Source organism: Platalea leucorodia (assembly GCF_965183815.1).
Source record: "Platalea leucorodia genome assembly, chromosome: 4".
NCBI classification, from domain to species: domain Eukaryota; kingdom Metazoa; phylum Chordata; class Aves; order Pelecaniformes; family Threskiornithidae; genus Platalea; species Platalea leucorodia.
In genome coordinates this window covers 14220455-14325045 of record NC_138826.1, presented here as the reverse complement: position 1 = coordinate 14325045, position 104591 = coordinate 14220455, and the positions used below count along the sequence as shown (strand labels likewise).

Here is a 104591-nt window from a genome sequence, read left to right as displayed (position 1 = left end):
TAATCTAACTTCCCACATTTGCTACTGAGAATATTATTTCTAAATCAATTTCACCCATAGATAGCCAACTCCTATACAAGGAGTAATCGAAAGGCCCCACGTTCTCAGATTTCCCAAAGTGACTTCATCTACATAGGCTTTGAACGCTTAGACACTTTTTACTGTAAGGAAAAAAAAGATTGCTATCATCCCAGTGAAATTCTATTTGAAGTGAGTGAATCTATGTGTACTTATGGTCAAAAGCACAGTAATTGCTAACATATTATCACACCTACACTCAGTGCTTACTCACCTCTCAGTGCAAGAGCGTATCTTGTCTCAATACAGAGGGGAGTTACACAAGATGAAGAGAAAACTGAGCATCATCATCTGTGGTTGTGAGGAGGAACCAGGCAGGAAATTAATGTGTTTCTGCTACACAAGGGCATGATCTAGCGAGAGCGTCTGGGTGCCTGTATTCCATGTGCAACACTCCTGTGCGAGGCCTTGATGGACAGCATGGAGCAGTTCAGCTGTGGACAGTGCTGGAGGAACCACTGAAACATCATCTACACACAGCGGGCTGGGAGCTATTGCCATTATGGCTTCTGCACATCATTTTCTCAGTCCTGACAGCTATACTGGAAAAATATTTTGTACAAATCTGTTTTGAGAAACATAAATCCAGGTGGGGAAACCCCATCTGTGGCATGGAAGGGAAGGTGGCTGAGAAAGATATGAAAATCATGCTTGCTTCAGCAGCGCCTTTGAGCGTCAGGGCACTCTCCAGTCCCGCTCTGAACTGCATGACTGCCACTACAGCTGGGTGCTTGTCACAGTCACAATCCACCTGCCTGTTTTTCCAGTCAAGTTTCTTCATTTTCACTGCTTTCTCGTTGCGTCACAACCAAGGCAGCGCTGTTCAGGTCGCACTTCTCCCGGTGCGTTCCTCGGGTACAGTTTTTCCCCTTCCGTGAGGAGACAGTGCCTGAGGTAGAGGTGATGGTGGCTTGAGGTGGAGAGATGTGGTCCCCTTGGCTGTGCAGAAAGGCTAGGCCTGGGCCTGCCCGGCCACTCATGGTGGGGAGTGCCCTAAGTTGAGGCTGGAGCCCCCCTCCCTGGCGCGGGGACACTTGCAGCGGGATGGCACCCGGCCTTGGGCAAGACCCCAGCCATGGGGCGGCAGGCCCACACTGGCCTGAGGGACACAGCACGGCCTGGCACGCCCAGCTGCAACACAAGTGCGTACGCGGTCCTCGGGGATTCCACAAGCTCCGCGCCGCCCGGCCCCGCATTTACCGCCCGCCCGACCGCAGGCACAAGCTTCGCGCGCCCGCCCGCACCACAGCCCCGCATAGCGCGCAGGCGCATAGCAGCCTGCAAAGCCTCAGGCCCTCGCCGCGGCGTGCGCAGGCGCCCTGCCGGCGGCCCGCTCGCCCCGCCCCTTTCCCCCGGAAGCGGGAAATTGGAGCGCTGAGGCGGGTGAGGCTCCCTCCGCTCGGCTCCCTCCCCTGCTCTCTGAGGGGAGCCGGTTCTGCTCCCCGCGGCTTAGCGGTGTTGGTGTAGAGGAGGGAGAGGAGAGCGTCCCTCGGGGCTGTCTCCTTCCTTGACCCCCATCCCGGGTCCTGGCCCAGCGGGCTCCTAGGGGCGGGCTAGGCCTCGTTGGGGCTGGGGGCCCTGTGCTCCGGGAGGGGCCGCCCCCGCTCCGCGGCGTGGGAGCAGCCTCTGGCTTGGACTGTGATTGCGCTGCGGGTCTCTGCTGCGCTCCGTTTCTGGGGTGCCTCTTGGCCCTCCGGGGTGCATCACCTCAGAAAGAGCTCCCCGGATCTGTGGCTCTGCTTGTGGGCTGCCCGGCCTTCTTTCTGCTTCTCTGTAGGGTGGAAAAGTAGCTACGGGAAAAATTGTTACTGAGTGTTAATAGAGCCTTCGGTTGGCGAGAGGAGAACGTAAAAGGAGTGAATGGTGTTACACGCTGTAGCGATAGGCAGGCAGACTGAGGTAGGCAGCATCAGAGACTTAGCCAAAGTGCAATATCAAGTAAGTACTCAAGTGCAAAATTGTCTTTTCCCCTCCTGGCCCAAGTTTTCCTTACTTGCTAGACAGAATTATTCTTCTCTGTGATAAATAGCATCACTGCTTGAAAGTGTAAAGGATTCTTAGGCTGAGATCTTGGGGAAGGATTTAAGGGTGCAGGAGATCTATGTGAATGTGCTGCCAAAGAGAGAGCTGAAGTAACAGCATTAGTGAACCATTGGAAAAAGTGTTCACTGTAGTCATGGTCATTTGAAGGCAAATAATCTGCATTAACATGTAAAGGCAGAGAGTCACAGGATTTATTTTGAAAGAGTTGAACAAGTCTGTTGAAGCTAGCTCTTAGGCTTGAATTTATTTTGCTGCTTAGTAAGATGTGTTATATATTTGTGACATACTGTATTCATAGACATGATGTAGCTTTTTCTAGGCTCTTGCTTACGTTAAGAAATAATAGTGATAACTTGCATTATATTTAATGGGTGCTGTGGGTTTCCTGTTTAATTGATAGATTGCTAAAATTACCCAATTAACTCGACTTTCTTTACTAAAATCTGTTTGTGTTTTTAAATAGAATACCATATGTTGAATTTTGAAGAACTGGCGGTAAATGTTGACTTGTAAGATAAATGAGGACCCGCGTCCTTTAGTACAGGGCCAGGAAGACCAGGGTTGCTGGGTTAGTAAGGCTTTGGCATACTGAAGCTTTGGTGTGTTCCTCTGAAGAGGAAGCCCCTTGTGCCAGTCTTGTGTTGCCTAGTGACTTGTTTGCAGGATTTTGTTTTTAAGAGGCTTCTGTTTTGAAACTCCTAATTGCAATTTGCAGGTAAACAGAGGTGTAGCTGATGATTTTCCAGCTGCATTTTGGTGATTAGCAGGTGGTTCACAAGTGCTAAACTAAGTTCAACATTGCCAAATCAATTTGAAGTTGTACCTGCTGAGAGGTATGACTTATCATTTTAATTAAGGTGCTTTTCTGAGCAACTGGGGATGCTTACTTTAAAATTCTACTTGTATGAGTAATTACTTTCTAAAGCAGCATCCCCAGAAGGATCAAATGAGAGAGTGGATTATTTTCACAGACCTGGGGACCCAATTATTTTGTTTTATAGGAAAGATCAATTGTTTATACATGTGGACAATAAAAATCTTGTGGCTCCCAACAATCCTTTTATCACTACTTGAGATGCAGTTAAATGTGAAAGGACTGGTTCTTCACAACCTGGCTTAGTAAGGATTATTCCTTTGAGTTAGACAAGCAGTAAGGTCATTCAGGTTAAGAAAATGCAGTTTGTTTGGAGTGAGCTTTTTTGATGAGTCTGATGTTGCAGAATCTGACCTTGGATTTATAGGCTTAATATAATGGATTTGAGTGCTTCATAAGTTGTCTTGCTCCTTTTTAACACTTGGAAGAGGATATCAGATTGAAAAAAAAAATTATAATGGAGTATATCTGTAAGACTTTTTATAATATTTTTCATCTTTTTAAGAAAAAATTCCATAGAGCTTTATGAGTGAGAGGAAAAAAAAAAAATCATAGTAAGATACTTTATACCAGTTAGGGTCATTCATCGTCTTGAAGAAAAGCAAGATGCTACTTAGCATGTGGAACAGTTGTGTAACTTATGCAGATGTCTTTTTGAACTTAACAATTAGAAAATAAGCCTTAGTATTTCTTATTAGGGCTTTTTACTCATCTCTACAGCCACATGGCTCATTATAATCAGGTGAAAATGGCACCATACATAATTCATTCTGTCTTTTAACAGAAACTGCTATCCATCTCGAGATGGAAGAACCAGTGTTTGATAAATTGACATCTTTGTGCAATACTCCAAAGGATTCTGGGACAGCAGCTCCACAGGGGACTAGTTCAGGAAAACAGGTATGAAAACTTATTTGTTTTTCCAATAAATGTGACTCTTCATAGTAATAAAAATGCTTGTGAAATCATCAAGTAGTTGGAAGTCACTGAGATAGTGTTTGCTGGAAGGCTGAAGATAGGTAGCTTATACCTATAGATACAAGGTTGTCCAGGTGAGGAATGTGCTTGGTATACTTTGCTCTGAATATGCAGATCTTTGCTGTGAATACAAAGTGATGGAGCAGTACAGCCAAAATGCCATAGTAATAAATTTAAATACTATTTGTGGTGGGTTTTGTTGTTGTTATTATCTTCACTGTTTTCTTCATCTTCACTGTCATCTTTCACAGTTTTCTCAAATCCTAGTTTTCTGGGTTGCTGTGTATGCAGAATGACTTTCTGTGACTTCTGCTTGCACTTGAATAAAGTACACTGCTTTCAGTTTTTATATTCTCCATAATGCTCAGGTCTGCTTTGGTACCCATCCTAGCACGTGTTATGGTGATGCTGTCACGCTCAGCATCCGGACCTATGCAGGATAGGGCTAGTTTGCAAGTGTTCCTTAACTAATCCCTCTCTCCCATGTTTCAGTATATTATCACAGGTAAAAATGTTAGATGCAGATTATTTAAAAAAAAAAAAAAAAAAAAAAAAAAAAAAAAAACCTCTTTTGAAGAAGAATAATCATTTTTTAGCTGCTTATCAGTGAAGGATCTCAAAGCATGAACAAGTCAAAATTATTCTGATCATTTCTGGTACTCTCAAGTAGAATACAGATGTTTTATACTAGTGCTAGTACAGAAAGTGTATGTGTGGTGGGATGGAACAGCAAAAAAACCCCATCCCTTATTTCCATTAAACTAGAGGGGGAAATTGAACGTGATGGAATAAAATCAGCCAAGTTGAAATATGCTGTGTATCTTCTGCACAAAGACTAGATGAGTAGGCTTGCCTCAGTGGAACACAGGATTTGCTCCTTGAAAATGTGGAGGTACATCTTTCCATATCTTGTAGCTCTGTATGCAAACACATGTGAAAGGAAGAAGTTAACTTTGTTATGTTTGTGAAAGCTATAGTGAGAACTATGAAGTCTGGCTTTACAATCAATGATCTTTACATATATGACACATTCTATGTAAATAATAACTAAGGTAAACAGTTCTTTGAAATTTGATGCAAAGATTAGATTATTCTGATCATTGTGGGGTTTTTTTATTGTTATCTTTATTTTTTTAGCCACTGAGTGCAGCTCTGAGGGAGCGGTTAAGGAAAACAAGACGTTCATTTAATACTAATTTTACAGTGGCAAAGCGGCTCAAAATAGACACTGAAGAAAAAGACTGTGCTGATGCTGACAAAGGGTGCCTGCCAAAGACAAGTACAGATTGTTCCAGATTACAAGATGGTTCTGCAAACCTGGAAAGAAATGGCACTGGACATACATGTTTCAAAAGTTCCTTACAGGAAAATGATCTCTGTGGATCAGCAGAGAATTCTCCTGTGCTACAGGCTGATCTTAGTCAGCAACAGTCCCTGGAAGAAAAAGTAAGGCTGGTGAAACAAGTGCAAGAGAAGGAGGAACTACTTCGAAGGCTCAAACTGGTTAAGATGTACCGATCTAAGGTGAGACAAACCTCTGGAAAAGCAGTTTTAAGTCATTCTTCGAAGTAGAATTCAGTCACTTATTGATTTAAGCATTTATTGATTTAATGTATTGATTTCAATTTATTGATTTAATTTGATTTATTGATTAAATAATTAATTAAATTAATTTAATTTACTTCATTTACTGATTTAAGCAACGATACTTTTTTTTTTGTGTAGTGCTTGTGTATTGTTTAAGGCATTTTATAAAAATAGACCTGCAGGGTAACAAAACCCCCCACATTTCAGCAAATGACAGATTTGTTTTGTTTTGTTTTCTCCCAATTTCAGAACAACCTGTCTGAACTGCAGGCTTTGATAGTGAAATGGAGAAGCAGTACGCAGCTGATGCTATACGAACTACAGTCAGCCTTTTCTGCAGATGGCAAGAAAGTGAGTCTCACTCAGCTGATAGATACTTTTGGATTAGAAGACCAGTTATTGCACTACAGCAGAACAGAAGAAGATTTTGTAGATGTGTAATCAACACGTGCAAAGCTTTCAATTACACACAGGCATAAGCAGAAAAGACTGAATGAATTCTGATCAATAAGAAGTGTTGAACAAACAGTGGACTCTATGCTTTGAGGGTAGGAGGTTTTCTCAGAAGATACTTGTAAAGCTATGTACTTAGATACAGTAGGCACTGTAAAAGGCATTACTTAGCAGAAAAGATTGAGCTCATGTTGTTTTGGAAAACCTGGCTTGATAACTTGATCAGTGAGTAGTTATTTAATAAAAAGAAAATGAAATCCAGTCATACTTTAACAGGTAGAAGGCAGTCCATTCTTTGATTAGTCTTTGCATGGTTACTTGTCTTGAAATCATGAACTCAAATTAATTGTCATTTCTGTTATGTTCGGATGGGGAAGAGTTCAGTTCTTTGTTCATAGATACATCTCCATTTTACAAAGGTCTTCCTGCTGCCAGTCAGTTAACGACAGCATTTTGTGAGTTAAGTAAAGATAACTAATTTTCATGTTGGTAATATTCTGAAGCTGCAATGAGATGTTCTCAGTAGCTTTAATTATTACTGAGGGAAATGTGCCATAATGCACTCATTTTCAGATACTGGTCCAGACCGTTTTCTTCAGGGAAGCTGTCTCTTAAGCATTCTGCCACAGCCTGAGATAATAGAAGGGAAGGCAAGAAAATTGCAACCAACATCTGTCTACTCTGCTACTTCATGTGAGAGCTGAAGTGTTTTCTCTCTTCAAATAAATAAGAAAAACAAGGCCTTGTCTAACGGGATTGCTTCAAATACAGCATCATAAAGCTGAATAAAACGTCAGCATTTCATTTATCCTCCAATGAATGTTGTCATTTTAAATGCTTTTTTTTTTTTTTTTTAAATCTTGACTTGAAATTGCTTATTTTCTCATGATGGCCTATGCATGGAGTGCGGTGACTTCTGACTGCTTTTGTTTCACTTAAAATCATTGCTCGTCAAGTGTAACAATACATAAATCTTAACTATTCCCTGCTATGACTATTGTTTTATATGTGATCACATTCCCTATTGGTTGTACTGTAACTGTTTTGTTTACAGGTGGCGTTTCTGTAATAAGGGAGTAATTTCTTGCGTATCTCAAGAGAAAGAAAATCAAAGATCATACAGACCTTTTTAACATTGATAGGGCTCGCTAGACAAATATGTACCCACAACTTGCTCTTAAGAATACTGATGTTGCTGTCCACAGAGAATTAATGAAGAGCAACCTTCATTGCTACTCATGTTTTGAGTATTACAACACTTTCTTCTGCCTCTTTAGGTTAATAAAAAAAGATGATAGTCCCTGGTGAAGGAGGTGGTTCTCTTCCCTGAGATCCTTGGCGAATTTGGAGCCCTGTTACTTCTAAGGAAGTTTCAGCAGGAAGAAAAAAGTCTTGCAAGAAAAATGGGGATGTAATTAGAATCCTTACAGCCCGCAGTTAGAGATGATAAAAAAGGAGGTGGTGTACAAGATAACAGCAGAAGTAGTTTGTTTTCCTTGCAAGTGTAGAATTTTGTTAAACTAAGGTATCAAAGCTATTAATGCTCTCACAATGGAAAAAGTTTAGCTTTTACGTGAATTTGTGAAAGGAGAAGAAGAATCGCCACACACCATGGAAGAGGGAAATAAAAATCAGTGAGAATGCCTGAGCAGGCCCATCCTACTCCAGCAACGGTGAATTTTATCAAGGGTTCTTCATCTTAGCTGTCTTGGAGAGATCTGGCAGGAGAATAGGCCGTGTATCAATGCGAAGGGGTGGGAGATAGCAGCAACTCTTTCAGGAGGCCAGATGCTTCCAAACCTGGTTTTCCTGTGATTTTGCCAGAGGCAGCAGCCACAGCTCCTGGTGGCTGTGGGTAATTACGCTGTCGTAAGCAGCAGCAGCTTTCAGGACTGAGCCAAGTAGCACACGTGGTCATGCCGAAGCACACCTTCATCTTCTCAGCCACCGACACCTGTGCCATCACAGGTGTAAATATATTTTAAAAAGCAAAATTAAGGCAAAGCCACAGATGTGAATTCATGGATTTCTTGCAGTACTTCACCTTCAAAATGTTGTACAATGCCTATTACAGACTAAGGATATACAGATACACCTGTTCTCCTATCGCTCTACAATTTCTTGTACCCTTTGTTTTCTGTAATGAGCTATATGGTTTATATAATCAAAACAGCAGAAATGCATCTCGTGAACTGAAATATAATGGGGATAAGACTAGGTATAAAATGTACAAAGCAGAAAAACATGCGTCTTTCAAACTGAAGTTATTTTTTTAAAGAAATTACAAAAGAAATCATTTATGGAAAGAAACGTTCAGGAAGAAAAGGTAGATGTCCAGGCTCTTTTTCTTAAACAAGACCACGGTATTATACATCTACCTGGACTCTGGTTTTTAAAGAACAGGGAATGTTCTTGATCTCAGCCTTTCAACTTCTGCCTGAAGAATTTCAAAGTGTTCTTCCTGTTCCTTTACAAGACCCCGTAGGTGTTTCTGCTTCAAAATCTCTCGGTAACGCTGCTTTGCAGTCTTTTTGGAAACGTGCTGTGTGTCTGCGTAAAACAAGATATTGGGGTTAGCCTGTACTCGTAGGGGATGCGTAGTGTATATTTATATTGGACCTGTCCCGAGGTTATACCAAGTTCTGTATAAAATAGGCAAGCATTTTAAAAAAGGCTCACATGGGCTTAAGAGTCTTTATAGTACTGAATAAAGCAAAAAATTTCAAAAAGGCACTGGGCATACTTCCTTCAGTTTCTAGCAAGTACCCACTTAACTCTTATACTAGTGGAAAGATTGCTAGTTTTCCTAATAGTGACTACTCTTTCCAGCTTCATGTTACTTCCTCTGTTCCCTTGAATGGGTGGAAAGAAGTAGGTTGAACAGTTCTAAGAATGAAAGTATGTTGTCTAATGAAGGTAGTAATGACTATAATATTTTGACTTAAATAGTTTCAGCAATTCAGTCAATTAACTTTGGTTACAAGAGCAACAATCTCTAGGTATGCTCTTAAGTAAACGATGTTAAATCGTTGTGGTAGAAAGGACACTGCTAATTGTGCACATACAGTGATAAACAGGCGCTCCTTGCCTCTTAGCTGATGCTGATAGAGAACAGGACCATCTAGCCTTGGAGATATTTTCTGAATGTTTTTTGCTTGTGACTTAAAGTGCATTACTGTGACTCACCGGCTGCCTCAAAGATATGCCTCCTTTCTGAAACAGAGACAAGCATTTCTTTCAGCTCCAGGCTGAGCTCGTAGTTTTCTTGCTCTTTTAAACTGATGCACTTCTCCAACTCTTTAATTCTTTTCTGACGGTTCTTCACATTCTTCTTGTGCAGCTGTCCATTTCCAAATGAATAAAGCAAATATATGAGCTTATACAAAAGCTGTTCAGACAAACTTTTGATGGAAACCTACAATTTTAAGCACTGCATTGTAGCTCAATAAACTTTAATGTATTTTGATTTGACTAGTAGCACATTCTAGCTTTACCTCTTATAGTGTCTTTCGCGCACACTGTATTCCAGTATGCTTTATGGAGTTCTAATGTAAGTAGCAGACAAGGAACAAAGAGGTATGGGTCAGGGAGAGAGATACAGTAAAGATAAAACTTGAAAGGCAAAGGGAGGAAAAGAAGTCAATGGAATCAGTGAGTTGAGAACACCCTCTTTTCTGCTAGGAGCTGCTGAAGAAAGGGTGGTTGTGCTGAAGCTGTCAGATGGGCTGTAAAGGGACGAGATAAATACCAAAGCTTGAAGAGGAGGCTGATGCCAGCCAGAGCAACCTGGAGAAAATCCAGTGGAATCACTTAAAAACAAGGATAATCATAATTTGAGTGTTGAAATAGATGAGGGAGCCAGCAATTCAGATTGTTGTGTCTGTGTTATTTTTAATATTGCGGGGAAGTGATATTATGAACAGGTTCGCGCTCCTGGAGAGAACCATTAAGCAGTGAAGACTGGAAGAATGCTTCATTAGACATGGAAGAGTGACTTTTATAGGCAATACTGTGTAAGAAGTGATAAGCAGATCTGCATTCAGATGTTCAGGAAGGAATGCATTTAATTCCAGTAACAGAGCAAGTAGATTTCTCTCCATACGGTTGATCTATGCAGCTATTAATGTATGATGACTGCTTCCAAAGACTAGAGAATTGCTGCTGTAGACAGCTCAGCGCAAGTTGAAGAAACTATAGAAAGCCAGGTGAATAAATACGTGTGTGTATATATATATATTAATCCGTGTGTGCTGTTATGGCTGTGCTCCAACAGTCCTTGAGTTAGCTGGAGAGTTAGTATGCCTACATCAGTTGCAGTTATTCCTTACAAACACCTCTTGCTAATGAAGGAGAGGAGTTGCATTTAAACTAAGGATGTGTCTCTCAAATGTGGTGGTTCACTTAGGTTTTACCTTATCCATGATGCCAAGAGTCTGCTCCATCGCTGAAATGTGGTGGGCGATGCGGCTGTCATAGTTCAGCACAGTTAGGAACTGAAGAATTAAAACCAGAAAGAAATCATCTTATTAAGCCTGTTTGTTCTCAACAATTCCACACTTCTGTAAAGACAATCATACTATGTGAAACTCAAAAAACTAGAATTCTGCACAGTGGAAAGGCTTACTAGTGATCATAAATGGACATGGTAAAGATACTCTTGGATGCTGTGTGAATACTAGACTGTACAGCTGTTAGAAAGAATGTCATCTATTATGTGTTAATGGAAACAAAGACCAAGCAAATTTGTTGTGAAGTTGTCAAAAAACCCAAGCTATGCTTCTGCTTATAAAGTAGTCTAAGCTAACACAGCTGGAGGCCAAACTGCTGTACAGTCTGTCTTTAGGCCAGAGAAAAAAGTGATTATTTTCTGTCAAGTGGCTTCCTCGTAATCCTTACTTCTTTTATTGTTCTTACATCTCCATGGTAATTCAGGTTTCAGAGAATTTATTAAAGATTTTCTCTTGGGAACACTGCTACTAAAAATATCTCTTTATCAAATGACAAATGGTAAAACAGGTTGTATGAGCCATAATGGGCAGTAGACAGGTTTCCTGTAGATGTAGATTCATCCTTCCAGAGTACTGCCCACCAAAGTGACAGGTAAAATTTTGTGGACTGCTCTAGTTAGAAGAGGAGAAACAGGAAAGACCCAGCAGACTCCTTGCCTACAGCACCAAACTGCTTTCACTCACTGCTTTGCTAATAGCCCTCATTGCAGGTGTTCTCAGGTCCTTGCTCACGTGCATTTATCTAAACCATCCTTCTTTCTGTTCCTATTGTTGGGGTCTCTGTTGCCTTGCCTCTCCTACTAACTGCACATTTCTATTCAAAAAGTGAAGCAAGGTCTAGCCCCTCAGAGCATTCAAATTCTGATTAAACTGGTATGTGCCTTTGCTATGGGTAAGTCTCACTCCCTCTGAAGGGCAATAGTTCTGCTCATCAGTTTAAATGAAGTTTGAGCTAACGGCAGCACTCTGGTGATAAATTTGCTAGAAGAACTTTTCAGTGTGTTGTCACATCACCTCTTTGGAAAGCCGTTTTGTTGTTGTTAGTTACAGAAGTCCCTTGGCTGTGATTCAGAAGTGAACAAGCATTTTGGTGAGCAGCAAAACAAATGAAGCCTGAGCAAAACACGTGTTTTGGATTTTCTTTTAGTCTTTTGATTGAGTTGCAATAACCTTGCCTGCTCTCCAACATCCTTCATTTTCTCTGTGCTTTATAGCTCTCCCCACTGCAATATTTTCAGCCTACCCATCCTCCAACATCCCTGACTCCAAACCTTACTCCAACCTCTCTTCTTCCTCCTCTCTTCTCCCATTGATATCCTTGGCTCTCTTGCACAGCCTTTATATTTTATGGCCTGCCAACTGGGCTTGTTCAAGCTATGTGGGTGCTTGACAGCTATGACTTGCTGGCCAGCTGCTGCCTCTTGCCTGCCAGGTATGGCAAACAATTCCCTGTCGTTCTGCTGCTGGGCCAACAAATGGCAGTGAGTGGGGCTCCTGTAGGAATGCTCAATCTTTGTATACTGAGGAAAAGTTACGGTATTTCTGTCAGATACCAGATGAGGGCACCTCAGACCTTTCACTTAAAAGGAAGTCATGATGCTTGATTTAAAAGATCTTTTCCTTGTGGTTGCAAAATCCTGATTCCTGACTCTCAGTGCCAATTTTGAAACACTAAGAGGCTAATTTTGCCTCTGTTTACCCCTGAACATCCCAAAGAACTTCATCACTGATCAATCTCAAGAGTAAAATTTCCCTTTGAAAGCCGAATTGTTGAGCTTTTAGGCATCAAGTTTCTCCGTAGTAGTAAGAGACTTAAGAGGTATAAATGATCTTATAGGTATAGGCAGCAAAATTTTCTGCGGTCAAAATATAAATTAGAGAAAGTAACTCACTAGCTGGCGATCTTTTGAAATAGGTAGTGTTACAATGTCCCGAGCCTTCTGTTCCAGATCTTCTACCTGCATTCTCATTTTCTTGTGTTCCCATTCCAGCTGAAATATCCCTTTAGAGAATTCTTTACATTCAACCATGCTAGCAATTTTTTTTTCTCCTTGAGCCTGAAAAAATAGATTAATCTTAATTAACACACTTTACAGGTTATAGAATAATTATTTGCAACAAGATGGGCAAGCTTCCAAAGTTATAATTTTAGTAAGGAAAACACGCTATACTGCGGTCTCTTTCCAGACGTTGCTCCAGATGGTTATATCTTTGTGGAATTTTGTTCCCTTTTATGCTCTGTGCCACAGCCTTGGATCGTAGAAGGAGATGAAGAAAATTACAACTAACCTCTCTCTCCATCTTTCTGTCTTTTATAAGAATGCAAAGGCATTTTAATGCTACAGAATACAAACTTGTGTATAAGGTATTCTGCAGTTATTACTGAAGGCTTTGTGCAGTAGCAGTAACAAGCAGTTTTTGTGCAGCTAGAATGCCTAAAAAAAGAACATTTAATGAGAGTATGAAAAACTGTTTTAAGCATGATCACCAATTTCACCTTATATAAAAAGTGTATTAATTTTTTAAATCTTAATGTAAGCTACTGTTCAAATGCTTCTTAACATGACTATAAGTTTGCCTTGAGGGAATTTTCAGACTAGTGCCCAGGATATTAGCATTTTCTATTTACAGAGTGTGTGTAAGTAATGTTGTGTCTGAAACCTGTTGCCATTTCATTGATCTGAATTGTATTGATCAAACATCAAGAAAGCAGTCCATATTGCAATCTTTACATCATGATAAGAGGCATCACAGAATTCTTAATAGCCACTAGATTACAATGGAGCCTACCGGTGTGTAGGAATGAACTGAAACTAGACATCAAACTGGAGAAAAAGCAGAGTCCCTGAAGGACAATACATTTGTTTAAAAAGCTTACATTTCTTTCAGGTAATGTAAATTACCATGATAGAGCAATTCAGTTCTTCAATAATACTCTTATTAATGAGAATGGCATCAGTGTAGTCTGGGATTTCAGTACTTTCCAATTCCACCTGTCCTTGTTTTAGCAAAAACTGGACAGTCAAATTCAATTGAAGTTTCATCTTCTCCTCCTGCAACCTAAAATGGCAGAAAACAAAAGCAATGTTTAGCGATTTCAACAGGATTATATAAATCCTCCCATGATTCTCAAAATGTTTATATTTATTACTGGTAAGCGGTATGTTCATGTAGGGGTTACTCTTTGACAGCCTGTCTTCTATTGCCTTCCAAAGTGACAACAAAATTTGCAACTTATTTCCATACATGAAGTTTTCAACCACTGGATTCAGTTTAACGTACTCTAGCAGATGTTCTGAGAGAAAGTGTTCTTACTGAACAGAAATCTTTACAACAATTGAAAAGGAAATGGAGGATACTCCCAGCCAACACCCGTTTGCTTATATAATTTATCCTGGGGTTTGTTCCTTAATGACAATGAGTGTGAAAATTATGTCATGCACATGAAAAAATGAAATATTGCAGGTCCAAGCAGCTCAGTGAAATCAGGTGTCACGTGACTGGGCAGCATATTGCAATTAGGAGTGATTGCTGTATCTTAGGCCTACATGAGCAAAATTTAACTGAGCTAGCTAGCACAAATATGGCCTTGAAGGCTTTGGGGGATTAACTGTATGATGTAGCTTTTGGGGCAGTCAGTTTGCATTGAAGACCATGCTACCATCCTTACTGATGTTGTTACTTAAGGTGGTAGATGAAGACTGGTCTGGCCTGCTCATGTGTGCTGCAATAACACCTCATTTTTCTTAGATGAATCCTAGATAACAGAGTGTTGGAGAACACAGCTGTGTAATTCTGTATGTAACTTTTGGTTCTGTGTTGGTGGAGTATTAAAATGTAGCTGAACATAGGAAAAGAAACAAAATTACCAAGTGAGTTCTTGGAAAATATCTTCTATTTCTGACTTAATCTTCTCATTGTCATCCATTCTTCTCTGGAGAAAGGCCTGCATCTCTGCCAGTGTTAGGGCTTTCCATTTCACCTAAGCAAGCAATGTCATGACATTCTGAACTTTTTCAACTTTGTCAGTATGTCAGGGCAAGCCTCTTCAAGAACAGAGAAGACAAATTCTTAAGAAGACACACGTATGTATAAATATGCAGCCTGGTATTTTGAGAATCCCAGTAGAGCACATGAGACAGAGGTTACAACCCTTACACTCTGCTTAGAAAATAATTTATTCATTTCTATCTGAAAATATCAAGAAGCATACTGGAAAAATAAAGAATTTTACATACCAGCTCCTCACTCTCCATTTTATTTCGTCTAGCTAGACAAAAACGTTCCCATACAGATGGGTCTAAGCCATTAGGCATGTGCTCAGGACTATCCAGTTCATCCATGGCTTTCATTAAAAGGGTAAGTGCATCTTTGTAATCTTCAGCTGAGCCTGAACACTCCCGATATGGGTTAGCAGCGTCAAGGAGCATTTTTGTCATTGGGGTCCTAGTGCACATATACACAGTACATACAGTATTTACTTTTTATTTTCTCTTGCACAAAAGCAGCTCACAAACAACTAAGAACGTTTCATACTCTCAGTCTCTTGCAAAGAGCAAATAATAGTAAGACTGCATCTTACACAAAATACAAATATATGTTTTTGAGAACTGATGATTATTTAGATTGCATTTAAAATAGATTGTGTGGGGTGAATAAGGAAATGTAAGTACTCGAAATATTCCTTAGTATGATAGAAATATTCCTTAGTATGACAGAAAATCAACCATTGTTAACTATCCAATAAAAAGCAGGCAGTCCACCAATTATCAAAATAATTTAGACTGTTGAAATAAATAGCATTGTCATTTTTGACACACAAGAAATATTAGTATTCAAACAGATGGAATCAAGGGGAATCTTACTTTGGTCGATGTTTGTAAAGTTGGAAAAGTTCATCAAGGAGATTGGCAGGTACTGCAGCAAACTGCTTTGTAAAACCACATTCCAGATTCTAGGAGGAAAACAGAAAGCTTCCTTGTTACCACAATGTCATTTTAAAAAAAGCATCAATCATCTGCTCATATCTTAGAAATACAGAATATGGTGCCCTTCAAGTGCTCCCAAGCATCATGGGAATCTGGACTATTTAATAAATTCTTCTATGTACATACTCTCCTTTACTGCCTAATTTCAGTGATCAGCAAGTTGACCAGAACTCATCCCATGCTTACAATGAAATATGTTCTTCTCATTATCAAGACACGGCATTGACTTTTTAAGTTCTGAATCTCCTTGTGTTTGTTGAGAGTCTCACCTTCTCTTCAGCTATTGCATTTTCACAGGTATCTATGTAAGCTTCAATTTTATTTTTTGTAGTCTGGATTGTTCTTGCAGTCTTGACCTATAGCAAAACCAAGAGATTTCAGGAATGAAGCTCAGCTAGCAGAAGCACTGAATGGCCATTCATATACACTGATGAAGCTGACACTTTCTTATTTCTAGAGAAAACCTTGTGAGCTATTTTTACCAACAATATAATGCCTTCTTTGGGGGTTACTTGTAGATACTGCTAAAAGGTGAGAAGGTGTGAAATTAAACTAGTCCACTGCTTAAGAAAGTAAGAAATCTGTGTAAGAAATATCTTATACAAATGCTTACAAGTCTTCTGTTTAAACTTTGAATGTAAGGACCTATCCTGATACTTGTTTTCACTTGCATAGAGATTTCCTTTTCCTTTCATGTCATCACAGATAAGACCAGTCTAAAATTCTCAAATGCTGTTCAAGGCCAGTCGAAAATTCTCAAATGCTGTTCAACACCAGTCAAAAATTCTCAAATGCTGTTCAAGACCAGTCAAAAATTCTCATATGCTGTCCAGTGGAGGGTTCTTCATTTTAGAATGAAGTTTCCCTGTTGTCATGACATAGTTCTGCTACGTGTGAGGATACTAAGCTCATCTGTTTTACTGAGGCCGTTCTGTGCTTATACTCTGCTGGGGAGACCGTTTTGTTGTATTTTGCAGTTTGCATGGACCAAAAGATATATCAATGGAAACATTTAGAAAATTAAAAAAAAAAAAAAAAAAAAGATGTGTTTTGAAAAATGTAAGCTGGTATACACTTGGCCTCAAGTAATTTTAAAACAAGTTCAGCCTGTTCAGTGGTAGGGGCTAGATACCTACTTTGGAACCTGTCGCTGTAGCTCACGTACAAATGGCTGCTTGCAGCTCCAAACACAGAGGTCTGTACAGGCCGAGTAGGAGATCTGACATGGGGAGGCATTAATATATTCTCTGTGGACTCAGGAACAGCTCCACGAAGACAAAGTGGGCAAATGAGATAATATTGTCCCAAGAGCCAGAACCAACCTGCAGACTACCACCACTTACATCACCTGAGTCATACAGGTATTGGCAGGACACAGGAATCAGAACTGTCACTCAAACTTATTACTGTGGGCAGTAAGCACTTGTATTGAAATCCAGATCTACTACTTGTGCTCTCCAGTCTTTTGTTGACTTGTGTATGGTTTGACAGGGATGGGTAAACTCTTCAGGAGATTAAATTGGTCGATAAGACAATAAACACTTTGTACTCCGTGGTATGTTCTGCTTCCATGGTCAGATACTCACACACCCCCTCTGTCTATGGTTTGAACTGGCAAACACAAGTCAGCGTGGCCCTGGCCTATATTAGACACCTCAGTGAAAAATGTGATGGCATTACACATTCTTTTGTGCATCTTTCTGTCATAAAAGCATCATATTGGTGCTTCCAGCTTGAAACTGGATACTAAAAAATATTATATAGAGCAAACAAATAGCAGCATGCCCTTCTGAACGTATGGAGTTTTACCAAAGAACTCCAGATGAACCAATATAAATATCTATTAAAAAACATATGGATTTATAATGTATGTCACCTGTACAAGTTGAAAAAAATCAGTGACCCTGTAAATTGTCAGAAAATCATTTATGGCAAAATTTTGATTTGGAAAGAGCAGTATTCACAAGAAACTGCATTGTAAATATTACACTTTTCCTAAGAACAGCATTCCAAATGATAACTTACTTTTTCTTTCTCCTTTTTCATAAGGAAATTATGAAGTCCAGCTTCTCTAGTGTCCAACTCTTCATTCAACAGTAAAGCATAAACAAGATTGACTATTTTGAGTTCTTCCTGTGAAAAGATTGTAATAAAAATCGTTAACATTCCTGCTGCACAGAGGCAGAGATGAAAAATTAATGTGCTCTGCAATACCTGATAGATGACCATCTCTAATTTCACTTTCCTTTCAGAGAGTTTGCACACAGTTACATCAAAATTTTGTGTTGTTTCCTGGATGGAAGCTTCAAGTTTCTTCAATTCATTTTCTAGTGCCTGGGCAAGGGAAGAACATGACCAGCAATATTACATCTGGAGGAACAAAGAAGCTCTGATATAGTATATCAGATGCTGTAGAATGCACAATATAGAACTGTATCCTTCAGCCAAAAGGTCCCGGAAATTACTTGTTTGGAAGGAGAGTGCTGCCAGGCTACCAAGTTACGGTGGCCAAATACCACTTTAAAGGATAAATATAATTGGGTTATTTGTGTATGGCATCAGCAGCTCTGGAACGGAACCTGAAAAACCATTTTAGGAATGCTGGTAAATTTGTGAAGCGAAGTTACCTTTTGTCAGATATCACAAGTTTTGGCACATATTAATTGGTGTAAGTAGAGATTGCCTTATTTTATTGTCTAAACTAGGACTTATTTAATATGCCAGATGACCTTTGTTCTTCATTTGTTCTTTGTTTATTCTATTTACTAGTATTCATTTTTAGAAGTAGCTCCTGAGAAAGATCAGAATCTTTGGTCATGAGCACTGTGAACAAAACCACTCCTTTTCTCATTTTAATTTACCCTTCTATACTTTTCTTTTTCTTCATTCAGCTCCTTGACTTTTTTCTCATGTTCTCTAAATATTTTCTTTTCTTCATCATCCCAAACATGCTCAGGCTTGGATATAAAAGGAGGTGGAGGAATATCCTGGAAGTATTAAAGACAAATATGCTTCAAAAGCCATATTAAGTCTCCATCAGCACACTAACAAACTATAGCACACATCAAATTTAATGAAAGGCATTTCTTAGTGGTAAGTAAGGAACAAGTCTTAAGTCTGAGTAACATATATATTCTGTTTCTCTGGTCTGTTACTTACACCGGTAGTTTTGGTGTATATATATTGTGCTATTCTCTCTCACTTGCTTACAGGAATTCACTCCTGGATCTTGTAAAATACAAGTATTTTGTACTCAAACATACTACTGTCGGTACAAGATATGCCACGTTTTCTGTTTCAGAACCCCAAATCTAACTCCATGCTAAGGTATACTTCTAAGTGGAGTCCTAATTTTCCAAACCAGACCAATTCCAGGGAGAGTGCTTGGGTCTGCCCTGTCCTTTTTCTGTGACACTCCTTCACATTCTTTCCTTCCTCTACTGCTGTACTATCTATATTTGCTGAGTAAAAGGAACACAGTATTTTTCTGTAAGATCATAGCCATGGATAATAGACCCTTCCCCCAGCAATACAGTTGTTGTAATGGTAATACTAGATTATGTTCCTATAGTATTCCACTGTGATAGGGACAGGTGTTTATGTGCAAATCATATGCAGGCACTAGAATCTCGTGGTCTCTTTTGAGTCAGTGTATGGTCTCTTATGGAGTCTATCTAGGCATAATGCAATTCTGCAATTCTCCGACTTTCTTCTATTGCTTAGGTTGGAAATATTTGCTAGTTGAATTTCACATTTCCTTAAAAGCCCACAAGCTACCTAAATGATAGGGCAGAAACACGGCTCACCATTTTCAAGATGTCTTCCTTTTTGACTTCTAGCACTCCACCCATCATGTCATTAAGAGCACGCAGTCTTTCATTGTCCTGGGAACGACCACAAAAAATATTTTAGAGTACAAAAGGAAGTGTAGTAATTGGAAGTTTTGGGAACGATAACAGAGTAGTTCACCTCTAGATCACCCATACAATTATACTGTGTGTCACTAGTAGATCGATGCTCTTTGGTGATGCGTGTAAAATATGCTAAAAGTCTCAGATTTTTTTCTGGTGGACACATGTTCATATACTAAATAACTTACTAAAACTGCCATTCTAGCAGTTTTGGAAAGAATACACAGGCACAGACTACTCCTGGCCAGGTGGCAGGTACTGGGATGAAGGAAGTTGTAGTGTCACTGTCTTACTGTGCATCTCTTTTGGGGCCAGAACCATCTTGGGCTTTTCACAGATGCATTTGAAAGCCAGAGGAAAGCATTATGATCTTCTAGTCTGATCCCTAAGGAACACAGGTCACTCAGTCAACAAACACGTATCAAGCACAAAGCTCTCGATTGAGCAGTAGCATGCATTTAGAAATTTATCTAGTCTGGATTCACCTGATATGGTATTTTTAATTGCCACTAAGCACATTTTGAAAAATTGTGAGCCTAACACTAAATCTTTTCTTCCCCCAGCTGGTCTTTGTAGTTCTGATTGTAAATGATAATACGAGGGAAAAGGCACACATCATCATTACCTACCATTTAAAATGTATTCTCCCATACTATATTACTGGAATATTCCAGTGCAGCATTAACTAAATAAGCCTAACCAGAGACAAAGGCCTATTCAGTAAAAAGGATACTACTTTAAGTACCATAGCAGCATGGCGTCTTTCCATTTCAAGCTTAGCCAGCATTTCTGCTTTCTCTCTCTCTTGTTGAGACAAGTATTTTTCAACTTTAATCTGAAGGAAGAAAATGAGGTTCATATCAGGGTTCTTTTCTCCAAACACGATCACATGTGGACTAAGAACATTTGAAAAGATGACGTAATACTAATGCTTAATGCTTTTTGTATCTAAGCTCTGTGACAACATTACTCAAGAAGAGAATTGTTCTTTTGAACAGCTCCAAAAGCTATATTTAAAAATGCTAAAATATGAACTACCATCATTTTTGTTGGTATTAGTTGTGTTTTGTGCATACCTTTTCTGACAGTGGAATAACATGGACTGGTGGGAGAGCAGAGAGAAGTGGGGAAAGACTGACCAAAAGAGCAGATGAGATCACTGGAATGTATCGTATAAGAAATATGGTGTTTCTTTATAAATTGCCAATTGAATTTATACGTACAGTACTAAGTATGCTTTAGTACCTAGATACTTAGTTTGAAACTACTTAGTTTCAAAGTGGAATATATTGTATAAGAAATATGCAAGCCCGGTTTGAATCTTATAGTCAGGAACAGGGGGAATTTCTACCTAATTTATGGGCAATTAAAAACTTTTTAACAGCAATAAATTAAGATTGTAAACATTTTATTCATTTCAGATTGACTTGTTTAGAGCTTTCTCCCTAAAAAGGGAAGGGCAGCAAAAGAGTCAAAAAGATGATTTTAAGTATACAGACACATCTGTTTTAAGGCTTTTCAGTACTGACACAATGTCTGGAAATGAGAAGAATTAGAGAACTGTATCTGAGTGGGTGAAAGAGAAAGATTTATTTTTCAGACACCTCTGAATCCTGAACAGTCAGCGCTCGTTCTGGTATCTCGTCATCTGTAAGAGCGGGCTCCCACACTTCCACTTGGAGGTCAAGTTGTGCCAAGATTTTTTGGATCCTCAGGTTTCTTTCTTTCACTCGTGCTATCTCCTGCTCCTTTTGTCGTGCAACTACATCGAATTCCTTATTAAAAGCAGTTTTCAGTTTGTAAATGATGTCCTGAAATACCAAAAAAGGAAACAGCAATACTGCACAGGTCACATCCATGCATGGTTATATACCACTCCTCAAGCCATCAGAATCATAAACGTGTGTATTTGTATGTGTGACAGGGAGATAAACTCATAAAGCCCTTTTGTGAAAATCATAAGGGCAGAGTTCAAGCTTTGTTAAATGGAGGTGGGCAAATTATCAGTTTTTTCTTTTTTTTTCCCCTAGAAATTTTTATTCCTTTTCTTCTATGTATTTGCCATTTGACAAAGATTCTGAAAGAAACATACTGCTGCCAGACTAGATAAAAAATTAGGCTGCCTTCTATTTGCTGTTTTTTGTACTCTTCGGCTGACAGAAGAAGGGGCTTAACAGAAAAAAACACGTGACTCGTATATCTAGAGATTGTAAATCACAGGTGCAGGGAGGCAGAGTTAAGGACATACTTTCCTGATCTTTAAGTGATGCAACCTGCAGTTCCAATATGCCTTCATGTGACTTTCTGTCTGACATATGTAAGTAAAATGTGCCCATTAAATAAATGAACACTGGAAATGATTTTTTTTTAAAACACCTGAGATCTTATAATGATTTTAAAAAGCATATATTCTAGTGGATAAATTCTTCCTTTAGCCTAAATAATTGATCTCAACAAAGCAAAGTAGAATATTAAAAGATAAAACTATGTGTCTCTCCTACTGTGTCAATTTACTAAAATGAAACATCAAAAGGATTTAAGTGCTATCATTAAACTTCACATTTTGAGATGCTTAGCTGCTTGCAGTTTGTATTACAATAAATATTTGTGTCCATGACTATTTCATTGATTTCTAATATAGTAATAAGTTAGGAAGAAAGAAGGCAGGATGGCAGATAAGGTACAATGTTGCTGGGAGAAAAAAGGCTGTGCTCAATGTCTAGTCAGCCATCTAGCTCTCAGCAAGCTTGCTGCGTTGGCCAAGAACGCTGAAGATATATCTACACTTCGATATATAATATGCATCTTTAAAGCCATACAGTAGAAAGATCTTGTTACATCCAAGCTTACATCTAAAAGTGCTCCTTGTGTTTCTTCCCCATCTGCCTCATCTGGAGGTATTTAAAAGACAGGTAGACATGGTGCTTGAGGACATGGTTTAGTGGTGGACTTGGCAGTGCTAGGTTAATGGTTGGACTCGATGATCTTAAGGGTCTTTTCCAACCTTAACGATTCTATGATTCTATTCTATGATTCTACTTTAAACACTAGTGTATCATCTAATAGATTTTATGTATTACAATGCATAATCATTGAGCTCTGCTACCATTTACAGCCTTAAAGAGCTCTGAGGAGGCAATGCTTTATAGTAGTTTAACCAATTCTACCCTTGTAGATCATCTTCATAAGAAGCCTATTCTGTAGCATGTTTACTACTTAATAAACTGGCCAAGGTAAGAGAAGTAAGAGAGTGTGATAGTAATGAATAATAAATAACAGAAACATTGAAGACTCCAAATGAAGGAATGGTAAGACTGGAGAGAAAGGAAATGGTGTGAGGATCCACCTGATCTTTCATTCAGCAGCAAATAATAGGGAAAGAGGTCATGTTTTCACAGGGCATGCTGAGATGTTCAAGCTAGCTTTGGCTATATAAACTCTTAAGCTGAAGCACCAGTGGGCAAATGCAGATGATACCCTCAAACTGGGTAACAATTCCAAAAAATGTTTTTCTTCCAGACCTGAGCTGGCAAATCCACATGGTGCTCTATTGCACTATGTGCATTTATCAGCTTTCATCTCAGTAACTCAGAGACCTGTGCAACTCTCCATTGTATAGTGTCAGTATGCCCAAAACCTAACAGTGGCTGTGACTGCTGTGAGAACTAACAGATATGACAGCGTCACTGCAGGAATACAAATTTAAGAAGACATCACCTTCAATAAGACTATCTGATTAACTTTCTGCTCCCTGGTGTGCAAGTCCCATTGGTGGTATAGGGTAGATGTGTCTCCACCATACTGAGAGCTCAGACTTCCAGTGAGGCAGTAAGATGCACTACCATCAGCCATTACGTCTTCTGTCTTCTCTCCTTCTTCCTTAGGTAATACAGTCTCAGACTCGATCTCAAGATTTTTCTTCTGAACCTGAATATCACAAACATGATAACTGTGTTAATTTTGTACACAATCCAGTGGCACATGTATGAAAAAATTCTAGAGGTTATATTCTGCAATTAAGCTCAGTGATCAAAGTAATACAAATTGAAATGATCATATTGGGAATATTGGGTCCATTTGTAGGTTCCCCAGTACAAGAAAGACATGGGCATACTGGAGCAAGTCCAGTGACAGGCCGCTAATACAATTAAGGGTTTGAAGCACCTAACATGTGAGGACAGGCTGAGAGAGCTGGAATTGTGTAGCCTCAAGAAGGAGAAGGCTTGGGGGGATCTTAGTAATGCATATAAAAACCTGATGGTGGGGAGTAAGGACAACAGAGCCAGACTCTTCTCAGTGGTGCTCAGTGACATTGAGAAGAAATGGGTATACATTGAAATACAGGACATCCAACTTAAACATAGTAAAACACTTTTCCTGTGAGGGTTGTCAAACATGGGAAGAGGTAGCCCATAGAGGTTATGGAATCTTCCATCCTTGGAGATATTCCAAACCTGACTGGACATGGCCCCGAGTAAATTGCTCTAGGAGGGCTGGACTAGATGACTTCCAAAGGGCTCTTCTAACTTCAGCTATTCTGTGATTCTTTAATACTAATACATTTGTTCTGAGTAAAAACACAACATTTCATCTTTATTTATCTTTTTAAATTTTTGGGGACAATTTCTACAGCAAGAAAATGGACCTTAGAAATGTAACTATGTAAAGAAGGGTTAAGATGCCAACTCAAAACATCCTGATCTGAAAGGCCTTTATGCAGTACTTCAGGGAGATTGTACCTTAAGATCAGCTGTCTCAATCTTCTTTAACCGGAGAACTTTCTCCAAAGTAGCCAGCTCTTCTTCACTACGTTCCTTCAGTGGATAATTCTTCACTTCACAAGCCATATGGAAGCACTGTTCAAATTTAAAAAAAACCAAAAACCCAAAGTAAAAAGTTCTTCAGAATACATCTATCAATTCATTTGTTCAATACCTGAATGCTAAACAGTTATAAAGACTTCTTAAAATCAGGAATAAAATTGAGGAACAATTAATATAGACAATATAGTAAAAATACAGGGGTAAGATAAAAACTACTTGCCATTTTGGTAATGAAAATGGTTTGTTTAAAATTTGCTTTTTTCTTTTTTTTTAATGATCTATGGATATGGCCTCTTCATCCACAGAATTCAACCAGAATTAGATTTTTTGTATAATGATTTGGTCTTTCACCACCCATGAGATAATCCAGTATCATCAGTTTGACTAATCTCCCTTTGTTTAAAATAGGAAATATCAGGGTTAAATTTTGCCTTTATGTTCTGTGTAGCAGAAGTCATACTGACTGCACACAGAAAAATAATATTTACCTCTCCTTTTAGCAACACTGCATATTCTCTGAGATTAAAGAATTAAAGAGTTGCTTATTTGCTTATCAGGTAGCTTAGAAGATAAAATCAGCTAGGCTCAGACAAAATGAACAGAATGAAAGATTTGCATGAGCCCTGGGAAGAAGTAAGTTTTTTCCCATACCATAAGCAAATCAGAAATATGTTATACTTCTATTTATTTTGTCTCTGTACCTTAAGGAATCAATAAACTACTGCAGAAAATGAATGAGAAAGCAGAGGTTACCTTAACTGCACGTCCTTTTACACACATAGCATCCCAGCACTCATGTTTGATGACATCCTGCAAATAGCAGTTGGCTAAATTCTCCATCTCAATCTCCTTCCTCACCTTTCAAGATACAGAAAAGAAAATAACAAGATGTGGTGCAAAATAACAAGATATGAGCAATTTGTATTGAGTTATTGAAAGAAACCTAACAGATGAAATGAATTACCAGTATTTCATCATCTTAGACTATTGCAGCTATCTTCTCCAAAAACTATATTGCATACTACTGAAAAGCACCATTTTGTATGTGAGGAAAAGCATTCTAGAACTTAAGCAATGTGCCCAAGGCCACAGTGTCAGATTTCTATTTCTGGCATAGATCATATTCCAATTGGCAATGTCTGCATCACCAGCTTCACCTGCTTCAGAAAGTGACTTTAAATACTTTTAAGTTTTCCTGCTTCTCAGCAGTGAACAGCAACTTTGAGATCATCCTCTGTTCTTCAATAATTCTTTCTTCTTTTCACTGCAAGTTTTAAAATGTTCTCCCCCCATTCTATCATACCCTCGCCACTTCTTGTTCAGCCTCTGCTTGCACTCTTTCCTGTTCTTCTATATCCAGGTTGAACTCCTGCTGGTCCAGTTTCTCAATGTCTGGCACCTGTTCATTTTCATGCATCATTTTCTGAATCTGTTTTTTTTTTAAATAAGCATAAGGAATAAAAAGTAATTTGAATGTGAATAGAGGAAATGCTATTTTTAACACTATAGAACTTGATATCAGAGGAAATGATTCTAATTGCCTCCACTTCTAACCGCTTCATGGTAATTGGTAGAATGTGCTCCCTGTAGCTAGTGACAGAGATTACTGTGTGAATATATTTCATCTTTCTCTTAAAGTTGATTTGGATGTTATATGTGAAGTTGTGTATACTTTCTAAGAACCTGTAATACACAATTCTTTATTCTCTGGTTCTGAGAACTTTATTAAGTTGTTATCACTTTATTGAGTAGTTATCTATCTCATACAGTTCAACAAAGGGAAGTGCAAAATCCTGCACCTGGGCAGGAACAGCCCCATGCACCAGGACATGCTGGGTGCTGAGCAACTGGAAAACAATTTTGCAGAGAAGTAGCTGGGGGTCCTGGTGGACACCAAGTTGAACATGAGCCAGCAACGTGCCCTTGTGGCAAAAAAAGGCTAACGGTATCCTGGGGTGTGTTGACAGAGTTGCTAGCAGGTTGAGGGAGGGGAAAGACATAGACTTACTGGAGAGAGTCCAATGAAGGTGATTATGGGACTGGAGCATCTCTCATATTAGGAAAGGCTGAGAGAACTGGGACTGTTCAGCCTAAAAAGGAAATGGCTTGGGGGGAATCTCATCAATGTATGGGGAGTGTGCTAAGAGGGTGGAGCCAGGCTCTCTTCAGCGGAGCCCAGTGACAGGACCAGAGGCAATGGGCACAAACTGAAACACAAGAGGTTCCGCCCAAACATCAGGAAACACTTTTTTACTGTGAGGGTGACTGAGTACTGAAACAGGTTGCCCATAGGGGTCATGGAGTCTCCATCCTTGGAGACAACCAAAATCTGTCTGGACATGGTCCTGGGCAGACTGCTCTAGGTGACCCTCTGCCTTATCCCCTTGCAGATAGCAGTTTTTTATGGAAGGAAAGAGAAGGAAGAGGAGAGGACAGTAGTTTCTATAACAGAAAGCTGTCAGATGGTAGGCAGAAACTAGCCTGCTGAGAGGATAGATTGCTCAAGGTATAAATACAAATAATACAAAATATTTATTTGGAGCAAAGGAAACTGAGAAGCAGACAGTAGTTCCTGGCAGGTTCAGCACATACTCCCTGAAGAAGCGTGTCTTTTTATTACCTGTCTGCTCAGAGTTTATGACAAAAATGTAACTGAGCGCTAGGGTTGATAGCCATAAAGGAAGTGTACTTGTAAACAAAACTGATAAGCCATTACCCTTGTAAGAAACTCACAGTTTTACGCAGCTTTTTAATTCCCATTTGCAGCTCTTTCTTCTGGTTAGCAAACCTCTGAGTCTCTTCTCTAATGACCTGACATACAACAAATATATTGTGGAAAGACAAAAATAGACAGGCAGAGAAAAAAAGATTGAAATAATCTAAAGGAACATAATCTGTACAGAAAACAAAACTCTGAAGGGATTAAAAACTGAAACAGACATAATCTTAATTCAATAGGATGATTCTTAGAATTGCTCAAGAGAAAAAAGATTGTACAACTAGGTCACATTGTAAAGTGGTTGTACAGCAATAGAGCGTAAAAGAAAGAAAATACTAAAGAAAGAAGTAATTACAATTGCAGTGATTACAGACACATTGAACTGTGTAAAGCCTACTGCTAGAATTTGTTAAGTGGTTTATATTCCTTAGATTTTTCATTGTCACTAAGCATTTCCAGTGGGATATTTAAAGACACAAATAAACTAACATCTGTTACTCATTCAGGAAGCTGTGAAATTTTCTTTGCCCCTACAGCCTTGCCAATTCATCTCTTAGGGAAAATTTTGCAATTAGTCTGCACCTCTGGAATTTGCTTCCTAAAATAAGTTTAAAACTTTAAGTAGGACGATGGCTATTGATTGAAAGGAAGGGGTGTATCATTCTGACATTGGATGGACTCCATCCTCTAAATGTCTTCTTAGGACATTAATGAGCAGGTTAAAACAACCTAGGACCACATTGCTGCCCTTCAACCTTTGCTTCTCATCACCTGTCCCTAGCTGATACTAATAGTCACGTGGTACTCGTGTGTATGCACAGTCACATGGATTTGCCAAAAAATCCCAGTAGAGACACCAAAGCGTAAGTGCCAGCATCAAAGCAGAAAGAGGAATACATGTCTGGAAGAGCGATGGAGAAGACACCACTTTCAGTGGCAGTATGTCTTAGACTGACTTGAGCCATTTGTGAAACTGCATCATACTTTGGAAAGTCACTCCTGAGATCACCCAGAAAGCAATGACATTTTGCTTTGTCCCGTCATTGAACCTCAAATCTTGACAAAATACACAGCTCTGGCTCATATCAGAAAGAACCTCCTAGCATCCATAAACTCATATTTCTGAGAAAAAAAAAAATCTATACTAACATTAACATAGCAGTTTTCAGGCTCACAAAGTGCTAAATCCCCTCTTTGTAGGCAGTTAGATCTTTGATGCACTTTTACTTATAAAAAGCTTTTGTTATATAACATACCTCAACCTTAACCTGAAATAAACCTCAGGGGTTTTGTAATTAATGTCATATTGTTGAGTATTGATTTATCAGTGCTGTAGAACTTGTTATTCTGGCCCTTGGGAAGAAGGGAGCACCTACTTGGTTTCTGGTAATAATCTTCTGTGCAACTTTTTGACGTTTAGAAGAAAAAAGTCTTTATAAGTTTCTAAAGGAAGCTAATTTCTCTGGCAATTTTTTTTTTTTTTTTTTTAGTTTACTCCTTGTGTAGGAGTGGTCTTTTGGTCTCTAGAGCTCCTATTGTGCTAGGTACCTTCTCTGATGTATTTATAACCTCGACCTAGGATTTCTAAAAGTCTAGATCGCAATGCCTTAAAGAGAGGTCCAAATGTCAGAAAAGCTTTAGAAACTAGATTCCTTTGCAGCATATAATTTGGCACTCCAAATCACTACTGACTCTTGAAAACTCTGGCTTTGATTAATAACTTGTTCTATGAAAGTACCTTCTTTATTTTCTGACCTATCCATGTCATGTCATTGGTACTGGCTGAATACAAACTGGTGACGTTTCCATTTTCTTCTGTCACCTCTACATTGGAAGATTTAAGTGGTGCCTCCTGAAATTAAGGATATAAACATCCATCTCAGGTACTTAGAGAGAATGAAAGAGAGAGAGAAATGAAATAAAAAATGGACTCACATTAGAAGTAACACCACCACCACCACCAAATTCCGGAGAGCATTACAACTTTTTTAATCCCTAATCAGTCTCCAGTTTTGATCCTGCAAACCCTTGATACTATGCAAAGACTTTTTACTCAAACAGGCTGACTGTACTAATCTCTGTAATCACTGTTTTGCTTGATTTCAACAGAAAAATATACAACTAGTAACACACACTGTATAGCAGTAACATCACACTGGGAATGACACATAACTTCACATGAGGAGAAACTGACTTTCACAGAGTTTTCTGTGGCTGAAGAAACCAAGTGAAATTGAAGATGTGAACGTCATCTTCCCATAACTATTTCATTTCCTTGATAATACTATTCCACAAATTAATAATTAAGCATATTCAGCCTATCCTCAGGGGTATTCTTCTATTTTTACAAAAGGATCAGAGTTTGTTTTCAGGACACTTTTTATCATGTGTAATTTTAGGATAATGATCAAACATTTTTTCCCCCATAAAAATAAAGAAAATACCTTAAATGTCTCTTCTGGAAGTGATTCCAATGTGGATTCTGGGTCAAACTGCCATTCTGCCATAGATTTTAAAACAACATTTTCATTTGAACTGGAGTTGTTCAGTATAGCAAGAAGGGATTGCCAGTGAAAAGCAGCTTCCTTAACTTCAATTTTCTTTATCTTCCTAGTAAACAGAAAGGGAACTGATGTATTTTTTGTGTATTATGGAAAAGGACAAAGTATTAAATATTCTTTATAACACAATTAAGTGACTTAAAAATGCCTATTCAATATTTTTACATGTGATTCAATATTGTTTGAGTTCTAGAATTGCATAATTAAGTGAAGTTTCCACAAAATTAGAAATTATGAAAGATGGATTACCCAGATTAGAAATATTGCTCTGGCAGAGTCATCTTTAATCTATGCATCTACCTGAATATTTGTTACACCACAGAAAAGCTGTAGTTTCAAGTGTCGCTTACTCCTACTGTCTGCTACGAGCTCTGTATAGCCACAGTTGAATTCCCATTAAAGCCGTGATGTTTCCTAATCGCTGAGTTAAAATAGTATCCCATGAGATCACATCCCTTACACCCGCAGAGAGCCCCTTCCAGATGGTTTATTTGAGAGTGATAAGCTCACTATGGGTAATACGTCTCAGAAGATACCCCTATATCTTGTATTGCAACCATACTTGAAGTACAAGAGTTTCATGAGCTACAGAGACCGCCTCTAAAGATGAGAGGAATGATTTTATTTCTATCCAATTCTTCTTCTTACTTTGAGACTAATAAAAAGGAAGTCTAGAATCACAAGTAGATGCAAAAATTAGTCTGTCAGGATACAAGAATCTACACCATCAATATTGGTCTGCCACTTTCTACATACTTCCATTTCAGACACACCAAGGCACCATCATTTTCACCAGTAACGAGGATGAATTTGCCATCCAGCGAAAATACCGTGGATCTGATTCCCCCTCCTTGATATGAGTGACAATGCTTTCGAGCAAGTATATCCTAGAAGAGTCACAGAAGCAGTATCAGCAAATACATTTTTCTAATGGAATATGTCTGTAAATTATGCTTTGTTATTTTTAGAGAAAAGTCAATCCAAAGTGTCAATACAAAGTACATAAAAGACTAGGATTTATGAGTTCAAAATTTTTTACTCCAGATGGGGCAAGTTTGTAGCATAGTGATTTTGCAGGAGATAAAGAAGAGTAGTAAAATTATCTACCCTAAGATTTACTGGAGAAGAAAGTAAGTAGTTTGTTTGATCATATACACATTCATTATAAAAACAATTGTACTGTATAATGCTATGTCAGTTCATGTTCAACATAAATTTTTCTGGAACACTATATTAAAGTGAAGAAAGCTTACAGTGAAAGAGAGTAGTTTTCACACCTCTTTCTCATGTAAACCAAACAAAGCCTGTGCCTGGATGCCTACCTACCATAGTAAAAGTATGATAGATGAACAAAACACCATCCTTTGCTGCTGACGCCAGCCACCGGCTGTTGGGTGATAAACAGAGGAAACCTGATCCAAACTGATTGCTAGGAGTCCTCTTTTCTGATAAAAATACTGATGGATCTTCCAACATATTCTGCCAAACAAAATGTTAGCAGCAGTTCAGATGATGGAAATATCTATGCCATTTTGAGAAGACGAATGACAGCTTTGTGGGTTATCACATGCGTTGCAATTGAAAATGTTGTTGGATTACTGAGCTCAGGAAGCAGTACCATTGCTATGCTGCTGATTTGCTTCTCATCTCTTCAAAAGGGTCTGTATTCAGTATGTTTGGGCCTGAAGTTTCTTGGCTCAGAAAGTACGAGACTTGTCAAGGAGGAATGCTCATCTTTGGAATTCACCTTCTTGCTTGACCTGACTCCTAAACTGAGGGAGACCTATGAGCTGCAGAGAGCTCCAGTTCATCAGCAGGCAATGACAGTGGCTTTCTGACGCCCCCACTACTTCATTGCGAGGCAGGGCTGGCCTGGTTTTGCAGTTGCGTCTTAGAGTCATGGGCTCACATTGGCTCAGTTCCTTCAATAGCTGGATATTTACGTTACTCAGCAGAGTGCACAAAAGCACAGCCCCAATACAGAAGCTACATGTGAAGTGTCTGCAAGCTGTATGAGTTTTAAGAACCAGTATTTGGCTTTCTCTGTAATAGAATAAGGAGATTGCTTTTGCCAGGTTTCTGAGCAGGTGGTAGGATACTGAAAGTTCATGTTTATGGATGGAGTAGATATTTTTAGTGCAGAGAGGATTTATTTAAGATAATATCCTGCTATATTCACCTCATCTACAGCCTTTGTTCGCTGGTATTTAACCGTCACCCAAAATAAAGCAGCTTCAGAGAATTACCTCTTCAGAGAGATGGTATTTGCAGATGAAAGGTGCACAGGTACAGTAGCCATACACAATGTTATCCTTCAATCTGACTGCTGAGCTCAAAGGGTAATCCAGATCATATTGCTCCTTTTTAATGGCATTAGCATTAAGCATTCCTTGTTCATTAACATACTTATCATTATCTAAAAGATTGAAAAAAGAAACAGGGAGGAAGAGGCATCACTACCACTAATGCAGGTGCTTCACCTATCAAGTAATTATGAAAACCAATCTCAGCAAGGAGTGAGCATGATGTCAGTGTTCAAGGAAGAGACTGGGAATTAAGATACCTAGCTTTAACACTAACTCTGTGGGTTGTGCTGATGTAGCACACTGTGGTGAAGCAGAGATATAGCTCTACTAGCTCTAAAGAAGTACTAGAAACAGTTTAACCACAGTGATGTGACAATTTGTATACACTAATTTACCCTGTTTCTTGGGTATTACGTAAGCAGTGCTAATTAGTTTGCATGGAGGTTCATGTCATCATTGCTTTCATCTAGAACTTGTTTAGGCATCTCTGCCATGAAGTATACACAGCCTGGGTGGTGTAGGTTAAAACACTTAAGTTCGCATCTTCAAAAGGGCCTTTTATTCTTTTTTGTTGCTTAATTTGAGCTTTAAAGAGACATCTGAAATTAAGACTGATGCAATAACTGTAGATCTTCAGCAACTTTGAAAATCAAGCCCCATTTTATATGTCTAAAATTGGGCCCAAAAGGAAGCCTGACAGTAGCGAATATTTAAAGAAAATACTAACTTCATTGAAAATTACTTTTTAGAAAGTTTGTAAATTTTAAGGCCTTTTAAAAATTATATGTAAATAACTAGAAAATCTGACACTAGGCTTACTAACAGTTTTACGGAGGTTTTCTCCACAAAAGGCTTTGTTAGTAATTCATTTGCATATAATGTGAGTAAAATGATATAAAAATAGAATTATGTTAATAATGAACACAGGCTGCCTTTTGCTGTAATGTGATAGAAGACATCACTGAAACCTCAAACTGTATTGATTTGGCAATTCTCGGGTGGAGGAGACATAAAACTGGAAGTGCATGGTGCCACTGCCAACCAAGCCTGTCCTGCGCTGGCTGCATGATAGAATAGAATAGATGAGGACACCAAGCACAACATTAGCCTGCACTGTGCTTTAGTTAAGTTAATGCATTTAAGTGCTTTCATGACAACTGAACTAGTTTCCCAGCTGATTCCAGAAAGTGCCCCAAATCAATGCATTCCTAGAATATCAGTTTTAGATATTCCTAGAATATCAGACACAATTAAAAGTTCTGTGATTACTCATGAGACTCAGGTCCATTTTTTCTTGCTTATAGTACTTCTAAAATGCTATAATATTATATATTATAGCATATATTATAGCATATATATATAGCATATATTATATATTATATAATATAATATTATTGTGTCCTGAATGACACAAACAGATTACTGAGTTGTTTCACAGTTGAGGATGGCATATATAAAACAAATCATGAACGGTATTTGAGAATTTAGCGTGGGTTACCCAATTTAGTGCAAGACTAACAGGTTCCCTTCATTTTACTTCCAGATTATGAATAGAGATTCTAACTGTGATGTCCCAATATGTATATTGCACAGTCCAGATACACAGGGCCAGATTTCCGGAGGTGAATGGAGGTACACCATTCTTAAGTCTCCTTAATTTTTCCCTTTTCCTCACAGGGCAAATTTTTTCATAGAATGTTTTTCTGTAATGTTTCTTATTGGGATACAAGCTAATATTTTTTAAATACAGTGAACTTCTTCCCCTAGTGCTTTTATATAGAAAAGCTGTAACGAAGACAGAGAATTGTTATTTTTTGAGATGTATCAACTTTGAACCTTTTCCTAATGAGCTATTATATACCTATAATAATTCTTTGAAGAGGCTAGTGGGATTGATTCCACTTTGAGCACCTGATATGCTAGTCTGCATGTGGGTGATGCCAAGCACAAGGCCTCTTTGTAGCTGGCTTTGGGCATTGCCCACACAGTAGTAATAACAATAACAACAATAACAACAACAACCACCAGTAGTAGTAGTAGTAGTTTAAGTGGTGGCTTTGTGATTCTGCAAGTGAATTACTTCTTCCTTCCTTGGCTTTTCCACAAAATATCAGTCTTTCTGCTGGAATGATTGAGCTGCCTATAAGTCTACAGATGGCTGTATGAGAAATGGTGTCCCAGGAGAATGTACAGATAAGATGAAGAAAGAGATTAAGATTGTTAGTATTTTGTGTTAAGGGATGGCAATAATACGTTCTTGCCTTAGAAAAATATCACATAGTATATATTTCAGTTCTTACCTGTTGTGAGTGCTGAAGATAGACAAAAAATTTCCAGTCTTGCTCGCTGGACCTCTGCTACATTAAGAAGTATGACCACTTCAACTAAGTCATTCTTGAAGTCAGAAACTACAGAAAGATCCAGCACTTCATCTGCCATCACTGAAGCAGGTAGGGAACACCAATGCAGATAGATTGTTACTGAATCATGGTAACATCGTTTTTACTAAGATACCATGTGAAACAAAATGAGGTCCCTGTTCAGAATACATCCCAGCTCAAGCACACAGTTTTGAACTTGCATTAAAATGGCAGACAAACCACAACCTGGTTTCAGAAAATGCTGCATACACACAACTTCAGCTTGAGGCAGCGGGTGCTGAGAACGCTAAGCACCAGAGTGTTATTATTACATTAAACATTCAAGTCTGAGTTTACATCCAGCTTGAATTGTAGCGATTTTGAGGCTGTCTGCTGATAACTGTCAGATAAAGCACAGAAAAGCCCTCCTCTAAGAAGCCAGCCAGACAATGAGAACATGATCAGGCAAATTCCAAAAATTATCTAAGGACATGTAATTCTATATTTGTCAAACCAATTAAAATGATAAAATAATGTCCTTTATATTTAAAATTATGATGAAGATCTATACGCACAGATGTGATCTGTAAATATAATGTTATTGGAATTGAGAGACTACTTAAACAAATTTAAAAATTTCAGAAGAATTTTTTTGTGAGTTAAAATTCCATCATTTTTTATTCTTCCATATCAACCAGCAAAGCTGACAATTCCAGCAGTCCCCATGTTAAAGATGTCTGGGGCACACATTTGTAACGGGATTGCACCCAGCTATCCTGAGTTACAGTTTTTCAGTCTAAATTCTCATATGGCAAGCCACAAAGGTCTTAAGTTCTTTGCCAGTTCTATTATTTTTGTGCTGGAGTTGTGATCAGTTGGTCAGCTAATCCATTCTCTTCCCTGTGACTTATATGTGCCCTGGAAGAAAAGTAATATTGATGCATTTGCTAACTAAAATTACAGAGGAAAAAAAAAAAGGTTGGCCATGACAAAATATGGTTGGGAAGAATATGTTTAGTCCTCCGAAAAATAAGTAGAAGGAAGGAGATGGCTTAGTCTGACCAGCAAATATACTTAAAATACAGCAAATAGTGAAAGCACAATGTAATTAATGTTGTTACATATATTACCTACATATCCAAGAACTTGGAATAATTTTGAAGGCCGGGCATCTAGAATAAAGATATGTCCTTCTGTAGCTCTAGCGATGAGGAACTGGCCACTCTGATCGTAACTAGGTAAAATATAAATCCAACTAGACAACAGTTCAATACAGTCAATAAAAAGGGTCAAATAATTCCACTCCCATAACTCTGCTGACTTCATTGAGGGCATAAACGCAACTGAATTTTCAGCTTCTAGGTTTACAGGGTTAGGGCCTGATATAAAGCTCAGTGCTATGAGTGCAATTTCTAATTGAGTGGGTGGTCAATCTAAAGCTAATGATACTCCATAGCAGTCTATGTTAACAACTTTATTAAATCTTTCTTTGAAGTTCACTTTTTTAAAAATAAAACTACTCTACAGATTTTGATATTATTTTGAATAGACATGTCTTTGTTTACATTGATTTGACTTTGAATAAGTTGCTTTCTGTATCTATTTTTAATGTTTTATCTTAGGTAACTGTGAAGAGAGATCCAATAACAGGCAGATTTATATTAAAGTTTAACAGTTCAAAATCCATTCTATTTTTTAAAAAGTAGAAGTAAAATACTCTCAGATTTTTCAATAATTGAAAAAAAAACTATCAACCAAACAAAAAAAGCCTTTTAGATCACTAGACTTAATTACAGGAGGACTGGTAAATTCTGGAACTGTAAGCAAATGAATAATTAACAATGGTAATAAAAATCCACCATATAAGGAGGGATGATCAAAAGGCTTAAACTTAACTTCACAAAACCTCAAATTTGTATTCAGTGAGAAATAACCCTCTAAATTCAGACACATGGAATTGTGCATAATTAGTGCATATGGAGATTTGTCAGAAAGGATCTTATACATCAGTATCTTCAGTGCTCAGTTAAACCTTCTTAAAATACAGGTTTGTTTGTTATGTTTCTCATATAAATCCTGCTACTACTCCTTATGTTGGAAAAAATTGAAGCTGTTAAAATATTTTACTTTGTTATTTTTAGAAAAAAAAGTTCAATTTTTTTGTTCAACTAACACCATTACTCAAGCAACAAATTGACAATATTTCTGCCCTTGTTACTACATACTTACTGCAAAGACAGCACTGGAAATTTGGAAAGAAAAATTCTGTGAACAACCCGTGGAGCTTCAACTTCGGTAACATCAAGGAAATAGATTTGACCTCTTTTGGTCCCTACAGCAACACTGTTGGAGGAGGGACAGCAAGCCATAGCAGTTGCCTAGTTAAGAAGTAAAAGACACTTAACAGTTCCATATCTTGTTATATATTATGCTATATGTTAGTATGCAATTTCTTTTACTATTTAAAAGTCCCTAAAATTTGGAGAAGAAACCCCATGTTGTTTATTAAAAAAAAAAAAAAATTAACAAAGAAAGCATTTTAGAGACATCATAGGCATTTTTACCCACACTCTGTATCTACATATCAAAAGCTATTTCTGCGCTCCTCAGAAAAAACACATTATATCCAATATCCAGATTTTAAGTGAAAGAAGTTCCACTTAAATAAAACAGTGAATGCGCTGTTATGTGTACAGCTGCTATAGAAAGGGATTTTTTTTCTTACTGTGTCAGACTTCAGGGTTTGAATGCATCTTAAATCAGGTCAAAGCATTAACAGTTTGAAATATTTTTATCAACTCAATTCCTAAAACCCGTTTTTCAGATCAGTTAAGGCATTTAGTTTTTATACACTTGAAACTTTTCCTTTCAGTTCTGATGCTCATTAAAAATAAAAATTTAATAAAAGTACTATCATAAAAATTTAGATCATTAATTACAAATATATGTTTAAAGACACATCACTAAGACATTAGGTTGAAATGTTTCTTCTGCTTTATGGCAGAGTTAAATACATGAGTAGCTCAAGGAAACATTCTGAAAGAGAATCTTTTAAAAATCTCTTTCATGGGTTGTTCAAAGACACTACTGAGCTTTCCTCAGTACTGGTTGATCCAAATCTGTGGAATATTATGCTACGAATTGAAAATTATTAAAGAAAATTTTAAGTATCAGTCACTATATAAGCTCCTGGTTACATGTACCTCAGTATCAAGGTTTAGCTTGCTGAAGCAAGTTCCATCTTCCAGCAACCAAACTTGTACTTCACCTGAAATTGTTACAGACTGTTGAACAGAGAAAAACATAGTCAAAAGAGGGTGGAATAACCAAATAGTCTGGAAGTGTCTAGTGATTTGCTATAGAACATAAATTCAACTAATGTCTGTGCATAGCAGGTCAAGGGTTACTAGTTTTGCTTGGAATTATCTTGCTTTTCCTTTAAGTCCAGTTGCTGCAAGGTACACCTACCTAAGGAAAACATTTAATAATTTTTGTGAATTGCTGCAACTGCAGGAATGGTCTTTAAGCAGAATGAGACAATCTAGGGCAAAACATGTAATCTTGATCAATATTAGCACTCCCACCATTCAGCCAGCAACAGAAAAACCTGCTTATAATTTTCTTTGCATAGGAAAGGCCTTAAGGAAAGGTCTTGTTTTCTCACATGAAAAAATATGCATATCATAACGGTGCTTGAGGTCTTATATCCAGCTAATTTTATAATTCCATAGTGAAGTATGGCTAGAGATCAATCAACCCTCACATTACTCATTCAGAGTCAGGTAAAATTTATCATTCCCATGCTAATGACAAACACACATATTCAGCAAACCTAATTGATTAAGACCCCAGGGTTCCTAGGCTGGCTACTTGAAGAATTCATGGCCTGCAGATGAATCAGACTTGCTGGCTAAAATATGTCTTGCAGGAGTCAAAGACATAGGAGGAAGGCAAGGAATTTCTCAGAATGGACAGATCCATGAGTAAGACCTTCTTTGTCCCTGGACCCAGGACAGAGGCATCTCTCAGGCTGTTCCAATTTGTTCTGAAGGCTGAAAAGATCAGTAGGAATTTCTTGTGCCAACATCTATTCTCTGAATTGAATCCACCTTTTGCTGAGCTATTCCTGAATAATAGTGAGTCACGCAATACAACAGCAGAACCAATATGACATTTTAGCAGCCTGTGAATTATTTACCCTGCATTCTAGGGCAAGTTCTGACCCTTTTATAGGCCATACCTGAATTAATGCCATTTACTTCCTTAATGAGAAGTTACACAACTGTAACGTGTATCAGAACAGTCCCAATCTCTGCAAGGCTTTTGATTTTGTGCCTTAGCAACATATGCGTTACCTGAAAAGAGCCACTATTATATATAAGAAAGAATACCATTTCTTACCACACAGTACTTGTTCCCTGGAGTAAGAAAATCAGCTGCCAGAAAACAACTGCTGCTTGCATCCAAGAGTTTGACAGCTTCTCCACTGTGGGCAGGTTTGTAAGTATAGACTGTCCCCTGACAAATAAAGAGAAATAATCCATCACTGGGCTATGAAACTTTTCATTAAAAGCTTTCAAAGACTTCAACAAAAAATACCCATCTTTCTGAGTTTCACTCTTTAAATTTTTATATTTGACTCTAAACTGATGTAAAAAATGCCCAGTAGAATTCAGCTGGATTTAGTGGATTATATTAATTTACACTAGCTGAAGATCAGGTTAGTTCATTTTGGAGTGATCCAGCTAGTCACATTTTCAAGAAGTTTTGCTTCTCAAAATTGCTTAATAAAATAATTTAAAAACATCCTATTTCATGTTACTCCAGGAATCAATAAATATTCTAAAACAACATAAAACACAAACCATAAATCTTAAGCTTTAAGAGATGTTTTTATCTAAAGATCTCAAAGCCTCTTTGAAACAATTCATAACTAATATTGACAAAGATTTTAGAACTTCTCTACTCATTCTACAGAAGGAGAATGAAATCAGAGAGAGAGTGTGACCAGAGCTACCATTGCACTGCTGTCCTAGGCCCAGAACCTACACACACACACACACACACACACACACACACACACACACGAAAAACATTTGAAGAGCTTTGAAAATGACAATTTAAATGATTAAAGGTCTGGGAAAACAGGTGAAATTTGAGGATTTGGGACCCTTGTGTAAGATTTCTTGACATGAGGCTGGTCAAAGAAGGATCTTGGACTGGGCTGCCAGACAAATTCAGGTACATGTATAGAACAACTCTACTGCATAGCCACAGTAGGTCTGATGTACCCAAGCTACACTTTTCTTACTGCACAGGCACACACCAAGCCTAGAGCTCATGCTCAGTAGGTCCCACGTGACCTGGATGCACTGGAGACCCTAAACATGTACTCCACTGTACACACACAAGTATTTCTGTTGGGAAATCTCAGCATTAGGTACTTTATAATCCACCATCCGTAGGAGACAATTGTTCTGTACTTCATTAAAAGTCTTTCCAATCTTTCATTAACAACACAAGATAGACTAAGTTCACCCCTGATATAATTTGTTGACTTGTGTGATTACATTACAGACATTTCATACTCATAGTATCAGCACACACATATAGAATCACAGGAGCATTGCATTATGTAATGCTATTATCTCAAATGCTATACCTGATCAGTGACAAGCAGAAGTACGGTGTAATCAGGAGAGAATATGAGGCTGGATATGGGTTGTAAGACATCAGTGCAGATTTTCATCTCATACTGCAGACTTTTGATGTGATAAAAGAATAAAATGCCCTCCTGTGCAGAAAAGTACAAATCCACATGAGGTCTAGGTCATTTATCCTAGCCTACTCTGGCAAACTGAACGGCAAGAACTTCTGAAAATCTCTAAAGTAACAGTGTTTAACAGTATCCCATCACTAATGGTCTCATTTGCTTCTATTATGTTTAAATCCAGATGACTTACTTACCCTGGATAATAAATCTATTGGAAAATGAAGGTGTTCTTTAATACAAGTCTTAGTAACAGTCCATCAGACTCTCTTATCAGTTGATACTTAAGATTTCATATTGGTTTTTTTGAGACAGTATAAGAATTTGTCCCACTCTTAAGCAGTTTTGTACAATGGCATTGTCAGTTTGGTTTAAATATTGAATTAGATCTTGCACAAAACAATTCGGCAGTTCTTTTGGCCATTTTCTTTCCTTTCCTATTTTTTGTCCATCCTTCTTTTCTGTTCCTTATTTTCTGTTCCTCTAGAATACTCTCTGTCTTTTGTTAAAAATAGGATTGCCCTCTTTAGTTGCTTCTTTGACTACAAAAATGGAATCTCTTCCCACCCTGCTCCCTTCCAATTTCTTGTCTCAAGTCTTAATAAAGAAAATATATACACCACCAGAGAGGACCTTTATAGTCCTGCAGGCCTCCACTTTTTTCTAACTCCTGTCTTTGGAGTGAACTCTGCAAATACACTCCATTTGAATGTTCTTTGATTTTCACACAATAAGTTAAAAGCATAAAGGATGCCTTACACTTCCAGCTGCATACAGCCCCTCTTTACAAAATGCCATGGCAAATAAATCTGGTTTTTTCAGATCCTTTGGTATGCCACCTGAGAGCACAAAACCAACATAAAATATCAAATTTAATTTATTGCAACAATGTGTCTCAACTTCAAATCTGAGATGATCTACTATTTGTGAATAAAAAGTCTCCATGGGATACATAATCTTTGGACTTTTTGCTGTGATAATGAAAGAGAAGGTTGGTATACATAATTTGAAGTGACAGTACTACTGTGGTCTGATGAACTAGAAATTAATTTGAGAAATCATTTGATTTTGTAAAGGCTGCTAAATAGCCACATTAAAGTTTGTCAGTAATAGAATCATAGAGTCATTTAGGTTGGAAAGGACCCTAGAAGTCCTCTGATCCAACCTCCTGCTCAGCACAGAGCCAACTTCAAACTCAAAACCAACTTCAAAGTCAGATCATGTTGTCCAGAGTCATATCCAGCTGAGGTGTGAATATACCCAAGAATGGAAATTCCATAGATTCTCTGGGCAGCTTGTCTCAATGTCTGATTACCTTCACTGTGAAAGTATTTGTTTTCCTAATATCTACCCAGAATTTCTGTTGATGCAAACTGTGTCCTTTGCCTGTCTGGTTCCATCTTCTCTGTAACCTCTCATTAGGTAGCTGAAGCAATAGTAAAATTCCCCATTTCCTTTTCTCTAGGCTGAACCAACATAGTTCTCTTAGCCCATCTTTGCATGTCATGTACTTAGACTCTGCAATAATCTTTGTCACCCTGTGCTGAACTTTGTCCATTATGTGAATATCTTTTTTGTACTGTGGAGCCCAAAACAAAGTGTTTGAAACAAACCCCTCAATCCTAACTCAAGTAAATTACAAGTGATTGCAGTTCTAAAAAAAGTGACTAAAACTAAGCAGTAGGGAACCTATTCTAGCATCACTTATTCCAATTTAAATTAGAATGAGCAGAAATGATTTCACTGCCACTGTTTCTCCTGAGGCTATTCATTTGGCTGTCTATTAGCACAAAAGCTATTAATCATTTGTCATGTAAACATATAAAAGATTGCAATCAGTGTGTCTTACAGAGGCCAGTGTGAGCTGAGTTTTTCTAACCAGTGGCTTCCAGCTGTACTCACATATTATTACTCCCAGACATCATTGGTGCTGCCTAAAAATCTATTATTAGCTTGATTTGAACAGGGAAATACCTTTCTTTTTCTGTACTTCTCTACGAACATATGACACCACATCCGATACTTTACGCATGAATTCTGCACAAAAGAAAACAATTTATAACATCAACCTTGTTTATATGGCAATACTGCAATAAAAGTCAGTTGTATTCCAGTCTACTGAACAAGAGGCCAGGTTCGGTATACTGAATAAAAAATGTGCATCCTTCCCCAATATCCACCATTTCTGTCATTTATGCAACTGAGCAGGCACAATCTTTCTGTGAATCAGCCTACAGCTGTAAAAGGTAGATAGCAATACTTGGCATGGAGAGTGGTACAGATGCAGATTTATCTATCTTCTAGTGCTAAGTTCTAGTATTGTTATTTCTAACCATGATTTTTTTATTTGATGTACTTAGAAAGGAGACTTCAGTCAGTCTGAAAAAAATGCCCAAGTGAAATGTTGTGGCTGCTTATGATTCTGTTTGCAACACCATAATAGGAATTTAGCTTGTGCTTAAAGTTGGACATGCACTTAAGCATTCTGCTAAATAGATACAGATTTCGGTAGGTTTTAAATTAAACAGAAGCTTCAGTACAACATGCATACAGACAATTTCATTACACAGTTTTAGGACAGGACTCAAAGAAGAATATACAAGCCAAGGAAAAGCCTGAATGGCAAATATTCTTGTTGCCTTGTACTGAACTGGCAAAACCATCTCTGGTCACACCTCAGCTTCTTATTTGTTGATGATTTCCAACTCTTGCTTTGGTAAACTTATAGTTCTGATAATTTCAAAAGCAGAGAAATAATGCTGGTTTGTTGGGGTTTTCTAAGAGCAGCCTTCTGTTTCTGTGTTAACTATCAAAACTGAAGAGGGATACAGTACTTTGGGAAAGTCAGGGATACTTGCTGCATCTTAAAAAATAACATATTACATAGCAAAAGAAGAAAACAAGATTATCACCAGCCTGTCTATTAACACTGATTCAGTGTTTATTAGAGAAACAGTTCTATGCTGGTCTACAACAGGGTGTTACCCAGTTCTAGTGCTGGGGAGAAGCATATTCCGGTACGCCTCTTAGACCTGACTGAACCAGTGAACTTCATGTGCACAGTAGGACTGACACCTTCCATCCCTGCAAAGGACGATAGGGTACAGGTTGCCGTTGTCAGAACATTTTATGCTGCGTCTCACTGTCTTCCATCTTGGGAGCCCTCTGAATGGGCACAGAAGGGCAGCATGTGGCAGGTAGCAGAGGAGAGACCTCAGGATTCCCAGAAAAAAGAAGGCATGGAATGGGCTGCTGTTGCCAGAAAACTTTAGTCAGGCCTGCCAAAGGTCCACATGAAAAAAGACATGTGGGAATATACGTAGGGCAGACAAATTGCCTCGGCAAGTTGCAATCGATCTGAGGGACATGTACTGAGTCCTCCCATTCCAGAATAAATTAAAAGCAGATTTCTTTGTTTGAAGCCAAAGACATCTTCTGTTCACTCTCTGTGCTTCATACTTTCTGCATTAAAGCCTGATAGTCTTTACAGCCTTGTTTTTGTTAGAAAATAATTTATGTAAGAAAGAGCTGACCTTAAGGAATTCTATTAAGCAACATTACATTAAATTCAGTTTTGTTGTTTGAAGACACATCATGAGTCTTCAAAGATCTGTTCTAACATTATCTAACATACCAAATGAAGACAATCCAATATTTCATGCAAAATAAATTAAATTATTGGTACTTAACTAATACTAAAAAGACTGTGTATAGCTGGTATATCAATAGTTTAATGTTGATCTAGCAGGGCTGGTTAATAGGATCTGGGCTCCTGGAACTATTGTTCATTTTATCAGTTTTGATGTATTTAGAGCTTTTTCTCTTTTTTTGCCAAAGAAAAACGAAAGCAAATTATTGTGTGCTAAAGAAACCCACACAGAAGTTCAAAAGACATTCTCAAATGTTTATCATACTAATAAAAGAAATATGGTTCTACAATATAGCTTTACAATTTCTGTAAGGTACACAATAGAACAGAAGAAAGCAAAAAAAAGCTTTCACCTATCCACTTTCCTCCCTACTTGAATAAAACAGAAAACGCAGCTATTTCTTACCAGGTGGAGGTTTTTGTTGAAGAACAGAAACACTGTGAGTCTCAGCATCAATTGCCAAAACATATCCTTCTTTACAGCTCATGTAAATTTCTGAGGTTGCAGACCAGCAGTGGGCAGTAGGATGCACTGAAGGCTTAATATAATTTCTAGGCTTCAGCACAAAACCAAACAAGTTCAATCAACAATTGACAAATATCTGAACAAGCAGTTACATACATTTTAAGGCAAAAAAAAGATCATTACCTGATCGAGTCTGACCACTGGTATAATATCAGTCTTATTTTATTCAGTCACCCCTTTGTTGAGGCTAGTAACTTGAGAAACAAGAACACTTTCCAGAAAAGTATATGTCTGGAGATAGTGGTGGTGAACGCACCTCTCTCCCTAGAAGCTTGTTTAAATGATTAATTATATCTTCTTTGAAAAAATATATATTTTTGAATTTGAATTTATCTGGATTTATTCTCCAGCACTTGCATCTGTTACAGTTTTTTTCTCCAGCTTAGAAATCCCTCCGGTATCTTCCCTACCCTCGCAAAGATATTGACCCACAATAACCAGGTCATCTCCCAATTTTGAACCCCTAGAACTTTTTTTTTTTTAACGTCAGAAGAGCACTGGAAGCCCAAATTGAAATGATTACCTACTGTGACCTCACCCTGACAAATGCTTTTCAAACTGCTTTTCAGAATAGTCTTCTGCTTTGTAAACATAACCTGCACATGCGGTCTTGCATGCTTGGCTGTACTAAAACACATTTTCTTTGAATAGTTTATCTTATCATATAATCCAAATTGCTCTGTAAAACAGCTCGTTCAACCTCTGTGTCATCTGCAAATTAGTTCTAGAAATATCCCTGCCACAGACTTCCCATGGGCCTTGAATTTCATTTCGCTAAAATAAATCTCATAAACCTGTCATCCATAAAACAGGAAGAACAGAACTTCTCCACCAAATACTATTAAAGATAGTGACCTGTTCAGATACAACAGTAATAGTGGTAATATTGAACCAGAATTGAAGAGAATTCAGGGAGGGGGAGAGGGGAACAAAACAGAAGAAAACCTTGGGAGAACATTTAAAAGAGAAGATTGAAAGAACCAAGCATGTGAGCAGAAGTGATGAGGAAGACTAGATAATATGATGGATGAAAAAAAAAGAAGAGTCTTCAATTCTATAAAACACCTGCTGCCTCACTAAAGGTTCTATAAAAAGAGGAAATATGGATGGACTTGTGATGAAAACATACGACAGAGATTCATAAGTAGCTAGATTTCATTAGTAAAATATGCCAAGGACTTGCTATATGATTCTGGGTAAGTAACTTACTCTCTATTTATGCTTACAAAGCATTTTGAATTTCTCAGGGGAAAATATTACAGAAATAAAGTATATTAATATTTACTTTATAAATCAAATAGGACTAACTAATAAATCTATAAAAAATGAGGCTTTACATCACCCAGAGAAACATTTAATATAGGCATTTTCACTGATTTTATGAAGCTTGAACATCACAAATCTTTGAGAAGGTTGTAACTGAACTACTGTAAATCAGAAGCTTTCTGTGTAAAGACAACTTCTGTAATGTTCCTTTGTACCTGCTGTCATGACTGTCTTTACACATAAACTAGATAAAATACGCTAATCCTAGGATAAGATTATGTGAATCCCAAATCAGGTTTCTTCTTGAACTGTGCATTGGTATGGTGCTGCATAATAATAATAATAATAACACCGTCTTTGTTTGAACTTCTCTCCCTTTTGAGTAGCTCCTCTTCAGAGAAAAAAATCCACGATGGATCCTTGTCATGAAAAGTTTTATAAAAAGACAATGGAAAAGAATTGGTACTGGGGAAAAAGTGGAGTCAAGTGGTCTTGTCATGGTAAAGCACATTCAGAAAACTCAGGTCCCAAATGTACGTAATGATGAAACAAAAGGAAATCAATCTAATGCAAGAAAGAAAAGGATTGAAAGCTGTAGGATATTTCAGTTCCTTTCACTCTGCTGCCCCGTTGTGGTTACACTTTGGTACATACCCAACCTCAGCGTGTTGTTCTAGAGTATGGAACCCTAACACATTTCAAAGAAGCAAACAAGTGCACTGGCAATGGGCTTGCTTTTCGTACTTGCCCCTCACACATTCCTTAGGAGTGGGCTACAAGGACCATGGACTACAGGTTGAGGACACCTCCTTTAAATAATAGTGCAAATAAATGGTTCTCCACTTTGGATGCTTACATCAATGTGAAAAATATTGATCTCAACTGACTCGGATTTAGTGACAAAGAACAAAAATCCTTCTGTTGAATTCTGCGGGGACAGGGAGAGCTTCATCAGGGCATGATACTATTCCCACTGCATTCAACTGAATGCACCTCATTAACCACCACAGGAGAACCAGGCTGTCTCTTACTAATTAAAAAAGCATTGACGATAGTAGGGAGGAAAATAACTTCAAGGTATTTACAAATATTGAGGCACAGATTTTAGGCCAGAGTCAGATAACTGTTAATGGTATACAAATCATCAGTGATAGTAACCATTGGTACATCTGCCACAGCAGCCTGTCAATTTATAAAGACAGTAAAGAACAGTAGTTATAGCACCTCTAGTTTGGACAGCCTGGTCCTTTACAGCAACCGTAGTCTGAAGATATCTTGATATCTAAGGAACTCAGCAAGTTCAGACATTTCAATCTCTCTCAAAGTTGCTGCATTAGACACTTTTCAACATAATGTTGATAAAACAATATTTCAAAGGAGTATCTTCTCCATCAAGTATATTCTGATCAACTTGTGCAGGAATTGCTTAGCCAAAACTATATGTTCCATGTTGGGGTGCTGGAAGGGGGCGCTTAACCTGCCAAGACATATGCGTGCGATTCCCCCCAGTATGGGTGGTTACAAGATCTAGTAGTGCCTCAGTTTTTCTGCCAGGTTAGAGATGAAGCATATGTGCATAGGCATGCATGGAGAGGAGAATTAGCGCTGTAAGGCACAATAAATGCAAGTCCTGCAAAAAATTACTCAGCTATCATAGTCTGGAGCAAGGTGAAAACATGCCAGAAATTGATTGAGTGCCTCCTGGTGCTAAACTGTGAGTGTAGCACCTCACAATTTAGTACACAGGAAACAACATACCACCACCACAACAAAAGGAACAACAACAGCTTGTATTTCTGCAAAAAACTTTCATTTCTAAATAACCTGATGTTCATTACCTTGTCAACATTCACAACCAAAATACACCCATCTAGGGAATTTAGACAGCAAATAACCATCAAAATATTTATCACGTAATTTGAAAGAAAAAAATCTTTGTCAAAGACTAGTAGAACAATCTACTCTTATTCCGGGAATATTTCTATGTGTAAGGAGAACATAATCACCTTGAAAATGCTAAAAAGAAATCTAGGTTTTTCTGAAGGCAGTTGGGAATGCAAAGACCCGATAGTGGTATCTAGTGTGGCTGAAAGCATAAACTTTTCCGTGTGGAAAAGTTCACAACATGGTTCTGCAAGTTCAGGCATAAGAACCTACCATGCCTGAATGGAATAGCATCCATTCAAGGACAGACAAATTCTATTAAGCCTCACAGACCTAATATGGCAGTTATTTTTTTCCCCCAATACCTCTTGTAATTCACTTTACAGGCTAAAGAACAAAGTGTTTTTTGCAGTTCGCCATCTGCACATAATATAAGAGGCAGTAAGGCAGAAGAAAAAGGCAATGCCCCTGATGAGCATACAGTATCTTCATTTTCCATGTTCTAAGTGATCTGAAATATAAGCAGCCCATGTGTAATCAGCATCAGTACAGGATGTTTGTTTGTAGTCATTGATTGTCCTGGAAACCAAGGACATCAGCAATTACACAGTTACATGCACAGTTACATGCACGAAGCCATGAAAAGAGGATGAGGTCAGGAAAGCATCATTCCCTATTTTTATTTTTTATACTGCTTTATAAGAAAATTTTATGGCAGAAACCTGTGGTATACTAATCTGATAATACAGAACTCACATTTGTCCATTGAAAAGACATGTAATGCCAGTATCATTTTATGCATTGTAGTTTCAGTGTCTTGTATATATCACAAGCTACCAAATAGAAACCAGTGGTCTTAATCTTAGAAGAGAATCCCAGGTTTGCAAGTTAAATGTTTTCACACTGGCAGATGCTTCTAGTTGGTAGTCAGGTGAAAGTAAATTTCAAACAAAATGAGAACACTTTTGAAGCCTCTCAAAAGAGGCACCTCAAGGGAGGCTAACAAGTAAATGATCAAATACAACTGAGACAAATGGGCAGGTCCAACACTGCCAGTGGTATGGGAATATATTTCAGAAGCAGTGGTTGCTGTCTGGAATAAAGCCTTCAATGTTTCCTTAGTTTGAGACATTTTCAGAGTGAAAAAGAAAACAAATCTCAAAGGGAAGTAAGGATACCTGAAGGTTACTATCAGTTTAGCATGGGAATAGGTTTTCAAGGTTTGAGCAGGTCATATTAGCTTGGGCATGGTTAAATGTTGACATGCTTATACCACTTCTGGGATACAGATTAGTACCTCCACTGCACAGATATATTACTGTGCTAGGACCTGTGTCAGAAATCTCTACGTTGTACTGCACCGTGCAGTAGCAGCATGTCTAGTAAGTCTCCTGTCAAAATGGATTTCAAAAATATTGTTGAGACAACAGACCTATTTACTGGGTTGTACCTGTTTAACAGACATTAAAATTATTAATTTATTAACATCTATTTGCATAAAAAGCATAATGACTTGGAATAGTAAAAAGGAAAAAAATCAGTAACTACCATGAATGTTTCTGCTTCATCTCCTACCAGTCCAGCAATGGCTGAAACTGGCAAATCAGGGCCATGGTACGGATCTTCACTATGAGAAACTGGGAAAAACAAATCCGTATGAGGACTCACAGACCCTTGTCCATCAGGGAGTTTCACAGGGCTGTGAAAAAGCAAGAGACACTGTCTGAGGAGAAGAAATATTACGAATAGTAAATGCTGATACAAAATTGAGAAACGTGTTTTCAAAACTTTGAGACACCAACTCAGTCAATGGGCTTTACTTCTGCAAGAGTAATGGAGGATTGTTGTAGACAATCATTCTACATGGCACATACCATTTCACTGAAAAGTAACAGTAATTCTACTACAAAAGAGGAATGTTCCTAACTGGCGGAAACAGATTGCCATGTTCTAGCTCAGTGTCTTTTCTTGTTGCCTTATATGAACAACTGTTCTATGTTACTGTTTCCTTATTAACCAGGATTAATAAAGTCACACACCTAACTTCCATATGCTGTGAGCATTCATGCTTAATGTTTACGTGGAGAAAGTTTAACGATGATGAAAAATTAGTAGTATTTCCCTATTGCACTCTGGTAATCGGTGTATGAGTGGCTGTTACAATGCAGCAGTTGAGGATTCCATAGTTTGCAAACTATGTTGATTTATGACTTGGAAAAAATGTATGTAAAATAAACAATGCTCAGTGGAGGTTTAACCTCTACTGAATGGAATGAAAAGTGAGGAAAAAGGAGCATATATGTATTTTCACATGTGTACTCTTTAATGACAAAAGGCAAAAACCCCTTCAGTATTCTTTTCAGACTACAAATGAAGGTCTTGTCTATACTTTCACTAGTATAACTGTCTCAGTGGCAATATGTTGGTTATATTCATAGTTAATGAGATGAAACACACTTGGGAATTGTAGAGTAGCTGCCAAAGAAACAGCATAGGTGTTATACTTCAAGGACTCCGACTTGAATGGTACATACTACTTTTATACCAGCCTCAAAAAACATTTTAGCGTAAATAAATTCTAGGTTTGCTGTGCTCAGTGAATTGCACTGACAGAGCCACCCTCTCTGGACCTGTAAATTGGCCACACAAGCTGTAAATCACAGAGAAAACTGATAACTGCTTTTGGTATAATTTGTGATTACAACAACATATTGTTTAACTCTGCTTACTAGGAAGCAACTTGATCTAAATTTGGTGGTTTCATAGCTACAGAAGCAATGCTCAACATAGCCACTTGCAGGAAAGCAGTCCAGGCACTACCTTAGTTCAGTCATGCAGCTTTTGATGGAGGCTGCCAAAGCAGCTGATTAGTATTAGCTTCATGATGTGCATAATCTGGACATGTAAGTGCTAGGAAATGAAATCAAATTCAATTCACTTGATTGACTGGTTGTGATTTAGCAATTACTGATCGCAATTGCTAGGTGAACTAAATTGGATTAAATTCTTTGCAAACAGATGTAGGTTGCTAGTCTTAGTTATTAAAATATACTTCTAGATTTTTCTTTTAACCTGAAGGGTGTTCCACTTACTGTCGCTTAAGGTGATGCTCATCATTATTCCTTTCAATATGCCAGATAGTAACGGAGCTCTCATTAACAAGACACAGTTGTTGCCAGTTCATAGGGTTAAAACTTAAAGAGGTCACTGTTACCCCTGGCTGAGATTCACTGCACAGGAGAATATTTTCTTGCCAGTTCCTTCATTAAGGAGAGTAAAAGAAAATCAAATCCATTAAACAAGTCAAAAACATTCAAGCCAAAGATCTGGATGTGATTATGACTGACATTCAAGATCACGTTTGGAAGACAAATACTTTGCCACTGATGAAAAATTTCTGCTGTCAAACAAGTTAGGTCCTCTTGAAAATGAAAAGGAGGTGGTTAATTAGCCACACAAAATTATTACTGCTACAAAAAGATCGAATAGTAAAATAATTTTGAAAACTGACATTTTAGAAACATTATTATGCACTTCCTTTTGTGAAAAGACCAACAGAGTCAAGAGACATGGATTTTTTTTCATCAGTTCCGTTAGTGACTACTTGAATGGACCCAAACAATTAACTCTTCAGCACCCCAGACCTCAGCCTTGCTTATCCGTAAAATAATGATTATAATGCTCGCAGGCTTGCAGTTGGAAGGTATTGTAATTAGGAAATAAAGCACAGTCAGCCTGTGATTATCTGTGGATGAATTACTTAGGTAATACAGTAATTGTGTTGTGAATGCAGACATACAAGCTGTGACTGCATTAGCTAACTTGAGCGCAAAACAGGGCAGAATGTGTGTGGGGCTGTTACGTTTAGCTGACACAAGCCTGGGAATCTGCTTTCCACTGACTTTTCTTTTGTCCAGTGTAACCTATTTTATGTTCTCACCACCTAATTTGCATATTTCTCCATTATCCAGATTAATTCTTGACTGCATTTGCATTTTTAGGTGCTGTCCAAGAACTGATTAACATCATCTGAAGAAAATGGTTAAAACTGTTTCTTAATTTCTTGGACAATACATCTGACTGTTAATCTAAATAACATTTATAGCTTTAGTATTTGTCATTACTGCTGATGGGGAAAAAAACTAAAATGCATACACTGCTGTAAATGGATTTAGTATAATCCTGTTGTTTTGGCCTCCAATAAATTCACTCACAGAAATAGATCGGGATGCAAGACAATGGTTAATATTGATAGCATATGCAAAAAATGAGTAGTCATCACACATACACACACAGTAACTCATTATAATTACAGAAAGCTGCAATTCTGACTTTAAAAGATATCAGTGTAGCTCGCTCGCTCTAAAGATCTGTCAGCATGTTCTCATCTCATACCTAACAGATAGTGCCAACACTCTTTTATAGTAGATAATTTGTTAAGATCTGAAACTATATGGTACATGTATCTGAAAAAGAATCTGGCATTAAGCCTCTCCTTTGAACAGAAAAGAATAAAGATCTAGGGATAAAATACCTCAGATGAAAGGCAGCTTTTAGCTCTCCATAAGCTTTCTAGATTTTGAGACTGACATAACTTTAAAAACATCTCTTATACCTCTGATTCCAAACTATCTGCTTAAAATACAGGAACTGTGCAATCATCATCTTGTAATGACACATTAAGAATGCTAAACATTGAAATTTCTTTCAACTGTACACACACATTTCTACAATGAATGCACAATATAACCCAGTTGCAAAAATGAAGGTCCTGATCTCACAGTAAATTCACATGCCTCTGTTGAAGTTATTATAAATTCTAAGTTTAATATTGTAAAGTAATTTGATTTTGTTACTAAATTCTTTCTGACTAGAATCTAGGTTCTTTTATGACAATTAGCTGCTAATAGTCATATTCATGCTGATTCAAATAGGTTTAAACTGTTTGGCCTTGGAAATTGCCACTAATTTAAAGCATTTAAAGATTTCTCGATATTTCCATTTTTAAAGATAATCTAGAGAAGTCTTTCAAGATGGTGGATTTTTGTTTAAATGCACACAATGATCACGTTAGACCATGTGTGGTATTTCTGCTGTAAGTGACAAGCATGTAAGCTCTTCAGGCCAGTGAGGCTGTCTTTTTGATTTCTACTGTGATATACACACAGACATCCTTCCTGAACTACTGTGTACAATCAGACTTCACAGCAAACATTATTCTTCTTCATAAGGGATAAAGAAGAGGCATCTGTAACGGTATCTACTATCATTACTAAAATTCTGAAGTTACAGGAGTTTCTGCCTCTTCGCTAATCATTGTACAAGAAAAGGTCATCATTAAATTGGGAGTATACAGAATATTCCTTACATGTCCTTGCTTGTCTTCCTCCTACTCCACCCTCCCCATTTGTTTTGAAGAAGTGCTCAGAAGCTTGCTGGCAATGATGGAGGCAAGAGCAGGATTATATTTTTACAGAACAATTTAAAAAATTAAATATTCTCACTTTCTGTACTGCATTATATAATATTTCTTTTCATGACAATGAGCAGAAAATGATGACCTAACCCAGTGACCCATGGTAGTGTAATCACTGAGCAAAACTATAAGACAGAACTAAGATCAAGCACAAGTAATTAAGAGAACCACTGAACAGTCCAGGGGGACAAAAAAGTAAAAATCGGCTTTAGCTGCTCTTTTCAGCAGGCAACTTTCTTTCACAAACAGCATGGTATTCAACTTCCACGGGTGAACAGATAATTAACTGATGCTGAAGGTAGAAGATAACTGTAGCAAAGTAACAGTCATTCTGACTAGTGGCTACTAATGCTAGAAAAAACCTAGCAAATTTGGTACAGAAAGTTTGCAGACAATGATCAATCAGAAAAAAAAAAAAAAAAGGAGAAGGCGGCAACCACTGTGTCTTCCACATTTGTTAGCTTAATTTATGCTAAAACAGCACATACACAAAAATATGAATTAAATGTAAATGGTATTAGAGAATTTTTTTTACTCTTACCATACTGAAAGAGCAAATTCTGGGATTGAAGAGTAACTGGCTAGATATGGGCCTGTGAAACTAAATGCAAGTAAGGTGTAGTCCAGCTGAGCATTACCTGAAATGTAAAAATAAAGAACATGGTCTTTAATTGCCCCGGACTTTACTGTATACTATCACAGATAGGGTACTCAGTTCCTTTATAGCCACTTTAACTCTTCAAAGACATTCTTCAGGCCCCTGATTCCTTTTCTTCATTCCAGATTATTGTTTTGATTTGATCATAAAAATGTTACCTATGTATCACTGCTTGGAATTTTCTCAATTTTTTTCAATAATACCTAGAATTTTAAAGTATTTTTCCCCAAGTACCCTGAAATCCTTTGCAGTCATAATTTCATTCATATACATGAAATAAGCAAATAGGATGATCCTTATTTAAATGGCAAGGACACTGAAACATGGACAGCGTGAACAACAACTAAAGAGAGAAATGTTATGAGGCAGGCAAAAATCTATATTTGATCCCAGACTCCAAAGTTTAATTGCAAGAACCCTCATTCCTCTCATGTCTCAGATTTCTCAACGTGGCTTTCAGCAGTCTGCTTGGGAGCCTACTGCACTATGATTTTTTTTGTTATTCTGACCATATTTTCCTAAAATGAATTCCATTTCATTCCATTTGTTTCCCCTTTGTAACAGTTCCATTTTGTATTGTCATATTCCTCCCTAGCTTGAGCCTAACTAAAAGTAGTGCAATGGAAAATTCTTTCCACTGCTTTCCACACATCTTGTCATGAGACAGTTTCCTGTCACACTGTTTTTCAAGTCTTACCAAAAAAACCCTTCAGAAACTGGATGATTTAAGTATTGTTTTAATGAAATGGTGACGGGGTGGGTTACCACATCACTACCTTTTAATTCTGTCAGTTGACTCAGTTCTGGAAAAGTGTAGATGTATATGATGGGATTCAGCTTCCGGTCTGAAAAGGCCAGCACTTGACTGTTCCCATTCGCTGCAAAGGCTCCCACCTGGCCAGTCTGACACTGCAGCACTGTCGTCTTCTTTGTTTCAATGTCCAGGAAGAGGATGTAATTGCCACAAGGGTAGCAGACAGTTTGATTGTCGATAAAGCCAAAGTTCGTGTTTGTGAAGCCCTGAACCCAACTTAAGAAAAAGCAACTGAATGTTAAAACATTAACCAAAGACACACATTTCTCAAAATATTGTGAAAAACAGAATGTTGTAGCCTAAGTTACACTGAACGGATACTTGGGATGTTGGACTCATCCTTGTACCAATGTCGCAAAACCACAATAACTTCAAGACACAGTATTATGAATCACCAGTTCAGTGCTTCCAAAAACATAGGGTCAATCTTACCCTGATGGAGCACAAAGGACTGTCATAAGAACATGGAGAGATGGTTGCATTTCTTTCAGTTTTCACTAAAAATAAAGTTAGCCAGTTCACAAACTCTGTTTTTGTAATCGTATATCATAGTAATAGAGTATACCTTTACCCTGAAGGAATGACACAGGTACAATCTGTACTGGGGACCCAATTGTGTTTGCTTAACCTTTTTACACTTTCATAGTTCATCTCATCCCTGTAAAATAAAAAATACAAAGGCATGGCTTGTGTTTATATGAACCTAACTAGAAGGACTGCTCTGCTTTAAAGATACCAGTACTTCAACATGGTAAAGCTTTGGAATGTAAACAGGATGTATTACACGAGGGCTGAAATAAATTACTGAAGGGGAGTCAGCTTATGAACTCACAACGTATCAACAAATTCGTAACTGCCTGCAGATGTTTTTAGTGTGGATAAACATCAGGGCCCTGTTATCAAAGGGATTTGCATTTACCACTAAGTGAAGACGTCTGACTGAGCCACAGGTTAGTCTGCTAGTACCCTGTTAGAAAAGTTTCAGTAGTGTAACAAATATCCTCTGTGTACAACACTGATGTTAGCACCTTCTCTTCTAATTTCAGTTCAGAAACTTTCCATCTCTTCTTCCAAATAAGAGCATTTGACTGGATGAGATCTTTGTCCTATGCAATTGTAAGCAACGTTTTTACACTCCTTTCATAAGTCAGTCATAAGATCAGCTCAGTTGCTGATCATCTGTACTTACTAGAAAATTGTACTACAGACTCAGCACTCTCATAGTTAGGAACATTTTTAAATGACTAGTCTTACAATATTCACATCCAGCAATAACTTCTCGTTATCTTTTCTGAGTAGTTTCTGGACTTGGCCTCTTTTGCTACTCACCAGAGGAGTAAGTGTAGCCAGAAGGGAGTGGGAGCACACGGACCATGTGCTCGTGCAGATGAACTGAATACCACGGCAACAAAGAGGAGACATTTCAGCTGATTAATGTTTTTCTGGACCTTTTACACGAGAACTAGATGTATGACGTGCCATGGCACATAAGCAGACCTTTATGAACGTGCTCACAGGACCAGCTTTATGCTTTTCTCCAACACTAGGCCTGAATCAGTGGAAATTAAGTATTTTTAACTTCTGTTTGCAGAGATAAAATGAAGTCTAGAAAATACGTATGCAGGGATAAATTAATGGGATGACAGCGCAATTTATCATTCTTATACAACCAGTAAAGCCTTAAGGGGGCAAGGATTCGGGCTGTTATCTGATGTCAGCTATGACTGGTGCAGTACATGCAGAGTCAGGTAATTAGCCATGGCTCACCCACATGTTTTCCATGCTGTGTCTGTCTCCGGTTCTGTATAAACATTGTGTCAGAAGTATTTCAGTCAAAAACTTTGACAGCTGGTGAAACGTAGATGGGGCAAAGTAATTAGAGTTGCTTGGAAATTTACTTACAGAGCATTTTGCCACTGAAAAATGCTAGTTCATACAAAACAGATTACATGAAACTATGAGTTTTGTCCAAGTTCTGTGTTTTCCAAAGACACAGAACACAGCATTCCAATTACCCACTACAAGATAATTTTTGTCACTTTCTTCAAAAACTGATATGCATACTACTGCAGCTACCATTCATCTGTAAGAAAGGCAAACTTTAAACTTTTCTGTTTTATGGAAACGGGCTTTGCTTCACATTCAATAGGACTTAATTTTTTTTTTTTATTTTGCATAATATTTTCATTTCATGACAGTGTTTTCACAAAGCAGAAAACCTGGGTCACAGCTCTTCCAAGTAACACTAGTTTGCACAAGGGACCTCCTCTGAATAGCAATGACATGCTTCAGATGGTATCTTTTTTACTCTGCAAGTATCAGAATAGTTAAGGCTGAAGCCTGTTTCTCCTATTACTAAAACAAATAATTTTCTTTCCATTAAGAAGCGGTGCACCTACAATTACGGATCTATGTCCCATAAGCGTCGATGAAACAGCTGAAATACTTACAATGGACAAGGAAATTTAAACATCTGTTCTGTTACATAGAAAAAATATCTAAACATCCTAGATTGCTGTGAAAGTCTCAACCAAGGTGGGGCAGGAAGGGCTTAATTCATCTACAGCTCCTATTTGTTCAGAACCAAGAAGCAAGTTGTTGGATTGCCAAGAGCTCTGGAAGAGAAGTGCTTTTCTATACGTAATGTGGGTTATGTTTGTGGGAAATGGAAATCTGAAGGTCTCTGACATGCAGGTTAAGATCCTGAGAGAGAAAGGCAGGAGTGAGGACTTAGAATACCAGGAAAATTAAGAGCCATGGTAGGAGATCATGACAGTGGGGTTTAGGAGGTACAGAACAGCCAGGGAAATTCTACAGGTTGAAGTAGCCTGGGTAAAACAGAAGACAGATATGGCCATGAACACAAGTGAACTGTATGGGTTCACGAGGCCAGGTACTGAGAAGAAAAGCATGCCCTGAGAGTTCATCAGGATTGTGTGCTACCAGAACTACTGCACTGGAAAAGACAACAACTCGTGCCACACTTCTTATCAACCCATCAAGCTCCAGCTTAAAACTTACTCCCCATTTCAGAGCCTCCCTGTGCTAAGGGCAGAGAACCTAAGTTTCATCCAAATCCACCGAAGGCTCAGTCTCTACTATATGCTGCAGTGCAAGTGCTTCTGTCCCTCTCCCCCAGCAACTACCTGTCGCCCTAGCACAGGCCACAATGCAGTGGCCTCCCTTCCTTTCCCTGCTAGACCTGCCCTATTCTCTGAGAGCTGTATAGAGCTGACCCAGGGTGAGGGGAGCTGGGCCCCGGGGGCACACGACAGGACACCGGGCACCCCGCCGGGGCCGAGGGGCTCATGAGTGTGTGGCGTGTGTGGAGGCCCGAAGGGCGCGGGCTGTCCCAGCCGGCCCCCACCTCACTTCCAGCGCGGCTTCCTCGGCCGAGGGGCAGTTGCGGTCCCCCGGGGCCTCGGCGCGAAGCTCCTCGCTGGCCGGGTCCGCACTCCGGGCCCCACCGGCCGCCTCCATCTACCTCACACCACCACCAGCCTGTTTACACCGGTCTCTTAGGAACAAGAACGGCTCCTGCTATTAGCTGACACAACGCCTCCCGCCAGGCTTGAAACAGACAGCTGATTGGCCCGCGCCCGTGCGCCAGCCAACCAATGAGCCCGGGTAGGTATTTAAAGGGCCAGCCGCCGTAGGAGAGGCGGTTTGCAGGGATCCGTCCCGGGGCAGGGGCGCGCAGTGGTGAGCAGCGCTCTCTGCAGCCTCCCCAGCCGCTCTCACACAGGCACCGGCCTGCGGCTAATGGGGTAACGCTGCCCGTGAGTCGCTGATATCTGCGGCCTTTAACCTGGGCAATCGTTGCTGCTGTGTCTAGAAAGCCGGTAGCTTTACCAGGCCTAGAAGAGCGTCAGCCTTGGAGCAACCATGGGTGCCTTCCCTCGGCCGCCCTGCGGGCCCGTGCTGCGGCCACACGCTCGCCGCTCCCGTTCCAGTGGCATATGGCCCTTTGCTTAGTGAGAGAGCTGTACCTCTTCTCCTGTCGCTTCTCTTGTTTTTCCTTTCACAAAGTACTGCACCTGGGGTGGTTTTTTCAGGATGTGTAAGACAGTGCTCCTGAAGCTTCAAAGAGAGCTGAGAAGTTGGCCACTGGAAAGAAAAGAAAGTACAACTATAATCTCTATATATACTTATGGCTTTTAGCATGGTAACACAGCAAGAACCTCCAAGTATTTTAAAAACAGAACTAGCAATAACATCTCCTTTTCCCCTTTCCTAAAGCAAGAAATGTTGTTTATAGTGTCTCGCTTGCATTAGTTCGTTATTACTTATCTGTGCAGTGGCAGTGTGCGGTTTTCTGATACCCACAGCGCTGTGGAGCAGCGATGGAGAGCAGCACTCCTCTCCGGAGGCAGCAGGACAAGCCTGTACCTTACCTCTGGTCTCCACAGGCGCTCTGTATGCCATGCAAAACCAAGATAGGATGAGGAAATTGGTTTATTTTCCCGTGGTGCCTTTGTGGGGCTATCGTAGCACGCAGATTTTGTGAGGCTGCTTTGGGATCCTCCGTGCCTGTTTCTGGGCTGTGAGTTAGCAGACTGCCTGCGTTCTTCTTATTTGCTAAAAGAAACTTCAAATGAATTTTCTCTTTTTTCATGACCCAAAATGTTGCTGAATCTTTCCTAGGAGCAGGCACACAGAGGAATGAGAAATATGTCCTTTAACAGAGGGTTTTTTTAATGGTAGGAGAAATTGTTTTGTTGGCAATTAACACCTTACATTCAGGTTCTGTTTGCCTAGGGCATGGCAGGCTTGTGCAATGAGTTACCACTCCCTTTCACTGCTGAGCTGCTTATTAATTACACAATCAAATGGCAATGACTTAACAAAAAATCATATTGTTCTTCTATTCAAATAGATAATGGTGTCGGGTTCATGGTCACTTTACTAGTGGCCATCTCAGTGTTTGCCTGCAGGAGAGATCACCATGGAAAATATTGGTCTTTGTGACATGATGCCTGAGGCCCAACTCCAGTGACAAAACCAAACCAAAAGTCATCAACAGGCAAAACTTCCCCACTATGCAAGCACGGATCCACTGAGACCCGAGAAGCTCCAGTTATTCTGTTAGCCTTATGGGTTTGACAGAGACGTGTCCATCGTCAGGAGGGCCAGGACTGTCCCTCCCTTCGGCTATGGCTGCCCCAGCCCTCCACTGCCTACAAACGTGCCATTTGCTGATAATGTACAGCTCTGACCTGAAGGTTGGGTGGAAGTGTGTGGAGCCCCAGGAAGGGAAGCATTTTACTTCTGGGACCGTACATCAACTTGGACACTGTGTGAAACACATTAAGAGGAAAGCTCCTCCATTTCCACTATTGTACCCCAGGAAAAGCTGGTACAAGGAAGGCCCTGGTGCCCTCACCTCAACTGAAGAAGGAGCAAAAGGGATGGAGAGGACTTCAGTTCATGCTTCTGTTCTCTCTTTTGCTCTATGCACATACTGATGCTCCCACAGGTCGTATTTGCAGAACCAAGCATGAATCCCTCTATGATTGCAAGGTAGTAATTAAATTAAATCTAACATTTGCTGCACTGCCTTATCTGTTAGGTTATCTGTTGCCTCCTCTTGGGTTTTCATCATGAAGCAGAATAGCTGCAGGCGAGAGAATCCCTCCTTGTTATCCTCAGGGTGGGACTGGATCGGATTTTGAAGGACAATAGGTGATGCAGCGCTGCTGTAGCGGGAGAAGGGCTGGCCTGGCAGGCCCTGTACATGGAGGCAGCGAGGGAAGCTGAGGGAAGCCTGGTGCCTCACCAGCTGCTGGAGGCACCACTTGAAAAAACCCAGACATATGGGGTGGAGTTTTGCCATAGGTTTCCCATGTAAATGGGAGTTCCAGCTGGGGTGATTATAAAGAAGAGAGCATTAAGAGCAGCTTAATAGAGCCCGTCCCAGTGAGCGGGTCAGCATTCCCGGGGGGGGGGAGGACGGGTCAGCTCAAGCAGGGACCAGCGGGGTGCGCGGCGCCCCTCCCACCCAAACCCAAGCTTTCCCCCCGTCCGTGGACGCCAGCCACCTGAGGCAGGGCGCCCACAACGTCCGGGGGAAGGAACGAAGGAAGGCCGGCACACGGGCCCTGACAGCCGGCTCGCTGCCCGCGCAGCCCAGCAGCGCCCGGCGACCCGCTGAGGGGCGGTGGTTCCCGCTCTCCTCACGGCCGCCCCCCGCGGGCGGGGCCGGCGGCGGCGGGGCACGGCACGGCGGGGCACGGCACGGCGCGGCGCGATGGCGGGCGATCACTCTCGCAGCCTGGGCAAGGGTAAGCAGCGGCCCCGGCGGGCAGGCTGCCGTATCGCCTGGGCCGGGCGGCCTGTGGAGGGGGCGCGGGGCTGTGCGCGAGGCGAGTAACGGCCGTAACGGCCAGGACGGTTCTCTTCTCTCTCCTCAGGCAGCGCGGCCCCGGGGCCTGTGCCCGAGGGGGTGATCCGGCTCTACAGCATGCGGTTCTGCCCCTTCGCCCAGAGGACGCGCCTCGTCCTCCGCTCCAAGGGCATCAGGTGAGGCCTTCCCGGCGGGCCGGTGTGGGGCGGTGCGCGGCTGCCCGCGGCCGCCCTGCTCCGCTCTCCCTCGCCCCGCTCCCCCGGTGCCGCTACGCCCCGCGCTCCCGTGGCGGTCTGTCGGGGCTCGCAGGGGGCGGTTCAAGCTTACCTGGGCATCCTAAATGGCTCTTAATTAAACATCCCTGAAAGAACTGAACGAAAAGAGGTTTCTGTGGGTGATTTTGCCATAAAGCTTGAACTTGTTAAGACTTTTTTGGGGAGGGGTGGCTTGCTGAAGTGGGAAATAAGTAGGCTGTGTATGAAATCAATTATGTAAAGGCCCAAAGTAAATCTGTAGGGAAAAACCCTAAGCTGATTTTTTTTTCCTCACCTCCCATCCTGAATGTTTGCAATAATAGCGTTTGAGCTTGTCCTGGGTAAATGTGAGTAGAGCCTTAACGTATGTTGTTGTTTGGTTTTGATGTAAGCTGTAGTGAAAATTCTGGGAGATATGAATATTCAGTGTTTATGTTATGTTACTGCTTAACTAAACACAATAGTGAGTGAGGGGCCTTTTTAAAAGGGGAAATGTACTGTGTTCCTATAACGTCTTCTCATTCCTGTGCTGTAGTAAGTTAATGGAACTCAGTACTTGTGTTTGTTTCTTTTTCAAGATAGCCATGTCATTTCAGTGTTTTGAAATGGGGACTAATGCTTCCCGCAGTTTATAGCTTCGAAGCAGCAGGTTTTTCTGCCTTTTTCTGATTCCCACCAAGTCCCAGGCCTGCAAATGGTTTGTTAACCAGCACTGGGCTGGGAGTCCACATTAGCATAGTGAATCCTTACCACTCAGTTCTCCTGACAGCAAGATGAGAGTTGGGTTTGTTTGTCTTGTTTTTTCTTGGGTCTTTTTTCAAAAGAGTAGGTGCATTAAAACTTCCAGGTCATTTTAATTCTGTCTTTATTTAGTGTCTTTGGACTGATTTTGGAACTGGGAGGTTTGTTTTAGTATAGTGATTTTGGAGGGGTTTTATGGCTACCTAAATGTGGTAGTCACCTTCTGGTAACCTTTCAGTTGTTTTGAAGGTTCAGCTGTGTTTAGGAGACCTTTGGGCTTATTAGGAATTTTCTGGGGTCACACTTATAATGCAGCGTATAACTTATGGTTTGTTAATATAACATAGACATATTTCCCATGTGTCTTTTTTTATCTATTTGCCTTTACCCTAAACACCTGTTCTGTGTGAGGCCATATGTGGGGAAGATAGGTAGGATGCTCTCCTGATTTGCTCTTCTGTGTAAGGTCAGATTAAAGTTCAGCTGCATTTCTTAACGGAGTGTAGCTTATTTGCAATCAAGTGCTTCTTTCTTAGGATGCCCCTGAACCTGCATGTGATGTGTGCTGCATTTTGAGCTTAACTTTTTTTTTAGCATGACTGTAAGGGCTGCCTCTGTTGTGTGCTTGCAGGCCGTTCATGTGTCTTTTCATGTGACAACTCGTTGTAAGTCAGTGCTGATTTTCTCCAGGAAAGGGAAGTGCTCCCTGGCAGTATTTCTATGTGTCAAATGGTTAGTCCTGCAAAGGACTTCAGGGAAGGCTAGGGAGAGCAGGGGAACGAGGATTCAGCCTCTCAAGTACTGTAGCTGTTGAGGTGTAATGACTGCATTTTGCCATGGTGTGGAGTGGACTGTAGCAGAACTGAGCCTGTTGGGTCTTGTTTCTTTCGCTCTTTTAGCCATGAAGTAATCAACATCAATCTGAAGAACAAACCTGACTGGTTCTTTGAGAAGAACCCCTTTGGGCTGGTTCCTGTTCTGGAGACCAGCAAGGGCCAGCTGATCTATGAATCCCCAATCACTTGCGAATATTTGGATGAAGCATTTCCAGGGAAGAAATTGATGCCTTCAGACCCATATGAGCGAGCCTTTCAGAAGATGCTCTTGGAACACTTCTCAAAGGTACTGTGTGATCAGGGTGGGATTAGTTTCTTACTTTACCATAGCACCAAAATCTGCAGCTCTGTTGTCAATGCTGCTTTCATCCTTTAAGGCAGGTCTTGTGTCTGGGAAAAGCATTGTTGTGGTTTAACCCCAGCTGGCAATTAAGCACTACACAGCTGCTCGCTCACTCCCCCCCAGAGCGATGGTGGAGGGAATTGAAAGAATAAAAGGGAGAAAACTCATGGATTGAGATAAAGACAGTTTAATAGGTAAAGCAAATAGGTAAAGCACTGCTCAGCAGTAACTAAAATATCCCTGTATTCTCAACACTGTTTTCAGCACAAATCCAAAACATAGCCCCATACTAGCTACTATAAAGAAAATTAACTCTATCCCAGCCAAAACCAGTACAAGCATTTAAATAGCCGGAGGGGTTATTTGGGGTCTCTTGCTGTGAGCACGTACTGTGTGTCTGAATTGCTCCCAGCATTTATGTGCGGGGATGGATGCAGGAAGCCAGCCAAGCTAGTGAAAGTGTGTATGGCTGAGGCAGGATTTTGAGCATCCTACAGTAGAGCAAAGGTTTGTCAACCAAACCAGCTGAATGCTTGACACCTAGGCAGTGACAGTTGCTGTATTTTAATCCGAGTCTTTCTGTAGTAAGTACTGCATGAATGCAGAATGTGAAGAGTGCCTGACTGAGAGAGCCTACAACCATGGACAAGAGGTGGCAGGTGGCTGTAGACACGGGACATGTCTAAGGAGACTGGTTTTGGCTCCCAGTAGGGGTTGGAGGTGGCACTGTCTGGACGTAACTTCTCTGTACAAGCATGTGCTTTGAAGGGTCTAGGAAGTGAAAGAAGTCATCTTGGATATGAGGCAGCAGAGGAGAAGAAGCAACAGAAGATGCAAAGAGACGTGGACAAAGAAGGGGGACAGAAGGGAGGATATTTTTACAACAGGCTTTTCTGAATAGGTGTGATGGGAAGAGGGTTACAGGGAAGCATGTTGCAAGAAACGAAATGTGCACTGAATGTTGGTTGTATGAATGACAAGATCTTAGAAAAAAGTTTGTCTCTGAGCTTTTAAGAAAATAATTTAGTTAAGCTTAGCCACTGGGTAACTTTCTGGTACTGTATGCTCATTTCTGTGGCAATTACCAAATTAGAAAATGTGCTGGTCTGTAGAAATCTGGATATCCTGGGCTGCATGTCTCTTTCTTAAAGTACCTTCAATGTTGATAATTAAAGTGCATTTGGATTTCAGAAATGTGTAACTGGGAAAAGAGTACCACTCTGCACCTTGCTACCTTTTTTGCTACTTTTTTAGTAGTGTGTGCAAATGGGAAACATGCTGCTCTTTTCATTGTTCTCCTCTTATTACAAGACTAAAATTCATTAGTATTTGCAGTCATTCTTCCTTTAAGCCTTTGCTTACCTTTTCTGAAGTATAAAAGATTTTTATTAATGGTCTTTATTTAACTCTTTAAATTTGCATCTAACTTAACATTTTAAGCTCTGAGTGATGTGCTCGTATTATTGCAATAGGAACATTAAACTTTATACTTTCCTTTGTATAGATAACACCCCTAGTTTTCAAGTATTTTGTGGCAGTCAAAGATGGACAGGATGCCACGGCACTGAAAGCAGAGATTGCTGAAAAATTTGGCAAACTTGAAGAGGTAAGAGTACTTCATGATAACGAGCAGGTTGCCAGTCATTGTATGATCCCTTTTTTCTTTTGTGCTTTGGCCTTTGGAGCTAGATGTCTTCTCATTTAGTTGGTAGTTACAGCAATGAACAATCTTTCAAATTATTCCCCCAGCCTAAGATGCGCAACAGCACCATTAGAGTAAATTTCAAGTAGTCAAACTAAACTTCATCTGTATGATGAAGGCTGTGAGGACTTGTGGAGTATTTTTGAATTCTAGCTGACTGCTGTTGTCTTAGATATCTTTGTTCTGCTTTAAATGTAAGGAGACCTTGCGGCATGCTCTGAGAGCAAGGGCTGAGGATTCTGAGCTGTTGAAGAGCATCTGCACTGTAGCTCTGCTGAAATCAGTGCAGATACCCTGGTGATGATAGAAAATCTTTTTTGTTCAAGAGCTAATCTTTGTTGGGGAAGCAGAATGTCATCTGTCCCTTGCAGAAACCCAGCCCTGGGCCATGTTCTGCTACAGTGGTGTAATGCAGCTTCAGCAGAGTGCCAGGAAGTGTCAGGTGGCTTTGTGCTGTATTAGCAACTTCACAATTTGTGTCAGTAGTGGTTCTTGGCTAGTCTGAACAGCTGCCAGACTTGCCTTTATCATGAACCCATTCGTTCTGCATCTTTAGCAGCCATGACTTATGCTTGTCTGTCTTGATCAAGAAGTGTTCCTCCAGAGTGTTTCTCTTCTGGTGCAAAGCTACCAATAGCTTTCTAGTACTTTCCTAATTCTCCTGACAGTCCTGTGCATTCTGCTTCCACACCCCCTCGAATTGCCGAAGTAAAATTGTTTTCAGGGTAGTCTTGTCTCTGATCAGGCTGATGCTGGAGTAGTGCAGAGGACAAATGAACTGTTGGGGGAAGCCATGTGTGTTTCACTTCCCTGAAATACAGATCTATTAAACATTAAGGAAGAATTAACCTTCTTCCTGCTTTATTAATGCTGTGAAATACTTACTTCTCCTTCAGTGTCTCTATTTTACTGTAACCTGAAGGATTTTGCAGCAGCAGCTGAAGGTCAGCTGAGGGTGGGAGGAAGGAAGAGAGCCATGCAAACTTCACTTAGCCTGTTGGAAGAGACATTCAAGAAGGGAAGTGTTTTGAAACACTTCTGTATTAAGTTTGCTGCTACCCGACAGAGGGAGCTGTGTTCCCGTCTCTGCAACTGCAACTTGCTGGGTTATATTCTGCCAGGCAGCTGGTAATTCAAACAGCTCGATGCTTCCTGAAGGACTGCTTTAAAATTTCTACTAGATCATGGGGGTTAGGGGACAGGGAGTAAATGCAATATCAGTTTAATGTTGTGTGTCCAAAAAGACAAAGATTTGTATGGTCTCTCAAGTTTCACCTTTAAAATGCCAAAGTGCCTGCAAACAGAGGGACTAGTCTTATGAAAGAAGAGACCAAGCTCTGGATGTTCCTTAAAGCATGTTAAACTTGTATGACCATGGCACTTGAAACATATCAGAAACAAATGTAACGGGAGAACTTGCTGGATTCTTTGTGGTTTCTGTGCCGAGCTGTGAGGACCTCTTTCTGGTGTATGTGGATGTTACACTTGCTTCCTGTTCCCTTTGCACCTGGAATCAAATCCAGTTCTAGATGTAATGTTAGAAATGCTTTCCTGACACCACTTGGCCTCAAGTGCCATGGGAAAAGAGTCCCTGCTAAGATGGCATTCTAGTTTACCTGGATGTTAAATTTAGCGGCATTTATTGCTCAAGAAATGCATGTGCATTGTTGTGTTTGTTTAGTCTATGCCGTTAATGCTTTTTGACAAGTAAGAAATCACAGACTGACAGATTATGAGAGCTAAATTCCTTTTTGTTTGTGCACAAGCTGCAGCTTGCTAGTGATTCATATTTTGTGGGAGTTTTTGAACCACTGGCGAAGAGCTGGACTGACAGTGTATGAAACAGTTAAGCTTGATACTACAGCTACTTTGCTGACTAGCTCCGACTCCCCAGATATTGCGTGCATAGGAGAAACGTGCTGTATCTGCATTATTTGCTGTCTGATCCCTTCAGTATGCCTACATTCCACTAAGAGGTGGGAATGTTTTGTTACTGTAGTGTCCTGCTGCGGTCATTTTCCTTCTGAGGGCATTTGTCATCTCTCACCCCTCACAGATTCTATCCAAACGTAACACTGTGTTTTACGGTGGGGATTCAGTCTCCATGATTGACTACATGATCTGGCCATGGTTTGAACGTCTGGAACCATTCCAGCTGAAGGAGTGAGTACCTTGCCTGGCTTCTAGTGCATACTGAAGTGCCTCAGCATAAATATTCTTTGCATATACTCTGCAGCAATGGGCCACTCTTGGGGGCTGCTGAAGAAGGTTTGTATTGTGTTACAGTTTGGGGGAAGCATCTTCTCAAACGAGAGATGAGTTGTTCAGGGATCTTCTGTAAACAGGCTTTCTTTCACCAGGTCTGTTTTCCTGCCAAATAATTTTGACAGATCTGGAAAAAGTGGTCAAAATATAGGACTTTGTCCCTAACATTATAGATGAAAATGGCCTTTATTTGAAGGGGATAGAGTTACAGAGGCCTAGGTTCAAATTTCTTGGTCCAAAACCTCAGACTTGAAATGCAGTCTTCTGCTCCTCTTTGGAAGTCCTAGGTTGACAAAGGAGGGTGATTTTGTTTTGAGATGGGTAAACTGTTTCCTACCTTGCTGTAGCTAATAGATCTGTCTGTGTTGTAATAGCATTTTTTAATACATAAATAAATGTCTTGGTCTGTTATGTCCTGAAACAGCTCCAGTTACCATGGTATTGCATTAATATCTAGGGAAATTGTATCAAAGGAAAACTGTTTAATAGCTGGCTTAAAACAGGACTAAAGAGTCAGCTTGTATGAGGAAGTGGGTGATAAAGTGATGGAGGGGTATAGAACAGTTAGCCTCACCCTGGTGCCTGAAGCATTCTTGAAGAACAAGAAAGATGCAGGGAATCCTTAGCATTGAAACTTCTGGCACTGTAAAATGAGGGCTTTACTGATGGGTTGGTGACTGACTTTTGTCTCCTGTGTGGCCCTTGTTTGGAAGGGGAAATATTGCAAACAATATAGGAGCATAGGTCTAGAGTCATGAAGGTATTTGAATGATTGAGGATCTGAGCTGTTGCATGTTAAGGAAGGATGCTGCATGGAGAAGTTATGCATTAACTAAACTTGTGAGTTGGAAATTGTAATACACAGTACTTGGGTCAACCTGCCGGAAGAGAATGAAAATAAATTACACTGTTAAGCTTTCAATTTGCCACAGTTGTGGTGGTTTTTTTTTTTTTTTTCCAAATGTGTCTGAGTGGGTTTATGGATTTAGTCTGTTAGTCGAATCCTCAGTTTCCTCAATAGACTGTGTCTGTGTTCTGAGCTGCTGGGTTGCAGCGTAGTACAAACTGCACAGCTTGTCTTGGTATGCAAGAGAGCAGAGAAGAGGAGGACTTAAACCACTGCACGCAGCATTTGTTTCAAGAATTACCTTTAACAAAGCATTCCAGAGGGAGGCAGTGGTGCACAAGCCTCTGCCCTCAACTCAGAGCAGATGATAAATAAGAGCTGTGTTTTTTTGCAGCAGGGATAATGTAAGCAAAAACACGCTGATATCTTGCACAATAGGTGCTCATTTGTGGTTTTGCTCAGCTTTGCAGACTGCACAAGCTCTGTAATAATTCTTCTACTTTCCAAATGCTAGTCTGTCTTCTATGATCTGATATGTATTTCCATCACTTGCTCTCAGCTGAACATTATACTGGGAGGGAGAAAGAAAAACACGCAGTAAAATAGACTTTCTCAGGCTGTTTTGCTTCCTTGATGCTCTCCAAGTTTCCCATTTGCGTTACTCAGTCTCTTTCCTTTTCCTGTAGCTCTCTGAGTCACACCCCAAAGCTCCAACGCTGGATGGAGGCCATGAAGGAGGACCCTGCTGTCAAGGCTACAATGACTGACCCACAGACATTCAAAGGTTACCTCCAGCTCTATGTGAAGAACAGCCCTGAGGCATGTGACTACGGCCTCTGAGGTGCCAGTAGGCATATGCTTGCTGAAGTGTCAGTGCTTCTCTTCAGTGTGAGCTGTGGGAATCTAGTGTAATTTGGTGCGGGCTCTTCTGTGGTTGCATTTCATAATGGGGAATAAATCTGTGCTGAAAAGGCTGAGAATTTTTCTGTGAACTCCACTCTTTCCTGTCAGGAGGAGGAACAGCTGCTGGATTCGGGCAGGAGATGGAAAGTCATTGCTGGCCATGTATATCGTGTGAAGGAAAATGTTGGTTTTACTCAGAGGTGATGTTCTGTTATCTCTGGCCTCTTTGTAGGCATTGCTCGTGGGCAGTCCCTAAACTGACCTTGTTACTTGGTTTAAAAATTGTAATACTGGTGTATTGAAAATAAATAAAAAGCAAGCAATGTTGTCTTTAAACACAGTTTTTCCTTCATCTTTCCAGGCAGCTATTAGTCACTGGACTGGTTGTGCAGAGAGGAATGAGGCACTGTAAATGCTAAAACAGATAGTGTAGTCTCTGAAGCTAAGATGCAGTTATCTAGTGCAAACTGTCCTCCTCTTTAGACACTACTACTGCCAAACCCCTGAACTTGCAACCCTACCCACTTATCCCTGCTGAAGTCACATTTGCAGGGACCGTCTAGTAATGGCTTCCAATTTTGGCTAGATTTGCTAGGGGAGCGTGTGGTTATATCCCTTCTCTGCCCTTCTGAAGTAGGGTTGGGCTTAGTCTGGGTCCTAACCTCAATTATCCTAAAGGCTGGAGTAGGGAATAAAGCTAACAGAAACCATATCCTGAGCGGAAGGACATTTATTTTGTGTTCTGCTCCAGAACTCAAAGTGTTGCTATACATCTCAAGATGTAGGTGAAATCAGAGAACTGAAGTAGGAGTTCAGTCAGAGCATTATGTGCTGGTGGTGTCTTGCTGCTGGTGAAGGAATGAATACGTTCTGATCCTGCCATTTGCTTGCTGGAATGGACCTTTGCAGTTGGACATCTTTTGAAGCTGTCCTATATGCTAATATAGCAGAGTGGGGACAAGATTATGCATATCAAAGTAGTCACAGGAAAGACTTTTCTCTCTCTTTTTTTTTTTTTTCCTTTTTATTTTCACATAGGGGACTAAAAGAACTATGACCCATTCTGATGTTGCTCAGCTGTGCGTGTCTTTCTCTGACAGACCACTAAACCCAAACTGGCCATAGTTCCAGGAAATAAGCATGCAGAAAGAAAGAAGGCAAAGCAGTATGGTCAAGGACAGGGCTGTGGCTCCTGTGGTGCTGAGGCAGTTGTCACGAGATGCCCAAGACTGTTCCTATCTGTGTCCTATTGCAGTGAGGTAAGGTAGCATAGCAGAAGGCAGTGGTTCATGGTTTTCCTGGTAATTGAGGCACTGAATGTCTTGAAGCTTTTCTGGAGGAAAACTGGACTAATCTATTTTTTACCTTTAAGGTATTCTACCCCAGCACACTAAATCTGAGGAGGTGCATGCCTGTGTAACTTCAAGTAGGAAATCAGATATGAAAGACATTTGATGAGGAAAAAGAATTAGCAGGAACTTGGTCTGTCAGCTTGTGGCTATTGGAGGGGATTGTTTATGCTCTTACTAGCTTTAATTGAAACTATGCAGGTTTTCCCCTCCTGTTTATGTTTGTGGCTTTTAAACACATCTGGCACTACTTAGAGAAATACTAATTACTGTGCTGTTCCTCCCAGAATGCTGATGTTCTTTAAAAAATTTCCCAGTCCAGATCTGATGCTGTACATGTTTTGTAGATTGTCATCAGAGACCCCAGAGGAAGCATATAGCTGTGAGGTGTCTTGTCAGAACGTGGCTCCAGGCCGTTTCATTAGATGAAAGCAGGGTTTGAGCTTGATGAAGCCACTATCCCTGAAATGGTGGTGGTGGGATCTCGGTGGCAAACTTCCAAGGACTAACTGCAGAACATTTTGGTTTTATTAGCTGCTCTGCTTTGTGTAGTGCTTGTTAAAGCTGTTAGTATAGTAGGCTCTAAGTTGGCTTCTATAAACATGCTGGGAATATGTTGCAGTTTGTTCCAGTGTATTATTGGATGCTAGTGGGAGGTGTGACATTAGGGAGATCCAATAATGGGTTAAGACCAGAGACTGGCATCCAAAAACTGAAGTGGCTAGGGCCAGACCATGGTAACCCAGAGACTGTGTTGTCTGAACAGAAAGATGTGCTCTCCCCATCTTTATTTAGTGGCTGTAGACCGTACCATTATAAATATGCTACTTAAGCAAAAAAAGTAAAATGAAATATTCTGCCTTATAATTTAGTATTAAATATCAGTGTGCTAAATCCCCAGGCAGACAGCTGGGGTCTTGAACTCATTACAGCACACCAAGAAATGCAGGCCTCAGGCAAAGCGTTCTTGATGTGGTAATGAATATGCAACACTTTGGCCTAGTCTTCAAAGGAAAGGAAAAGTTATGTGAAATGGACTGGTGCTCTCTTTTCATGGTGAATGGGTGTAAAGGATACATCATATTAGTTTAAAGAGGCCAAGAAAAGAAAACACCTATCTTTGGTTTTGGTCAACAGAGGAAAAGATGGAAGTTAATAATAGAAGGATCAAGCAGATGAACAGCTCTGTCCTTTGGTCAGAGCTCTCCTTAAAATCTTCTATGGATGAAATTGTACAGCGAGTACTGTATTTGCTCGCCTTCTACTCCATATTTTGCCCTTGAAAGTTGTTGGTGGTGCTATTGCTTTCAAAAACAATGGTGAATTTTTTTTTTGTTCCCTGTTGTTGTGCCACCAAATGTAACTGCTCTCAGCACAGATTAAAGAAAAAATGAAGTTTGGTGTCAGACAAAAAAGGACAGAGGCTGTCTTGTAAAAACACTGAGTTTAGGAGCATGATGGATAGGTACTTCAAATTAGCAAGACACGGGGCCTTGTTCTGCCCTGCATTTGTAGCATGTCCCTATATCTTTACTGATGTCCTTGAGATGGCTGTTGGTACCATGGTGCAAGACGTGATCCAGCTTCTTGTTCTTCATTATCATTTTAGGATCCCTAATATTGAAGCTAAGAGCAAGGTGGAAGGGAACCAAGATGGAGGGATGGATGAGGATCCCAAGCTATCAGATCTGGGAAGGTTTACTGAGTTTTGGGTAAGTTGGGTGGGAGCTTGGGTGAATGGGACTGTGGCTGTGATAGAAGGTTCTTGCTTGGTGAAACTGTTGAGAAGAGTCTGTCCGGGGAGGTGTTAGAAGGGTCTGTGGTTCTTGTGCTGGAAGTGGTAGTAACTGGAGATACTGGTTTGAAAAGTCTTAAATGGCACATACTAGGGACACCCGAAACACTTTTGTGAACTCCATCCAGATGCCTGTGGCTTTATTGCTTTTTCTAACCAATTAAAAAGGAAGAGAAAAGGACATCTCAGCTTCTTGCTATGTTTCATTTAACAGCTGTCTGCCCTGCTCATCAGAGGTGCCTGGCTGTGCGTGAGTGCATGTGCTAGGCATGCGTTGTTGGCACTGTTACATCTCCTGGGCCTGCTCTCCCCAGTTTTCCACTGTCATGGCATCTGTAATGTTCCCCTGCGTTATCAGGGTTTGGGAACTGGCTGTTTCTTATCCTGTCTCCTTTCTCTGCTAGGAGCCCAATTATTTCACCATTCTATTCCTTGGACATTGGTTTCACTTGGGAATGGCTGATGAAAATGCAGTCTCTTTACAGTCATGAGATCAGATGCAATTTTACTAAACCATCCCCAATTTCTATAAGATGGAAGCAGTCTTTGCTGCTGCTGGTCCAAAGCCAACAGGGATGGCAGTTGCTGATTTGGCTGAGTAAATTAGTAATGCCATGTGATGTTGTTAGGATTTTCCCCCTCCTAAAAACACTTTGCTGATTTGCTAGAACAGGGATTTTAAAACTTGTCAGGGAGATGCAGCTGTGTCTGGGGTAGAGTGTGACAGCTGTTTAGCAGTGTGCAGTAACACCATATCTGAGTCCAGGAGGAAGTCAGAATGCAGCTTGTATTAAGGGACCAGTGTACTGAGCCTGTTTCTGTGCCATTCACAGCTATCTTCTGACGTGCAGGAGGCAGTCTGTGAGAGTTACAGCACGTGCTGCAGGTTTGCATCTTAGAACCACTGCTCTTGGCAAAGCTGATGGAAAAAGCTGTCTCTCCAGGGGAAATGGAGCCAAGGAAAGGGGCACCAAACAGCCACAAGCTGAGCAGGGAGCAGACACTGTTTCCTGTAAGCTGCAAACCATTTGCATGAGTCACCTATGTGGCTGCACAGCAAAGCATAGGAGGGCTGGGGAAAAGGAGGAAAAAGCTGTCAACTTCAGACCACCTGAAGAATTCACGAGGACCAACAGCGAGACATTATGGCTTAATATTGCCCTTCCCGCAGCTCTCTGCATACATTCCCATTTCCCCAAAGGATGCTTTTGAGCCTTTCCTCCTGTCACTCAAACCATCTTCAGAAGGGAGCTCTCAACAGGAATGCGCTCTGGGCCAATCCACAAGTCAGAGTGTGGCTGGTTTTTTCCCTCTGCATTCATCATGCAGCTCTTTTCTGTGCCTGTTTAGGCTTGGAAGCAGAGGCTGTCTCCTCGTAATAGCTAAGGCAGGGTGATTAATCAGCTGTTTCTCCTTGTGGGAAGACAACTCTGATATAATCCATGCCTTCAAACCCACAGGCTTGGTGCCTCTCAATTCCCCTTCATATGCTTTATGTAGCTTGGTTGTGTTGTGCTGGTGTATCTCTGCTCTGGATCAAACGTTTCACCTCCAAAGCTGTGCCAGGTGTGGCTCTGGCAGGAGAGAGTCTGTGTGGGGCCATTGGTAGAAACCTGCATGTGGACAAGCCTTGCTTTTCTCTAGTTTTGCATACAGGAGCTTTATAATACTGACGTGATGTGATAACCCTGAAGGTGAACTGAACTGGCAGGAATATTGTGCTGATGGCGCAGAATGCCTCTGTCCCATGGGAACGCCTGTGTGACGGAGGCCAGGCAGAGCCGCTGTGCATCACTTGTGCTTACAGGCACAAGAACCAGCCAGGGCTGCCCTGCCCTGCCTGGTGCAAGCTGACAGGGATGAGACCTGGAACATGTTAGCAAGCTAAGCACTGTCTCCATGTGGATTTGGGAGATCCCTCTGTGCTGTTTGATTCCCAGCAGAGGGCTAGAGAGCAAGACGGAAGGCTAGGAGCAATATAATGAATTTCTGCCCTGATGCACCTGGGGAGGTGAAGTCGCTGATGAGTCAGGCTGTGAACAATGTGGTTTACTGATCCCAGTTCTGCCTAGCTCTGCCCGCTGGGCCTGTATTGCACTGGGTTGGATCCTGAATGTTAGATTGTCTGCAGAGAGGTGCCTAATTGGATTTCCAACATTATCAGTGTCGTGGCACTTCTGGAAAGCAGCACAATACAGACAGAAACTTAATCTTGGCTCCTTACACATGATTAAGTCTTTGCTGAGCTGAGACTGTTAATAGCTGTGGGTCTGTTGGTGGATTTGAAGATTATTTCACATCTAAAATCAACTCCTTTTCCTGCAGAGCACCTAAGACACTTTTAGGAACTTCATTGGGGTTTTAATCTCATTCTTATGCACAATTTTTAAAACAGTGCCACAGTCAGACATTTTACAAGCACTCAAATGCCTAAACAGTGAGGGCTGTATTTAAATGTTTCACCTCAGCACCTCCTGCGTTTCCACCTCAGAGCTGATCAAAAAAGCTAAGAGATACCCACCTTCAAGACAAATTGCTGATCCATGTTTTTATTTTTTTTGTTTTTTCTCCTCTAAAGGTTTGGATAAGCTCTGGTTTTAGCCAGACAGATTCAAAATTACTTAAAACCTCAATGCCTTTATTCAAAGGCAGCACCTCTGCAAACAATGACTGAAAAGCTTTGCTCTAGAGAGTACCTGAGCCCTCCACAGATCTGTCAAATTTGGTTCAAGTTGTTTGATGGATTCAAAAGTTACTTGGCAGGAGATGAAGGGATAGACCCTCCTCTTCCCCCCCACCCCCCATATGCACGCACGCACACACTGACTGCGTAGGAAACTGGCTAAAAATAACCTAGTTTATGTTGTCATAATGAATTCATCATTTTAGAAAAAGGCAGGACTGCCTGGAATTTTACTTGGAAGGGGTACAACAGCTGAAATGTTTGGTTGGAGCCACTGAACCAATACCTTGAGAAATCCTCTTTCCAAATAAGCACAATCCAGGTAAATACAAGACACATATCTGATACTGTGGCAGTGGCACTTGGGGACAGACCTGAGTTAGCTTTTCGACCCGCAAGCAAAGAACCATTACACAGAGTTGAGCAGAGAGGATGAAACCTCCTCAAGAAGTGGGCAAATCCTGAGCAGTATCCCATTCTGAGACCAGTGCTCCCAGCTTGACTGCTAGTGGTACCTGATGAAATGAATGTTAGCATGCCTGTAGGTCACCATATCCTCTGAGGTTGCTCTTGCCTTTTTATAGCACAGACGTTGCTGCCTACTTGAAGTAAAGGAGATTCTGTCCTTGCTTGTGGATATTCCATGAGTGGTAAATAGTCATTAGATGATAAATTATTAGCTGCGAATTATTCTCCTGGCTTTACTGTCCTGCCTGCCTCTCTGGGTGACTTAAGGCTTGAAAAGTGCTAATTTGTGTCAACACAAACATCACCCTGATTTTCATCATAGCAAAACAACATTGTGCATTGGGAAACAGAAATGCCTGTGTGGAATAAAAAATTTTTCTAAGGTCTACAGATCTTAGTACTAGCCACACATCAGAATTATGTATCTATCTAATTACCATGAAGGGTGTGAGATACAGGGGTGTTTCATGCTAAATTCATAAGAACTGCCCAGTATAACAGTTACATATCCAGGCAGCGCATAAAAGGAGATGATCTTGTGCTTGTGGAAAAGGCTGCTTGTTGCACTTGCAAGTGTTACCTGTCCAGTGAAGTCTGCCACTGTGCTGGGGGACTAGGGATGCAGACTGGGCCTGCATTCACGAGCTTTTCATGGCCTTTCTGAGTTTTCCCAAAAGTCAGGTACCACACAGGGGTAACTTGATTTTGGTCTTAAATGTCATCGGGAAACTTGCGTAAAGAGAGGAGGACCAGGCTGTAGCAAGTACAGCAGCTCATCGCGCTGGAGAGACGTGCTACAGACATCTGTGCTAGTACATTCATCCAAATGCTGATGAGACTCAACACGGGCGTATTGGCAGGACAGTCTACCTGAGAGAGCTCCTAGTAGAGAGCAAGCAGCTGAAACAACCCCAGTCTGGAGGACGTGGTCTCAAAGAGGTGGGTTTGGAGAGGGTTGTTAATGATGGACTGCAGCGAACTCAGATGATTTGGGAATTTTGAGAAACTGAAAGAACTCTGAACTGTGTTTGAAAACCTTCATGAAAATGAAAAGTTTCACAGTTAACATTATACCTGCCGTTCTTGTGTTCTTTTATTTGATCTATTTCCAAATTTTCAGCATTTAAGATGATGTTTTGAAGTTTTCACATGAAGTGGCAGTCAATGCCCAATGTCACAGCAACTTTACGGGGCCAGATTGGAGGCCCTAACACAGAGTAACAGGCAGTTACTGTGACTTCTCAGTTTATGGCTTAGAGACACAGATGTAAACCAGCAAAGTTTTTATTTTAAGCATTACAAGGAGACATTATAGGAAGCTTTTAATAACCAAAAGAAGAGTTTTATTGGACAATAAGGGAGAAGGAGGTCAATGTTACTTGTATTCTTGCTCCAAAAGAGAAATTGTAAATGGCTAAGACCTCTCCCCATAATTATTGAGTCAGCTTCTGCCATCTAAAACATTTAAACAACATATGGGTATTGAAAGCAAAAATGCCCAGGTCTTTAATGTCTGATCATCTACTAAACCAGGGCAGCAGAGAAATTCACTCTGCTACGTGTTAGTTGTTTTCATCTTGCACTCGCCCTCCCACATAGGCCTGACAGCATCAGAAGCCAAGAGCTAGTGGAGGATTTTTGGCCTGTGACAGACTTGATTGCTTTGTGTGACTTCCCCATATTCAGCTATTTATTCTCAATGTGCTGAAGAAAATGTCAACGTACATCACCATGAACTCATCTCTCTTCTCAGGGATTATTTTAAAGTGGTAATAAAAACCTGAGATTAGAGATGCCTCTAGCTGGAATAGAGAGTGCTGCTTCCTAAATCTAAGTAAAAATCAGCCTTTTTTTTTGGTGAAGTTTCTCTTGGGAGTTTTGATTTCAGAAGAAATTGAATGTTGAAGGGGAGAGAGACCTGGAACATGACATAGAGCAATTAACCATGCAGCAGCGGGAGGGCATGGCTGGCACGCACACCATTTCCAGGTGCACGACGCAGGGCTTTCAGTGCACAAACCCCAGACTGTGCTGGTGCGGTACAATCGTTAATAAAAGGCAGCTCCATTTTTTCTATAAATACAGTTGCAAGTGAAAGGCAATTGCATATTGATGAGACTGAGAGAACCAGACCAAGGTTTACTCTCAGTTCAAGTTCACGTGCTCAATAGCCAAGGTTGGGATGATCTGTCCCTTTGCTTGAGGAGTGACGGACGTCCCAAGACAGCAGTAAGCAGTGACAAGCATAAACAGATAGCCGTGTCTAAGTGCACTAGCCAAATGTCCAGCCATAAAGCACACATTTAAGGTTTGAGCTGCAGGGTGGTTGTTACCTCAGGAGCTTTTGTCCATCTCTAGGTATGTTGTCTACAGGTGCGGGAAGCACGTTTCTGGACTGCAGTGTAGCCATAATGGCATGCCGAAACTCTAGGCTGCTAGACTTCTGGTGAAAGCCAGCACATTGGAATCAGGGCTTTAAGAAAGCCTGGAAATAGGGAAAACACAAGAATTGGAATCTCTGAAGAATCCAGACCAAAGCCCAGAGGAAAACTGTTTTACTACTAGAAGAGGCAGCCAAAACCAATCATCTCTAGTGGCTGGGTTTGGCCTCTGTCTCTGCATCTGCCTACTCTATGGCAGACAATACTGTAATAATGGCCACGGCATGACTAATTGCCCTTCTGAAAAAGGATTTTATATTGATGCTACCCTTTTGTTACATGGCAACACGGAAGCAGTAAAAAAATTGCTCTAGGAAGTCAACAGCTCAAGGGAGAAAATGTTGCTGAGCTTGTCAGACTGAGCTTTAAAGCATGGTGGGTTTATTTTGGGGCTCTCATTTATTTATTTTAAATAACAGAGTTGCACTAAACCAACCAAGCCTGCGGATGATCCCGGGCCACAGCACTCACAAGCTCCATTTACCGCAGCCTGTGGCTGACACTGGGAAACTGTCACTCCTGGCTAGGTAGGCTTGTGCTGCAGCTCTCAAGCCAGCCGCTTCTCAGACCTGTTCAACGCTGATTCAGCCCCAGCAATCACTGGAAGGCAGAGTTATTAATTAAAGGTGTGCAGAGCATTCTGTGGGGCTGGAAGACATGTCACCAAAGAAACAGTGGTGTTTTAATTATATGAATTCATAACTAGCTTTGGATTTCCTTCCAGAGCCAGAGCACATTAGAATATTAACAAGGAGGAGCCATTCCCTTAAACCAGGGAAAGGGGTTAAGCAGGAGGCTAAGTGGTGCTGGGTGGTTGCTGGAACTGGGCTGTAGATACCTGTAAAGCAAGCAGGTAAAGAGGATTCCTCTAGCTGAACTGGAAATTCAGGTGATTTCTGGTTCAGCCAATAAGGGCAACATCTACCAGCAATATTTAGGGCTTGCCAGAAAAGGGTGTTCTTTGAGCAGAGATATCCAGAATAATTATTTTGAATTCCTGTGGATTCATATTCTCAGGAAGTCTGACATCCCTGCTATTCCACTTTGGGTTCATGTTGCATCTTATTCTGGAACAATTTCTACAGGCAGTCAGAAATCACAGAGATTCTTGGTACTGGGCTCGCTGTGCTAGGATCACACTGGGCATATCCCCACTCCATCCTTCTGCTCTCTCAGAAACATTCTTTGGGGAACTAGAAACAAAACAGACTTCACACTTCTTTAGATTTTGTACAAGACTTCCTTTATTATAAATAGAGCTGCATGAGAAGATCTATACAAATTCAACAGTGTCCTGCTATAAAAGCAGCGGTTTGAGTGCAGCATTGTCAATCAAGGAAGACCTTAGTTTGGAAAGTTTGGTGTTATTGCCCATCTCAGCTGCATTGCCAAGATTGATCTTCACACTACAGTTTTGCTTCTGAGCTAACATTACACACACCCCCAATCCTAAAATAAAAAAGACAAATAATAAATAAAGCTATTGCTATGTAGGATCCTATGAGAACTAACCCCTCAATGACCAGCAGCTAAGCTGTTACAGGTGGGTAAAGTCTCATTTCTTCACCACAGAGAAAATGTTGCAAAGGCTTTGCATTAAAACCATCTGGTGAACAAGCACCAAATCCCGCTGCTTGAATACTGGATAGTTTTGGATCTTTTTGCTGAAATACATCTTTATACCCCCATAAGACGTGTACACAGAGCAACTGGAGAGAGAGAAGCCATATTCTATGGTTGCCACATACTAAGGAGTGAACTCCCAACAGCTCCCCTTAGAAGACACTCAGCTCCTGAACAATAATAACCTTAGACCAAGACACTTCCTAAAGGCAAATGGCTCCTGAGACTGCGTTGTAGATCAGCGGCTGCTATCAAGCCACCACTAATTCCATTGCTTTGGCAGAGCCTATAATAAAATATTAAAACCACAAGTTGAGGGTGGAGGGAGTGCTTGGAAACGAGCAGAAGGCAATAGGAGTTCATCTGTTAAATTCACCTGGTTAGCAAATAGCAAGAACAGCGCTGAGACACAAGAAAGAGGTCTGGGACAGGCAGTTTACCCTTCCTTAGGATCTCTCACGGAGATACAGGCATTACCAAAGAGATGTTGTGTGTTTGTTACTCACGTGTCATATGCTGTTTGGTTTTAAAAGAACATTATTCACTTTAAACCACAAAACCCCGCTTCCACCCCCAGCCTTTAAAGCTGCTTCCTATGAATGACCAGCCAGACTTCAACCAAGGCAGAACTAAACATGGGCAGCACTAAAAAGTCTTAGGACGTTTTTACCGGCTGACAGCTGACAGAGCTAAACTGTCTTATAAACCTTTTTTATGAAATGTGAGTGTGGCCTTTTAGTGACAGGGCTAGTACTTGGTGGACAAAGATTTAATACAGCAGAGACAAGGCAGTCCAAGGAATGATATGCTGCACATCACAGCCTCCTTGTACCACTGCAGAGGTCTGATCCAGAGAAATGCTGTGTACCCACATCTCCTCAGACGGGGCACCTACATACCTCTGGTATACATACTGGTATATGGCTTACAAAGAAGATCTCTGCCCTGAGGCTTACTGGAGCACAGCTTATAATCACAGAGCACTTCTCCCCCCAGATAGGTATGAGCGGGTTCCCTCACAGCCTAAATGCACAGAGCAGACCTCTTAAAAGGTGCTCAGGGCAAAATGAGCATATTGCATGTAGGAAAATTAAGCCAAGCAATTTGCTTTCAGGGGAATCAAATCCATAAATTCCTTGGTTCAGCTCCAGCTTGGGTTCAACTAAACCCCATGGGAACACTGCACGGTCAGTTGGGCTTAAGAGAGAACAGGCACACAAATACAGAAAATGAAGAACAGAAGATTCAACCCACTTATCAGTTTAGGTTTCTTTGAGTCTGAGCAGCAGTGCTCGGAGCTGTGTAAAGACGAGTTTAGGCATGTTTACAAGCCCGTAGGACTGGCATTACAAAGCTTTGTTCTGACATTTTAACAGGGGAGTTACCTTCTGCTGTTCAACAGCCTTTTCTTCTCATCCTCCCCCTGCTCAACCTTATACAAAAGTTATTTTTCAACCCTGAACGTCATTTCCTGAGACCTGGGTCACAAATTTGTTTCTGTTCTTTGGACAGGCTAAATTTAGACTCCTGACAGGAAACGGCAGAGAAATTTTTATTTCTCTCTGGCTGGGCTGGGAATACATTTAGAAGCAACTCTGACCACAACTGCTTCAGCATAACCTGCCTGCCAGCAAAGCTGGATCTGCTGCAGGCACTATGCAGTAAACCTGGGCAGGTAAAAGTGGCAAATTGCTTGGGTTTGCAAACAACTGACACAGCTTCCAATGTAGCCTCCAGGCTCCAGTATTCACCCACCCTCCCTGTACCTCTGCTTGTCACTACCTGCTTGCCGTGTCCCTCAGATTGCTCCTGCCCTCTTTCCTACCGGGGAAGGCTTGCTTGGTTGTGCTAATGAAAACCAGGCGCTTACAGCACGCTTCAGCGTTAGCAATTAGTCCTGCCCTGTTGCTCTGCCAGCCCTGGCAGTCTCCCAGGCTCTCATCGCCAAGGGTGCTGAAGCAAGCACTGATGATCCAAGACTCTTTGCTACTGGCATTACCCACCAGCCTCTTCTCTGCCGTTTTGCTTCCTACCCCTTACTTTCTGCTCAGAAATATTACTTAACCACCCTATAGCTGTGATGATAAAAGCCAAGGGGAGTGGCAATTTGAGCAAAGAGTTCCCTGTCCCCACCCGTGCTTTCTTATAAACCAGGTGTGGAAATGGGAGTAACTGCTTTGTCTGCCTTTGTGCATGAAATGTCCTTCACTGGTGGAAGGACAGACAAGAGCAGACATCAAGGAGGTGGTGAGATGGTTTTTATCAGGAAAAGGGAGGAGAGGACACATCTATGGAGAGTTTGCTTATCAACAGGGTGGATAATAAGCCTCATGCTGTATGCTGTCCCTGTGACACAGGATTAAATCTTCTCTCTGATGCACGTGACAGAGATGATGATTGATAAAAAGGGACCTGTGGAGTCATAGTAATATCATCCCTGATGGGTCTCACCACCCAGAACAACTACCCTCTTGTAAACAGGATTCAGAAAAGCCCTAGTGTAAAACATTGCAGGAAATCCTAGTGTAAGAAAATTGTAGGAAAGGCCCCTTAGCACTGGATGCCAGGCCTCCAGGACCAGCACAAAGCAGATCTGCACTGAGGCCTTGGCTTGGATCCTGCACGAAGCAGACGAAGGAGGGTGAGGAGCTAGTGAGCCCTCTCCTCCAGCAAAGCCACCTTGCCAGGGCTGGGCAGCCCACTGGCATGGCACTAACGTGCTGCTTCCCATGGGATTTCAGGCATCTCCATGTCTGCGTTGGGTTTTTTAGCACATACCTTGAGATTCTCCCCTGGCTTGAAAGCCTGCAGAAGCTGTCATTTCCCCATCGCACTCCCAGCTCAGCAAATTATGGTCTGCTAGCAGCAGCTCCTCAGGGCCTCATCAGAGCAGCAGTCTTTAAAAGGATTGAGGAGACCCTAAGCGGAGGCAAACAGGTAGCTTTTGCCTGGGTATCTGGGAGCAGAAGGGATGCGACACAGACCACAAGGCAGCTGCAGAGGCAGCGCTGCCAAGCTCTCCTAACTCAGAGCCTTCCTGCTGGCCTTGGCCTCATTAAAACCATGCTGGGAGAGTCACACTCTCATTTGGAGGGTGATTGTTCCCTCCTGCTACCAGACTGCTGAGATGATTGGCTTCATTACAGGATAATTTTGGAGAACTGCTTCTTTTATGAAAGCAAAACCTGTAGCAGTCCTTTCTCTCTTGGCTGTTCTCAGCCTTGCTGCCCCGAGGTAAGGAAAACAAACAAACCAAAACGCCAGAACCCAATAATGGTGTTTCTCTCTTTTATCTAAGGTAAAAAAGGTTCCTGTCCATTTATCCATGGAAAATGGCCAGGAATATAACCCACTAGCCATGTTACTGTGAAGAAAATGGAAGACTTGAATGAAATGGTCTGAAGGCACAGACCCTGCTGCCTGCTCTGCTACATCCTCCCCAGGGAGAAGAAACGTGCAGGGTGCAGGGATATTTTTGAAGGATAGGACAAGCAATTTAAACTACTGCTACAAGTCCTATCAAGAAGGCTTTTTTTGTAACTACAGTTACCTTTCAATTAAAGAGCTGTGGTTGATTTAAGGATCTCCATCCAGTCCAGATCTTGTGCACGACCCTCCTCCCCACATCAGCACCGAGTCTTATGTTGCGCTTCCCATCGGTCGCAGAGCTCCTGCTGTCTGCAAGCAGACAGGCTCCTGCGATCCCAAGATCCCGTCTCTGATCCCTCCACCCTTTTCTTATCTCCCCTTTCCAAAGGAAATGAAGTATTTGGCCACCACCACCGTTTGCATTGCAGGCATCTGAATAAATTAGTCATATTTGTTGCTCACCACCACTGTAGCGTGACTGAGGCACAATAGAAAAATATATTCTTAGCTGCATAAAACCCAGCCAGCACACCAGTGGAGCAGAAACTGACTTTTATACCACGTCTTCCAGTTTCTCCCTATCCTACCCCCATCCCCTCTCCCTTGCTGCAGAAACCATGGCCCAGGACTGGTTCAGCTGCAGACAAGAAGCTGTACTGGCAAAGCTGGTTGTTTCCAGGAGGCTTTGGACAGCTGCCCTCTGGACTTGTGCTTAGAGGAACAAGTGTTTTCCTGCTGGCTTTCTTTAAAGGGATTCCTTATGGATCCCATTGGTGTGTGCAACGGGAATGTGCACCGTGTATTCATTTATTAGTGCAGGCATGTTCCTGAGCATCTCGTGGAATGTGTCCACTGTCTTCCTGTAAACGTCCCTGTGTAGCACAAAGGGACGGAAAAGGTTGAGAGGCTCAGCCCTCTGGAATATGATGGGCAAGCTCAGCTCTGCTGGTACCTTCCCATTGCCAACAAAGAAGTGGTAGAGCTTCTTCTCATGCAAACATTTCTCCAGGAATTTCAGCATGTCCTGTAGACGGGCCTCCAACTTCTCTGGGGCCCAGTCCTGACTGGGACGTGTCTGTAGGAGATGCAGCATCACTGTCTTCAGGTGGTAGTTGGTGAGCCCGCTTGGACCCGTGAGGCTGCACTGCTTCCCATGGAGGAAGGAGAGGATCTGAAGGCAGCTGACATGGCAGGCGTTAGCAGGCAGCGTTTTGGAGACCAGCTGGATGAACCTCCTCTCATACACTGCGAAGGTGAGAAACCAGTGAGTGCTGGAGGGGAGGTCTGCTGCCAGGCCCCTCCGAGGGAAATGAGAGATGAAGTAAACGTCAGAGTTCTCGTACTGCACCACAGGGGTGAGGTTGAAGGCAATTGATTTCCCTGACCTAAATTTTATCTTCAGGGCCCCTGGTGAGTCCAGGAGGCTGAAGGAAAGGTCAAATTCGTACTTGTGGGAGATTCTGTTCCAGGCCTTGGTGACTGCGATCTGGAACCACTTCATGACTTGGTCGGCATCCAGATATTGAGTATTTTTGAAGCAGAGGAGGTCTTCCATCTCACCGCTGGGTCTGGTAGTATTGGCTTGGCTATGGAGGAGGCACAGCATATCTTCCCCTAGTTTAGTCTTGTCACAGATGCAACCTGTCACATCCTCATCTGCCCTGCATACCTTGATAGTGCCATAACCTTGTTCATCTGGGGGAAAAGAGTCACCAGAACACCAGATCTGGGACCTGAAACAGTATGGCTCTGGGGGGGCAAAAGGCACTATCAGATCACAGACAAAAGGTTTACGCACTCTCCAGTTCTCATACATGCTCCCCACACCCATGCAGTCCTCCACTTCCATGTCAGCATCCCGGTTACAAACACTCCTCAAGGCCTCCAGCAGGTCGTCTGCAAAGCCTTCCACCATCTCCCGCATCCTGGCCATGTCTCCGGTGGTACCCAGGATGCGTTTCTCATAGAAGCTGGCCAAGACAGCCTTGTCAGGGAAGGCCACTCCTTTAAATGCTTTCCCCAGGACAGCCATGTCATCCTCTTCTCCTCCCGTGTCCTGCCAATTCCCTTCCTGGAAATCCTGCCTCCAGAGCTCGATCAGCAGGAAGATGACCATGGAAAGGGCAGTCCACATATCCCATCGGACTTTTTCCTCTTTGCTTTCCTCCACTACCTCTGCAGCCTTTTCCAGAGCCTTCTGTGTGGCTTCCTGGGCTGCGATTTCCTGCTCCAAGCGCAACTGCTCCAGCCGAAGGCTCTCCTCCCGCTCCTTCATCTTCTGGATGATTTCTTCCGTGTTCTCGGGGACAGTGCCATTCTCTTTAGGGAAGAGGAGCGGGTGGTTGATAATAGCTGTAATCACCACTAGGCACACCCGGAAGATTCCCACGGGCATGGCAGTTCCTTCCCTGAAAGAGAAAGAAAGGCAGAATGATCCACAATTCAGAGTATATTCCCTCAAGAAGAAAAATGAAAGAAACTCCCCACTTGAATAAAAGCTTTGGCATCCTTCCTAGCCCTGAAAAAACCGCTCGAGTCCAGAAGCTCCTAAGCGCATGCCTGTTTCTGCAAGTTATCAACAAAGCTTCCCAAAGAGACTTTTATCAGCAGATGGTGAGGATGAAAGTGTCCTCTTATCAAATTCACTTTGAAGAACAGGACTGCGAAGGTGCTTGCTACTGTCAGCCCACTGTGATGCTGCTGGGGCAGGGTGGGAGGGCATGTCCTTCCTCCCTCCTTTAAAGTTCTCAGGACAGAAAGGGAAAGAAGCAGGCAGGACCTCCCCAGATGTAAAAAAGCAGGGCTGGAGATGTCCACTGCTCTCCCTCGATGTAAGGCTAATGTTGCAGACGTGGCAATGGCATAGGCAGGGCTGTCCTGGCCACCTTCCACGTTAAGCATGCCTGGGGATCCACACAGCCTGCTCCGATGAGAGCAATCTTCACTGCCAGTGCTGGCGTGCACCTCGGTGGGAACAAGTCTGCATGGTTTTGTGCTTCTAAGCAGGCACTAGAGGAAAAACTCTTCCAGCCTTCCAGCACCATCAGGATCAGGCTGTGGCAAACTCTCCCGGCCCCCAGGATGCCTCATGACTGCGGTCCCTGGAAAAAGGGCAGAGACAGAAAGATTGCTAATCTGGAAAGGGTTTCCTTTAACCCAGTGGTTTTAAAAGCATCGGGTTGTTTATTTTTTGTGTTTACTTCACTATTAGTCTGTGGAAGACACTAGTAAACACCATGGCTTTGATCTAAGCCATCTTCCCCAAGCACCCCCTTAACGGCTGTGCTTGCAGCCAGCTCGCTCCTATTTGAAGTGAGCTCGGTGTGGCTGCGAGGACACAGCCCGGGTCTTGGTGTCACTGCGCCTGCCACAGGCAGCCGTGTGCCAGCAACAGTCCCACCTGTCACCCCCTGCACAAGCCCTTGGCATGACCGAGACAGCTATGACGTTTTGGAGTTGCTTCGTGTGGTTACTAGCTCTGCTGCTCAGACCTCACACTTAATAAAGCTTTCCATGCCATAGGGCTCATAATGAAAGAATTTTAATTCCCAGCTTTCTGGGACACAGTCCCATTGCTGGGGCTTCTGCCTGGCCCTGATGAGGCCTCCCAGAGGTCTGGGCCAGAGGGTGCTCAGGCTGAAGCCTGGGCTGTTTCCTCCCAGGTGGCACCTCTGTTTCTGGAGGGCTAGCATCCCAATATCCCAAGTGCCTGCTAGGGCAAGACAATCTGAGGTTGTGACCCACTGCTGAGATGTGGCAAGTTCACCAGTCCCTCTTCCTAGCAACATGACCTCTCAGTCCTACCACAGGGAGATCAGAAGGACAAGATGGACAAGCAGAGGTATTTCTTCTTCCAGCTGGGATGTTTTAACAGAGCCCCTTTAATGCCTCAAAAGTGTGTTTGAGAGAAAAGAGTTTCTGTTACAGAAATAAAGCCTATCCATAAAATACCTAATCAATAAAACCAGAAAGAACAATCTCATTCCTAACAAACCAATTCATCCTGCTGCGGGAATGAAGCTGTTTCACAGAGCCAAGAGATGGTGAGGCACCGTGTGTGCACCGGGAGATGAGGGCTGTCATTTTCTCCCCCTGCAATAGCTCCTTCCTGGCCTGAATCTGGCATGTTTTGGTACCACAGCAACCCTGCTGTCCCAGCGTCTGGGCAAGAAGGAGAACATCTCTGGCAATCTCATTTATGCCTCCACAGGGCATGCAATAAAGACAGACCCATCCCAGTGGTCCTTGTTATCATTACTGCACAACTGACTGCTGCCTTTCGATTGCAGGAACCTAGATTTCCTCTATGTGAGCACTTACTGTACATGGGAACTGTATCCTTCAGCATGCAATTATCTTTGCTTACATGAGGGCTGGGACTGGAATAACAAGGGAAGGGAACAGGATTGAGGTGCATTGTCCAAGCAGCAAGAAAATTCACACGGTGCTCAGGATAACGCTAAGTGCCCCTCCCTGTGTAACTTTTACTAACTAACCTTTTTTTACATCCCACGTACATGCGTAGATGCGTGTCCTTATGCAGACATTCCTCTGGAGATGGTTTGCTGGCCTTTTTTGTCCTTTTTACATTTACATTAACTCTTTAATTCATCAGGCAATGAATTAAAGCTTAATTAGTGCCCAAAGCTGGGTGTTCATTTATTCTGTGAGCTCCATGCCTGACCACATTTTAAAAATAAACTGGGGTCACCCTGCATTGCAAAGGGCTTTATCAGTTTGCCGGGGCAGGGCAGGAAGCGCTGGCGAGCTCCTTTCCTTAGTGCTATGCTCTTGCAGACCACGTGTGCTTTCCAAGCTTAAAAATAACATGGCCAAGGGCCAGGTGCCTCCTCTTGCAGTCTTGACCGGGACGACATTGCTGCTCTGCCCTGCTAGACCTCTGTCCCTGTGGATGAGATGTTTTACTGCTACCGGATTCCTTCTTAGATGCATAAGGCTGAGAGAAGTCAGCTTCCTTAGGACCTTCTTGTATCCGTCAAGACTGTCCCGTGCCCAGCTGCCCGTGGGCACACCGCTTCCAGAGGCTGCCTGCCCCAAAGCTCGGCTAGCAGAAGGGGTTAGGCCAGACATCCCCAAGTCCATTGCTGGCCAGCTCAGCTGAATTAATTCTGAGTCACACTGACAGTCTAGGCTACCCCAGCCAATTTTGCAGGAGTAGATTAGGAAGCACACACACAACCTTTTCCCCCAAAAAACTCTCCAGGCATCAACCTCTGGAAGAGAGTCAGGATGAAAACTGGAAGTGACAACATCTTCAGGCCACATGAATTTGCAAGAAGCATGTCTGTTTTCAGCCTCACCAGAGGAAGTTTTCCTGGTCAAAACTGCCCTTTTGCTACTGTAGCTATTCACACCAGAAAATGAAGCCAAACATTAACCCTAGTTAAGGTTTAAGGTTAATCATGCTCAGTGACCAAGGTCAGTGGAGCCTGGCCAGGGCAGCAGCAAGGGTGGTGCGGGCAGAGCATTCCCACATCCCATGGCTTTCCCGGCTAATATGGAAATACTAAATAATACAGGTGAAACCAGTAGCACTGCCTGCTAGGGCAGTCCAGCCTTCCCCATAACAAAGGCCGCTCTTTTCCTTTGCTTTTAACTTCAGCCCAAGTCATTTAAGTCTGATAAAAATATTTATGCCTGCTCTGGCTGAGACAGCTTTTGTGTGGGGAAGAGGGAGAGAGTCCAAATGTTTCCAAGCTGGAGACATCATTGTTTCATTTATGCATCCAATTTAGCAACATTTCAAGCATGAAGAAAAATGAAAGTATTCATGAGTTTTTAAACAGCAAGTTCCCAAAGTGATCTTCAACCTTTTCCAAATTTCTGGCCCTGACAGTTTTTTCCCATTCAAAACACAGACAATGTCCAGGCTTGGTAACAGGCTTACATCCAACTACCTTCTGCCGACCCTCCTGCAGCAGTCCCAGGGCTCCAAAGAGCCCCCTGAGGGAGGGCACTGTGGTCCTCGCCGCATCGCAGGCAGGCCACGTCCGTGAGCAGCTGAGCCTGCCCTCACCCTGCTCCCCGGGCTGGGGCGTCCCTGGGGTGAGAGAGCAGAGACCCCACCTCTTGTGCTCCCGCAGGCACAAAGCAGGGGAAGAAGCAGCAAGGCCAAGGAAAGCCACTCAGGGAAGGGAGGAGGGCCAGGAGCAAGCAGGTAAATGGAGCCCCAACATCCCCATGCAAAGCTCCATCTCTGCTCACTGCCCAGCACATGATGCTGCTTGTTCAAACCTGACCCTGGCACCAGAATTAGTTTCCTTCTGGGCTTTTCCATTCTGGGCTTTTCCATGGCACTCACTGTTTCAGTAACTGGGTGCTTCACTGATTTTAAGGTTAATGACCGCTCTGAACAACCCTGGGAAGTGAGGGGGCAGGCACCGTCCCACTCTCCAGCTGGGGAGCGAGGGCTCAGAGAGATAAAAGCAGATCACTCTGCTACACAATTAGAAACAATGATCAGCTGTGTCCTGCAGCACTTGGTATGTTCAAAGGCTTCACCAAGAGCACCGGCAGCCCTCCACCCTCAGCTCCCAGGCAAGTTAGGCCTCATCCTTTCAAGCCTGAAGCAGCCTCCCTGGCTGGTGGATCCCGATCAGCCCCACAGCAGGTCCCGGATGATGCGGGGAGCCCCAAGAGGGGAAGGGGGAAGATGACACTATCATGCCGTTCAGGTTGGTGCCATGAAGCCACGTGCAGAAGGAGGCCAGCTCTCACACTAAGCTGATCTGAAAGCCCTTTGCTGCACAATTCAGTAATGTTTGGTTCACCCGCTCGCCTGGAGCACGGTTACAGGTAGCATCTTGCAAGGAAAGGGAAGCGGCACATGAAACTCCCAGGCGTGTAAAGCCTTCGCACAGCCAGGCAGAAGCTTGCCTAAGGTCAGGTGATGGCTGGAGAGCACCCTCTGCATGTGGACTTTGAGAGCTGGCTGAAATCCTCTTGCATACACATCATAAAAAGCAAGGGGTGAGTCTGCCCAGAGAGGCTTGCCCCAAAACTGCCACAGGAGAAGACTCTTCTCCTTTGCCACGTTTGGGCAGCACCAGCCATGCCAAAGGCTGGAAGGAAATGGGCCGGAGCTCTGAAAATGGTCCCTCAGGTGAGACCTGACTCACCAGCCGTGCTCAGCCCCTTGGCAGTGGAGCAAAGGCAGAGCTGCAGCTCCTCACCAGCACAAATGCAGCCCCCTAAGCCAAAAAACTGTTGCTGAGCTCTGCAAACCAACACTTGCTGTGCCTGCGTCTCTGCAGTAACTGTCTCCGCATCACCTGCGCTACCTGGGTCCCTGCACAAGTGGCCTTGAAGGAAAATCATCTGCAGAAACTATTGCAAGACAATATAAAAATAGCCATCGCACTGTTTCCTGACTGTAGTCAGCCCTGAAGATGAGTAGTGCTTGCAGTGCACGCTAGCGCAAGCAGATTTGCTTAGTGGTGTTTTATGTGGCATGGGGGCAGAGCTCGGCTCTACCTTCAGCTTCTGCCTTGAAGACCTCCTCCACACCTGGGAGCATCACAGAGCTCATCTGATGTTCACGTGGGCCGACTTGTGGCAGTGTGTGCTCTCCCCCTTCCCAGCAGCCACCCTGCCATAGGGGATTTCCCTGCATGAGCAGCAAAGTCCTTTGTAGAGACGATGATGCTCAAAGCCATAACAATGTCCCGTCCCTTCCGGCTAAAATGTGCTCAACTTCTGATGTCCCCAAGCCTTCCTCACACCCTTTTCCACAGCAGCCTCCTGCTCAGGCTGGCAAAGGAAAAGAGATTTAAACGGCAGCTTGCAACTTGCCTTCTGTAGGCTGCTCATATGCTCTGAGCCCGGATAATCCTCCATCTTCTCTGAAGACACGGGAGAATATTTCCCTTTCATTAATGGTCCCTTTCTTTCCTCAAGAGTTCCTTATACAGCCATATTTTTTCCACCTTTTTGTTCCCTTAAATTTTGAATCATGGGAAGCAAAACATGCTCTGGCTAGTGTTCAGCAATAAACCAGATAGGAGTGAGCTGAAGCTTTGATTCTTAAATTAGAAAAACCCAAGTCAAGCCACTGAATGCTGTTCAGTAATGCACTGGAATACGCCAAGACGTCATTTACGACACTCAATTGCTTCCTGCGATTTGGCTGACACAAAAGGCAGTGAATAGGTGGCTGCCACATTGTGTTTTGCTCTGGTAGGCTGCAAGAAAAGAGGCGATTTGAAGAGATGATAGAAACTACAGCTGGTTGGGAGATTTTTCACTGAAAGCTGCCAAGTTTTTGAAACCAGAACTTTCATGGGAACAAATATGATTTGAGACTCTTTTGGGGAAGGTCCTTGAGGTCTGGAAAGGACTCTGCTGCTTGTTTCGACTGGAGAGATTAATAGCCCAGAACAGCCACTAACCTGTACTTGGGACTTTCTTACTGGGAAGACGTGAATCTCAAGCCCCGGGGTTTCAGGCCCAGCCCAGCCGTACTCCCTCATAGCTGAGCTTCTGGGAGCTCCACCATTCCTCCCCTTGCTGTAACGGAAAACAAATTGCCTTTTGGCCTTTCAGTGTATTGTCTGAAAATGCTTCTCCTGCATTTATGAAGACCTAGTCAAGACAAAAAGTTTGCTGAAAGCCCTTTGTAATGCACTATGTCCTCCAATTTGCAAATACCATTGCCACCTCTGCATGTATTCAGAGGTATGCCAGGCTGCAGCAGAAAGAAATTACATTTCCTCTTACTGGGGACTACAAGCTCTGAATTGTAAGAAACATGCACAATGAAAGAGAAATAGGAATTGCAGAGATGGATGCCAGTATTATTGCTCCTGCCAAAAACTTGGAAAGATGCACTTTATTTAGTCAACCTCACACCATGCTGCTGTTTTTCCACCATCTCCCCATCAACATTTACAGAGCGGTCAAAAGGCCTTTGCTGGCTCTGGACAGATGGTGAGGGCAGTTTTCCTTCCAGCTGCTACATGTAAAGCCTCAGGAATAGATATGTGCTGGGTGGATGTTCATGGAAAAACACGAAGGTACCACTAGAGAGAGCAATACCCTGGTGAAGATATCAGACTGGTCTCTGCCATTAGTTGCTGGGAATTCGTTGTTCAAATTTTGCCTCTTTTGCACTGAGAAGAATGAGAAAATTTTTAGGTTTTAATTTTATATGCACATATTTAAAAAACAGAGCACACGTCTATGCCCTTATAGTCTGATCGCTTACTTTGGATGACAGAAACTTCTGTTGAAGGCTCTCCTCCAAATTCAGGAGGGAGTAGCAGCAGTCTAAGCTTTGGTCTCCTTCCCAGCCCCTGAGGTTGCTGCCCTTATCACTTGGCTGCTTTCAGGTCAATGCTCTGCTCTGCAAGTTTGACCTGGGCTTTCACAGGACTTGAGGAGTTGGTTTTGGCAGGACTTCAGTCAAACCTGTCTTGTTCTTGAGACCATTTTTACTGAAGAAGTATTTTCTGGGGTGGGCAGGGGAGGAGTCCCATTTTGGTGAAGAATTTCAGGCCAGAAGCGAGTGAAGTTTCCTCCCAGGTCAACACCACGTTTGTTGGGGCCTGAGGGTTATCCAGCACCCCGGCGTGATGGACACTGCCAGCTAAGCCAGTTCCTAGGAGACATCATGCCGAAGCACTGCATCTCAAAACAAGAGTTTCCATGTTCACTTGAGTCAGAAAGGTGGGGCTGTGGCACCAGGTGGGGCTGGTGAGGTGCTGGACCCTCAGGGGGGCTGGAGGGCCCTTATAGCTGAGGCAACTGCTCAGAGCCCACGTACTGAAACACACCCCAGGGTGACTAAGGATTTATTGCACCAGTCTACCCTTCCCACCGCACTGCGTATGCATTAGCACATGTGATCCTGCCTAGCTGTCACCTGGCACAGGCAGCAAGAGCCCAGAGGCTCAGATGAGGATCCTTAGCTGGTTTCTACTCTCCACAAAAAAGACCCCACTGCTGCAGTGAGAACGCGTCCCCGGAACCGAACAGAGCCATGAAGACCCCCCCACTTCCCGCTCCACCATCAGCTTTGACAGCACCCAGCACAGCCCACCCAGAGATCATGCAGCATGGCACAGCCAGGAGAGGCTCCTGCTCTCCCATCTCTTGAGCACACAGTCAGCTGCAGCGCACACAGCCCAGCCAGGAAAACTGAGCCACAAAAACACAATACAGAGTCTGAGCGGCACCAACTTGTGCTGTTCTTTCACCCCCTATGATTCAAGCTTGCATGCAGGATGTTGGTGTGATGAGCTACTGACAGGGACAGGACGGTTCCAGCCACAGCAGCTATAACTCATGCTCTGACTTGTCTTCTTGAGCATTAAATTAGTGCTACAGACAAAGTACCAAATTCCAGTTGCCAGCACAGTCGCAGTTGGTTCAGCACAGTCTAGTGGGATCAGGCTCTGGCTCTGGCTCTCTACCAAAGCCACCAGTGGAAAGGACCGAATGCACCAACACATCAGGTGCAGAGGTCTGGATGTTGAGACTGGTACCACAACCATGTTTAAAACCAGAACAAGCCAGCTGGCCTGCTCAGGACTACACAAGGCAGGTATGGCAGAGCAACTGCCTTCCAAAACATGCCTGGAAGCCCCACCCCAGATGAGCTGCTTGGCCATAGGACAGCAGTTGGACAAGGTCACTTGCCTGATAACTATTGTTTTGCTGTTTGATTGAGAACACGCTAGCCTTTTGTAACATCCGTGGACATCCTGTCCCGAGCCTGCTGCAGTGCCAACGGGGCCAGTCGCGCAGCCCGAGTCGGACATCCTGCCCAACAGGTCTGCTGTGGACTTTCGGAAGCAATATTTTCCTCCCGGGGTCATCAGATCAGGTATTTCCAAGGAAATGATGATGCTCATCCTGTGTACAGGACTAGGTAGCCCTCCCTTCCCACAGACAGGCAGATTCGGGGCGGATAAGCATGCAAGCAGCACTGACATTGCTCTGGAGGCAGACACTACCGTGTGGCCCCAGGTCCAAGCAAGGAGTGATTCTGTCAGCATCTCTTCAAGCAGAGGAGTGCTTGACTTGCCCTGGCAAGGACAGGGAGTCTCTCTCATGTATTCCAGTCATTCACTACCATTGCCATCAGGAAGCTTTCTCTCATGCCTCATTAACTCTCCCCTGCTGCAGTTTGAACACCTAACTTTCTGGTGGCCACTGTGGGTAAAAGCAGGACAGATTGTTTCTTTTCTTCTTGCAGTAGCACTCAAGATGTTCAAAGGTCCTCCCCTCCTGCCTCAGCTTTCTCTGCACACAGATGTTATTTGTAAGATGTTGCCATAAAATCCCATGGCCCCCATGGGAGGTTTAGATGATTGGATATTAGGAAAAATTTCTTCACAAAAGGCATTTTCAAGCATCTGAACAGGCTGTCCAGGGAAGTGGTGGAGTCCCCGTCCCTGGAGGTATTTAAAAGATTGGTAGATGGGCCTCTTAGGGACATGGTTTAGTGGTGGACTTGGCAGTGCTGGGTTAACGGTTGGACTTGATGATCTTAAAGGTCCTTTCCAACCTAAATGATTCTGTGATTCTGGCCCCCTCTTCCTGCCCCAGAAGCTGGCAGCCACCATCAAGGACAGCTGTAATAACTCTAAATAAACGCAGAACCACGTCATGCTCCCAAAGCACTCACTGTTTACTCACTGTAAGGCTGGACCCAAGAGGGGGTGCCCATGGAGACCAGGAGACAAAGCTAACAGCATGAGGAGTGTGTTACTCAGCATCCTGCCCATTGCCTGAATGTGTTTTTTTGCTTTTTGACTGTGCAAGCCAGATCAGCTCTTGTCAGCAAGCAGCGCATGGGCAGTCTGTGCAGTGCCTCGGGTTCCCCCTGCTATGGCTGAGAAGCGGTTTTACAAATTGGAACATAGTGCTGGCTGCGAGGGAGGCAGGAGAGGAAAGGTAGGAAGCATGCATGTGGCTCCCACCCACGTACTGAGCTGTTGTGGTAGGATCACGGCCAGGAACAGCTTGGCTTTTTAAGCCAAATAAATTTTCTCTGTTAATTGTGAGGAAAACAATTGGAGTAGAATGAACTTTTGTGGATATTTTTTTTTAGAAGGAGGAAAAACGCACACCAAGAAATAAAAAAAGAAGGCTGGCTTACAAACCTCGCCAGCTCCCTCCCCCTCAAGCCCAATGTGATGGGAGCCCAGGCAATAGCTGGTTGTTCCCTTGCATGATCTTTCATCGGCACAGATGGACACAAACCCCCTCCTGCTTTACCAAAAGCCTGATAGTGTCAACAACAATGTATGGAGCAATGTCACCGCACAGATGCTCTCTGGCCTCCACCTGGTGCTCATGCTGGGACCCACTCTGGCTGTCACCCTCTCAGCCACACAACCTCCCCTTGCATGTGCAGGCAGCCACGGCTCCTTGATCCAATCTGGCAGCCACCTCTGGGAAAGGTGGTGAGAACACAAAAAGGGTTCCATTGCCAAGATGTTTGTTTAAATCTGCCTTTCTTTTCCCCACTTAATTCTCAACAAGGTGGACAAAATCACACCAGTGCTGTTAAATCAGGCAGTGGTTACTCTGACTCTCCTCATCTTAAGGTAAGCATATGCCCTACATTGCCACACGTCCAACTTAGCTATATATTGTGCATGCATTCAAACAAATGCTTTGGTATTAAAAGGGTTGGTGGAAACATTATTAGAAAGTTGATTTCCCAGCAGGGATGCACCACTCCAGCACATCTAAGAAGAGCACATGTGGATATTGGCATAGCTCAGATGTGACTCGCAGAATGATTATGTTTTACATGTGAAACTATGAAGTCCCATTTCAGTCATATAACAATGAGCACTTATATATTACAGACAGTAGAAAGCACAGTAGTTGCCAGACACTTCCACACTGAGACGCTCACCAAAAACACAGCAAAAAGAACTTGTCATTGCAGGCCGGGAATTTGGTTGATCCGATATCTTCTACTCCACCACAGTCTTGACTCTGTGACAAAGTCACACTCCTATGTCAGGAGACCTGCATGCCTAAGTATCTGCTTAAACAGGACTCAAAAACACTGGATGGGATCAGAGGTTTATGTGATGTTGGACTATTGTATTGCTAACTAGTTACAGCTGTTTGTATTCAAACAGTTGGGGAGGAACAGTATTTAAAAGCTGGATATTGTAGCCAAAACGTCACCACAGAAATGAAAAGCAATGCTTTATTCCATTGCCTGCAATACCAGCTTTTTTATAAAACACAATATAGTTCCTTAAATAAAGTAAAAAAAAAATCAAAAAACCAAAATCCAGACCATGAAAGCCCCTGCAGGGATGGGTAGAGGGCGTGGAAGGAGGAGAGGGCAAGAAAGAGCACTGTTACTGCAATGCCCCGTTTCCTTGACTCTCACTAGGATGACTCCCTGATCTAAGCAGAGGCACTCCGCATTGCACGCCAGCATCTGCAGGAAGGATCAGGCCCTCTTACTTCATTACCTGGTGGCTCTAGAAAAGAACAGGAGAAACAACACAAACGCTTTTGGAAGCAGTAAACCCAGTCTTGGCTTGCTAGTCATAAACCTAAAAACTGCCAAGAGACACGTACACACACAAATATGTTGGCTGCAGAGTACTGCTGGCTAACCCTGCTTTTCAAAATGAGTCTGAATAAATAAAAATCAGAAGAAAAAAGCAAAGCTATACAAGAAAACAAACTGCCCCACTTCCGTACAATATTTCCATGAAGCTCATTCTTTCAGCACCCGTGGCCACCAACTCAGAGCCATTTTTACCCAAGGGAATGACTCAGAGACCAGCCTATTGCCACATGCACCCATATTTAATAATTTTCACGTGCTCTTTGCTCAGTACCCTCTGCTTACCAACAAAAGAAAACAGCTTTAAGCTCTTTCTTTCCCTGAAGAGGTTGTAAACTGAATGCTGGGAAGAAAAACTCTGAAAAGACTCAATGGGATAAGACTGATATAACGTGCACTGCTGTAGCAAAAGTACCAAACACACGTTAAGGCTGTGAAGCCACGTGGTTTTCATTTGGGATGTGTGGGGTGAACACATACGCTTGCTTCCTTTATAACACAAGCACAACAAAGGAAGGCTTTGTTTGAAAGCCAAGGGACAGCCTCTCCGCACACTTAAAGGCTAAGTTACAACGTAATGGGAACTGTGAGTCATAGCTGTGGGGCCCCTGCTCGTAGGCACAAAAACCCCCTCTGCTGCAGCAGGCAAGGAGCTTAGCTTAGCAAGGAGCAAAGACAGCTTCCAGCTCCGCATGGGAGACTGAAAGTGTCCAGGACTAACAGCAAATAACAAGGCTGAGCTGAGAGCACATGTCGTGGATGACTTAACGACGCAAACAGGTCCCTTTCAGTCGACATTTCTTCCTGTAACTCCTTCAGAGCTTGAGATCATAACCCTGCACTCGTTCCAAGAGCATAAAGCAGCTATGGCTCAACAGGGAGGTGGGATGGATGTCAGCCAAGCACCTTCAGACCATCTTCTGACTTTGGCTGCAGAAGAGCTTGGCCATGATACTTAGCCTGAGCATAGCCAGCTCACTAGGTAGGACTGCAGTAGTGCTCTATGTTCTTAAGTCACCTAGTGTGCCAGATAATTTATGTCACTGTGTGTTACAGTAGGGGAGCGTCAGCTGATGGATTCCAGCTACCCAAAATACAGACACTCATCTCATCCTTGCCCCTACTAGCCTGGGAGAAAAAGATAAGGGTCTTCTTCAATTATCATGTAGTCTGCATTGCACAAGTGGCTGTGCTGCAGAAAATCCAAGTGTTTTCTCCCACATTTCCAACAGTCCCAAGGTTTTTGGTTGCTAAATCTCCAGAGGTCTTTAAAAATCAAACTCTCATCTGAAACCAGTGGCAGTCAGGTACCTGAACATCCAGGAGGAAATAGCTTAGGATCTAAGCATTTCGGGAGCAGATACACACACAAGCAGATGCCCCTCTGGGAAGCACTATTCTGTGAACATCAAGTGTCACAGTTTAAGCTTGAGAACGTCTCCTTAGCTCCATCTCTGGTATGTATCAATATTCTACAAGAGTTTAAAAAAATAGGGAAAAAAAAGAGGTCTGAAAAAGCAATACACCCTCCCCCTCTGCCTACACGCATGGCCTGCACTGCGCCTGGATGGTTTCTGGCAAGTCTTTGTCTACTTTGTTCTGAAAAGCTTCCAGCAAATCTCCATCTCAGCCTCTCAAGGCAGTCTAGACTACTGCTTAACTACTTCTACCTGTAGTAAAGTCTCCTTATCACTGCATATGCTTTCTCCAAAACAAGCTGTAAGCCCTGCTGGGATTCTGGCACATACGGGCGGTGTCTTGTTTTAGGCAGCTACTTCCCTCCCTGCGGGCAGCATGGGAACCGTTTGCTCCCACTCCTCATCAGGTGTTCACCGAGCATCGCCAAATGTGGAAGAACTAAAAGCAAGGCACTCTGAAGCTGATTTTCATTGTTATCATTTGGGTTTGGCCACAAACTCTGTCTTTTCAATTGATGGCGCCCGCCATCCCTTGAGCCAACCCAGAGAAAGATGCAGTGGGTTACACAGGTGGCTCAGCTGACGCCTTATAGCTAACGTCACTTTTCCGCTCAGGTGCAAGAACCTTCTCTACGTGCTCTTCCCCCTGGTTTCGAAAGCGAAGGAACAGTACATTTTCCTTTGCCAGGCAACTGAAATAACCATATGAATTGGAGACTGTGCCTAACAGGGCTTAAATTCTGCAACAGTTGGCCTGAATGGTCCTCATCCTTGCCAACACCATGCTTGGTTTTTCCAAGCCACATGCATGGCAGTGGGGTGCATCAGATCCCCTGTAAGTGCTGAAAAAGCATCTCTGCCTTGAGGCAAATATCACTGATATAAATAATGTGCTAGATCAGCCAGAAAAACCTGCTGGAAGAGGGATAATAATGAAAGACGGTGGGGGAAAAGGAAAAAGAGAAAGAGCTTCATTTACACCCAGGAGGATGGCAATGGGCCAGCTCTCACAGCTTTGATCAGGGCTGGCTGGAAGAGCATGTCAGGGAACGCTGTGAGCTGACCTTTGCCAGAGCAGAGCAGCCATGTGAACTGGCTGGGATGGGAAGAAGGGGACAGACACCACCCAACACAGACACAGACCCAGAATAAATAAGAAAAAAAATCACACAGAGTACATGAAGTAACAGGTACTCAGAGCTGTAGCAGGACATTGTGGCAGCCAGGACTGCTGCTCTGGCGGCTCCCTCTGCCATCAGCTCTAGTTCTTCCCTTCCCACCCCTGCTACCCGCAGAGCCTCCTGTCACACACTCGCAGAGCAACACTGCCAGATGCCTGGGTTTCACCCAGCAGTTCTGCTTTCAGCGGGTTTTTCAGGGGTTTTTGTACAAACATGAGAACTCTACACATTGCTGGCTTGTAAAAGCCACTCTTTCCCTTCAATCCGGCTGCCTCTGCTGTCACCCCTGATCACCAGGAGGTTGTCCAGGCACTTCCAAGGCCTTTGCTCTCCCTCTAACACCTGGAGGAGGGGGGATCTAGTGCTTTCCCAGTCTGGGTAAGGTACTTCTGGCAAGTTCTCCTGCACAGCAGCAAATGCAGCAGTAGCTGCTGTCCGCAAAGCTTGGACCTGTTGGTTCCCTTCTGCCATCACTCTCTGACTAGACCCCAACTGTACCAAGCAGTCAGATAAAAGCAATTTTATACTGAATGCCAAAAGAGAGAGGCTTTTAACGCTGATCTTCTAAACTGAAGCCATTTCCAAATTAAACCTTCACAGCATCATTACTTTTGCTTTGCAAGTGCTGTCTGACCCTCGCTGCTGGGAACATTTACTAAAATATGAGCCACACCACTTTCCTTCCGGCATTTCTGCTGCAAGGCTCAAGATCTCCTCGTGAGAGCCCATCAAGAAGCTTTTCTAAATCACATCAAATCTGGAAGGAAGAATGACCCCCGGAGCACTTACCTGCTACACGACTTTGCAGGTGCTCATTAAACTTCACATTACTACTATTACCGTGATGCAGAGAAGACTATATTCAGTCACTCACCGCTGAAGCACAGCCAGGAAGTCTGCAAAACACAAAGAGAACGAATGAGGAAGTTCAAGGCAGAAGATGGGTACGTAATGCAGTTATCTAAATTAGGGATTGATTAAAAAAAGAGATTAACTCACCCCCTTACCTAATAAAATGATCATAAAACCTCAAGAGACGAGAAATAATCAGCTTTGAAGTGATCAGGGAAGAGTTAAAATGCTGCTTCTCCCATGGGAAAGCATGCAAATCACACCATGCATCTGTCAGTGTTGCAGACATACTGGCAAGCGAGGATCTCCCTCCTCTGACTCCATGCTCACCCACCAGCCCTCTCCTTTTAAAACGGATTAGGGTCAAATTAGCAGCTGCGTAAGTACAAGGGCTGGGACAGTTTTGTCTGGGATTGGTTTGCCTCTGAAAAGGCATCTAGCTGCTGTAAGCAGCTTGCGAGGTAGAAATACTTGCTTGGGGAGCTGGTTTTAGAGAGCTAGTGTGAGAAACAGAAAACGCAGGAGAAGAGGCAGGAAATAGGTCTGAGAGCGTACAGGAAGATGTGACACACAGAACCACAAAAGATAAACTACCATATTTTAGGAGAGAGAAGTTAAGAAATTTTAGGTGAAACAGGAAACAAAGCAAAGTCCTCTGGGCAGAAGCAGGAGTGGATGGGCCCGACAAGCTGGTTGCAGGCAGATAAAGGAGACGTTCGTTACCCAGCTGCACACAAGCGGGCTGGGGAACAGGAATCCACCGCCCTTGTTACCAGCCACGATCACCACTTCAAACCCTCCGTCTTGATCCAAAGGATGATGAAACCATGAATAGCTCCTCCGTGGGCTGAGCTGGGCTTTGGATCTGGGTCCTTTAAGGGCTTGGTATTAGGTAGACGCCTCCTTGCTCTCCTGAACCCCTTCACTTCAGCAGCCGTTGGGGAGGGGATGGCTCAACCCTCCCTCCTCCCACGTACCTGCTCTGACCAGACTGTGTGTACAGTTTCACTTCTCCATTTCCATCTTCAGCTGTGAGGCCAAATTGGGCAAACAGGCTCTGCCCTGACCTCCCAGCGCCTCGCAGCCTGCAGGGCTGCTTCTGCCTCTGCTCAGGCAGCGCCACGACACTACCAGCAGCAGCAGCACAGACTGCCGAGCACACAGGAGCCAGACACCCCAATCCCAAAAGGGCTGGATCCGTGCTGTAATATCCCAGTGGATGTTTGTTAGCCCTCAGGGCCTGCAATGCCTGGCTGCGTGGTGGCTCAGGGCCAGGTAGGTACAGCAGGCACCTCTGCTTGGAGGAAAAGAGCTATGAAGTGCCGTGCAGGAACTGTTGCTACGGGACTTACATGCTCTCACTTGTTAAAATAATTTTTAAATCTCAAAAGACAGAGTTTAAGTCAGGGTCTCCCTCTACTATATGTGTACAGATGGCTGAGAGACCTTGACTGAACCTGAGGGGATGGTCTAAGGTCACTACAAAAAGGTCCATCTCAGCAGTGGGTGCGTCGGCGCTGCATCCTCACACACTAGCACAAACCTCCTCCCGCTCCCTTGGAGGCAGTCTGAGCAACACAGCAGTGTTTGTTGTGGGTCAGCCCTATACAAGAACCTCCTCTCCATGCCAGAAACCAAACCTGCCCCTGCTCCAGTGAAGCTCAGCAGCTAGTCTGGCCTTCAGGTCGTGGCAGTAAGACCTGTTTGTTTTGCTGAACCTCCGGCCAAGGTTGGCTCAGCCAACTTCACATGGCCCATGTGTGCGTGGAAATCAAAACAAGCTAAAAAAAAGCCCCTGTTGCAGCTGTGCCCCTGGGCCAGTTCTCCATCCCTCGAGATGCCTGAAGCTCAGCTACCTGCCTCCCTTCCTATTGCCCACGCTGAGCGGTGAATGGGCAGAAGGTTTTGCTTACACAGCTGAGCCCACACCCCTGCAAAACCTTGAATTCATGGTCGGGCACACGACGATGCCGTGCAGCGCACACCCTGGCCATGCTCCCTCCCTCTCTCTCTCCAGCCTGAAAACCAAAGTCTCTACCTCTCTCCGCCACCCAGCAATTACATGTGCTGATGGAAAGTATGCCGCCTGGCAGCAAATCTGGTTTTTCCCAGCGTAAATGGATTATAATAACACTTGGGAGAGAAAAAGCTGGCCCACCCAACAGCCCATTTTAAAGGGGATCTGAGGGAACAAGCCAGGAGCTTTTTTTCCAGCTCTCTTCTCCATTGCACCACTGCTGTGGATTGCAATTGCAATTCTGCGGAGCAGAGCGTGCAGGACAGGACAGCACAGGACAGCAGGGAGACTTGTACAGACTCTTCATGGAGTTCATATACTTTATCAGTGCTTCCCAGAACAACTGCTTCTTAATGTCACCTTGTTGTCAGAGGCTGAATTTAGGTTAAGTTTTGCCAGGACAGCTGTTTTAGAGGGGATGCAGATGTGGCAGGAGAAAGCAATACAACTAGAAAAATAAACCACCCCTTTTGCTGTGTACCTGCTGCACTCAGGGAACTGATTTAAGCTATCAGAAAAAAAAAAACAATAGTATGCCACAATACAATCCACTAAGTGTGTTTCTTGATATTGCACTATATCTGCATTAATTTATTTGCAGGCAAGCTCCAAGATACTGAAACAACAGTCAGTAGGTAGACAGTTGCAAAAGCCAGCCTAAAATTGTCCTTATGAATGAAAACTGTTCAGTTTTTCCTTAAAAACCAAACTCAGAAATGAGTTAGATCCACTCACAGAACACCAGTGTTAGGTTTCTGGGTCAGATTCCCTTCCCCTGTTACTCATTGCCACGTAAGTGGGATCACAAGCACTGGCATCCCTCTGAGACCGCCATACAGCAGAGGCACATGGGAGCCCTTATTGCCATGGAGAGACCCAAGAAAAAACAAAAGGGGAGCAGGCCATGGAGCTTTGGTGGTTCTAGTCATCAGATGGCCTGAAACAATCACTCAGGAAAAGCAAAGTCCCCCAGTCCCCAACCAGGACCGTTTAGTCTGACTTGTAGGGGGGGGAACAAAAAAAAGGCTGTTCTTAGTATGTTGTAATGCTCCAAGCAACAAAAAGAGGAAGACAGGTGGGGAGGGGCCACCGCCTGAGCTCTTGATAAACAGGTACAACGCCTTTGGTGTGCACAGGTGGCTTCTCCCTTGCAGATGCTGCTGGTGCAAACACAGATCACTGCATACTGTCATGCAAAAATAAAAAAGTGTCATCTACCAGCTGGGAGCCAAGCAGCCTTCAGGGCTGATCCCAGTACCGACACTGGCTCTCTGACCTTTGGCAAATCAATTCACCTCTCTCCACATCTGTGGCAATCACACTTAATATGTGCATTTCCCATGTGGGAGCGGTGTGAAGCACCTATTGTGCTGAAAACAAGACTGAAGAGAAGGTTTTAAGTTTCCATTCCTAATTTCCATGCTCTGCTTTGTCTCAAGGACTGAAGAAACCCCTTTCAAGTATATTAAGGAAATCTGGGACCTGTAGGTTTTCAAAGCAGATGTCTATGAAGGTAGACAGAATCACTTTAGTCAGAGCTGCAGAAAAGCATTATCATCATCACCAAACTGAACTCAAAAACCTCACAAAACAAACCATGCCGCACTACAGCTGCTCTCCTGTCCAAGTGCTGCTTGCCTGGCAGCTCACGCCAAACACTCAGGCCTGAAGGAGATGCGCTGGGTATGGTTTAGGCCTATAGCACTCATTAAACACACATTAATAGTAATGTTCGCTTAGAGACACTGCTGGAGCTCACCTTGCCTGACCACATAACAGACACCACTAGCAACATGTACTGTTTTCCTCAAGGATTTTAATTTGGCAGTTCCCAGGAGAACTGCTTCAGTGAGAGATGCCAAGTTGAGATGCAAAGGCCACTAAGGCTCTGGTTGTGCGTGTCAGTTTTACAGCCCGTGACTTCCAGTATCCCAGTCCTGACTCACTCTGATTGGAGCTACAAATACCTACTACACATGAACAGCAGCTCTACTAGAAACATCGCTCCTTCTCTTTGCACTCATTACAAGAGTTATACCGTATCTCAGAAGAAAGGCAAAAAAGTTTTGTAACAAGCAAAGCCCAAGCCATGTAATACTGAACAGGCTGCAAAGCTCAATGATGCATTTCGCGTGGACTGTACGTGCCTGAGATCACCCCTGGCCTAAGGACCCCCCGGGGCTGTCGGGGCCAGCAAAGAGGTGGCTGCAGGGTCAGCAAGACCCGATCCCGCAGAGGATCCCCATGCGCCCCACTGAAGGGGGCCACCGCCAGTCCTCCTGCAGCTGTCGGGGCCCCTGAAAGCCGGCTGCCTTCTCCTTGCGCTTGGCTCCTGCCTAGGCTTCTGGGAGAGGAAAAGTGAAAGATGTGTAGAAACTCTGGCGGGCACAGTAATCTGCCTCAGGGGCCTGATCCGGCCCGATGCCCGAATGCCCCCCGAGACGAGCCACTTACGCACGGAGAGGGCGCAAAACGCAGAAGTTCCTCCGTCAAGAGAAACCGGGGACAGCCGCACCAACGCGACCTGTTGCAGGCAGACCCCGGCACCCGCCGCACCTCGTCCTGCGGCTTTGCTCCCCAAAACCGGCAAACACGGACAAATCCCCCCCCCCCCCCCCCGATCCGCCCCTCCCTCCCCGTGTGCTCAGGGGCCCCGCAGCCCCGGACGGCACTTACCGGGCCGGGGCTCGGCCGGCGCCGCCGCTGCCCGCGGGGGCTCGGCGCAGACCGGCGGTGTCGGGGCGGCGGCGGCCGCTCCCCGGGGCGTCCCGCAGCGCGGCGGCTCCGCTCGGCGAGGTGCGGGCGAGTCCGCCCAGCCTGGCCGGAGCGGGTTTCCTTTGCTCTTTGGTTGGTCTTTTTTTGTTGTTGTTGTTGTCTGTTTCTCTCCTCCTTCAAACCCCCCCCGCCAGCCCTAGGAGCCGAGCCATCCTCCGGCAGGCTGCAGTTTGCTCTCTGAGCTCCCTCCCGGCTCCCCCGTTAGCTTCCCAGATGGTTTTGCACTGAGGGCACCGGGAACGGAGAGGAAATGCGCTCATTTTGCTTCTCGGATGTGTTCCGACCTCCTGGTGGTCGTGCCTGAGAGCCGGGGAAGCAGCTGAAACACGTAACCTCGCTTGTAGTTCTTAGCAAAGCAAAGGAGCAGATCCCAGGGATGCTGAAGCATTTTCCTGCTCAAAGCTGGCACGAGTAGAAACTTGTGAATCTGCCCGACATCCTTGCGAGGCAGAGAAGCGGCACTAGTTTCCTTGTAGGGGTGGGGGAGCTGAGGCAGAGCAGGGTTAACTTAACCAATGGTAAAGGCCACTTACGGATTTAAAAAGTCCCTTAAAAAGTCCCTTGCGGATTTAAAAAGTGTTTTCCAA

The 104591-nt window shown here is 42.4% G+C and overlaps 4 protein-coding genes across 6 annotated transcripts; 2 read left to right on the top strand and 2 right to left on the bottom strand.

The window, feature by feature from the left end:
- Positions 1-1442: 1442 nt before the first annotated feature.
- Positions 1443-6001, top strand: SFR1 (SWI5 dependent homologous recombination repair protein 1; the record flags this gene model as incomplete). Of its 2 annotated transcripts, none has more annotated exons than XM_082309606.1 (4): positions 1443-1461; positions 3780-3895; positions 5111-5497; positions 5810-6001. In XM_082309606.1, the coding sequence occupies exons 2-4, from the start codon at positions 3800-3802 to the stop codon at positions 5999-6001; spliced, it is 675 nt and encodes a 224-aa protein (XP_082165732.1). In that variant the 5' UTR covers positions 1443-1461; positions 3780-3799. The 2 variants fall into 2 exon arrangements, with proteins under 2 accessions (XP_082165732.1, XP_082165731.1); XM_082309605.1 differs by lacking the exon at positions 1443-1461 and adding an exon at positions 1915-1977.
- A 2404-nt stretch (positions 6002-8405) lies between these two features.
- On the bottom strand, positions 8406-57712 carry CFAP43 (cilia and flagella associated protein 43; the record flags this gene model as incomplete). The annotated part of the gene is made up of 39 exons (XM_082308551.1): positions 8406-8563; positions 9200-9353; positions 10426-10506; positions 12414-12578; positions 13425-13581; positions 14391-14503; positions 14760-14967; positions 15387-15475; positions 15779-15865; positions 17535-17642; positions 17724-17843; positions 18371-18496; positions 19316-19393; positions 20166-20255; positions 21025-21231; positions 23138-23347; positions 24160-24276; positions 24997-25101; positions 25547-25672; positions 26977-27054; positions 28701-28814; positions 29407-29572; positions 30280-30410; positions 30850-31002; positions 31770-31939; positions 34130-34270; positions 35320-35423; positions 36419-36567; positions 37393-37473; positions 38591-38707; positions 39852-39983; positions 40719-40798; positions 41934-41996; positions 44015-44165; positions 48833-48983; positions 50377-50544; positions 53302-53398; positions 54195-54448; positions 57600-57712. The coding sequence occupies 39 exons, from the start codon at positions 57710-57712 to the stop codon at positions 8406-8408; spliced, it is 5112 nt and encodes a 1703-aa protein (XP_082164677.1).
- A 2722-nt stretch (positions 57713-60434) lies between these two features.
- Positions 60435-68796, top strand: GSTO1 (glutathione S-transferase omega 1). The gene is made up of 7 exons (XM_082308099.1): positions 60435-60513; positions 60643-60751; positions 62470-62692; positions 64254-64355; positions 66508-66614; positions 68250-68404; positions 68575-68796. Exons 1-6 carry the CDS (start codon positions 60480-60482, stop codon positions 68401-68403), a joined length of 729 nt encoding a protein of 242 aa, XP_082164225.1. The 5' UTR covers positions 60435-60479; the 3' UTR covers position 68404; positions 68575-68796.
- A 7723-nt stretch (positions 68797-76519) lies between these two features.
- On the bottom strand, positions 76520-104292 carry ITPRIP (inositol 1,4,5-trisphosphate receptor interacting protein). Of its 2 annotated transcripts, none has more exons than XM_082311301.1 (3): positions 103906-104292; positions 99150-99256; positions 76520-84602 (listed from the first exon to the last, which is right to left on the bottom strand). In XM_082311301.1, exon 3 carries the CDS (start codon positions 84587-84589, stop codon positions 82940-82942), a length of 1650 nt encoding a protein of 549 aa, XP_082167427.1. In that variant the 5' UTR covers positions 84590-84602; positions 99150-99256; positions 103906-104292; the 3' UTR covers positions 76520-82939. The 2 variants fall into 2 exon arrangements, with proteins under 2 accessions (XP_082167427.1, XP_082167428.1); XM_082311302.1 differs by lacking the exon at positions 103906-104292 and adding an exon at positions 99368-99692.
- Positions 104293-104591: the final 299 nt, after the last annotated feature.

Excerpts from the sequence above, each read along its gene's own strand:
- GSTO1 (XM_082308099.1), top strand. The coding sequence starts at position 60,480 with ATGGCGGGCGATCACTCTCGCAGCCTGGGCAAGG. Across the intron at positions 60,752-62,469 it reads CTCCGCTCCAAGGGCATCAG|CCATGAAGTAATCAACATCA; the intron begins GTGAGGCCTTCC and ends TCGCTCTTTTAG. Across the intron at positions 62,693-64,253 it reads TCTTGGAACACTTCTCAAAG|ATAACACCCCTAGTTTTCAA; the intron begins GTACTGTGTGAT and ends TCCTTTGTATAG.
- ITPRIP (XM_082311301.1), bottom strand. The coding sequence starts at position 84,589 with ATGCCCGTGGGAATCTTCCGGGTGTGCCTAGTGGTGATTACAGCTATT.